The sequence below is a fragment of the Pinus tabuliformis genome, chromosome 5_2, assembly GCF_031772625.1.
Source record: "Pinus tabuliformis cultivar Carrire ecotype Pingquan chromosome 5_2, CPIR1, whole genome shotgun sequence".
In the NCBI taxonomy this organism is placed as follows: domain Eukaryota; kingdom Viridiplantae; phylum Streptophyta; class Pinopsida; order Pinales; family Pinaceae; genus Pinus; species Pinus tabuliformis.
This window is the reverse complement of record NC_142306.1, coordinates 460677223-460821401: the sequence shown is the minus strand read 5'-3', so window position 1 is coordinate 460821401 and position 144179 is coordinate 460677223.

Sequence of the window (144179 nt, the reverse complement as noted above, 5' to 3'; positions counted from 1 at the left end):
GATAAATCCACCTCCTCATATTCTTGATTGATTATATAGAACCATAGGAAGGTTCTCTAGAAAACCCTAACTTAAGGGTATGTTAATGTTAATATGTGAAACCCTTGCTAGCTTAGGAGTATTGGGAAATTGCTATTATGTTTGATATATTGATAATGTCATGTTTGGGGCTTTTGGTATGATCATGAAAACCCTAACTTGTTAGGATTGAAATGGTGTTTTTTGAAAATCTCGGACCTTTGAAGTTTTGGTATTATAGGGTTTACTTTGTCATGTTATGAAACCAGAACTCTTTAGGGTTTGGTAGGGCCTATACGAAAAACCCTTGTTATGTCTTTAGAATAAGATCTTAGGAATGAAACCCTAGGAGTATATGTGTCTATTTGTTCGGAACCCTAATAATTTTATCTAACATATGATATGCTTATGAATGATAATGAATTCCTAGATATGTGTTAATCTAATAATTAATGGTCATAAGTGCTAGGGTTTAATATAAGCCCTTGTTTGAGTTTAATATTCTAGGATAATGTTGTTTGGGAAATCTAGGGTTTTACAAGTAAACCCTAGTAATAGTTAAATTCTATAATATGTGTGATATGCCAATATGGAATTCTATGAATCTATATAGTGATTATTGAGATTGTGTAAATGAGAAATCTAGGGTGTACATCAAACCCTAGCAGAAGCTAGTTATGTTATTGATTGAGATATGATCAATTATCATTGTTGAATCTATTGTATGAAATATAGGATATGTATGAAATCCTCATGAGAAGTCTAACATCTGAATTCTGATAGTTGTTATACACATTACTTGTTTCAATTGTTTCTAGGGCTTACTACAAGAAAGAACTTATCATATCATTGAAAGAATAATGAAACCCTAGATGAGTTTAATATTTTTTGTTGTTGACATGATTTAAGGAAAGAAGTTGAAATATAGTCTCTTGCTAATTATGTTTGCAAAGTCTAATGCTCCCACTATTATAAGATTTTGATATGGCTAACTTCATGCTTCTGTAGTTTTGGTTGTACTTGTTATCTAAGTTGTGTAGGTACATCATCTTCAATATGGTGAAGATGATCGCAAGTTGATGTTATAAGCATGATATATGAATGACTCTGATAACAAAGATGGAAGCCATGAAAGATTATCCAATAAGAAGAAGTTGATATCCCTTAGTTAAATGGGAGCCTCGATAGAGGAAATATCCCTAGTTGATAAGGCAGGAATACAATAGTTTTGATTGGAGAATATATTTTTAAAGGATATGTTGTTGCATGTGGAGTAGTAAAGGAAAGTGTATGATTGAGGAATCTTCCATCAAAGATTCGGTTAAGAGTCCTACTGCATTGAGAAGCAACATCAGTTGTCTCAAACACCCCTAAGGTTTTTGTTTGTTTAATGAACATGTGAAAGTATATTATTGATTGGGTTTGTGATTGTATAGGTAAGTCTCTCGAAGATTTTGATAGCATGTTGGTTACCGATCAGTTTGATCAGGAGAGATTTGTTTTCCTTGATCTATTAGATCAGGGAGTCTTGAGGATTTGTGAATGAAGCATTTCCTAGGACTACATATAGTCAGAACTTTGTGTTGATGTCTAGGTCCCAAAGTTGAGAGGGTGGTGTTGATCATAGAGCTCTGACCTCGGATACACCCCTAGATTCCTAGCTTAATGGTTAGTAAGTAATCTTAATAATACCTAGAGAGGCTGGAATCTTATGTCCATCTTAGTCCCACTTGGATACTTTTCCCTGGTCAGGAATCTAGTCCATGTCACTACAGTGAAAAAAAATTCTTCATGGTTCATATAGTTGAAATATTCCTTGTACTTGTATATGATGAATACCTCACTAGTTAAGAGGGAGTGTTGCAAAATGTAACTAGATTCAGTGTTCATTAAAATGTTTGATTCATCATATAATGTACTTGTCAATAAAATAAGAAAATAATTTATTATTATTATTATTATTATTATGAATTATTAAAGCATGTGTTTCATGCTTGGGTCATCATATTTTAGGTCAAAGTCCTCATTGATGACTTATAGGATTTATTCTGAGTTAATAGAGTCATTGTACTTTTAAAGGGACCATTCTTGGGCTTTTGAATCATGCAAAAAGGTTTATTATTGAGTCAAAAATAAAATTTGCCCCCACACCAAGTCGGCCTTAAGATGATGAAGTCGGCCTCAAGGAGGGCTATTCAACCTCACCTATAGGCTATAAAAGAAGTAGTTTGAATTCATTTGGAGGAGAACATCTCAAGAAACTTCGATATCTCTCTAGAAGCTAGAAGAAGTGAGAAGTGAAGCGGTCTAAAGAAGTGTGAGTTTGGTCAAGGTGAAAGGAGAGAAGAGAATGAAAATTTTGGTGTATCTCTCTCTCCCTTGTTCCCTAGATTGGAAGATCAAAGTTCTCTTGTTGACGTCACTTCCAATTGCTACATGTTGTTGCTGCTAGAATAAGTATAGGTTGAAGTTGTTTTTGTTGTGTGTTTCTTCCTCAAGAAGTTGTATTGAGAAAATATTGAAGTTCCTAAGTCAAGATCAAAGTCTCCAAAGTAAGGTCAAAGTGATTGGTTCCAAGGAAGTGCTGCATAGTGTTGCTACCACTCATGCTTCTGTCAGGTCAAATAGGATCATCTGCAAAGGAAGAAGAAAGATGACTTGGTGTGGAGGAAATTTTTTGTCAAGGTCTAGAGTCTTGGATTATCTCAGGAAAACTATTGAAGGAAAAATTACTAACTGGGTTTTCCCTTACTGACTGGGTTTTTTCCTAGAGAGGGGTTTTTCCCTAGCTGTGTGCCTATATCTAGTGTCCATTGATTGATGTGTTATTGATTTGATAATTGCTCGACGAACTAAAAGGAAAGAAGATATAAATAAAATCTAATAAGAAATCAAGAACATCACATTTAATTATCAAGTATAAGAAAATATTTCTGCCTTTCTAATTTTCTAACACATATATCCATGCACTCAATATTTTTTCATATTCTCTATATATTAATATTAAAATGATTTTAATGTTAACATATTACATAAATCATGCCTAACTAAACAAAATATAGAACTTGAACTTCAATTTATAATATGTATTTTGAAATTGCTTATAATTTACTTGATAATTTGCACTATGATGATGTTGAAGTTAATGTATTGAATTAATTTTCTTAACAAACTTTTCCATGTAATAATTCGACAAAATATAGAACTTGAATTTCAATTTATAATATGTATTTTAAAATTTCTTATAATTTACTTGATAATTTGCACTATCATAATATTGATGTCAATGTATATAAATAATTTTCTTAACAAATTTCTCCATTTAATAATTTGAATCTTTTCATTATATTATTATGGAAATCAATGTAATATATAATTCTTCAAATCAATATAATTCTTAAAATCAATACAACTATTTATTTTACTAAATCATTTTTCATTGTATTTTCACCAAAATTAATTAATCTTAATTTTTAAAACTATGACATTATTAAAATCAATACCTTTAATTAATATAAATAATTTTTTTAGTATGATATGTTAATAATGAAATGATTGAATGTCCCTTAATAATCTAAACCATTATCTTAAGATCATCATTAAAATTAATAGATCATACTGTTTTTCCTTATATTTTTATTGAAAGCCATATAAATACTCAATCATCAATATTGTATTATTTTTTAAGTTTCTATACTTGAATAAATCACTTCTATGTGGTTTATTATAAAAACATAGAATTTTAAAGGTTTTCAGATATTTATATGATAATAAAATGATTTATACAAATTAAATTAAATAATTTTTTTTGGTCATTTTTTATAATTATTATTAATTTTAAACATATATATATATCAAAAAATTAACATATTAAAACATAATAATATATATTATATTATTCTTTATCAGTGAATGTCATTGGATATATAAAAGTATGGTAATCATATTGGTTGATTCTCCATATATATATATATATATATTTCCTAAGGGACTATAATATGTGTTTGGCATTCAAAGTGCATTGACTCATATTATTTTGCATTTTTTTTGGATTTTAATCAAATTTTCATATATTTATATTTTTAGTAAATTTAAAAATAACTTTTTACTTTTATAGAAATTTTATTTCTAATTTTTTATGGTTCAACTAACTTTAATGGGACATAATTCACGAGGTGGAGCTAGTTAAAAAAAATAAATTATGAGTGGCCATTCCTTAGATGAATGCTCTGACAATCACAATGGCATTGTTATGTAATTGAATGATCACACTGGCATTGTTATGTTATTGTTATGCCCAATTGTTATGTTATTGAATAATCAAAGTGGCATTGTTATGTTATTGTTTTGCTCAATAATATAAGATTTGACTTAGTTGCATGTACTTTGCATAAGAAAGAAAAATTAATATTATTATGTTTCTGTAGGTTGTTGCTAAGTCTTTTACATAATTGAGAATAAACTCCTTGGGTAGAAAAACTATCTAGAAAACATAAAACATAATTTTTTAATAAAAATCATAAATAAATGGATTCAAATTAGTTAATTATACTTTCCATTAAAATTTGGAATCAAAATTTGACTTCAAATCAACAACACGAATGTATTCGGCAAATACTTCTGTTATAATTAATTCAATTATTCTTTATAGCCAACAATATTACATAATTATTCTTTATAACCAACACTATTACATAATTTTACTATAGTGTTAAAAGAAGTTAAATCTCAAATTTGTTAGAGTTATGGATTTAAGCTTTTTAATATAAAATTTCAATATATTATTAAATTTTGTTAGGCTTTATTGAGATTAAAATGCAAGTGGCTAATTATAATTAGTTATTTTAATTGTGATTTTTTTTTTCAATTTAACATAAGACAAACATATAGTTTATTCCATCTTTAATATTAACTTAATATTTAAGATAAAAAACATATTTTATTTTTAACCATAATTGAGCTATTTCAATTTCAAAATATATATGACAAGCTTATTTAGAGATAAGTAACTTATACACTTGTTAATGGGTTAATTGATGTGATTGGGAATAATATACGTATAATTCCTATACTGCATTTTAGATTTAGATACGTATTAATGCATTTGATGGGTTATTTGATGTGTTTGACAAAGAATATGCCTATAAAAATAGGAAACGTATTTTCTTAAATCTCAGGTTCAAAAACGAGTTCTCTCCCGATTAAAGAGTCAAAGATCCACAAATGTACTACATTGAATCTATTTGTGAACCATAACTTATGAGCCGTATAAAATAAAATATTCATAAAGTTAAAGAAATCTTTCAATAAAACTCTTTTTCTAAGCTCAAAGTTCTTTCAACTTTTTGTATAGTCTTGTCAAATCATTTGAATCAGCTCCGATTCTATATTTTGTGTTATTATATGAGATTGTGAAAAACTTTGAATTCACTGAAAAGAGTTTTTTCTAATATTATATAGTATATAATAATAAGACTGTATATCTAGTGTTTATGCACTTAGCTTGATTTAGTTATTAATTTATTTTGTATTGTTATGATGTAATTAGTTTTGGTTAAATATTATTAGTTAAAAATACTTATTTTTAATGTGTCATGTACAGAGCTAGTTCAAGAACTTTCATGCTTCTCATGGGTGTATTGCTAAATTGTATCTACAATGTGAGTTTTTTAATCACAACTTTATGATAATTTTTTCTCTTTCATGCTTCTCATGGGTGCATTGAGAAATTGTATCTACAATGTGAGTTTCTTTTTTTTATATCACAACTTTATGAGAGTTTTTTCTCTCTTTACAGTTGTTGTATGGTGGTGTTCATGTATTTTTGTCAATGCTTCCCTTAGAAAAATGCATTTTTTGAATACATGAAAAGAAAAACACTCCTACACATAAACTAGAGAGGACACACTATTCAAAGAAAGGAAGAGATAAAGCAATTTGTGACCAAATATCTCTACTTAGATGAGATCATTATCAACTACCATAAAAGTTACTTTTATAGGAAAGAAAGAAACCAATGCAACTTTCCAAAAATAAAAGAAAACTAAAAAATATTATAATGGATATTACCCTAGAAATGATTCTAATAGAGACTAGCCTAGAAAAGAAACCCGACACACGCCACTATATTAGACACTTTGGTATTGAGTAAAAAAATTAAAAAATTAAATAATTCAAGAAGTTGAAATGATCTTGTAACTCCTCTTTGAATAGTCGTTAATTCTCACCATTATCCCATAATAATAGTAAATTAATATTCACTTTAGCTACTCCATTACATGGTGAATATTTTTTGTGAGATGATGTAAATATTAGAACAAATGTGATATTCCTTGTACTTTATTATTAATTATGGAATTGATCCATTATTGAGTTTACCATTAACCCTATTTTTCCATTTTGAAAAATCCATTTTTTATTTCTTGTTTTTGAAAAAATTAAAAATTAATGTGTAAAAATAATCAATATATAAAAATGAAACTCTATGATGGCTTTACAAATACTTTAGTTCAAGTAATAAAGTTGCAAAATGCTTAATATTTTGTGTTCAATTTAAACAATATTAAATCCTTCCTTGGACCAGATTTCCATAACATCATTAATAATAACACCATAGCATCATTAATAATGTTAAGTTTTTGGCATTTATGAATTGACGCTCTTTTCATGTAATGCTAGGAATACAGAAAGGGTGAGTTCTATGAACAAATTTGTGGGGTTGTGATGGGTTCTCGTCTTTCCCCTATAATTGCCAACTTGTTCATGGAAGACTTTGAGAGCAAAGCTTTAGCCTCTGCTCCACTCTGCCCCAAGCGATGGAAGAGGTTTGTTGACAATACCAATATTGTGTGGCCCCATGGTCATGAAAAATTAAATCTGTTTCTCAACCATCTTAATTCTTAATATAACTCCATAAAATTCACAAATCGAGGTAGATGGATGTCTCCCTTTTCTTGATATTCCCCTCTCTAGAATGGATGATGGTATTGTCTCTCACCAAGTTTTTGTAAGAAAATCCATACTGAACAGTATCTTCATGCGAGTTCTCATCATATTTCAGCACAAAAAATCGGGTTCTCAACACCCTTGTGACCCGTGCTCTAAGAATTTCTGATGAGAATCACCTAGAAGAGGAAAAATCTCATCTTCTAAAAGTTTTTGAAAATAATGGCTATAGCATGCAGCAAGGCCTCAAAGTTTTTCTAAGGGCTAGTAAAGAATCAAGGATTAAACCTTCTCGTGATGATACAATCTTCAGTGTTCAACTTCCTTTTATTCAAGGGACCACCGATAAGATTTCCCATTTCCTCAAAATGAACAAAGTTTCTACTACCTTCAAACCCCTTAATACCATTAGAAATTCTCTTAGATCCGTCAAAGACGTTGTAAACCCTAAAGACATGAAAGGGGTCTACTCCATCCCATGTTCCTGTGGGATTCCCTACATTTGGGAAAATTGCCACTTCATTAACTAGAGAATCCAAGAACATGTTGCAGATATTAAGCACAACTGCTCTTGTTTCTCAGCTTTAGTTAAACATGTAGTGAAATCCAATCACCATGTGTGCATTGAGGATTCCTGGGTCATCGCCAAGATTGATCACTTCCATCTTAGGAAGATTCGAGAAGCCATTGAAATTGAAAAACATGCTACTAATTTTAACATGGATGATGGTTGGAAGTTAAGTAGAAGTCGGATCCCCGCCCTCTTTTCATAATTTTCTTTTTCAATAAATATAATAATTAATAATTGATTATTTTATTTTTATATTGCAATTTATATCCACTTTGACCTCTCTATTAAAAAATTACCCAATATTTTAATACAATAATATTAAATATTATTCATTTTTAATAATAACCATATTAAGCTTATTTTTAATTATATATTTACAAATATTCAATTCTTATTATATTATTAAATTAATCTAACTAATTTTGAATTCAATATTATTTTAATTAAAAATATTAATAAATTAAAATAAAACATAACAAAATAATAATAAATTTATTCAACTAATTTTTTAATGGCTATTTCATAATAGTGATTTCCTAATGGCTGCATCCTTGCTATTTAAACATTTTGACTGACTTATTTTTTCACCTTTGTCCTGATGATGAACCACATTAGATGGTTTGAAATGTCGACCAAAAACTCATGATGTGATTAATCCAAAAGAATTCATCAAAAAAGAAAACATACATAATACACCATTGTTTCTTACTAAACCCTTTAATATATAAAAAAGAAACTCTAAAATGACTTTACAAATACTTTAATTCAGGTAAAATTCAGGTAATAAAGTTGCAAAATGCTGTTCAATTTAAACCATATTAAATCCCGCCTTGGACCAGATTTCCATAGCATCATTGATAATAACACCATAACATCATTAATAATGTTAAGTTTTTGGCATTTATGAAGTAATGCTCCTTTCATGTAACGCAAGGAATAGAGAAAGAAAGCATACATCGGAATACGCCATTACTTTTTACTGAGCCCTCCAATGACATCTGATAGACGCTCGGGTTTCAAATCATCAACCTTACCACTATTCACGCACCATGGTTGACTAGCTTTATGTTGGTCTTTGACCTCACTATCCGGATTGAGTCTACCAACTCGCGACTGGCTGTTCTAAAGCGGACCCCTGCTCTAGATGAAACAACCAACCCCGATTCTTGAACATGGAATTTTTGCAGGGTATTAACTATCTTGCCGGTCACACAAGTACCCCACCATCAGTCGTCCGATTCTCTGCACTGTGAATAAACTCAGTACGTCTTGCACTTCCCCGGTTTCTTCTTCATAGAGGAGTAGAGGCCTTGGCCATCCCCATTGGTGACCTATACAACCGGCGACTCCTTTCATGTCATTTACATTGTCAACTGGTACAATTTATCACAGTACAATGATTAAATAATAAGAGGAAAAACTCTGCATCCAATGAAATACTAGATAAATACGGAGTTGTCTATAATGCGACTTTTTGAGATTCCGGTGACGGAATCCGGCGGAAGAAATTGAGATGAAATCATGATTTGTTGCAGTTAAAATGGTTTTTTAACTGCATATTCGGATTCAGCACCCTGAAAAACCCCTGGGACGGTTTCATTGTGCAGAAATTAGCTATCAAACTTGGATTCCAATAAATTACTGCCGGATTTTCACCGGAAAAAATCGCCGGAAAAGCTTTCAAAAAGTCGCGTTAAAGACTACTCCGATAAATACAATAAAATATTTAAAAATAATAATTTGTTTTTCTTTTATAATGTTTACTTTAAATACGAAAATTTAATTTTTAAACCACACTGCAACTAATTAAAAGTCAAAGGCGAATCGAATGCATTATTAAGCTAGTAAGATAATAAAAGTTAAAATATTCCAATGTTAAGACCTTTTAAAGAATGATTTTACAAGTTTGAGTAAAAATATAATTATACTTGGAGGAGGAATTTTAATGGTTAAGAATATATGTTTTTGCATTTAAATAATATATGTTTTCCATTTTAAATTTAAGGATAAGATGGTGTTTTTTATTTTGGAATTTCATTAAATACAATGAGGTTTCTTTGTTGGGAATATATCACTAGATAAATAGGGGTCTCATACACTTGTGGAACAGAGAAATATATTCTAATTCTCTCTGGATTTGAACTTATGACATTTTACAAAAAACATGTGTATTTAATTAATAATCCCATTTTAAAAATGTTGGTATTATTTTTCAATAAATTGTTTTCCAATGCATGTAACTAATTACATCAATTGTGAACTCATTTACATATCATCCTTATCTACCCAATTGTCATAGTTATTGTTAGTTATAAGAAGTGTTAGTGTCCTTTTGCAATGCAACCAATTAAATTAATTTTAATTGTAAGCTCGAATGTACATCCTTATCTGGAATGGAAGACATGTATCTAGGGTTTCTGAAGAGTTGCAGAGGTAGTTCCTAATGGAGGGACGCAGAGGAGGGAGCTCCACTCCCTCCTACAAGGACGTCGTAGCCAACAGAGGTAAGACACCGTTGGAAAATGTCAGCGATACCACGGAGGAAGAGAAAAGGAATAATGAAAAGGAGACAGATGGGACCAAGACCAAGGAAAACAGTAGCACAAAGAACAAGGAGGACGATGACAAAAGTTAGGGAACAAGAGACAAAAAACAAAAGAGACCTTGCAGACCCGAAGTAGAGATCACTCCTAGAGTCCTGTTAAATGATCCTGCTTTACAGGTGCACAGGGAACACATGGGGACTTATGATATCATCCGTAAATTCATGGGATTATGGCCCACTGAAAAAGCTTTACAGATGTGGATTAAGTATCACTGGAAACCCAAAGGAAGTATTGACTTACATCTGGGATCAAAGGTATTCTTCACCGTGGTGTTCACAAACATCGAAGATAAAGATAGAGTATTTGAAGGAGGACCCTACTTTTATGCAGCAGACGGTCTCTATATGCGGCCTTGGATGATGAACTTTGTTCTAGAGCGAAAAACTTTCACTTTGGTACCAGTCTGGATAAGGCTCTATTCTCTACCTCTTGATTACTAGCAAGCTGAATCGCTAGCTACCATAGGGAGTAAACTAGGTCATTTTGTTAAAGCTTTTGAAGCCACTAGAAAGGGGAAATACACTTCCTTTGCAAGAATATGTCTGGAAATGGATCTATCAGGAGCTCTTCCGAGTGAAGTCGTCTTGGAAGTTTTTGATGAGGAATGGGTGTAGACGGTGGACTATGAGCATATCCCGTTCAGATGCTGTAGATGCCATGAACACAGACACTTTTTCAGAGACTATCCTCTTAGTAAATCAGATGACGAGAGCAAACCTAATACAATGAAGGACACTTAAAGCTTTCAGAAAGTGGTAAGTAGAGGAAAAAGAGGTAAAAAGGGACCAAAGCAACAACATAATGAGAGGCAAAGGGTCAGTCAGAACAAGTTTCAAGTACTGGAAAAGAATGAAGAAAATACAATAGAAGACCAAGCTATGGACGAAGGTCTAATGGAAAGGAAAAAGAAGAAGATAAAAATCAAACTCTAGACATTGGTAATCAGAAAGAGACTATGATGAGTGAAACAAAACATGAGATGGATCAAGAAATGACACAGAGTGAAATAGATCTGGAGGATCATGAACTATAGGAAATTCTTGAGAAGGAACACCTAGATTTGGAAGGGTTCTTGATGCAGGGAACCACGAGAGGGATAGAATCATTGCCTCAATAAGAACACAATAGAATTCAACGGCTATTTTTATGGAAAACTCAGGAAAGGGGGTTGGATAAAGGAAAATCCATTGACAAGTAGGAATATCGAGGTGTGAAAACAATGAAATCTACTCCGGGATTAGCTACTAGAAATCTAAGAAAAAAGAGGGGCAGGGAAAAGCAGAATGAGCTCTTGATGGAGTGTGGAAAGCTAATGATAAATTTGAGTAAGATGAAAGACCTATCTAGCTACTCCTTTACAAATCTTTGATAACGAAGTTCACATCTTGGAATATCAGAGGTTTAGGCAGTAAAAGGAAGCAAAGATTGCTTAGTAATAGAATGAAACAAGCAATGCTGAATATAATATTCATCTAGTAAACAAAATGCTCCATTCAAAAATCAAAACGAATCCATAACAAACGGCTCAATAGGTTTGAGTTTCTAGAAGTAAAAGCAGAGAACACAGTGGGGGGCATTCTCACTCTTTGGAACCCCCAAAAAGTAAGTATAATAGATGCGGAGGCATCAAGAAATTATTTATCAGTAGTGATTCAACCAGTGGGTGTTCCAAATACCTTTCTAGTCACAAATGTTTATGGTCCTCAAAGAATAGATGATAAACTCAGATTTCTAGACTCCCTTGTGGATCTCAGGAACAGACATGCAGGAATACCTTGGGTCATGGGAGGAGATTTTAATATGATTAAATCTCTTACGGAAAAAAGAGGAGGTACTAGAATGCTAAGCAAAGACTCCTTAGCATTCTAAACCTTCACAGACAACATGAAACTGGTTGACATAGAAATGAATAATGGCCTTTTTATTTAGAACAACAAAAGAGGAGGTGAGGCACAGGTAGCCTCCAAGTTAGACAGATTTATGATCTCAGAGGATCTTATGCTTATAGATAAAGAAATAACAACAAGAGTTCTCCCCTTTGGAGGCTCAGATCACTGGCTGATTCAATTAGAGATCAAAGGAATAGATTCTCCCAGGAATAGACCCTTCAAATTTGAGAATATCTAGCTCTCCCACCCAGATTTCACCACCAACATTGAAAAATAGTGGTCAGAAGATTTGTAGATCCAGGGATCAAAAATGTTCCTCTTCCATAAAATACTAAAGCACATTAAGCTTAGGCTCAAAGAATGGAACAAGAATGATTTTGGCAACACCTTTGTGGACAAAAAATCAGTGGAAATAAAAATTCAAGAACTCAATAAGGCACTGATCAGAGACGGCTTTGACAAAGTCAAAAGTGATCAAGCTAATAAACATCACCAAGAATGGGAGAATTTATGCAAACAAGAGGAAATATTTTGGAGACAAAAGTCTAGAGTTCAATGGCTCAAAGAAGGAGAGCGTAATACAAGGTTTTTCCATATATCCACTATGGCTAATAGAGCACAAAACAGAATCTATTTGATAAAGAATGAGGATGGGGAGCTTTAGATCTCTCATAAGGACATAGAAGTTGTTTTTGTCCAGCATTTCTTAAGCATCACCAGGGAAAACAATTCAGACAGGGAATAATGTATCAGGGAAATTACAAGACATATCCCTAAGCTGGTGTCTAGAGAGGACAATTTCAACCTAAATAGACCAGTAACTGAAGAGGAGGTCAGTGAGGTTCTGAAAGATATGCAGAATGGAAAAGCACCAGGCCCGGATAGTTTCAATGTTGATTTTTTTTAAACATGTTGGAATATTGTCAAGTAGGATATTATGGATGTAGTGGAGGATTCCAGGAGAAACAGAACTTTCTGAAGGCCCTCAACACCTCCTTCATTTCCCTAATCCCCAAACAAGACTCAGCTCAAACGGCAGATAAGTACAGACCCATAGCTTTATGTAATGTGGTATACAAGATAATATCCAAGGTAGTGGCCAATAGACTCAAGCCTCTACTTCCTTCTTTAGTTTCAGGGGAACAATCTGGTTATGTGGAAGGAAAACAAATTCTAAACAACATTATTCAAGCCCATGAGGTGGTTCACACGCTAACCAACAAGAGACAGGCTGGAATGATCATGCAATTCGATATTGCCAAAGCATATAACAAGGTGAATTGGACTTACATCAAGAAGGTTCTTATAGCTTTTGGTTTCAATCACAACTGGGTCAGATGGGTTATGGCTCTACTGACTTCTTCCAGCTTTTCAATTTTGGTGAATGGCTCTCCCTTAGAGATCTTTATACCTTCTAGAGGCCACAGATAGGGAGATTCGCTCTCCCCCTTTCTCTTCATCCTCATGATGGAAGGACTTGGTCAGTCCATTAAGCATGCAAAGGTCATGGGCAAGATTAAGGGCCTTCAATTATATGAGAATGGTCAGGCATTGACTCACCAACAATTTGTTGATGATACCATGCTGTAGGGAATCCCCACAGTCAAAGAAGCATTAACCTACAAACAAATCCTGAATGACTTTGCCGTGGCTACAGGTATGGAAGTCAATCTCTCTAAATCAAAAATCTTCTTCTTAAAACTAACATTGCTATTCAGAGAAATATCTCCAGAATTCTTGGCTTTCAAAGAGATTCCCTCCCCTCAAAGTATTTGGGAGTGCCCCCCATGGCCAGACCAATGCACAAGAGTGTCTGGGAACCAATGCTCATTAAGATGCAGGAAAAAGTCAAAAAATGGACCATAGAATCTTTGAACCTGGCTAGCAGGTTGGTTCTGACAAAGGTTTTTCTTCAAGCAATACCTCTTTTTGTTGGAAATAATACTGAGAGGGGGGGGGGTGAATCAGTATTATCAAGTTCTTTTAACAAATCTTCCTTATTTATACTTTGAATTATTTTTGCATATCAGTACCATAAAATAATGAGCATGAACAAGAAAAACAGATAGTCACACCAAAGAACACCAGATATAAGGTGGAAACCCAATGTGGGTGAAAACCACATGCTGCAATATGTCTCTATCTTCTTTCAAATTAGAAACTCCTTTTACAATGATTTTGTACTGGTGCAGTCCTTTACCAGTACACAGGCTGCAACCTGCAGAGAGCTACAACTCTCTCTCGTTTTCCAGTCTTTCCTGGAAGGGAGCTACAACCCCCTACTTCTTTTCTTACAAGGACCACTTTTCATAAATTTTCAAACTGGATCCATGAGCATCAAATGATCATCAAGTACATGTAAATTACACAGTCAACTGCAGTAACCAGATCAACAATAAAAGAACTAACCCAGAACACCTTATCAACAGAAAAATTCAGTCAACAGAAGATCTTAAGACAGATACACAAATTTTCTTTCTCTGGCCTGCGTCGCTACGCAGTTCACCTTCTGCTTCCCTGCGTATACCCGCAGAGAGCCTTCTGTTGCACCGCGTACCCAGGCACTGCTTCTTCAATCGCGCTGCGTACTGTTACTGTAGGTACGCACCCACAGACACTATAGCGCCGCGTACTGTTACTGAAGCCACGCACTCAAAGATACTATCGCGCCGCGTACTTTTACTGTGCGTACGCACCTGAACCTTTGTTGCGCTACGTACCCACGCAGTTCTCCTTCTTCTGCTCTGTGTCCCCACGTAGTACCCCTTCTTCTGCTCTGCGTACTCACGCAGCTCTCCTGTTTCTGCTCTGCGTACCCACGCACCTGTACCGTTGATCACTTGCGTACTTCTGATTAGGGCTGAATTGGCAGTCCACCAGTGTGCCACAGTTAGTCAGATGCCCATATCTGATCATGCGCTCGAGAGATCACCCTCCACAGATTCGATTTCAACTTTACTTTCATATAGATCAAGCTTTTAAAACAATAACCCAATATTTCAGATCTCAAGATATTCAATTTGCAAAGATACTTAGCCAAGTGATCTTCTTTGCTTTATATAGGCAAGCTCCTCCTAAAATCATGGATCAATACCATAGATGACCAATACAAGGGGCCCAAAAACATGGGGCTCAATAATAATAATAATGTAAAACAATACTATGGGCCAAAACCATAGAATCAAGAGCGGCGGGCTAAATACCACGGGCCAAACATAGGAAACCCCACGTGAATGCACTTCTCTGCCTTGAAGTAAGTGAAACTGGGGGTACGCACCTCCTGAACGGGAGACCTGCGTGTCTGGCCGTGGTCCCTTCACGGTGTACCTGTGAGTACGCATCTTTTGAACTGTTCGCCTACGTACTTCTTAATTTTCAACATTTTGAGAGCTTGATCAGAGCATTGCCACTTTGAGGGTGTTGCCATCAAGTACAACATCAGTGACATAGAGCCATACCAGAATGATAATGCCAACAATCTCCCCCTTTGGACTTGATGGCAACCTCAAAATCTTCAGCTTCATTCTCCCCCTTTGACATCAAGGGCAAAGGGTTATGCTCCCCCTAAGAACATGCTCCCCCTGAAAATGAACCAGATCTGCAAAGAAGAACCATAATCCACCAAGCACCATAAATGACCATGAAAGAGATAGATACATATTGCAGCTATAGTTAGACCAGCATCCATGATCTCCTCCTGTACATCCTCCATAATGCCAATAATGCATTATATGCTCCCCCTGAACCTGTGCCATTTTATCTTCAATCAAACCGCAACCCAGCACATGTACGCATATACCCCAGATGAACCTTGCGCAAAACCATCAATCAGAAGAGTTTCAATAAGATGATGCATCAACAACCCCCAGCTTTTGCCTGAGGTATTCAAAAGTCTCCCTGGGCAATGGTTTGGTGAGTATATCAGCAACTTGTTCCTTAGAAGGAACATACTCCAACTTGACCTTCTGTTCAAGCACTTGTTCCCGGAGAAAATGATACTTGATTGGTATGTGCTTGGTTTTTGAATGCATGACAAGATTTTTTGAGATGCTGATTGCACTTGTGTTATCACATAAGATGGGGATAGGTGATGTACAAGTGATTTGAAAATCATGCAAAGTCTGCATCATCCAAAGGAGTTGAGTGTAGCAAGATGCAGCAGCAACATATTCTGCTTCGGCTGTAGACAGGGCAATCGAACTCTGTTTCTTGCTGAACCAAGATACTAGTCTGGAACCCATAAAGAACGCACCACCACTTGTGCTTTTCCTGTCATCCACGCTTCTGGCCCAATCTGCATCTGTATAAGCATGAAGTGTGAGATCTGTATCTCTAGGATACCATAAGCCATAATTTTGTGTCCATTGAAGATATTTGAAAATTCTCTTCACTGCCTGAAGATGAGTCTCCTTTGGATTTGGCTGAAATCTTTCGACTATTCCTACTACATGCATGATTTCCGGTCGGGTACTTGTCAAATAAAGTAGACTTCCAATCATAGATCTGTAGGTTGGTTGATGTACTGCTGTAGATTCATCATTTGCACTGAGGCTACATCTTGTGACCATGGGTGTACATACTGGTTTTGCATCTTCCATGCCATATTTCTTCAAAATCTGTTTGAGATACTTGGTTTGAGACAAAAAGATTCCTCCTTCTTTTTGTTGGATTTGCAAACCAAGGAAATATGTCAGTTCTCCCAGCAAGGAAATTTCAAATTCTTTCTGCATGACCAAGGCAAAGCTTTGACTCATAGCTTCTTCATTACTGCCAAAGATAATTTCATCTACATACACAACAAGTATTAGCAATTTGTCATTATCAACTTTTATATAAAGATTACTATCTGCTGATCACTTTGAAAAACCTTGTTGATGAAGATATTTGTCCAAACGATAGTACCAAGCCCCTAGAGCTTGTTTGAGACCATAGAGAGCCTTTTTCAATCTGCATACAAGATTTGGATCATTTCCAAGAATGAACCCATCTGGCTGCTCAATGTATACTTCTTCTTCCAAGTCTCCATTCAGAAAGGTTGATTTCACATCCATTTGAAATACTTTGAAGTTTTGAAAGCTTGAGAGAGCAAGGAACATTCGAATGGCCTCAAGTCTTGCAACTGGAGCAAAGGTTTCTTCAAAATCTATTCCTTCTCGCTGCGCATACCCTTTACAAACAAGTCTGGCCTTGTTTCTAATTACTTCTCCATTTTCATTCAATTTATTTTTGAAGACCCATTTTGTCCCTATAACATTTTTATCTTTTGGTCTAGGAACCAACTCCCAAGTGTTATTCTTTTCGATCTGCTCAAGTTCTTCATCCATTGCTTTGACCCAACATTCATCTTTGCATGCCTCTTTCACATTTTGTGGTTCAGTGGAAGAGAGTAATGCCAAATAGCTTGAGGCTTCTGCAATTGTTCTTCTTGTTTGTACACCTGTTTCTTTCTGCCCCACAATCTGAGATTCTGGATGATTCTTCTGAACATATCTGGATGGAGTCTTGTCTTCTATTCTTGTCTTCTCCTCTGGTTCTTCTTGAGGTTCTTCTTCTTCATCATTCTGTCTTTGAGGGTAGCCTTCATCTTCTTCGATGTCTTCATGATGTACTTGCTTAGGAATTTATCCCTTCTCATCAACCACTACATCAATGCTGTCAACAATTCTGCCAAGTCTTTTATTGTAGCACTTGTATGCTTTGCTATGAGGAGAATAACTAAGAAGAATGCCTTCATCTACTCTAGGTTCAAGCTTTCCAACTTGCTCATCAGTATTCTTAATATAACATTTGCTCCCAAAGATTTTGAAGTGCTTTACCGAAGGAGTCTCACCACACCAAAGCTCATGAGGGGTTTGAGTGCTGTTCACTCGAACATTTGTTTTGTTGAGAATAACAACCGCAGCATGTGCAGCTTCTCCCTAGAAAGTTGCGGGAGTTCCCGACTCATCAAGCATAGCATGAGCCATTTGTTGGACTGTTCTGTTCATTCTTTCCACAACTCCATTTTGCTGAGGAGTTCTAGCTGTAGAGAATTCTCTTCTTATCCATTGTTCTTCACAGAAATCGAAAAATTCATTTGAGGTAAACTCCCCACCTCTGTCGGATCTGAGGCACTTAATTTTATGTCCTGATTCATTTTCAACCAAGGCTTTGAAGGATTTTAATTTTTCGAATGCTTCATCTTTGTGCTTCATAAGTCCTAACCAGACAAACCTGGAGAAGTTGTCAATGAATAATATCAAGTATTCTTCTCCTCGAGGTGTCCTTTTCCTGAATGGACCACATGTATCTGTATGTACTAGCTCAAGAGGCATGCTAGCTGATCCTTCCTTCTCTGGAAAGTTAGTTCTGGTTTTCTTTCCAAACTGACATGATTTGCATATGGTGTTGTCCGGAATTTTGATATCTAGAAGATCGCGAACTGCCTGATATTTGCATGCTTTCCTTATTTGTGAAAAGCTTAGATGCCCCAACCTCCGATGCCATAACCAGTGTTCATCATCCTTGCTCAGATAGCATTGTTGTTGTCCTTCTTCAAATATGTATAGATTATTTGGAGTTCTTTTACCTTTGATAATTGTTTTACCTGTATCAAGATCACGAACAAGACATCCATTTGATCTGAATATCACCTCGGTTCTTTGATCACACATCTGGCTGACACTTAGAAGATTATGTTTCAATCCATCAACATACAAAACATTTCCAGCTTTGACCTTTTCTTTTAACTGAGCAGTGCCTTTTCCTTTTATAGTTGCAGGAGTATCATTTCCAAAAGAAACTTTCTTTCCCTTTTCTAGAGCAGAATATGATTCAAGTTTTTCTTTATCACCTGTCATATGTTTCGAACATCCACTGTCAATGTACCATAGATTTTCCTGTCCCTCTGCATAGAATGCTATCCCACATCTTTCTGTTTGTGGTTCCTTTATTCTCCATGTTTTGGTGCTTAAGGCTTGTTCCTTTGTCTGCTGAAACCTGCTCCTGCATTCAGAATCTTCATGACCAAAGTTATTGGAAATAGAACATTCAACTTCATTTTCAAGAACCGAAAAGTTGTTATAGGTCCTTTTTGTAATCCCGGTCATACTTCTTTGTTTTTGAGCTTCTCTAGTCATGATCGTTTTATATGCAACACATTGAGCTGCTTTGTGACCAAATTTATGGCAAGAAAAGCATTGTCCGTTGAAGAAACTTCTGCGGTTATCAAATCTACCGGCCAAATGATTGTAATTTCTATTGTCATCCATTCTTGAACCAGATTGAGAAGATTTTATCTGTGGCTGGTTGCAGCTTTTGTTCACCCTTAAGACGGATTTCCCCTGATAGTCTCTGTTTGTAATTCATCCCTGCTTTACCTGATGGTCTCCATTGTGCTTTTGCTCATTCCTTCTTGCTGCATCAAGATAACTTTTTGAGGTGGATGCTTGAGAAGTTTCTCCATTATAGCCCAGACCTGTCTTGTTTAGTGGAGAACGTTGTACATTGATAATCTCATCCAAAGTTTCAGATCCTTTGACAAACTTAAGATTAATAGCTTTTGTTTTCTCAATCTCTTTTCTAAGACCAACAATTTCACCTTCCAATTTTTCAAGATGTTTTCCCTTTTCATCAATTTGAAATTGTAGAGTATCAATGATCATATTCTTTTCTTCTATACATCTCTTAAGTCTAGTAATTTCTTCATAAAGGCTATCCACATCTATAGCATCCATATAATCATCATCTTCAAATGCCATTAACAATTTATAGTCATTACCTCATTCATCTTCATCACTATTTGATAGACCATCACTATCTTCATGAGTGTAGTAGCTTTTCTTATTTTCACTCTGTCTCTTGTTCCATCTAGCAGGTTCCTTTCCTTTATCCTTATAGGGACATTTTGCAGCATAATGACCTACTCTTCCACAAGCAAAGCATTTAAAAGGTAACTTACCTCTGAACCTTCCAGAACCCCTTTGAAGATTTCTGACAAAATTTGATTCTTCTTCTTCTTCTTTTGGCATGTGACTTGCTTCATAATAGTCTCCTTTGCTTGAAGCCTTGAAAGTAGCTTCTCTTCTGTCTGATGGACCTCCCTTTCTCATTTCATAAGAAGTTAGAATTCCGTGTAGCTGAGACATAGTAAGAATTCGTAGATTTTCCTTTTCTTCTATTGCAAACACTTTAGATTAAAACTTGGGGGACAATGATCTTAGAACTTTTTCAACCACAATAGCCTCTTTTATTTCTTCACCCAAGTTTTTAATGCAATTAACAATCTCATCTACCCGAAGGAAATAGTTAGCCACACTTTCATCATTATACATTCTGAGATTCTCATACTGAATCTTGAGGGTTTGAAGTTTAGCACGCCTTACCTGTTCATCTCCTTCGTAGCTCAAGACAATCTTCTCCCATATTTCTTTGCGGATTTATATTGCATAACCTTCACGGATTCTGTTTGAGATAAGCATCCCAGCAGAGTATTGACTGCTTTAGCATTTGTTTCATATTTCTTCTTTTCGGCCGTATCTGTAGGAGTAGCTGAAGGAAAAGTGTAGCCTGTATCTATGATATCCCAAACTTCTGTGCCAAGAGATTGAAGATAGGCAGTAACTCTTACCTTCCAATAATTGAAGTTTGTCCCATCAAAAATTGGTGGCCTGATTGATGCTTCCCTCTCGTAGTTGCTCATGATGAATGATCTTCCTTCAAGCGATCAAGCTTCTCCGAAGGACCTGCTCTGATACCAATTGTTGGAAATAATACTGAGAGGGGGGGGTGAATCAGTATTATCAAGTTCTTTTAACAAATCTTCCTTATTTATACTTTGAATTATTTTTGCATATCCGTACCATAAAATAATGAGCATGAACAAGAAAAACAGATAGTCACACCAAAGAACACCAGATATAAGGTGGAAACCCAATGTGGGTGAAAACCACCTGCTGCAATATGTATCTATCTTCTTTCAAATTAGAAACTCCTTTTACAATGATTTTGTACTGGTGCAGTCCTTTACCAGTACACAGGCTGCAACCTGCAGAGAGCTACAACTCTCTCTCATTTTCCAGTCTTTCCTGGAAGGGAGCTACAACCCCCTACTTCTTTTCTTACAAGGAACACTTTTCATAAATTTTCAAACTGGATCCATAAGCATCAAATGATCATCAAGTACATGTAAATTACACAGTCAACTGTAGTAACCAGATCAAAAATAACAGAACTAACCCAGAACACCTTATCAACAGAAAAATTCAGTCAACAGAAGATCTTAAGACAGATACGCAGTTTTTCTTTCTCTGGCCTGCGTCGCTACGCACTTCACCTTCTGCTTCCCTGCGTATACCCGCAGAGAGCCTTCTGCTGCACCGCGTACCCACGCAATGCTTCTTCAATCGCGCTGCGTACTGCTACTATAGGTACGCACCCAGAGACACTATCGCGTCGCGTACTGTTACTGAAGCCATGCACTCAAAGATACTATCGTGCCGCGTACTTTTACTGTGCGTACGCACCTGAACCTTTGTTACACTGCGTACCCACGCAGTTCTCCTTCTTCTGCTCTGCATATCCACGCAGTACCCCTTCTTCTGCTCTGCGTACTCACGCAGCTCTCCTGTTTCTGCTCTGCGTACCCACGCACTTGTACTGTTGATCACCTGCGTACTTCTGATTAGGGCCGAATTGGCAGTCCACCAGTGTGCCACAGTTAGTCAGATGCCCAGATCTGATCATGCGCTCGAGAGATCACCCTTCCTAGATTCGCTTTCAACTTTACTTTCATATAGATCAAGCTTTTAAAACAATAACCCAATATTTCAGATCTCAAGATATTCAATTTGCAAAGATACTTAGCCAAGTGATCTTCTTTGCTTTATATAGGCAAGCTCCTCCTAAAATCATGGATCAATACCATAGATAACCAATACAAGGGGCCCAAAAACATGGGGCTCAATAATAATAATAATCAATACAAGGGGCCCAAAAACATGGGGCTCAATAATAATAATAATATAAAACAATACTACGGGCCAAAACCATAGAATCAAGAGCGGCGGGCTAAATACCACGGGCCAAACACAGGAAAACCCACGTGAACGTGCTTTTCTGCCTTGAAGTAAGTGAAACTGGGGGTACGCACCTCCTGAACGGGAGACCTGCGTGTCTGGCCGTGGTCCCTTCACGGTGCACCTGCGTGTACGCATCTTCTGAACTGTTCGCCTGCGTACTTCTTAATTTTCAACATTTTGAGAGCCTGATCAGAGCATTGCCACTTTGAGGGTGTTGCCATCAAGTACAACATCAGTAACATAGAGCCATACCAGAATCATAATGCCAACACTTTTCATGTTATCAGCCCTCCCAGCTCCCAAAGGTGTCTTACAACAATTCAGGAATATCCAAAGGGACTTCCTTTAGGGGAAGGAGGAAACAAGGAAGAAATGGGCCCTTGTTTCTTGGGATAAAATCTGTAAACCCAAGAGCCACGGTGGTCTAGGCTTAAATGATCAGGAGATTATTAGTAAATTTTTAGGAGCCAAGATTTGGTCATGATGGGTTCAAGAGCTAGAAACTCAGTGTGCAAGAATCTAGAAAGAAAAATATGCCAGCTCCTGGCACACTAAGGATCTCATAAGAATGTCTGGAAACATAAAGGGCTCACACATCTAGAATAAAGCCTGAGAAAACAGAAGCCTAGTACAAAAAAATAGTTTATGGGAAATTAGAGCAGGAGATCTAGCACTCTTCTGGGAGGAAAAATGGCAACAAGAACCAACGCTGTTAAAAGAGGGCTTTTTGAGCCTCAAGGAGGAAATAGATTCCCAAGGATTAATCAAAGTAAAGGATTTCTATGATCTTTTTTCATAACATGGGAAAGTGGAGAAGTTGGAGAAACATTGATTGCAGAGACAATAACCCCCTAAAAATTAAAATAGAGGCACTTATGAGCATGATAAAAAAGGATGATCTTTGCAACAGAGGGGCAGGATCAGTTAAGATGGGGTAACAATAAAGAAGGCACCTTTAATCTTCAGGAAGCCAAAGGTATTCTCCTTGAGCTATATTCCAGTGTTCCAAATAAGACCTGGCAGCACCTTTGGAGGCACCAAGGGTGGATGAAGATCAAGCTATTCATGTGGTTGGTACATCACAAGAAAATCTTGACTTGGGACAATATTAGTAAGAGGGGTGTTATGGGGCCTTCCAGATGCCATCTTTGTGAAGCTCAAGAGGAGACAATGGATCATATACTCAACAGCTACACTTACACCACCTGGTTGTGGGATTCTTTTGCCACCATTTTTCAACAAATAGATAGGGACAGAGGAAGTAACATTAATACCCTGAACAAGTGGAGAAGAAACTTTACGGAGTATGAGTCCCTTAATTTGGCTTGGGTCTTTATGCCAAGCTTCATCATCTAGAATGTTTGGAAAGAAAGAAACAAAAGAATATTCAAGGATGAAAAGACTACCCCTCATCGCCTGTTTGAACTAATCTTGAAACAGCTTGAGATAGTTAGCACCATTGTATGCAATCACCCCAAGAATCCCCCCTCAGAGGCTGAGATGAGAACTCTTAAGCAACTGGGAATGAAATGGATTATTCCCCAAGGCCTAAATAGGAAGGAAATCATAATGGATACTGAGAAGGATTTCTGGCACCCTCCAGCAAAAGGCTATTTGAAATACAACATTGATGGTGCTTCAAAAGGAAACCCGGGAACAACTGGTTCTGGAGTAGTGTTAAGAGATGAAAAAAGAGATATTATCTTTTTCTTCCACTGCCATTTAGGTAGAGCCACTAATAACATGGCTGAATTAATGGCTTTGAAGCAATGTCTAGAATTTCTGATGCAGGACCATGGCTCAAATGTCATTATAGAGGCAGACTAAGAAATAAACATAAACTCTGTAAAGAGAATCAGTTATGGAATTGGGCCAGAGAAGGTCTCAAAGCATTGGAGACTAATTCAGGTTTACCAAGGAATTCAAAGACATCTCCAGGGACTTCGGATTGTTTGTTTCAACCATGTTCAATGAAAAGCCAATAAACTAGTAGACATCCTGGCCAACCAAGGTGTGAACAATTCAGATTTCAGGATTGCGATGAAGTGGTATGAGATGCCTCAGAGCAGATTAAAAGCTCTCTACGATGAGCAAGTGGTAGAGGATAGAGAAGTATTTTGACATCGTGCCAACATGATTGGCTCAGAATGATTTGTTCTCAGCATGGTCTATCGCAGTGTTTCAGTAAGTATTGTGGTGGATGGTAAGCATGGTTCAGCCTCTTTTGACCCCGGTATTATGAGTCTAGCTTCCTCAGTCTTTTGGACGGTAACTTTGAGGGTAGTTTCACAATTGGCTATTGTCTCTGGTTCAGGCTTTGATGAAAGAATGGGCAGGAAGGGAAGATTGTTTTCACCGGCAGCGGAAATTTCCCCGTATTCCACCTTCGGGCTGGAAAACCATGCCAAAGATGGTTTTAAGGTGATTGCTTGGCTCATGAGTGGAAAATGGTTTTGGAGTTTTGGAAGCGATTCCACTAGGCTTCCAACATGTGGTAGGGGAGTGGATTGGAATACCACCCCCCATCGCTCAATAATGTTTAGTTATCTTATGTGGTGTGATATCACTCCTGGCCGTTGGATCCCTCCACCCAGATCTACAGTCAGGAAGGATTGTGCTGCTTTGTGGAAACAAGGAAGTTTGTTTTTACCGGCAGTGGAAATTTCCCAGCATTCCACTTGTGGGGTGGAAAACCGCACCCAAGATGGTTTTCAGTTGATCGCATGGCTCATGAGCGGTAAACGGTTTTGGAGTTTTGGTAGCGATTCCACTTGGCTCCCAGCACGTGGTAGGGGGTGGACTGGAATACCACCCCCCTTTGCTCACTAATTTTCGGTCAACTTATGTGGTGCGATATCACTCCTGGCCATTGGATCCCTCTGCCCGAATCTACGATCAGGAAGGAACATGCTATTTTGTGGGGCGAGGGTCTTGTCAGGGGTGTTTTTTCACTCAATTGTGGTTTTGTGCGGAATGCAAGGACGACAACGCCTGTGGGTGTTTTCTCAAGTTCAAAGTGTTCGAAAGTTTCCAGAGTTTTCCAAGTGTTGGGGGATCTTTCAGCCCTATAGATTGATTATTTTGAGGATTTGGTGATGACTGGTGTAGGGTTAAGTCTTCGGTGTGTTGGCATTATGAGACAAGTGTTATCCTTCACGGCAAATCACACAGATGACAAATCATAGTGCAGCAGGTCAGCATCAAGGATTTGATGATCAGACTACAAGAATGAAGAGAAAATATATATACGCAGGTTCATCGTGACCGAGCCGCGTATACACGTGGGTTAGTCGTTGAAAATACGCGTATGCGTATACACCTTGGTATTTGAACCTATGGTTTTGGACCATGGTATTGAGAAAGGCCTAAGACTATAAAAGGACAAGAAGATCATTAGGCAAGGAAGAGGAAGAAAGTCTTGAATATCTAATGAAGTATGAGATCCAGTATGCAGGATATGGGTTTATGATGCATTGCTTGATCTGAGCTAAGGAGGGATCTCATCGGTTGATGGAGAACAAGATCTAAGCATAGATCGGGATCAAATTGTTTGAAATGAACTATCTCTATATGGTTGATTATGATTATTCTAGATCTGTATTCTAACACATGTAATGTTCTGAACTGGGTATAATTTAAGTTTGAAATAGCTGCAAGTCATGATTGAATATTTATAGATCTGTACGCAGGTTGGCTTTGGTGAAAGCGCGTATGTACGTGGGTTTAATTCATCTTAGTCGCATATACATCATGAAGTATGATGTTTGAAGTTGCAGTTGGGTCTGATTGTTATTGCAGAGATCTGTTATCTGCTTTGTGTTCTGGTGACTGTGTTGTTGACAGGGTTTCAGTGTTTCAGTGATTCAGAAATTGATGATGCTAGTATTGATTGTTTTGTGCTTCAATGATATTGATGGGTCCAGTATGAAAATTGGATGAAACATGGCCTTCAGATGATTGTGTTCTGCTTCAAGAGTATCTAGTCTGAAAATGTATGAAATGTGGTACCTAGAGGAAGAAAGAGAAGGTGGTAGCCTTCTGTAGGTTGGCACCTACGTACTAGTACATCAGCTAGTACAAGAGCAAAGGGGGTGGTAGATCCCTTCCAGTACCAGTTGGAGAACGAGTGAAGGTTGGAGCATTTTAGTAGGTTGGCACCTACGTACTAGTAAATGGATCGGCTAGTACAAGAGCTAAGGGGGTTGTAGCTCCCTTCCAAGAGAGTCTGGAGAACGAGAGAAGGTTGTAGCCTTCTGCAAGTAGAAGCCTATGTACTAGTATAAGGCTGCACCAGTACAAAAATATTGTAAAATGAAGTTTCTTATTAAAATAAGATAGAGACGACTTGTAGCAAGTGGTTTTCAACCACATTGGGTTTCCACCTTATATCATGGTGTTCATGTGTGCTTCTTGTGTGTGATGATCTATTCTGTTTTACTGCACCTGCTTACTGTTCATATGGTTAATTAAGTTCTGATGCACTAACTAAAGATCAACATTTAATGGATTAACTAAATCATAAGTATTCTGGATATACGCTAGTTGCATTAGACACAATTACGTATACACGCGGGTTCTATGAACTAAAGTAGCGTATATGTATCTAAGTATGGAAATGAAAAAGTTTCATTGACTTGATAATACCGATTCACCCCCCCCCCCCCCCCCCCCCCCCCCCAAAGTATTATTTCCAACAATTGGTATCATAGCAGGTCCTTTGGTAGAAGCTTGATCGCTTGAAGGAGATCTGTGGAACAATGGGAAAGAAGCTTAAGAGGAAAGCACCTAAGAAGAAGAAAAGATCTCAGAAAGTCTATGACAGTGGGAGCATCGATTTGGGATTATGTGGAAGAAGCACTTTAGGTTCAAAATCACTTCAGAATGAAGATGAACAAGATCTATCAGGTACGAATTTGTTATCCTCTGGTTTCCATCCATGTGAAGATGATGAAAGTGATAGCGAAGCAACTGAATTTTCTCTTATGGGTGAGCAAGAAAGATATCAAATAGAGGCAGTATTTAGAAGGCTTACAGACAAAATTAGAGAACAACATGATCTATTGAACAAAAGGGAATGTGCTTTCAAAGAAGAAGTTACCAAAATAAAAGCTCATCTAGAGGAAGGAAACAAGGTAAGGAAGTTACTCAAGGACAACGAAAATCAATGTCAAAAGTTGCAGGATGAAGTGACATCATTAAGAAATGAGGTAAATGAAAGAAGCACAACTATCAAGAAACTCAGAGATAGATCTACTTACTCTGAAAGGCTTGAAGCTACGATCCTCTCGCTAAAGGAAGATCTTGAAGAATCAAAGAAGCAGAATAAAGAACTACTCCAATATCTTGAAAAACAAGAAAACGCAGTTCTTGAACTAAGACATCAGTTGGAAGAAGAAAGAAAAGTTGAAGAAAACATGAAGAAGCAGCATCTTGAAAGGGAAGAGCAACTTCAGGTTGAGGTAAATATTCTAAATGATAAATTAGAAGAAAAGGATAAGCTCTTACAATTTCAAGATAGTACTAGGATCTTGGATGATATTCTTAGTAGTCAAAGGTCTCCTGCTATCAAAACTGGTCTTGGTTTTCATGAATCTATTGAAGGTGAATCTAGTTTAGGAAATAAGACAAGGAACTCTAATGCAAAATCTGAAATGCTCAACAAGGAGATGAAAGGTCAACCCCATCAACAACTAAGGAAAGAAATTCTTCAAAGAAAATCTTTTACTCCTCCAATGAATAATTTTGAATGTTATGTATGCCATAATCTTGGACATGTTGCAGCCAGATGCAGAAGAAGAATGGTTCAAGACCATCACACAGAAAGATCATCACGGTCCAGGTACTTTAAGGGATATTGTTTCTCTTGCAATATGTTTGGTCACAAAGCTGTTGATTGCTACAGAAGGAATATGAAACAAGTAGGATGTTATGCCTGTAACAAGATTGGACATATAGCAAAGGAATGTAGGAACAAAATACGGGCACCATACCAAAAGGAGAAAACATCATCACGCTTGAAGATATGGAAAAAGAAGGAAGTTCCGTCAGAAATATGTGGTACCACACAAACACAACACAACACAACACAAACATCACAGACTCAGGGGGAGCTAAAAGTGTAAAACTTCAGTGTCCTAAATCTCATATGCAAGTTTCATAAAGGGAAGTCGTGTATATATGCGAGTTAGACACTGCAAAGTCGCGTATATGTCACTCTGAGGAAAGGCAGTGGGGACAGGCTCAGAAAAAGGGTCTGATATGATTTAGTCCATTATTTGCTCTATTGGTTAATAGTTACAGTCTACTGAGGATGTGTAGAAATGTCTTGATACTTGTAAGATGTTTAGAAGTGTTTTGATCCTAACTTGATGCTTATTGCTGATATATGCATGATCAGATCTAACAGTAAACAAATGGCACAGGTTGAGGGGGAGCATATGCCTTTAAGAAATTGTTGGCATTATGGTTAATAGTCCTTGGTGATGATGCTTATATGGCTAAATGATATATCTTGCTATGATGTGGTTATGAGTTGTCCATGATAAAATCTCATATGATTCTTGGGGTTACATAGTTGCTGTTCAGATCATATTTGTGGATTGATTCTTAGATGGTGCATATATGATGCTTACATGGTGATCTTCATAAGGATAAGGAGAAGTACAAAGCTTGAATACACAACTTCATTACTTGATGATGAGTCACTCATATGCTACTGTTGTCATATGCATAAATATCATATAATAGAGTTATGATGCAGGATTCCTATAGTTCTTGGTGCTCATGTGGATGAGGATTGTTGAAGTTGATGATATAAAGAAGCCTTGACAAAAGATCTTGAGCTCAAGATACATAGTGCTGGATACATGAATGATTACTCAAAGTTTCATTGTTGGAGACATGATGATGATGAGTTCTTACCTATATGTTGATAGGTTGATACTTATATATGTTGATTGAGGCAGATATTCCAAAGTGATGATACATGGATGGTCTGGTTGATAAGATGGCTATGGTGTTTTACACATATGATATAATGTGAATGATTTTATGATGATGAGTTGACATACCCTGTCAGAAGACGTTTACAGGTTGCTGATCTGGGAATGGTTGTACACGAGTTTCATAAGGAGTATCCGTGTATATACACTTGTTTATGTGGATACAGTCGTGTATATGTTAATTTGAAGGAAATCAGTGGGCCAAACTCAGAATGAGAAGAGTCTGATATGGGCCTGACAGAAACCATCTGGCACAGATGGAACATGTACAGAGGGAGAACATGATTGCTGGTCTAGATGTTGTTGAAAGATGCTTATGGAGCAGATCATACATTATGTATGATAGTTGCTAATGACTATCATGGTCTTATTTAGATGTTTGGTCTCATGTAAAGGTCATATCAAGTCTCATGATGTAATAGTGTGTCTCTATCTATTGTAGTCATTTGATGAAATCTCTTCTGGTCATATAATGTAATCTGTACCCCTTCTATGCATAAGGAAGGATGTTGAAATATTTCAGTCATGTATTTATTTTATTATTAAGGTCATGTAACGGCCTATGTTGGTTTCCCCACTATGCCTGGGATGGATGATGTAATGTTCTTGTTTTATCATGTGTAAACTTTTGATGTATTCCCACTTGGTTGGGTGGATGAATCAATATTGGTATATCCCCACTAGGATGGGAGATGGATGTACATATGAGTCTTTGGTGATAGGAAGGTCATTTATGATAGAGTCATGTTCTTTCCTGTAGAACATATTTTTGCAGACCTTGCTTACAGTCAGGGGGAGCATGAATAACACACTTCAGCAGAGCACAGACTTCAGCATGTACTCAAAGGGAGCATGGATAGAATAGTACAACTTGGCATATACAAAAGGGGAGCTCATTCAAAAATTTCAGCAGGTACTCAGGGGGAGTATGGTCAGCGGGATGTTTATCAAGGAAAGTGAATATCTTGGTCCGCCCTTTGCCCTTGATGTCAAAGGGGGAGAGTGATTTGGTGTTGTTGCCATCAAGTCCAAAGGGAGAAATTGTTGGCATTATGATGCATGTGTTGTACTTGATGGCAACCCACTCATAGAAGAACATCTCACTTATTTATAACTAGATGAATCTTCAGAAGAGATATCAGATGTGGCTGAATGCATGGGATGCAGGACAGCTCAAAGGAATCAGATGATAGTTCTAAGTGTGACAAGTTAGCTTTGCCATCAAGTACAAAGGGGGAGACTGTTGGCATTATGAGACAAGTGTTGTCCTTGATGGCAAATCACACAGATGACAGATCATAGTGCAGTAGGTCAGCAGCAAGGATTTGATGATCAAACTACAAGAATGAAGATAAAATATATATACGCAGGTTTATCGTGACCGAGCTGCGTATACACGCGGGTTAGTCGTTGAAAAGACATGTATGCATATACACACACTTTCATGCAAGGAAAAGTGCGTACATGTCGGAGAACTTATGTTTGGTCCATGGTATTTAGTCCTTGGTATTTGAACCTATGGTTTTAGACCATGGTATCTCGTCAGAAGTGTTGATCCCAAGTATTGGGTCCATGGTATTGTTTTGTTATGGTTTTGGACAATGGTATTGAGAAAGGCCTAAGACTATAAAAGGAGAAGAAGATCATTAGGCAAGGAAGAGGAAGAAAGTCTTGAATATCTAATGAAGTATGAGATCCAGTATGCAGGATATGGGTTTATGATGCATTGCTTGATCTGAGCTAAGGAGGGATCTCATCGGTTGATGGAGAACAAGATCTAAGCATAGATCGGGATCAAATGGTTTGAAATGAACTATCTCTATATGGTTGATTATGCTTATTCTAGATCTGTATTCTAACACATGTAATGTTCTGAACTGGGTATAATTTAAGTTTGAAATAGCTGCAAGTCATGATTGAATATTTATAGATCTGTATGCGGGTTGGCTTTGGTGAAAGCGCGTATGTACACGGGTTTGATTCATCGTAGTAGCATATACATAATGAAGTATGATGTTTGAAGTTGCAGTTGGGTCTGATTGTTATTGCAGAGTTCTGTTGTCTGCTCTGTGTTCTGGTGACTGTGTTGTTGACAGGGTTTCAGTGTTTCAGTGATTCAGAAATTGATGATGCTAGTATTGATTGTTTTGTGCTTCAATGATGTTGATGGGTCCTATATGAAAATTGGATAAAACGTGGCCTTCAGATTATTGTGTTGTGCTTCAAGAGTATCCAGTCTGAAAATGTATGAAACGTGGTACCTGGAGGAAGAAAGAGAAGGTGGTAGCCTTCTGTAGGTTGGCACCTATGTACTAGTACATCAACTAGTACAAGAGCGAAGGGGGTGGTAGCTCCCTTCTAGTACCAGCTGGAGAACAAGTGAAGGTTGGAGCATTTCAGTAGGCTGACACCTACATACTAGTAAATGGATCGGCTAGTACAATAGCTAAGGGGGTTGTAGCTCCCTTCCAGGAGAGTCTGGAGAATGAGAGAAGGTTGTAGCCTTCTGCAGGTAGAAGCCTGTGTACTGGTATAAGGTTGCACCAGTCCAAAAATATTGTAAAATGAAGTTTCTTATTAAAAGAAGATAGAGACGACTTGCAACAGGTGGTTTTCACTCACATTGGGTTTCCACCTTATATCATGGTGTTCATGTGTGCTTCTTGTGTGTGATGATCTATTCTATTTTACTACACCTACTTACTGTTGATATGGTTAATTAAGTTCTGATGCACTAACTAAAGATCAACATTTAATGGATTAACTAAGTCATAAGTATTCTGGATATATGCTAGTTGCATTAGACATAGTTGCGTATACATGCGAGTTCTATGAACTGAAGTAGCGTATATGTATCTAAGTATGGAAATGAAAAAGTTTCATTGACTTGATAATACTGATTCATCCCCCCCCCCTCCCAGTATTATTTCCAACATGATGGGAAACCATTTTTTCCTCAGTCCATGCAGATGGATGGTTTTTTTATTTTATGTAACTTTACTTTTGGATTAATGAAATGGAAGGAAAGTCTTTTGCTTCAGCAAAAAAAAAAGAATGTACATCCTTATCTACCCGCTTATCATAAACATTGTTAATATATTCTTGTATTATAAAATAAACAATTGAAATAGATTTATTTTATGATTTGCTTTATGGAGTCTTTGATTCACTCATATTATGATATACCAGATTTTTCACATAAAATTTTACAAAATATTATTTTTAATTGAAGGATAACACTTCAACATTTTGAACTATTATAAAGCACTAATGGTTAATGATGAAAAATAAAATCATAAGAAAGTAATACAACACTTATAACAAATAGATTACTTGTTGACCAATTTCAATATGTATTCTTCATATTTTCTTTTATCCACACATCCTATTTCTATCATCTTTTATATAATAAGAAAGGAAACTAATTTGGAATATCATTTAAATCTTTACCTCCAAGTAAATGTCATACTTTTTTTTGGTTAATTTTTAATATTGATCATTTCTTTTTCCAACTTTGTGTGTTCTTTATAATTCCATTTACATTTTGATATACGATTTTAATCTTAACGCGTATATATATATATATATATATATATATATATATATATTAAAATTATTTTAATGTGTAAATATTAATAGATGATCGAGGCTAAGTAAATAAAATTTCAAATTTTATATTACAATATATATTTTGAAATTGGTTAAAGTTAGTTTATTTGATATTTTGCACAATTATGATGTTGAAATCAATGTACTGAATTAATTTCTTTGGTATTATTCCTTTTTATTATATTATTCTTGAAATGAATATACATTATTGTTTTTAAATGTATTAATGTAATTGTTCTACATTTTGAAGCTTTTTTTGGGTAAAAATTGATTTGTTATACAAACTTGAAGGTGATGGGAAAATTTGCAGGTAAAATTTTATGTCTTTTAGGGAATGGATCACTTTGTAAAAGCACATAAAATAAAATTTTTGAAAATAAGTTAACAACATAAAAATAGAGACAAATATACCATATTCAGAAATATAAGAGAACAAAATGATGAAAGAGTTCACCCGTCCCCTAGGTTACATTTCTTGGTCGAGCTTCCAATGTTGGACCTCTTTCATTAAGTGCAAAATTTTTGTTTTCATGGACTTATAGTGCTCAAAATGTAAAAATAATGTCTCTAATGGTTCCAACATAAGATAAAACCCTAATTTGGGCTGTTGTTGGGCTCAATTTCGTAAAAAACTTAAGAATTTATTCTCTAGAGAAGTTTTTCTGCTGACTCCCCTACAAATTGCACTCCTGTGCTAATTTTTCTACGAATTGTGCCTTTTCTGGAACTGCTAAGCAACATTCTCACCTGGTGCTGATGATATTTGTGTCATTTAGGGTGCAATTTGTCGAACAATTTAAATGTCCTCTAACCCCTTAACTCCAAAAATCATGGCCATATGAGCCACATAGGGCCGAGGGCTGGGCCTTAATGCCCTCCCCTACCAATTAAACCCCTAAATGCAGGGTCATGGTCATGTGCATGCCACGGGTCTAAGGGCTAGGTTTAACTTCCCGTCAGACCCCATTAACTTTGGCACATGGTCATATATGGTGGCATGTGGCCCCAGGGTTGGCCCCCTCATCATAACACCTTCCGCCTGACGCCTTCGACCTAGAGCTATGGTCCTATGGGCACACATAGAACCAAGGATTAGGGCTTATCCCTAGCCCCCCTTTCCAAGTGCTTAAAGCTTACTAATGTGGTCTCATGCTATGCCATGTTCCCTTGACCCGAGCTACTCCTCGAGCCCCCAAAATCTTCACACCCATCTCCAAGCACTCCACTTTGATATTGTGATAATATGGTCCATCCTGTGACCTAAGGCTAGGACTAACCACGAGCCCCCGATCATCTTCATGTGGTCTTCTGGGTAGTAAGGTGACCTGGGGCTAGGGCTTAGCCCCAGCCCCGTCCATCTCCCAAAAATTAAACCATCGAAACATTAAATATGTTTTCACCACTATGGCTATTAAGTACCACCATGCACCTTATTGGTAAGGCACTTGACTTGTGTGCATGAGGTCTCCTGTTTGAATCCTGTGGAGGCTAGTTTTGCCCTTACCAAAATTTTGTGATATCCCAGGGTGCCACGTGGTAGCATGTGATTGGGCCATATGGTACCCAACCATTGGGCCATTAAAACATTAGCCAACCAACCGTATCCTTTCAATTCAGACCAATCAAGTGCCACTGTTGAGTTGTAAAAAGGGTCTTTTTCACCTCTAATTACCTCATATTGACTTGTTAATCCAAGAACAATTTGTTATCTCAAAGAGTGTACTCAGTTTTAGGCTATCATTTGTCAGAGTAATGCTAGTAGTATGGCTCAAGAAAATACAAGAGTAAACAGATGCTTGAAACAAGATCTACTTATAACAAAATACTTTAAAAACTAAATCATGCACTTGGAAAACTAAGCAATTTCTCAGTCAAGGGTCCAGTAACAATAACTCATCCCTTTGGAACCTGATGTAACTAATGGTAATCGAGGAACAGATCATCAATCTGGGGACTAGACAACAAATGTCAATGCCCACTACACTTTCAGATCGCTCTGCACACCAAAGCAACAATAATGCAGATAACAGGAAATGGAACATCAACTAAGAAATGGAACAACAACTAGAAAATGTAGCAGCAACTAAGTCTGATGAACAACAACACCTTAATCTACAGGAACAAGTGCAGCAATCGCATCCTACAGAAATCGGATGGCAATATGTACTTAAAGGATAAATCAGACAACAAATAGAAATGGAACGAAAACCAACTACCAATGAAATATAAAACAATGCTTAGAGCCAATTGTGAATACACAGTACCAAAATAAATAACACACAGAGATATTAAGAGAAATAGTAATCTGCGTCTGATACCACAAATATTGATCTCAGTTAGAAAGGATAACGATCAGAATTCATAATGGAATAGCAATCTCAATTGAACAATAATCGTAATGAAGTATAAACCATAGATGAATACAATAATACCAACTTAAGAATATTATAGCTCAGTTACTCTGTAATTGAATAGCAATAGCATTCTGTAAAGAACAATAATGTTAAATTAATGAGTTATATGAACAAAAATATGGTATAAGTTCAGAATGAACAATACAACTTTCCTGTTGCAGAGAACGATATTGTAAATATAATAGAGCTGTGATATAAAATAACAAAACACACCAGATTACCGATCAAAGCTGATAACAAAAACCACACACGAACTAAAGATAATGATACAGGAGCAAGTGTTCCACCAGGGCCAGGCCCTTAGCCTCCAGGGACACACCGCTTGAAATTATTCCAGGATCAAAGATGGAACAGCAACCAGATTTATATTAAAGCATTAAAACAGAGTTACAGTGGATCACTTCTCAACGAGAGTCAATGATCAAAGTTTCAAATACAGAGCAAAGTCACATAAAAATTAACAGTCTCTCCTCTCTCCCGGGGCTAGTAGTGCTGCCCCTACTTATAACAGCTGAAGCGGAGATATCAAGGATGTGAAAATAGTTAAAGCAGCGATCCCTTAGGATCAAAGGATCCTGAGGGATTCGCCAAGCTGTTAATCCTCAGTTATCTAGTCATTTTCTTGCACCGAGTCGATATCTCCTTTTCCTTTCCTTGGCTGAGATGTTTTAATTTAGATCATCTTGTTTGCATATGGTTCCCTACCTAAGGGACAACGGTTAGCTTGGCCCCATCTTTCTCTTTGAAGCGGCAATCTTTAGTTTTTCCCTTTTCCTACATAAGAAATGGCAATTATTAGCATTTTCATGTTGCATATAAATCTTATAAATTTTTCATGATTTCCCATTATCTACCTAGCTCATGATGCAAAGATGTTATGAGTTCTAAAGAAAAGATGACAAAACAGTCAATAAAAGCATACCTTCTTCAGTACTCGACACACCCCCTGCTTACCCTTTTTCATGCCCTCTTGAAAACATTGTAGTTGACATGTAAGGCAGTGAGAGAGTAGGCTGGAGATGGGATCTCATGTGGTGGTCTACAACCATGATGCCTAACTAGGTGTTCAAAAAGATGGCCCGTCTGACCCTCAGGCATTTCATACAGGGCTTGGTATCTAGGTGCAGGGTGCCAAATAATCAGACTCCGAAACCTATATCCTAACCAAGATGGCCCTGCCCTCAAGATAATTTTGCCATAGAGGTTCAAACGATCAGCGGCTAACATAAAGTTCTCATAATTAAATGGTTCCCTGAGTTGGATGTTCGGATTAGAGGTCTGATATCAAAATTTAGTAGTTGCAATGGCAAGGTCCTTAATGGTAAAGAAGTATTCTATCCCTTGTCAATTGATTGATGTATGAATGGGTCCTAACGCATCAATGACACCCAAAGTCCTCATGACGCTCCTGTGTTTGTTCCATAACTGTAATGGATCTCTAGGTTTAGCTCTTACCCATAAGTCTAATCCGTTTTCTTGTCTTTGGAAGGAATTATAGGCTTTAAGCCATTTGATTTGATTAACTCCAAATGAAATAAATGCTTGTAGTTGGATATCCCCAATGAAAAGGCTGGGATTCTGCTCTGTCTCTTGATCTAACACAAGGTTATGTAGATAGAATTCACACAGTAGTATTTGAACCTTTACTCCATAGTGCTTACAATAATTTATAAAATCATCAATAGTATTAATTTGTATAGGGGCTCCTGGTTTGACGACCTTAATTTTCAATTGCAAATATCGTTCCATTAAAAACAAGGCATAATTCTTGGCAGGGGCTCTACATGCTAGGACGTCAGCATAAGGTATCCATCTATCTGATAACTACATCTAATCTATGAGTTACCTTTGTGACTTTTTCTTGTTTTTTTGGCCATCCTTCAAAGGCCTAGCTTTCGGATAAATTGACATTCCTTAGCTGTTGTTGTAATTCTTCATACTTTTCTTGAGAAACCATTTGTTCTGTGAGTTTTTCTACTGCTTGCTGAGCTTTCACCAAACCCTCTCATAGGTTTACTGTCCTCGGATCGCTATCGCACATAGTAGTGGCCAGTGGAAGATTTACTTGAATCTTCTTATTTCGTCGCCTTGTGTTTATAGTTTGTATCCCTTCAGAGGATTTTTCCTCTGTCTGAACTTCCTTGTCATAGGTCGTATATCGTTTATTTTCACTTCAACATGCAACAGTGAAATGTTGTTCCTTTTGATTTTGAACGGCAGTCTGCACTTTAACAAGAGTTTGAATAGTAAACTGTTCTTCGACAGGGTTTTGAACAGCAAGCTGAACAGGGGTCTTTAGAGCCTTTTTCTTGGGGTTCTCAACGAAGTGGCTGCATGTCTTCCCCTGAAGTTCTTTTTCCTCTCTTTCTCATTCTCAAAACCCTGATTTGCTGTCAAAGTTTAGCTATCACATTTAGTAATCTTTGATGTTCTTTTCGTAATCATTTAATTTCTTCTATTTCCTTAGAAGGAACAACTATCTGTTTACTCAGGCCTTGACTGTCATCTTGGCCAATTCCCTGGTTTTCTTCTTGGGGTGCTCCTTCGCTATTTTGTTCAGGTTGCTCAGGAGTAGAAAACCTAGCTGGCTCTATTATTTCTTGGGTAACTTCTTTGTCCACTCCTTCTTCTTCATGCAATTCTTCTGGTGTAGTCTAGATGGGAGTAGATTGTTCCCTTTCTATATCTTCATCATTTTCCTCTCCCATCATGCTTTCATCATGAACATAATGATTCTCTTCATTTTCTTCCTCATCGTGCAATTCTTCGGGTGAGTTTTTGTCCTGAGAAGAATGCTCTTTTGGTTCTTCCTCAATCTAGAGGCCTAGCGGGCTGAGACGCTAGCCATATTCGCCCATATTGGCTAGAATTTTTGCCAATTCATCCTCTTGCAATGGATTTTGCAATGGACTCTCTTTGCGTTGCTCTGTCTCCGCCTCCACCTGCTCAGGTTGCTCAGTCTCTTCCTTTATTTCTCCTTCCTCATTTCCTCCAACTTCTTTCTCATTCTCTTCTCCTTCCAATTGCAGGGGTTTCTTGTTCCCTGAGTCATCTATCTCCACAGGTTGGTTGGTACTCCCTTGGGGATTTTCCAACCTCCCTCTAATCCATGCCAATCTAACTGATTTTCTTCATTTGATGGCCTATTTGATGTACTGGTAGTATGTTTGTGTTTTGGGGCTGGCAGAGTCGGTGCCCCATCTATCATAACAATTAGCTCTTCCCAGTTGCTCTGTTGCTGAGCAAGACTATGGCTAACTATCAGCCATATCATTCCATGGTGACTTACTACCGATTCTACATGTTGTGACTTTTTCATGCTTTAGGTAACATCATGAAGTAATGAATTTAAAAATGCTGGTAGGTTCACAAAGGATTTCTCTTTTAATACAGCTAAGAGTTTAAGGTGTCATGGTCTTAGCACGTCTTTCCTGCCTTCACAGGTGATGTAGCTCTGGATGATCCTCACGAATTCTGCCCATGGCTCTCCTAATGCTGCTGATAGGACTCCCTTTCCTCTAACTGTCAGGTTCTGACCTTCATCCTGGAAGATCTTCATGATCTTTTGTAGTCTCTCCTTCTTTAGAGTCCACACAGGTCCATTGACTAGCAGTCCCGAGACCCCTGCAATTATGTCATCGGTAACTGCTATGTGTTTTCCCCTTACTGTGGAGTGGTATTCTTGTAAGTTCTGCAAGAATTCTATTGCCACAGTCTCATTGGATTCCTGTAAATTATTAAGATAGACTAACCATCCTGCCCTTGCTAGGATTTCTCGTGCAACTTTAGAAATTTTCAATACCTGTGGTTCTCTTCGAATTGACCTTCCTCCCATGCTTTAAATCACTGTAAAAATGTAGAGACGACAATGGAATAGCAGGATGTTCAAACTATTGGAAACACAGAGAAAATAGAAAAATCTCAAGGCTCGTTCAAATCTTACTAATTGTTTCAAACTATGATATGGAAATATCTTAGGAACAGCAAGGCATGCAAATTGAAAACAAGATACCGTTAAGCCTTGCTATTCCCGAGTAAGAGTTTGTTGAATAATAGCCTGACACATATGTCAGAAAATTATGAAGTCAGCCCCCCCACCCCCCCCACAACGTGATAGGCCATCCTCGGCTGTCAAATGAAGGAGTGGTTGGCCGATCTATTCTCGTACAAGGTCATAAAGGAAAAACGTATGCCAAGATTCCATGTTTACAAACAGAGAAGGTTACTGAAATTGAGGTGTATAATATGATCGCTTAATAAATAAGAAAATGATGTTACATGATGCGAGGCTGGGAGGATAGGACAGCTGACATGCACAACAAGTGTAATGTGATCATTGTCTACCTTTTCTGTTATGATTGGTTATGATGGATTTTCATGTGTTTAATGGTTCGGGGAAATGATATGCATAATCTTATTTGACATATTACAAAGGTATAAGACAGAGAAGGGTATTAATGATTACTATTGGTGTATAAGAAATGTGACTTCAATACCATTAACAGAACTTTGCTGTCGACAGGTGTTCATAACCTTAGAAGAGTTGTTTGTTTCACCCATGGAACCATGATCCTTTGAGTATGCCTAGGAAGTATAGTTCAGTGTCAAAATGGAGGTCATTATGCTAGCTTGGTAACCAATTAAATCATAATGACATTCACCAGGAAGGAGTGAAAGGTGGGCAGGCCGGCTCGTGATGAGACCTCCTGTTCCAAGGACTCTTTATTTTTTCTGATGTGCCTCTTGGACCATATCCCTGGTGTGGTGGCCATAGTGGGAATGCCACTTCACTTTCTTCCTTATGATCATGGTAGGATGGCTCTTGATGAGACCCCCTATCCTGCATTTGACAATTCAAAACATTCTTCTTTTTTTCTTTTTTTATAAAATTCTTTCCTATTTATACACAAAGGGTGGTTTGGCCCTGCTTAAGAGTAGGAATGGGGGAAGAAGTCTTAACATCTCAATAGAAAAATATAAACCCTTTGTTCTTATTACTTAGTAATGATAAAAAAATATTATGGGAATTTAAAAAGAACCAGCATGATAAATATGACCAATCATGTCAATATTAGTAGGGTAATGACAACAAAAGTGATGAATAATTGTGTCCTTCTTTGTTCCTCTTTATCAATTCACAACAATTTCTTGTAAAAGTAGCGATTTTATATAATTTGCTGATTTCAATATGCTCTAGCTTTGTATCCATTGCATGAGTGTATAGCTGTGCTCCAAAAGACCTGAAATAAGAGGAAAAATAGGTATCTTTAAGTAAAAGGAATACGAGAATGTTTTCGTTTGAAAAAGGAAGGGCAAAGGAATACAAGTGCTATTCCTTTGAAAAAGGAACAACAAAACAATAGTGTTGTTTCTTCTGAAAAGGAGCAGCAAAAAAAAAAAAATCCAAATATAAAAATATATACAGAACAAAGAAATTATGTACAAAGTATAAAAATAGGTGAATCATTAAATGAATCACAGGTGAGGAAGATTGCTCTTCCTCCTGTAGAATTTGCATATCGAAGTCCTTTCATAGTTGTTGGCAGAAGGATTCCCGAGTAAGTGGTTTGCGGTATAATCGAACTCGGTGGCCATTTACTTTAAAGGTATGTCCAGATCTATCAATAGTGACTAGAGTTAGGGTGCCATTATCATGTACCTTCTGGATTTCATATGGCCCCAGCCAGTGAGTCTGAAGTTTCTTGGGAAAATCCTGAAATCTGGAATCGTATAAGAGCACCTAGTCTCCTTCACGAAAGACTTTGTTTTTAATGAGAGCGTCATGCCATTTAGCTCGCTGCTGTTGGATTAATGTAGTATGTTGAAGGGCAGAGAGCCTGATTTCATCTAGCTCATTGATCTGCTGTAATCTATTAATCTATGCCTCATTTAGATCTAGGTCTACTTCTTGTGTTGTTCGCAGTGTTTGGATTTCGAATTCTATGGGGAAAATAGGTTGCTTTCCAAACACCAATTGGTATGGTGAATAGCCGGTAGTGCTTCTCCATGTTGTTCTGTAGGCCCACAAGGCTTCTGGTAGTCTTGCAGCCCAATCGCGTCTATGTGACGCAATGGTTTTTGTCAAGATTGCTTCTATTATTTTGTTGCTGCTTTCTACTTGACCGTTTGCTTGTGGGTGGTATGGAGTAGTAATTTTATGCTGGATATGATAGTTCTTAAGTGTTGCAGCAATCTTGTTACCAGCAAACTGTGGTCCACCATCTGTAATTATGTCTCTTGGAAGCCCATATTGCACAAATATATGAAACAGGAACTGTATGACAGAATCCTCTGTAGCTCTCGGTAAGGCTTCTGCTTAAACCCATTTGGTGACATATTCTGTTACCACCAGAATATATGTTTTCTGGTTCGAGGATGGGTTAATTGGACCAACAAAATCAGGTTCCCATCGCTCGAATGGTTCAATAACTAGTTTTGGGTTCAGGGGCATTTCATCAAACTGGCCAAGGCGTCCTACCCTTTGACAACTGTCACAAGTTTGAACAAACTTATTTGCATCTTTGAAGATTGTATGCCAATAATACCCTGTCTGCAACACCTTATGTCTAGTTCTCTTATCAGCAAAGTGTCCGCCAGATGGTCCGTCGTGACAAGCTTTCAAAATATCAAAAATTTCATCCTCCCGGACACATCTCCTGATGTGCATATCTACTCCTGTATGGAATAGGTAGCCCCCAATCCAGGAAAATCGAGCACTTCGCTGGAAAATCTGCTTTCGTTCATTAGGGTCAGATGTTTTGGTAATTTACCTACTGCTAAGTAATTCGCAGCATCAGCATACCAGGGTGTTTTAACAGTGACAGCAAACAAATGCTCATATGGAAATTAATCTTCAACTGTTACAACATCCACTGGTTTTGGCATTCGCGAGAGAAAGTCAGCTACAAGATTTTCTTTTCCAGGTCTGTCCTTGATTGTAATATCAAATTCCTGCAATAATATCAACCATCTAGTTATTCTACCATTTGTGATTGGTTTGTTTTCTAAATATTTTATGGTAGAGTGATCTGTATACAAGATAACAGGATATCCAGTAATGTAATGCTTGAACTTATTGACAACATGTATTACAGCTAGAAATTCCTTTTCAGTAACATTATAATTCAATTCAGCAGGAGATAATTTCTTGCTAATATAATAAATTACATATCGTTTTTTATCTTCTTCCTGCCCAAGGACTGCTCCAATAGCTGTATCTGAGGCATCTGATGAAATTTGGAATGGCAGGTCCCAATTTGGTCCTCGAAGGACTGGAGCTATGGACACAAGCTTCTTCAGATCCTGAAAAGCACTATCACATTTTTTTGTCCAAAGAAAGTCAACATTACTTGTCAGTGCATATAGAGGTGCAACAATATGTGAAAAGAGTTCTATAAACCTTCTATAATAACCAGAGAATCCGAGAAAACTGCGTACCTCTGTTTGAGTGTTAGGAGTGGGAATTAGCAAAATTATTTGAATTTTGGCTGGGTCTACTTATATGCTAGCTGTTGAGATATAATGGCCTAGAATAAGTCCTTCAGTCATCATCATATAGCATTTTTCATGGCTTAAGAAAACCCTGGTGGCAATGCAGCGCTGCAGGAATTTTTCCAGTGTGTCCAATGCTGGGTCAAAATAATCTCTGTATGGTGTAAAATCATCCATGTAGACTTTGAGCCCCTCATTTATTAGGTCTGAAAAAATGTTGAGGATAGCTCTTTGAAATGTGGTAGGAGCATTGCATAAGCCAAAAGGTAGAAATCTGTAGGCAAATGTTCCCCAGGGACAAGTAAAAGTGGTTTTGTCTTGGTCTTCAGGGGCAATCTGAATCTGATTGTATCCACTGAAGCCATATAAGAAAGAAAAGAATTTCTTTCCTGCTAGAGTGTCTAATACTTGATCAATGAATGGAAGGGGAAAGTGGTATTTTTGTGTTGCTTTGTTTAGTTCTCTATAGTCTACACAAATCCTCCACTTTCCCTTCTTTTTTGGTACCACAACAAGTGGAGAGACCCATTTACTATCGGAGATAGGGTAGATGAAGTTAACATCTAAATTTTTTTGAAGTTCAGCTTTTACAACATCTTTTAGATGAGGATTAAGTCTCCTTTGTGGTTGGTGAACAAGTCTCACATCCTTTTCTATGTAAATGTGGTGTGTACATAACTGGGGGTCAATTCCTTTCATATCAGGGTAGTCCCATGCAAATGCTTCTTTATGTTTCCTTAATAATTGGATGAGCTTCTTTTCTTGTTTGGAAGTCAGGTTGGCATTAATTTTTAAAGTCTTTCCTAGCTCAATTTCCACAATTTTTCTATTCGAAACAGAGGTAGTAGGTATTGTTTGATCATGTGTATCTTTAAGAAGATCCTCTTCTAATTCATTATCAAATGTTGCTTCTATCATGTGACATTGTACATGGGATCTGGGTTCTGCTTAGCTAATGAGATTATTGATAGCGTCATCTTCTGTTTAGTCTTTGAAATCGAGGGCCTCTTGTATGGTTAATGGAGATCTAATATTTTCAGTGAGGTATGATACATGATGCTTATTAGTTTTTATTATTGTGACACTTGGCTGCACTGGGGGGTATAAAGCTGGATTCTTAATATTTGTCCCCCTAGTAATGGTCATACTACCTTGTCGGTAGCCAATATAAACATCAGCAGTTGCGAGCCAAGGTCTGCCTAAGATCAATGGATGTCCATCAAGTCATTTTTTGGGGTTTATTATCAGAAAATTGGCTGGATACTCCCAGGAGTCAACAGATACCATAATATCATGTAGTGTGCCCTCTGGCCTAACTACAGATGGATCAACTAGTTCTACTAAAGTGGAGGTTGGTTCTACTGATGTAATGCCCAGTTTTTGGCAAGTAGTGGTTGTTAAGATGTTAATTATAGCTCCTAGATCAACTAAGGCATTTGAGAAGGTTTGACCATAGATTTGTACGATTACTATTAGATTTCCTGGATCTTCGTATTTAACGGGTGTTTATTTTCTTAATAATAAGTCAGATAAAGTGCCAACTACTTGGACTTTTGGGTTATTTTTTATTATCCTCCTTGGTTTCTTTATATATAGTTGTTTGATAGTCTTTGCATATATCGGGATGTCTTGAATGGCTTAGAGGAGCAGGATTTTTATGTGCAGGTTTCGTAATTCTCCCAGAATGTCAAAATCAAGATATTGTATAGGTTGAGGTATAATTAAGCATTCTGGGAATGGAGGAGAGGATGTGGTTGCTAGAACATGACTTTCTTGTCTGGTCACCTCCTCTTCTTGTAATGGTTGTTCTACAAGAAACTGATTTTCAACTTGAATTGTTTTATCTCCCTCTATTTCAATGATACGCCTAGATCTTAATTGAAGGTCATTACACTCCCTTAGATCGGTTCCTATCTCTGGTGTTTCGATTATTTGAATAGACTAGACCGGTCTGTTATTTGGATTGGGGTTGGTTTGGGCTGGGAGTTGCGGCCTTAAGTTAGACTGTGGGTTCTGTTGTAGGGCTGGCAGTGTAGGTTGAGGGAGCAGGATGGTTCCTACTAGCTGATTCATCGGTCTTTGCCAATTTGTCTGCCAGGTTTGACTCTATGAAGTAGGAGGAGTCCATTGTGGTGGAAAAACATTGTTTTGCCAATATGGTGGGGTATAAGGAAAATTTGGCCAATTGGGTTGGCTTGCTTGATTCAACCATGGAGATGATGAAGGGAATGATTTCTATGACCAATTCGGGAAGGGAGGTTGATTTTACCACATTAAATTATATTGTTGAGCATGATATTTCGGAGGCTGGAAAGAAGAAGATGGGTCTGAAAACATACCTATTTGTTGCGGCTACCTTTGGCGGTGCTGATTAAGTAGATACACCAATTCTGGCTCTTCTTTTGCCTCCTTGTATACTACTTTCAATCCAGGAAGTGAGGGGTATCTTTCTGTGGAGTGGTCTTTTGTACAAATGGTGCAAACTTGAACTGCATCTAATGGACACTCCTTGTGGTTGTGTTTCTTTCTGCATCTAGGACAGAAGATTGCCAAATTTTGTTCTACTTCTGCTTGCTTTTGTTTGGCCTGCATAATAAAAAGTTGTGTTGTCAGCGTCCCCAATATGTCAGTTTTAAAATTTTCTAATAAATTTCCAATTTCTGCACGAGTTACTCTTTCTACCTAAATTCTATTATCTCTTACAAATTGATCATGTTCTACTGGTCTTAGCCTTGTGCTGCCTCTCGAGCTCCTGATACATAAATCAATAATGTCAGCAAAATTTTCTTGATAAATATCTCCTTTCCCCATAATGTTTAATGTCTCAATCCATTGTTCCTTCATTCCCCTAATTAATGTTGTTTTTAATACATTATCGGGTAAAGGTAATGATGCATAAGGAGATCTTTGAAGATTATACTAGAACCATTCAACATACTCTTCTAATGTTTCATTTGGTTTAGCTACCATCTGAAATATTTAATCTTTTAACTCTCGAGACCTGCAATAGTCCTGATACTTTTTTAGAAAAGACTCTTTTGTTTGATCTCAATTATTTATAACACCACCACCTAATCCCATAAACCATCTTAAAGCAACTCCTTTTAATGTAGAGGGAAATAATTTCAGTTTCTGGGGATTGGTGGTATAGTCATATCCTCTACATAGTACATCGAATTCAAATAGGAGTGCATTCGGATCTTCTGATGTAAGGCCATGGAATGTAGGGATATGCTGGAGGGGAATTGCTTTCATAGGTGCATTAGTTGCAGTATCCACAATGGGGTATTGTAGTGTAGAGGTTTGGGTGTTAGGATGATTCTGGGCCATTTGGTCAAATATGTGCCAATAGCCTTCTCGGATATCTAAGAGGGTATTCCTAGGTTGTCGAGGGGGAATGGCTCTAATGGGGATGGCCTTGACAGCACTTCCTTTATCTAGGATGATGAGAGTGCCTAATGTTTGGGGGGATTCAGGTTCTTGAATTTCGTTATAAATGATTTTTGCAGCACTATCCTTATTTGGGCTGCTTAATGGTTGAATTACCCTAAGAGGAGATTTTGGTTCTTTAGCTTCTCCTGTTTGTCCTCTTCCTTCACAGAGATTGCTAAGTTTCCCTTCCTGAAATGATTTTAGGCCAGAATTTTCAATTTCTTGAAAACATTGCTCTTCGGTTTGACTATGCACCTCAGCAAAGGCTACAAATGGTGATCGTGTGGCCTGAAGGGAACTAGTAGGCTATCTAGAAGTAACTTTTCTAGGTCCTATTGAAGGCTGAGATTGTGCTTTCTTAAGGATTTCTTCTATAAATGTAGATCAACCAAGGGTCACCAGCCCCTTAGCTTTATCAGACTTGGGTAGAGGTTTGAGATTATTTTCTGGCTTTTTCTGCTTAGTCATGCACACAAATCAACTGCTAGGTTCTACCCAAACAAAACAACAACAAATCTGTAGGAAAGCGGGCAAGGGAGCAGGGCTATTACATACTCCACACGTAGGTTCTTACCTTTCATTTTTAAAACCCAGCTCTTTCCTCACAGGTTCTTACACTACTCTGGAAAAGAAACAAATGGCTACACTCTTCCCCGACAACGGCACCAAAATGTCGAGCCATAAAAAGGGTCTTTTACACCTCTAATTACCTCACATTAACTTGTCAATCCAGGAATGATTTGTTATATCAAAGAGTGTACTCAGTTTGAGGCAGTCATTTGTCAGAGTAATGCTAGTAGTATAGCTCAAAAAAATACAAGAGTAAACGAATGCTTGAAACAAGATCTACTTACATCAAAATACTTTAAAAACTAAATCATGCACTTGGAAAACTAAGCAATTTATCAGTCAAGGGTCCAGTAACAATAACTCATCCCTTTGGAACCTAATGTAACTAACGGTAATCAAAGAGCATATCATCAATCTGGGGACTAGACAACAAATGCCAACACCCACTACAATTTCAGATCGTTTTGCACACCAAAGAAACAATAATGTAGATAACAGGAAATGGAATAGCAACTAGAAAATGTAACAGCAACTAAGTCTGATGAACAGCAACACCTTAATCTACAGGAACAAGTGCAGCAATCGTATCCTACAGAAATCGGATGGCAATATTTAATTAAAGGATAAATCAGACAACAAATAGAAATGGAACGGCAACCAATTACCAACAAAATATAGAAAAATGCTTAGAGCCATTTGTGAATACACAGTACTGAAATAAATAACACACACAACACATAGAGACATTAAGAGAAATAGTAATCTGCATCTGATACCACAAATATTGATCTCAGTTAGAAAGGATAACGATCACAATTCATAATGGAACAACAATGTCAATTGTACAACAATCGTAATGAAGTATAAACCATAGATGAATACAGTAATACCAACTTAAGAATATTATAGCTCGGTTACTCTGCAATTTAATAGCAATACCATTCTGTAAAGAACATTAATGTTACATTAATGACTTAAGGGAACAGCAATACGCTATAAGGTTAGAATGAACAATACGACTTTCCTGTTACAGAGAATGATATTGTAAATATAACAGAGTTGTGATATAAAATAACAAAACACACCAGATTACCAATCAAAGTTGATAATGAAAACCACACACAAACTAAAGATAATGATACAGGAGCAAGTGTTCCACCAGGGCCGGGCCCTTAGCCTCCAGGGACACACCGCTTGAAATTACTCTAGGATCAAAGATGGAACAACAACCAGATTTATATTAAAGCATTAAAACAGAGTTACAGTGGATCACTTCTCAATGAGAGTCGATGATCAAAGTTTCAAATACAGAGAAAAGTCACATAAAAATTAACAGTCTCTCCTCTCTCCCAGTGCTAGCAGTGCTGCCCCTGCTTATAACAGCTGAAGCGGAGATATGAAGGATGTGAAAATAGTTAAAGTAGCGATCCCTCAGGATCAAAGGATCCTGAGGGATTTGCCAAGTTGTTAATCCTCAGTTATCTGGTCATTTTCTTTGGCCGAGTCAATATCTCCTTTTCCTTTCCTTGGCTGAGATGTTTTAATTTAGATCATCTTGTTTGCATATGGTTCCCCGCCAAAGGGACATCGGTTAGCTTGACCCTGTCTTTTTCTTTGAAGTGGCAATCTTTAGTTTTTCCCTTTTCCTGCATAAGAAATGGCAATTATTAGCGTTTTCATGTTGCATATAAATCTTATAGATTTGTCATGATCTCCCATTATCTACCTAGTTCATGATGTAAAGATGGTACGAGTTCTAAAGAAAAGATGACAAAATAGTCAATAAAAACATACCTTCTTTAGTACTCCACAACACTTGGCAGCCTACCATTGGCCTGCGAGGTATACTCAACTTGCACAATCAGCCCATGGATTGATCATACAGACTGTCCAGTCAGCAGTCATGCACCCAACTTGTGAAAATTTTACCTATTTGGGAAAAGAATCAAAATGAGATATCGGGAGCATATGATATCGATTTTGAGTGATTCAAGTTGTGTTGGATTCAAGTTAGTTAGTTCTATGCTTTGGAACTAGTTTTGAAAACTTTTGAACACTTTGAATTTTGAACACTTTATTGATCCCATAGATCAAAAAATTAGCTGAAATCACACATTTGATCTATGAAATATGTATAATATGAGTGACCCAAGGAGCCATGAAACAATTTATCCATTCAAAAACATAATTTAAACAACAACAAAAGACAATGTAACCATCAATTATTTAACCATATTTTCACTAAATTCTTCCTAACATATAATAGTTAGCCAAAATGATTTTTAAAATTAATACAACTACTTATTATACCAAATAATTCTCCATTTTATTATACCTAAAATCAATGCATCCTAATATTTTAAATTATGTCATGATTTAAATGAATGCATCTTAATATTTTAAATTATGTCATTATTTAAATCAATGCATCTATGTAAATGGTTTTTCATTGTAAAACAAATACAAAGCATTGTTCTATGGTATTAATGAAATTATTGCAACTAGTTTATTACTCTAAATCATTATTTTAATATTATCATTAAAATAAATACAATAGTATTGTGTCATTTTCTATATCAATATAAATATTAAATAATCACTGTATTACTTTTTATTTCCATAACTAAAATATAAATATGAAATAATCATTGTACTATTCTTTGTTTAAATAATTAAAATATATCAGTAATGGAAAAAAAAATTGAAACCTTAATGGTTTCTAATCCAATGGAGGATCGAACAGAAGCGTCGATTGTAGCTGGATATCATTACAGGATGATCCAAGGTGGGGCGGGTTAAAAACTATATTAAGTCAGGATCATGATGACGCGACTGCACAGGGAAGGAATAATTAGGAGCCTCCGGATTATGGCAAGGAGGGGGAAGGACAGAGTATTCAATGCTCGATCAAAGGGCCTGCAGGATCAAGATAATGGGATTAAAGTCATGAAGGATGGCAGTACTCAACCCACGGGAAGATTGAGCATCCCAAGAAGGAAATTGGGTAAGGTACCGAGGAGAAACGGTGGTAACGCCAGCGAGTCAGTACTTCTTTCCCATCATGGAAGAGTATATGAAATGGGTATTTATGATAATGACAGTCTGCAGCGAAGTTTCAAGACGGTAAGGTGGCAGCATAGCGATAACATAGGGACTGCATGTAATCGGCCAAAGCCAAATGCGAACTCAACAGAGCAGCATAGAAGAGTGAGGAAGTGTACAAAGAAATTACAACAGAAGAAGGACTGTAAGATGGCGAAGCATCAGGACAGGGGAGAAGGAAGGTGGACGAGGAGTAAGGGAGCAACTCTTGTGGAAAAAGGAAAGAGCACGGTCGAAGAAGTTCTGCAGAGGATATATCTTACTATCCAGGATGACTCGGACGAAGAGTTTGACATTCACAAATATATTGTAGATGAGGAGCCTCAACGAACAGTGCAAGGAAAAGTGGGTATGGGGAAGGTACAAGATATGGAAGCGGGGGACCGAGATGAGGAGAACGAGGATCAGGTAAACGATGATGAAGTGGAGGTGGAGAGACGTGGACGGGGTAGAGGAGCGCCAGGAAGAGCTAACCAAAGAGGGCAAGGGAGGACGAGGCAGCCGAGGGACTAGGAATGTAAGTTCGGAATTTGAGGAGGGAGGAGATACTGAGGTAAGAAGAAGAAAGAGGGGTAAGAAAGACATGATGAGGAGATTACAGGAAGCAGAAGAAGCATATGCCCATGATACTAATCCCAATATCAGAAGGATTATAGAGCATTTGGAGGAAGAAGCTATGTAGGAGATTTCTGATCCTGAGATGGAGGATTGGGAGCAATTCTTCCCTGATCCCGGACATACGAGAGGACGAATGTCCTTGTATAAAAAATCTTTACATGTATATTGGGGAATTTAGCGATTATTGGCTAAAGCTATGGAACAGGTGGCTCTAGAGATGGCTGAACTGGTTCAGGGAATTCCAACTATGAAAAGGGAATTGAAAAATATTCAAGTGACTCTACTCATGCAAGACCGAAAGATGGATGATATCCTGCAGATGCTTCAAGCGGGTTGAATGGGCGTGAAGGTCGAGAAAGAACCAAAGACAGATGCACCAAATCAGTAGAAGATGCAGCTGCTGCTAGGAGGTTTTTATATATACTGTTTTTTGTTTTTTTTGGAAATATAGATGATACTGAATCAGAAGGAAAACAATTTATCTATAGTAAGAATCGATGCATATTTGGCGTGGATAGATAGGTTGATGATATACTTTTTTTGGATGGCTTTGAAAAACTTTAGGTGGTTAAGCAACCCGGTTTCCCTTAAGGGCGGGTTGAGACCTGTCCAACTTTGTAATATCTTTTATTTTCAGTAATGAAAAACAGAGTATCGCCTTAGCTTACAAAAAAAAAAAAAATTGAAACCTTAAAATATTAAGATTTAGTTTTAGAATTCATATTTAAATAAAAAAGCAATATATTAAAAATAGAAAATCAAAATAATTAAAATTAAATGGGTATATTTTAAAAATCCATTTATTTTTGTCCTACTAAATTTATTAAATAGTGAATTAATATCATAATGTTATTAAAAAGGATCCTCTTAAATGAATAAATCCAATGTGATTAATTTTTTTGTAAGTTGAATTTTTATTACTTTTAGAAATCAAATAACAATACCAACTTCACTATGCCTCAAGGGAAACCAGATTTGTTGGTTAGCATATGAAAATATTGATTTTTGGCAAAAGATAAGGAAAAATTGAACATGGAAAAGAGATATGACAACAAAACAATCTACTACAAGAGAAAAACAACATATCATCTAAGTCAATAATTTCAAGATGTCACTAGAGGAGAGTCCTTAGCTAGTACCAGTTGGCACTGAGGGCCTAAACATGCATTGAATGTGTCTCTCTATGTGATCCAACCAAGCCTCCATACTATGTAGACATGACTATTGTTTCCACTAGTTCCTTTGAATTTCACTCAGAAATGATATTATGACATTCCTTTCCACATGTTTCTCTTTTAAAACTATTCCTACCAGGGCCTTTAGTTGTCTATGCAGTTTGATAGAGTGCATATGTTGATTCCTTCTTCCCGTGGATTGACCTAGGATAAGAAGTCAATGAGAACCCATTATCAGTAGGCTAGAAGGTCTTGAGTAACATAATTCTCAAACCATTCTATCTTCTACTAAGTACTTGAAGAGATAGTAGAGTGATAACTAGTAGTTTCCTCCTTGGCTTGCTACTAGATATGTGACTAGCCTTGCTCGCCGCAACGACTAGCCTGTTGGTGGCTTCACATTCACTGACGCTACATTATGACCATATAAACTAATAATACTTCATAGTGCTAATATTTAAGAACACACCAACTCCAATGCTCCCTACTAGGAAATGTCCCCCAAGAATTAAGTAATATAGTGAGAAATTTAAGAGTGTATGAACTAAGAATTCCCAAAAAAATGAGAGTTGGTCAATACCAACCCAACAACCTAGCCACCTGGACACTTTAGCCAAAAAACACTTTTCATGGGGGCAATAAGGCCAGAAGGATAAAGCAACACTAAAAGAAGTAGGATCCCCAATCTTCAAATATTCAGAACACCATATTTCACTAGAATACATCCAAGAGATGCATCCACAAAGAACTTGCAGAAGACATAAGTTGAGAAAAATAATGCACCAAGGCAAGAAAAACACAATTCCTCATTAAAGTAGCACAGGAGTTCCTAGGCCAACAAGAGTTAAGGACTAGAGCCAAAAATCTTTATGTAGTACTACTAGTTATCGAGAGTCCTCACCCAATTATTAGATTCTTCTTTCATTGCTGGAGCCATGTCCTACCCCCTAACTGATAACCACCACCATGCACGGTCGAGTGTGATAGGAAAGTGATTCCATTGTGGCATGTCGTTATAATTCTGGAAATACCCAATTCTCACCCCATTTCACTAGCTGACCATACACCATAGAAGGAAAAGAAATCATACTAGCGGCAAGGGTGTAAAACACTCAAGGCTTAAAATCTCACCTCTTTGCAAAGGAGTAATGGAGCAATGACCCTCACCAAGGATTGTTATGTCCTTCACACTCTTTGTGCATTAGGGGTGAGGGACATGTAGGCCACACTACTTCCCTCTTCAAGTACCTTCGCAGTCGGTGGAATGGAAGATGCCCCCAACCACCTTTACCAAGTGGCCCTGCAACCTTATCAAGAAGTGATTTTATTATTTTTCTAATTATTGATTATTTTTTAACATTTTGAAATGTATTAATATAATATTTCAAATTAAAAAGAAATTATTGACATTTATTTATATTGATTTGATTATATGCCTTTTATTTTATTTTTCCTCCACTTTGTAATTTAAGAATAAAAAATGAAGTAAAGGTTATAAAATTAACCCTTTACCATGCGTTGATTTATACTTCATCAGTCAACATTAATGGAATTTCCCCACATAATAATCGTGGTAATTTTATTCACTTATGGTTTGTATTTAACTACTTTTTATCAATCTTTTGTTCTGGAGACAACTATTTAAGATGGGTTTGTTATTTAAAAATAAAATAATATTAATAATATTTTGTTAAATATTTTAAGTTTAAATTAAATTTAATAATATTAGATTAAATATTTATAAATTTGATGATAATTTATCTATAATAGGTGTTCGAAAGTAAGATCTATGTTTTTGAGTTAATATGCATATACCAAATTTAAATGTAGTTTGTCATATTCTCTCACTGGTAGCTCACATGAAAAATAGGGAATGTGGATGAAAAATATGGAGGTGAAGTTGTTTGAGTTGTGGTTCATCATGGAGATTAGTGTGTGGGATTCCTTGGAAATAAAAATTGATATGTTAGCTTTTTACAACTCAATTTCTAGTTTTAGTATAGACTATTTGATGGAGAGGCTTATGAATCATTACATGAAATAGAGGGGGATTTCAAATTCTTTGGTTTTATATTTACATTGACTAAGCATCAAAATGGATTAGCTACATAGAAGGTTAGTAGTGAGAATATTAGTCTTCTTCCATATATTTATGACATATCTTCACCTAGTTTAATTGAGCTTTTGTTGGAGTGTTCATTCTATTAAACTCTAGAGGCTCACCAATTCTTGGTGGCCTGCTTGATGTGTTTCTATTGAAAGACATATCTCTAATTGATGGTTTCATTATGGATTTCAATCTAAAGGTTGATTTTTACGGATACATTTTTTTTAGCTCTAGTCATGGGCATCAAGCACCTTTGCGCTTTGGCTTGGGGATAATATCTATATCTTTTGGTTCATACTTCCCTAGTCTTTTACTTTTGCATTCCTAATTCAAGGTTTAATTCTTTTTTCGTTGGTTCTATTGTCATTTCTTTGGTATTTTTCAAATATTTGGAATCATATCCCTTTAACACTTTTACTACTCCCGTTATTACTATTTTTCATTTTCACCCCTATTCTTCATTATCTTTATATGAAGGTATCTATAAAGGTTTTTCAAGTATTTGAAGCATGCACCTTTCCACTTTATTGTCCTAAGTATTTCATTTCCATATATTAAGTTTTCCTCTAACACCTTTTCTTGTTTACCCTTTCTCTATGATTAACCTAGCTCACCTAGATTTTGGAACATCTAGTTTTTGTTCTCCCCTTCATATTGCATGAGAGTTATATCGTTGAGAGGAAGATAAGAAAGAGTGAAAAAAGATACTCCCTTTCCAAGTGTATATATTCATCATCCATCTTACTCTCAACCTCGTATCCAAATTATTGCTCACCTCTCTAGGAATTGTTTTATGGATGTGATTCCTCATATGGTTTGATGGACCATCTCAAAAATGGAGGAGTAAGTTCAATATGAATGTACATTCATTCCTTATCAACAACCTGGTAGGTAAACTAGGATTAGTATCCCTAATATTGGTACTTCTACTCGATCTCGAGAGACCTAATACATGCAAGAAATTAATATTTATTGGTATATAAAAATGATAATGTGAATATTTCCAATTAAGAGGCCTAATACTCAGAAAGAGAAACTAGTATGTACTATAGAGATTTTGGATAAGTTGGAGAAATTAGATAATAAAGTTTTTTTTTGGATAAGATAATGGGATGCGTCGTCTTTACTCCATCTAATGAAAACGATGAATCACAACCACTAATCTAAGTGAACTCCCCCTCAATCCTACCTTTTTGTTACAGTTTTATACGAGCACTAGTTTAATTTAGGGTGCCAATATCTATTAAGTTATTTTTGTTAGTTATCCTATTACTTTAAATGATAAGGTTATAACATTTTCTGTTTTAACATAAATTAGAATTTATATTAATTTACAAATCTGTACATGGATTGTTGTGGGTACATTAGGTATACATAATTATTATCCCTAAACCTTCTTCAACCCCCATATCAAGCATATAAAAAATATTTTGTATTGGTACTTTAGAAAAAATTACAAATGCGAATTGTTATAGGTATACACCTTGCAATACTGACCCAATAAAACCCAAAATTTACATTTCACTTTTAACTGGAGAACAGTAAGATCATTTTTGGGACTGAACCTACTCTAACTAAGCAGGCTCATTTATAACTCAGTCATTTTTTACTAAGACTGCACTAGTACTAGTAGAATCATCCCAATTATTTGCCAAGTTGAAGACCTATACATTCATACCTTCAATTTGTCTTCTAATAGTGTATTCTTCATCATCTTATTACTTTGTTTTCATCTCTACTTTATGTACTTTGTCCATCACATAGGATACAATCTCCTTGTTGTCCTTGAGTTCAAGGTTAAGAGTGATCAGATCCATCTGAATGGGTTCTAATATATATGTTAACTAATTCAACAATTCTTTATGTTGGAACCCCCTATCTATTTGATCAACACTATATTAATTCCCATAGTTGTAACTCACAAGTTGACATTGTCTCAGCTACGAATACACATCCACTTTCACACAATTCTAACCTCTATATGCCAATTCCTTTCTCCACCATTGATTACACCAACTTAATGTATAACGTTTCCCTCCAAGTCCCTCACACCAATTAACACATCAACTTTGCAGAATAAATTATGACAATGACACAACTCCCAACTCATGCCACCAAAGACCTTTGTCACCCCATTTAAATGCTTCACATTATCATGTAGAAATTTAAAGAGGATGTTCTTCACAAGAGACTTATCAGACTAAAGAGCACCATTTATACCCTATTCCAAATCAACTGGTAAGAAGCTTTTAATTTCCTCCCTATCCCATTTTTCCACACATGGAACAACCAAAAAATGCACCCCTATAGGGGAAGGAAAGGCCTCTTTCCTCTTTAGGAAAAGGATAATCAAGTTTGTGTGAGAATATGGTAGTGGTTCCAAAACCATGCTATCCATCCCACACTCACCACTCCATTACTCTACATTATGTTTCTTAATGATCCCACCGCAACAATTTGTGTAAGCCACTATAATAGTGGTTTACAAGGTACCATATCAGATGTAATGGGATTTCTCCTTGTGTGATTTAACCTCCACCGAGTTATTGAATTGAATTTGAAGGTAATTTGTATCTTGTGCATGTAGATATCGACTTAGGGCAGTCACATTGATCTCTAAACCCCGTTTTTTAATCCTTAGTTTTACATTGGTTTCCACCTATTTCCCTATGGGATTAATTTCCTTACCTTTTGACATTGCACTTATGTAATTGTGTTGGTATATTAAAACCACTTACTCTTAACAACCCCATTCTTAATTAACAATCTTCGTTGGCATAATAGTATTCAATTTTATTGAGATCCCTTAGGACATGATAATACTCTATGGATGTTATGCCTTCCCCTATCATCTTGATTCTCTTTAGTAGGATATATAGTATTTTATATTGTGAATAAATGCCTTGAAATAGATGTTGGATACTGAACAACAGACTCCCATCACAATGAGAGAGGTAACCTATTTTTCCTTGGACAACTAAATTTCTTTAAGGAGGGCATGTGCCTCATCTTGGTTATTACTAATGCTTCCTATGCTGCATGAGTACTTTAGAACTCTTGTTTGTTCGGGTTCATAAGGCACCCCTCCCCCTCCTACCACTCCTAGGATAGGTTTATAGCTTTAAAAAAATGCAATGTAAAAATTTCGAGACTTTGATACTAGACTAGTTTTCCATGTCGCAAGTCAGTCACTTTTGGACATTAACTATGTATCTCTTTTTTTGAAAGTTCATACGCAATTTCTGTGTGATGATCAATTATATGTTTTAAAGATGAATTCTCAATTATAATTAGTATTTTTATTTTATTTGATTGTGAAAGAGAAATATCTATTCTATGTAATACAATTATTCATTATAGTCAATAATATTACATAATTTTATTTTCATGTTAAAAGAAATGTAATCAAAATGCAGCATAAGGGCTTTTAATATAAAGTTTCAGTATATTAATAAAAAAATTTAAGCTTTAGTGAAATTAAATATGCAAGTTTGTAATTATAATAGGTTGATTTAATTTCATGAAGAGATATTTTTTTATTTCAATATGAAGGAGATATATAATTTGTTACATGTAAATTATAGGATTAAAGTTTAATATTTAAAAATTATTATCTCATTTTTAATCAACATTTCAATATCCGCTTCTAATAATATATTTTAAAATAAATTATATTTATATATATATATATATATATATATATATATATATATATATACACACACACACACACACACACACACACATATATATATATATAATAGTTAAAAATTACTATTTTATTAAAAGACACTTTCTATAATCTAGTATGATGGATATTAAACTTTAAATTAAAACATGGTGTTTAAAAACTATTAATTATTTGAATTTCATTCAAAATAAATATTTTAATGTTCATTTTTAATAAAATATTTTAAAATTATTTTTATTTGCATACATAAAATATTGAAAGTAAAAAGGAATCTTATTCTAAAAATAACTATTTTTTATATCTATATGAGGGAAATATGTAATTATTTTAGTACTTAATATGTAACTTATGACATCTAAAAAGATATTAATTAAAAAAAAATCATTGTCTTAGCTTAAATAAAACATTGTCTTATATTTCTTATTACGTTGAAAAGAACTATTTATAAGACCGTATGAGGGAGATATCTAATTTCTATTATGTTAAAAATAAAATTGAAATATTCGAAAATAGATAATCACAAAATATTTTAGTGTCCTCTAAAAATAAAATATTTCAATATGCACATGATCCAAGTAGATATAGATGGGAATCTACCTATTCCGCTTATTTTATTCAAATATGCTTTCTATAATTTAGTATGATGGATATTAAACTTGAAATTAAAACATGGTGTTTAAAAACTATTAATTATTCAAATTTAATTCAAAATAAATATTCTAATGTTCACTTTTAATAAAAGATGGTAAAACTATTTTTATTTCCATACATAAAATATTGAAAGTAAAAAAAAACATTATTCTAAAAATAACTACTTTTTATATCTATATGAGGGAAATATGTATTCTTTTAGTACTTAATATGTAACTTAGGACATCTAAGAAAATATTAATTAAAAAAAGAATTATTGTCTTAGCTATGATAAAACATTGTGTTGTATTTCTTATTACATTGAAAAGAACTATTTATAAGACAGTATGAGGGAGATATCTAGTATGAGGGAGATATCTAATTTCTATTATGTTAAAAATAAAATTGAAATATTTGAAAATAGATAATGACAAAATATTTTGGTGTCATCTAAAAATAAAATATTTCAATATGCACATGATCCAAGTGGATATTGGTGGGAATCCAACTATTCCACTTATTTTATTCAAATACGCTTTCTATAATCTAGTATGATGGATATTAAACTTGAAATTAAAACATGGTGTTTAAAAACTATTAATTATTCAAATTTCATTCAAAATAAATATTCTAATGTTCATTTTTAATAAAATATTTTAAAACTATTTTTATTTGCAGACATAAAATATTTTTTTTTCTCAATCTATCTACTCCTATTATTTATACAAAAATGTTACAGCAAGGCCATGGCCTTGAAAGTCTTGCCATGAAGTTGGCATTTTACAAAAATGATCACGATCTCAGTACACAGTGAACCTTCAGCAATATTTTGACTACACATAAGACTCGAAACAGTGCTGAACATAAACCAAGACGAAACTTTCACAGCTAGACAACGGTAGACATAAACGACACATTGACAGACAAAGACCTAAAACATACATTAACTTCGAGATTCAAAACTGATTTGAGCTCCTACTTCAGAAACTGCAAAGAGCGTAAACCCTAGCGGGATCAATCATCCTCACTGCTCAGAGGTGTATGGCTCCTCGATGACCCTACACCCGAATTGTAGTGAGTCCTCCGAGTCAGAATGATGAACCGCCGAGCCTGTAGGTTCACCTCGAGCTTGCACACTTGGACCTGCAGGAACATCTGGATTCACCAGATAGGTACCTCCCATGACCTGGCGCTGATTGTCCGTCGGATTCGCCATCCTCTGTTCTACAAGAGCTCCTAGATGGGCCACTCCCGAACCCTGGACATCTTCACATTTTTCAATAGTTACTGAGACTATAAAGGTGGAGTTGGCGAGAGAACACGAGAAGCGGTAGCGAATAGTGGGGTGGGCAGCATGCTCACAATCAACCATCTTGACTCGCCCACGACCCCTGCCTCTGCCACTTCTGGTGACAGGGGGACTAGTCCGCCCAGGTTCTAGCGCGTCCGAGGAAGAGTAAGAAATGGGGATAGACCGCTGAGAGGTGGCACGACCATGGGAGCCACCATGTCTGCTCCCCATCCTAGGCCGTTCGCAGGGCATGGCAATGTACAGAGAATTGTCAAGAGAGCGAATACATGGAGAGGATTACCCTGAGTGAGGCGGAAACAAAACACCAATTGAACAGTATGAACCTGGAACCAGAGCCCAGTGATTGTGGAACGCTCTTGAGCCTAGAAAGGGAATGACAGGCCTAAGCTCGCTTGCAGAAAAGCTCAAAGAGACACACAACACTGCAATCCATAAAGCCGCAGAGGTATGCAACGAAGCCGCGAGAACGATGAGCTTATGGAGTGCCATAGCACAGTAAACCATGAAGCGAATGGAGGGAGTAAATGCCTGCATTAATAGGCTTGTGCGAGACCAACTCACCCGTCCTGCGCCATAACCCGTGGTGTGCTTGGGCTAACACCTGCCCACATGATACGCCATCCTCATACCCTCTGATCTGTTAAGCACCCACATCTGGGAGCATACATAAAATATTGAAAGTAAAAAAGAATCTTTTTTCCCATGGAAAAAGTCATAATTTTAATTAAAGGAGAAAATTACATTTTGTATATGTAGATCATTACTTAAGTAAGGGATTTCCTAGCGAAGAAAAGAGTTAAAAACTATAGTGCATTCCTCCACGCAGGGAGCGAGCTAGTTAGAGAACAACAAAAATGGAGAGCTTCTTGCCTCTTCGCAAAGAGGATATGGTGCCAATAACATAAGTTTTGTATAAATATTTACAATATAAGCCAAAAAAGTAATATAAAAAAACATCACTCCCTTGTAATGATGCTTCATATAGATTCTGGGTCTATGAAAGGTCTGTGATAGTACTGGTAAGCAGCACCATCCTTTTCCTCGCATATCTACCAGATATCGTCATCCCTGAGCACTTCTTCCTTGTATAAGTGATCGGTAGCTCAGTTCCGTTCCCTGTAAATATGATGACAAGTGAAAGAGTCAAAAGACAGAATAAGTCTATGGGTCTCATCCAGAATATGCTTCAATGAATATGCATTGTAGATGTGTTTTTTGTTGATCCAGTTGACAACCAATTTTGAGTCACCATATAGTTAAAGGTTTGTGCATTATTTATATAAAGCATATTATATGAGGTATTTTGCAGTTATAAGCTCAGCGTAGTTGTTTGTTCCTCTGCCCAATCCCATTTGTATTTCGAAAGTATGAGAACTTGATAAGTGTAATATAGCTCCCCCCTTGCAACTTGTTTCCTAAGCTGATCCATCAAAATAATCCCATGGTATGGAGATGTTTATGACTTCTAGCTCAATAATCCTGTGTTGTTGCTGTGAGGTGTTGTCAGGAATAGAATGATAATTAGCTAAGGGTCTATTCGGAATGGAGGACCATAAGGGGGGCTTTTGCTGAAATATAATTTGGTTCCTAGCTATCCATAATGCCCAGCAAATGAGCAGAGGAATATTCATTTTCTTGCTTGTAGTATCTTTCCACCAGTTATTCCATGCATCCTTTGTGTCATTTCCATGCTACCGACTGTGAATGGAGAGCATTGAGATAAAACTATTCCAAAACTCTTGTGAAATAGGGAAATTAAGAAAGAGGTGGTTTGTATCTTCATTTCTGTTCTTGCACAGGTAGCACTAAAAAGGCCCTGAGAAGGATCATTTCATTAGGTTTGCTCCCGTCGGGACTTTATTGTTCAGTATAGACCACAAAAGCAACCTCGTTCTTGGGGCTACTTTTAACTTCCATATGAGGTTCCACCAAGGCTTAGAGGCTAGCAGTTTATAAGGTTCCACCAGGACTAGATATCCTATCTTGGGGGCATAATAGCCATGTTTGGCTAGTGCCCATATGAGCTCATCATCCCCTTCTGTGATCCTGATATGGGCCTCTGTTAATGCGGTAATGTAGTCTCTCCAGTCTTGTTGCCAGGGTGGTGGGATGTTTAGTACATATCCTATTTTCCAAGCCTGTTATGTCTGAGAGGATTAGCCATTATCGGCTATGTGACAGATGTGTGTTATACCTTGATCAACAAGGTTTGTTTTCAACTCCTCGAGAAGTCTATGTGCATTGCCACAGCCAACCCAAGGGTCTTCCCCTATGCGCACCTGGAAGCCTAATCGGATTCTCCAAGTCAATCCATTTCTTATCAGATCCATGGCTTTCGTTATTGCCTTCTAGGTGATAGATATATTCCCACTTGGTTGGTGTGCTTGTCTAATCCAATCAAGTGGATTCGAAAGGGAGATATGTTTAGATACAACAAAATTCATCCATAGACTTCGGTTATTGAGTAGCTACCAGCCCAGCTTTGCTGCAAGTGCTTTGGAGAAAGTGTCAAATCTTTTAATCCCTCATCCTCCCCATCGTTTAGGTAGTGCCAGAGATTCCCATATTGTCCAAGAAAAAAATTTCCCTGTCTATTTCCCCCTCCATAGAAAGTGACAACAAATGTTTTGCAACCTATTTATTATACCCCTGGGAATCCAGGCCAGAGTCATCCAATATATAGGCATTTCTTCTAATACTGCTTTGATCAATATTAGCCTGCCTGCCCTTGATAGATATTTGTGGTACCATAAGTTCAAATGCTTTTCTATCTTAGTGATTAGCCAGAGCCAACTAGCTATTTTGTAACCAAATGGCTTCAGGCGGTAGCTAAGGTATCTCGTACCTTCCTCTATAGGTTGGGTAGAAAAGGGGAATCTCCTGAGGATGAATTTTAGTTTGTTTTGGGAGCATCCTAAAGCTGTTATAGTGGATTTAGATTCATTCAACACCATACCCGTGGCTATTTGAAAGGTGTCCATAGCTTGATGTAGAGAAGTGAGGTCACCCATGCCCCCGTTGAGGAATATGAGAACATCATCAACGAGGAGAAAGTGAGTCAATATACATGAGTCAGTGATTTTAATATCCCTAATTCACCCCTGTCTGTGGTCTTCTACTATAATTCTGCTTAGTCCCTCCATGATGAGTAGGAACCGAAGGGGGGATACAGAACATCCCTGCCTGATTCCCCTATTAGCATGAAAAAAATGGGGAAGACGATCCATTAATTAGAACACTATAAAAGACATTGGTGATACAGCTCATGATCCACTTAATGAAGGTAAAAGGAAATCCCAGTTGAGTTAACAGGATCTGGAGGTATAGCCAATTGACTCTGTCAAAAGCTTTAGATAGGTCTATCTTCAGTATCATTCCTTTAAGTTTCCTGAGTTGAACAGATTGTAGGAGTTCTTGTGTGGTGCCAATTGCCTCATGTATCTGCCTATTATGTAGAAAGGCAAATTGTTCATGGGAGATGTGAAGAGTCAGGATAGGCTTTATTCGATTGGCAATTATCTTGGCTATAATTTTATATATGTCGATGCATACGGATATGGGCCTGAAGTTGTCGAAGGAGGAGGGCTTGTCAGCTTTGGGTATAAGTGCAATGAAAGTGGATTTGAGGCTGCCCGTTATCCTTCCACTCCTTCTGCTCTTCTCTATGATCTGGAAAAGGTCTGTCCCTACAACTTCGAAGAAGGCAATATAAAATTCCATTGTCCATCCATCCAGTCTCGGGCTTTTGTACTTCTTGAGCCATTTCAAAGTATCTTCTAGCTCTTCAAGTGAGACTTCTCGTGAGAGTTCCTGTTTTGCCTCCTAGTCAACAAATCCGGGAAAGAGATGTGCGATTAGCATCACTTTAGTGAAAGTAGCAATGGGAGGTGCCTTGTAGATATCTTTGAAGTGTTTGCTCGCCAGTGCTACCAACTCTCAAAAAGATTGAACAGTTTGTCCATGAGTATCTTTAATCTCCTAAATTGTGTTAATTTCCTTCCTCACGTTGGCATGTTTATGATAAAATTTAGTGTTGTCATCCCCCTCCTTCAGCCAGATGGCCCAGCTCTGCAGTCTCTAGCTCTCTTCTCTATCTTTTAGGATTTGTCTTCTCTTCTATAGTGATGTGATGTATTTATCCTTCTGCTCCTGTGAGTCTATGATTCCTCCCATGACCTCCTCATATGAATATATTTCTTCTTCTGTTGTTCTAAGAAGATGCTCTTCCTCTTCCATTTTCCTCTTAGCCCAGATCTTGGAGAGGGACTTCAATTCATTCATATTATGCATGAAATCATTCATGAGGTTCCCTGCTGAGCCGGGAGGGTTAGCCTTCCAAAATTCAGTCACCATTTTTATGTAGTCCACATCCCGTAGCCATGTGGAATTAAATTTGAATGGGGCCTTTGGTTTGTCACTTTCATCCTGTAACTCTAGGTATATGGGTCTATGATCTGATAGGCCTCCAGATCCAACCCATTGTATGATACTGGATCTCCTGTTGACCAAAAATTCTTTCATGAGAAATATATCAAGCCGTCTGGCTAGGCTTGCTTCCCCTGATCTATTGTTCCTCTAAGTGGGCTACAAGTTAGCTGAGGGGATATCAATTAGGTTATGGTCCTCTAGGAGATTTTCAAAGAAACCTGACAACCCATCCACCTGTGCTTGACTGCCCCATGATTCCACATACCCCAAGGAGAAATTCAAGTTCCCCCCCATGATCATATTATCTTGTTGGAGGGGTGATGAATTAAGTAGTTTTCTCCAAAAATTGCCTCTTCCCTAATAGCGACCATATACATTAATGATCCTGAAGTCTTCTTCAAGAGTAGGTGAGTAAATTTTTTCTCCCAAAAACCCATGTCCTCCACAAATTCTCAGAGTCTCGATGGTTCGACCACAGATGCCTAAGGTTATCCCTCCAGATCTTCCCGTAGCATCTAATGAGTGAAAGACCAACTTGGTAGCCATGAATCGAGAAGGGGAGTGATGGTGCTCACAGGGCCAAGGGTTTCTTATAGGAAGATAATGTCTACAGCGTTTGTAGCAAATAGACACATTAGGGCTAGTTTTTATCTGGGCTAGCAATCTCGCAACAATTGAGAGGGAGAAAATTCATGGAGGGGGCATGTTATGGGTTTGCTCCACTCTAAGGGCCCAGTCAATGGTTTTCTATTTGCCAAATGCTATTTCCTCCACTACCTGATGCTTGGATTTGGATAGATGGGAGGGATGACCCCGGGATTTAGGAAGAGATGAAGTAGAGTCTATCCCAAACCCTATGATGTCAAGGCCTTGCAAGTGCATTCTAGAGCGAAGGGGGTAACGAGATTCTAAAGGGAAGGGGTGGGCAAGGGAAGTGGTAGAGGGAGTCTCGGAGAGGGAAGGCTAGGGGAAGGAGTAAGCGGGAAAGTGGCGCGCTACTGGGCAATGCTGAATGACAGGGGAGTGATGTAAGAACCAAGGAGGATGAGACATCGAATGAGTGACATTGAGGGGAGCAGTCGAACTGTTTGTGAACTAGTCTTGTAGAGGAAAAGTAGGAATAGGAGAAACAAAAGCAAAATAAGCAAAAGAGAGTGGAGAATTAGTTGTACCCATGGAATAAGTGTCCCCTATATCCACCTGAGCTCTTGTCAGAGGTGGTGAGGGAGGCCAGAGTGGAGCTTTCCCATCCTTCTTCCTTGCTTCTTTCTCATGTGCCTTGTCTGCATCTACCGTACTTTGATGTGGTTGCCCTTCCACTTCCATCACAAGTTGAGATTTTCCTTGAATTGTATGAGCATCCTAGTTTTTTTATGCTAATTGATGGCCCCTTTTTTTAATCAGGGGGAAATCCTTGTATATGTGTCCAACCTTGTGACATCTGCGACACTTGTAGGGTATACCTTCATAATCCAGTGGCTGATTCCGAGTGTATGTTCTCCATTGTATGGTGATGAATTCTTGTATGCCTCCCATGGTGTCCATATGCATGAGAATCCTAGTGAAAGCCATCTTGCCAGTGGATAAAAAGGATTTATCATATTCCACGAATGTGCCCAGTGAGTTCCCGATGTGGTGGAATATGTCTTTGGACTGGAAGTGTAATGGGAGACGAGGTAATCTGATCTAGATCGGGCCAATGCATATCTTCTCTATGTCCTGATCAAAGAGCAGTGACCATCGCTTCAGGAGGACAGGGGCATGCTTGAAGTGCCAGTATGATGATAGGACCTAGTTCATGTGATCTAGCCTGGAGAAATGTAAGGCAAACCACCCCTTCACAAAGGTCTATACAATGGGTAAGCTGGCTAAATGATGTCCCCAAACCTCTGAAACACAAGTTTTTAAGCGAGCCGCTATGTAGTTTCGTCCCCAAATTCTTCCAACTAAAATCCTATCTGCAAAATCCATAGTATCGCCTAACTAGATGTCCTCTTCGATTCTAAGAAAAGTATCAATAGCTTTAGTCCTGAAGCATCTTGTTTTCTTGCGAGGCCTCGCTTCAGTGTCAAAGTCTTCTTGGCGATTGAAATCATTCTTTGGTTCAGGGGGGTTCTCGGGGGGAGGGGATGGGTCGACGGTTAGGGCTTCCGATAAAAGGGGAATGTTAGTGAAACTATTAGATGGGGAAACAAATGAGCATGGTGTAATTAGGGGGACCGTTGAGGATGATGGAATAGGAGGAGCAAGGGAATAATCAGACTGGGGGTGATGGGAGGTTTTACCAGGGCTTGGAATCAGAGGGTTAGTGTTAAAACAACCCGTTGCAAACCCTAGAGATGACGGAGATGACAGACGAGTGGAGAGGGATGGCTAGGTAGGGGGGGTGTTCGGTAATATCATCGGGTGATCAGGGGGGCTTGAAATCGAGGGGAGACTGGAAATGGTCTCGTTCAGCTCGCTGCTATACAAATGCGAATCTAGGCTAACAGTATGTGGGTTTGACCAGACATAACCCTCCACTAGTGGTTCTTTCGAGTAATCCACAATATCTAGGTTCATCGCTATCAGCTAATGTGAAACTCCAGTTGCCTATGGTAACCATCAAGGGAGAGTGTAGCTAGGAGAGTGGGCAATGGTAGCCAGAGGTCTATGCGTCGACTGCGGAGTAGGTGAAAAATGGGCACAGTAAAACAGTAAAACCCTGGTTATGGTGACAGTAATGGAGATATATGGTGTAGCCTTACCTTGTTCAGAGGACATGTACTTGTAACGTACAACTAACTGTGTCATTGTGCTACAGACATGTAGCCGCTAGCCGTATTTGACTTTCTACTCCATATCCCGTCAATAGGAATTCCTATTACTTATTCTTATCTAGTAATAATAGGGATTCCTTAAGTCATTAATTTTGAGAAATCATTGTTATCAAACTTACTTTCTATTGAAATATTTGTATAAAAGAATCTTATTCTAAAAATAACTATTTTTTATATCTATATGAGGGAAATATGTAATTTTCCACTCTGAGAGAGGGCTTCGACAAGGCTGCCCTCTATCACCTCTCCTTTTCCTTCTGGTTATGGAAGCTTTAAGCCGCCTGATTATATCCGCCAAAAGGGAAGGCACTATCAGGGGCCTTAAAATATCAGAGGCATGCTTTCTTACTCATCTGTTGTTCGTTGATGATGTCCTCATCCTCCTCGATGGCAGCATACAAGATACCTCGACTTTCAATAGGATCCTAAAGCTTTTTGCTCAAGCCACAGGGATGGAGATCAACCGGGCAAAGTCTACTATTACATTGGTGGGCACCTCTGTCAATGAATCCTACTCTGCTAGCCTAGCTTTCCCCTTCTCCACTCATCCCCTGGACAGAGGGTTAAAATACCTTGGTTTCTGGTTAAAACCCACCTCCCAGAAGATTGCGGACTGGGTCTGGCTGATCACCAAAGTGGAAAAAAGGATAACATGCTGGTGCTACAGATATCTATCCAGAGCAGGTAGACTAACACTGATCAAATCTGTGTTGGAAGCCACGCCAGTCTTTTGGATGGCTCTTGCATGGATACCTCAGAACATCCTTTCAAAACTCCAGCAACTCTGCTCCAGATACTTATGGGCAAGCAACAAAGATAAGTGCACATTTGCTTGGATCGGATGGAACAAGATTGCCCTGCCCAAGAAATGGGGTGGCTGGGGACTAAAGGATCTGGCCTACTTTGCCAGGGCTCTGGCAGCCAAGATGGGCTGGGCTCTACTAACCTCTCATAGCTTATGGACAAACATAACCTATCATAAGTACATTTGGCCCCTTAACATCATGGATTGGGCTAGGCTTCCAGAGTGGAACAAAACTGGCATATCTTCTATATGGAAAGCCCTTCTACACTCTCTACCGCTGATCAGGAACAACTTAGTTTGGAGAATTAGAAATGGAAGCAGAGCCCGCATTGGATTAGACCCCTGGAGCGGTAGTGGGGGGAGACACATACTTCCACAAGCTCTGGTGGAATTTCTTTCAGCCCATGGCATCAGGGTTATTGCACAGATAGCAAATCAAGAGCAATCTGACATCTTCCATCAGGCTTGGAAGACTTCCATACACCTCAACCTCCCGCAGAGATGGCACACCGCTTGGCGTGAATATTGTGCAGCCCTGATGGAATCTCATATTCGAATTATAGAGGGATCAGACGAGCTTATTTGGCACCAGGCGGACAGCGGGATATATACACCTAAGGAGGGATACATCCAAATAATCAAGCAGAGGAAACCTGAAGTATTAGATAGATGGTGGCAGAACATTTGGAAGCTATCTGCCTCCCCTCGATCGAAACTCTTCACATGGTGTGTACTCAGGAACAGAGTACCCACAGGAGATCACCTCATGCGAAGAGCCCAATTCGGACCGACGAGATGTGTTCTATGCAAAGCTGAATGTGAATCCACTGAGCACCTATTCCTGCGTTGTAATACAGTACAACTCGTTTGGAACAATATAAAACCGCTTATTCATTACACAGGGGAATGGAGCGGTACTGATCTTATCAACGCATGGGTAGAATGGGACAAAAACCACAAAGGCACGAAGGTCGCAAACCTGCCCATCATTGTAAATTGGTCCATATGGAAAGCAAGGAACCAAATCATATTTGAAGAGAAGGCCATTCACTGGCCTCTTATTGAAGCAGGCGTTATCTATGCTTTCAACGAGCTGCCGGAACCGCCTCCTCCAAAAACCCGCAGGCCAAATCCCCCTCCCATCATTGATCAGGGTACTCCTTGGGCATTCTTCGACGGAGCAGCAAATGTTCAAAGCAGTGGGGGTGGTTTCATTCTGCATCTATCTGAAAATCACTCCTACCACATTAAAGCCGGATTGGGTGCTGGAATGAATAACTATGCTGAGCTCATAACTCTGCGACACCTGCTTCACTTTGCCTTAAGCCATCGCTGCACTAGCATAAATATATTTCGGGATTCTCAGATCATCATAAATTGGTTCAATAATATCTCTACATGTCACATGCACACACTCAATGTCATACTTGATGAAGTTCTACAGCTTAAAGAGGCATTTAACCACATCACTGTTTCACATATCTACAGGGAACATAACCAGGATGCTGACAAACTTTCCAAGGCGGCCGCGCTGATGGAAAGAGGACACTGGGAGATATCTGAGATTTTGGATCAACAGGAACAAAAGTTTTATCATCGCCCATATATAGACCCGCAATATCCTACTGTGGGTCTACACGCGACTTAACTTATAACAGCAGTATGACAGCAGCAGTATATAGGACTGTTTTTTGTATAAATCATTTTGTAACTGAAGGATGCCATAAGGCATCAACTCTATTGACTACACAACAAAACTACAGCGGTAGAAACAGCAGCATATTCATGCAATTTTTGTAAAATGTACAGAGATATCTGTGAACAATGGCATATGCGAAATGCATCTACATATGTAATCTTTCATATTAATGAAATGTTACGGATTTTTCCAGTGGAAAAAAAAGAGGGAAATATGTAATTATTTTAGTACTTAATATGTAACTTACAACATCTAAGAAAATATAAATTAAAATAAATAAAATCATTTTCTTATATTTCTTATTACATTGAAAAGAACTATTTATAAGATAGTATGAGGGAGATATCTAATTTCTATTATGTTAAAAATAAAATTGAAATATTTGGAAATAGATAATGACAAAATATTTTAGCGTTGTATAAAAATAAAATATTTCAATATGCACATGATCCAAGTCAATATTTGTAAGCATCCACCTATTCCACTTCGCTCATAGCATAGTTTCCTGTTAATTTCCTATTTCGGAAGTTTTCTAGTTTTGGTAGCTTTTAAGTCTTCAAATTCCAAAGTCGTTTTGAGACCCTAAATGGTATTTTTTGGGGAAACATGAAAATTTGAGACAATGAATCACATTTGAAATAGAAAGTTTTTTTCCGCAGATAGAACTTTATAATGGTTTATTGTGCACACCAAATCTAGAAAATATGCCAAAGTTACGACCCTAATAAGTGGACGTTCCAACTTTTCCCACCAAAACCCATAAACATTTGGTTCTTCATCTCCTAGGGTTAAGGTTTTAAATGTTTATGGTTTCTCATTATTTATTCATGATAAAAGGGCCTTGGAGCCTTATTATAACAAAATTAAAAAGGTGTGTAGCTATCACATCTCTTCTCAGAGATAAGCTACCATGGCTCAAGCTAGTTTGCATTCATTCTGCATATAAATAATTTTCAACATTTGTTATTTATTAATTGAATTTTAGTTTTGTTGTCTCTCTATATCTTTGTTTAAAATTTTATTTCATTTAATTCCTTCATAAATATAGATCAATGGTATCAAAGTGGTATTCCATTTCATTGTTTGTCTCTGCATATCCCCAATGAGGTTGGGATATGAGTTGGGACTTCAACTGCTAGAGTCCTTGTAAGTCTTTCCTCGTAGACCTTGATGGCCTCCCATAGAAAAAGAAAAGAAAGATGAGGTATTAGGAGATCCTATCAAATTGTTTCTTGAAGATTCCCTTGAGCGACACTGGAATGAAATGATGGATAACATCTCCCACTGGAACGACACTGGAATGAAATGATGGATAACGTCCACTTTGGAGCTAGTACCCCTTCTAAGTTACAAGTTTTCAATATAGTCGTTACTTAATAATATTTGTTTTTAATATATTAATAAATTAATATCATTATTTAGATATTATTGTTCAAATATAGTCGTTACTTGAAATTATTGTCTCTACATTTTTCTTTATTTAATCCTTTTCCATGGTCTACCTCTTCATCTCGTCCCGATGATGAACCACACTTGTTGGTTCGACATGCATCAGCCATAAATTTCTCTTATGTGATTTCTACAAAAAGGATTTTCTTAATTCATTATGGATCATAGAAGCCTAAATTTAGAGATTATGATATTCTTATATTCGAAGGCGAGATGGATGCAGATTCTCTAGATAAATTGTTAAACTTGTTGAAAGGATATTTTTTAGTCAATCATTTTTTTGATAAAGAAAATATTAGCTTTGCATTACTTAAATTGGGCAACACAATGGCAGGAAAGGGACCAAGATGTGCTAGAGTTCAAAAACATATTTCATAATTTGAACAAAAATTTGGGTATCAAGGACTCTGAGTGACATCTGGTGCTTAATTATCATGATTTTCTATGCAAATACATCTAGATAGAAATGGAGTTCCTAGACATATCCTTTCCTGGTGCAAAATACCAAGATGTTCCCAGAATCAAGAAAAACTTTAAACATAACACCTGATACTTTGGTTCTACTAATCTGAAGCAGGGTAAGGGTACCCCCAAACTACAGAACAAAGGAAATAGCCAAGGTAGAGCTTCCCAGAACAACCCATAAAATCCACAAGTAAATAATAGAAATGGGAAGACAAAGAATGACATGGGAAAGTGGATTGACTTTCACAAGAGCCCCACTTATAACACAAATGAGTGTCACAAAAAGTAGTCACTAGTGGTCAAGATGAGGACTTTAGAGTTATATGTAGGTTTGAACTTTGAGCCAAACCTTGAAAAGTGGAAACAAATCATCGATGCAGAACCCAATGCCATCATTACTACCACCAAGGTCCAGCGTAGTGAGCCTAAATATTCAAAGGAAGGTGAGGGTCTCTTTCACTCACAAATGTGAATAAAGGTGGCTTTGTTGCATTTCATTTTCAATAGAGGGATTCAAAAGAACCTCATATCAATGAAGATCATGGAGTAGTTGGGTCTATCTGTACCACCACACCAGCATTCATACACCATTGGGTGGCTCCACCAAGGGAAGTATCTTTGCATCAGCCAAAAATGTTTCCTTCCCTATAGCATTAGGTATTTCATGGGTGAGGTATTGTGTGATATTGTTCCCCTTTGATTTTGTGATATTTTGTTGGGCCAACCATATTTGTGGAAGCACTATGTTGTGTATGTTTCCAAACCTATATTGTTATTATTACCTTGGGAAAAAAATTGTATAGGATGCTAGAGATATCACCGCCCATTTCTATTTCCATAATCTCTGCTAAGCAATGCATTAATATCATCTCCATTACTAGGAAGTTTTTCTTCCTCCTAATTCACTCTAAGTAAGGGAAATATCATGGCCACATGCAAGGCCTCCACATAGGGCTCCTCTACATGGAAAAGGAAAGTGGATAAGGCCGCGAAGGAGTACAAAGGCATCTTCTCCTCATCCATAGTAATACCTTTGCATTGCAAGGTCAAGAATTCCATCGATTTGGCCCTTGGGGCACCTGGACGGCCTCCCATTCCATTAAAAATTATTATTTTATTCAAAGATGCTTTCTATAATCTAGTAGGATGGATATTAAACTTGGAATTAAAATATGGTGTTTAAAAAATGTTAATTATTAAAATTTCATTCAAAAAAAATATTCTAATGTTCATTTTTAATAACTTATTTTAAAATTATTTTTATTTGCATACATAAAATATTGAAAGTAAAAATGAATCGTATTCTAAAAATAACTATTTTTATATCTATATGAGGGAAATATGTAATTCTTTTAGTACTTAATATGTAGCTTATGACATCTAAGAAAATATTAATTAAAAAAAAAAATCATTGTCTTAGCTACAGTAAAACATTGTCTTATATTTTCTATTACAATGAAAAGAACTATTTATAAGACAATATGAGGGAGATATCTAATTCTATTATGTTAAAATTAAACTTGAAATATTTGAAAATAGATAATGACAAAATATTTTAGTGTCATCTAAAAATAAAATATCTCAATATGCACATCATCCAAGTGGATATTGGTGGGAATCCACCTATTCCGCTTGACTCGTAGCATAGTTTCCTATCAATTTCCTATTTCAGAAGTTTTTTAGTTTTGGCAGCTTTTAAGTCCTAAAATTTCGGAGTCGTTTTGAGACCCTAAATGGTATTTTTTGGGGAAACATGAAAATCTGAGACAATGACTGGCATTTGAAATCAATTTTTTTTTTTCCTTAGATAGAACTTTGTAATGGGTTATTGTGCACACCAAATGGAGACCATATGCCAAAGTTACGACCTTGATAAGTTGATGTTCCAAATTTTCCCACTGGGGCCCGTAAACATTTGGCGCTTCATCTCCTAGGGTTAGCGTTTTTAATGTTTATGGTTTCTTATTGTTTACTCATGATAAAAGGGCCTTGTAGCCTCATTAAAACACAATTCAAGAGGTGTGTAGCTATCACATCTCTTGTTAGAGATAAGATGCCATGGCTAAAGCTAGTTTTCATTCATTTTGCATGTAAATAGTTTTCAACATTTGCTATTTATTAATTTAACTTTAGTTTTGTTGTCTCTCTATATTTTTGTTTAAAATTGTGTTTGCTTTCATTCCTTCGTAAATATATATCAGTGGTATCAAAGTGGTATGCCATTTCTCTATTTTTCTATGCATGTCCCCAACGAGGTTGGGATATGAGTTGGGACTTGAACTGCTAGAGCCCTTGTAAGGTTTTCCTCACAAACCTTGATGACCTCCCATAGCAAGAGAAAAGAAAAACGAGGTAGTAGATGATCTTATCAAATTATTTCTTGAAGATTCCATCGAGCGATAGTGAAATGAAATCATGGATAACTTTTCCCAGATGCTTCAGGAAATACCAATAGGCGAAATGTCTTCATTCAACATCCACTTTGGAGTCAACACCCCTTTTAAGGTAAAAGTTTTTAATATAGTCATTACTTAATAATATTTGTTTTTAATATATTAATAAATTAATATCATAATTTAAATATTATTGTTCAAATATAGTCGTTACTTGAAATCATTGTCTCTACATTACTATCTATTTAATCCTTTTCCATGGTCTTCCTCTTTATTTGGTCCCGATGATGAACCACACTTGTTGGTTTGAAATGTGTCGGCCAAAAATTTCTCTTATGTGATTTCTACCGAAAGGATTTTCTTAATTAATTATGGATCACAGAAGCTTGAATTCATAGAATATGATATTCTTATATTTGAAGGTGAGATGGATGCAAATTCTATAGATAAATGGATAAACTTGTTGAAAGGATAATTTTTCGTCAGTTATTTTTTTGATAAAGAAAATATTAGTTTTGTAGTGCTTAAATTTGGGCCCCAGTAAACTTACTATGAGAAAAGGGCCATGGAGGAGTCTACTATATTTTCAGTCACACCTTCTTGGATCACTTTTAGGGATTTTTTTAAGAAACAATATTACCCTACTGGAAGCTATGAAGAAAGATATATAATTTGGGCAACGCAATGGTAGAAAGGGACCAAGATGTGCAAGAGTTCAAAAGCATCTTTCATAGTTTGCACAAACATTTTGGTATCAAGGACTCTGAGTGACATCTGGAGCTCAATTATCATGATTTTCTATGAAAATACATCTAGATAGAGATGGAGTTCCTAGACATATCCTTGCTTGGTGCAACATACCAAGATGCTGCTCGAATCAAGCAAAACTTTAAATAGAACAAATGATACTTTGGTTCTACTAGTATGAAGTATGGTAAGGGCACCCCCAAACTATAGAACAATGGAAATAGCCAAGGTAGAGTAGCCTAGAACAACCCATAAAAGCCATAAGTGAAGAATAGAAATGGGAAGACAAAGAAGGACATGGGAAAGTGGTGTGACTTCCACAAAAACCCCACTCATAACACAAATGAGTGTCACACAAATTAGTCACTAGCGGTCAAGATGAATACTTTAGAGTAAGATATAGGTTTCAACTTTGAAACATACCTTGAAAAATGGAAACAAATCATTGATGCAAAATAGAATGCCATTGTTATTGCCACCAAGGTCCAGCATAGTGAGCCTGGATATCCAAAGGAAGGTGAGGGTCTCTTCCAATCACAAATTTGAATAAAGGTGGCTTTGTTTCATTTCATTGTCAATAGCGGGATTCAAAATAACCTCATCTCAATGAACGTCATGGAGTAGTTGGGTCTATTGGTACCACCACACCAACATCCATACACCATCCGGTGGCTCCACCAAGGGAACTATATTTGTGTCAGCCAAGAATGTTTCCTTCCCTATATCATTAGCCCTTTCATGGATGAGTTATTGTATGGTGTTGTCCCCTTGAGTTTTGTGATATTTTGTTGGGCCAACCATATTTGTGGAAACACTACTTTGTGTATGTGTTCAAACCTCGTATTGTTATTATTACCTTGGTAAAAAAATTGTATAGGATGCTAGAGCTATCACCACCCATTACTATATCCATAATATCTACTAAGCAATGCATTAAGATCATATCCATTATTGGGAAATTTTCCTTCCCCCTAATTCACTCTAAGTAAGGGGAACATCATGGCCACATGCATGGCCTCCACATAGGGCTCCTCTACATGGAAAAGGAAAGTGGATAAGGTCATGGAGGAGTACAAAGACATCTTCTCCTCACCCATAGTAATACCTTTGCATTGTAAGGTCAAGAATTCCATCAAAATGACCCTTGGGGAATCTCTACCCAATGGACCAATATGCTTCCACTCTCCTATGGAAAGTAAGGAAATTAGGTAGAAGATCTAAGAGCTACTGCAAAAAGGGAACATTCGACCAATTTCCTCACCTTGTGGGAATGTAGTTCTACTCGTTGAGAAGAAGGATGGGACTTGGAGGGTCTGCATTGATTATCGAGCCCTAAACAAAATCACAGTAAAGAATAGGTACTTGATTCAATAGATTTAATATCTTCCTAACCAGATCAAAGGGGCCAAATACTTCGGTAATATTGATTTGAAGACCAACTATGATTAAGTTCCAATAGAACCCACTAATGTGTGGAAGACTACTTTCAAGTTCAGAGAGGTTATTTTTGCATGGTTGGTCATGACTTTTAGATTGATGAATGCCCCCATAAGTTTCATGAGGCTAATATATGACATGTTGCAGCCTTTCATTAACTTGTTCATGGTTATATATCTAAATTATATCCTCATATTCAAGAAGATTTAGGAAGAGCACTAGAAACATATCCAACAAGTCTTGGATACTTTATAGTAACACAACATATTTGTGAACTTAGAAAAATTCTCCGTTGGCATGAACAAGGTCCAATATCTAGGTTACATTATTAATGAGCGAGGTGTGCATTGGATCCAACTAAGATCCAAGTCATTTGGGACTAGTCGGCCCCGATGAGTTTCACCATGCTTCATAGCTCCTTGGGCCTTGCTAAATTTTACCACAAATTCATTTTTGAATTCTCTTATATCACTTGGGCCTTAAGTAAAGTTACCAGGTGTGGAGTGAAGCAATATTTTTTTTGTTTGATCATAATAGAAGGTATTCATTGAGCTGGAAAAATTCCTTTTCTCTGCACTAATCCTCACATTGTGAGACCAACAATAACCATTTGAAATTGAGATAAATGCCTCCAATTATGCTATTGGTGCAATCCTCACTTAGCAATAGAATCTTGTGGCCTGTTAAAGTGAAACACTCTCTAATATTATTTAGAACTACCCACCTATGATAAGGATATGTATTACATCATGCAAGCTTTCCCACAATCAAAACATTACATTATGGGGAAGGAGATGATGGTCCACATAGATCACCAACCTCTTCAATTTATGTAGACATAGGCCCATAGAATGATCACCATCATAAATGGTCCACATATCTGCAATAATTCCATTTGAACATTAAATACAAGAAAGGTAGCACTAAGAACATTGCATATTTCCTTATTCAGTCCCCAATTGTGGCACTAACAACTGTTCTAAAATCTTGTGGGAACTATACTTATAGATGGTTCAAACTATACAAAAATATTCCAGGATCTACCACCACATACCAAATGTTGATGGAAGGCAAGCAAGTTCCATACTTCTAGTGGTCTATTCAAGACACATTTTTGTTCCTTCAAGTCAGCATGCCAAGTTCATTTGGGAGGCACATTACTCAAGTCGCAGGACATTTTGGCATGAAGAACGTAGTTGCGGTACTACATAAGTATTTTTATTGGCCGAAACTCTAGCAGGATGTTTGTAAATATATCAAATCATGCATTACATGTGTCATCACCAAGCCAACCATTAAGAAGTAAGGCCTATAAACTCCTCTTCCTACTCCTACCTAGCCATGGGAATCGATTTCCATGATCTATATTTATTTCCTTCCTTATACCAAGCTTGGGAATGACTATGTTTGTGGTTGTTAATATATTTTATAAGATGGCCATGTTAGTTGTCTTCCATAAGAGTATCATAGTAGAAGCCACTATCAACATCTTCTTGAAACAAGTGTGGGTACATTTTGGGATCCGATATATCTTCACATAAAATTGGGATAGAAGGTTCCTAAGCACATTCTAGTTGATCCTCTAGTCATTTCTAGACACCAAGTTCACCAAGTCAACTGCCTTCCACCCCCAGACTAATGGCTAGAGAGAGGTTTGTCACACGGAATCAGTCAATAGTGCGGACACAACCGACCTTCCTAGAAGTCTAAGACATTCTAATGACAAACAAAACAAAGTAGAGCTATCCTTCTCTAAACATGCATTACGATATGAGATATCAAGTGTTTTGTTCTTACCTTTGTCCAAACGCTGTTGTAGAAGTCCAAGCTTTGTTGATCTGGATGAGCTCCTCCTTTTCTCCAAAACCTGCAATCACCAACAGTCAAACAATTAAATAGCACCTGATTATAACATAAAACAAAGCATATTCAACATGTAGACCAAGGAGTACATGAAACAACTCATAAACAACAAGTCATTGAGAAGAATGGACTAATTTGCATTAAAAGTAACAAAAGGAACCATTACAACCTGAGCCTTGGTGTTGTGCAAGCTCCTTCTAGGGTCCACAAGAGTCTTCCTTTACTTTGACAAAGCTCACCCCCCTCCCAATGGAAACAAGTAAAGATGACAATCTCTCCTCACAAGCTTCTAAATGAGAGTCCTAATTCCTACAGCATTTACCCTTAGCAATGTATAGCTTCCAACCTCCTCTCCTTCTGGCTCAATGCCTTTATTTATAGTGCTGTAAAGAGGTTATTCAGGTCCACCATCAATGGGATAATCCCCCTCTTTGGGTGGGATAGCTCCCTTATTGATGGGATAAGTTCCTCCTTAATAGGGATACATGAACCAACTGGAGGCGCATCCATTTCATCAAACCGACCTCTAGAAAGTTCTAGAAGTAACCACACGTAACTTTTTTAAGATGAAACTTGCACATTTTGCCTTTTACAGAAGGATGCACCTGTCCCTTAACATACAGAGCGTCCAAGGACACAGTCTTTGTGAACATTGTGAGCGTCCCCGTAGGTAAGGCTTGAGAGAACCTGCGTCCCCAGAGATAAACACATTTTTTACAAGACTTTCTCTCTTCTTTGAGTTTGAGATGGATAGCAGAGGCATAAGACTTGCCTAAGAGGGTAGCATGACTGTTGATTGAGCCATACTAACTGTAAATAGTCATGGTGACATTTTTTAGTGTAACAGATTGCCCCCTAAAGTGCGAAGCCTGGAATAGATTAGGGTTTTGTAATTCTAGGAAGGGTGAAGCGCTTTATCATTTCAAGGATTGTCTTGTGGATGACCTGGTTGGAACCTACAATTTTCAACACAAAATACATGTATAAGATTATATCATCATTGAGGTAGGCATTCCCATACTCAGATTCAAAACTTTAACTAATGGACTAACTACTCTGATACAGGAATGATCTTGCAGTACATCATTTTTATAGACTTTTGTAGACACAGTATGGACGCAGCCATCTGTTTATGATTAGTCTACATAGATAATGAATACAAAACTCCTCGCAGCCTGGATGGTAGAAACTAGATCCAGGGTCTTCACTTCTACTTCCCGAATTGGTACGATTCTAGCCATGTGATTAAATGATTTGATGTCGAACATGGTAGAAACCACTTGATTACCAGTCGATGATGTAAACTGTTAACAAGCATGAGAGAGACCACCAGTAATGTCAATGGTTCTCAAAGTACCAAGCATAACCCGTGAAATGTGAATAGATGTTTTGATGTCGAACACTTCACGGAATCCTTTGATCGAAATTCAATGATGTAAACTGACGTCAAAGGCGAGAAACCTGCCATTGATGCATGCAGACTTCAAGGTACTGTCGATTCCTAAGTCATCTTTCTAGATAATGTGTCGATGTCGATAGAAAGCGACCCGTTGCAGGCAAGCCCACAACACGAAATCATTGCTCAAGTTGAAGAAATGTTTGCTGTAAGGACCGACTTCAGGGATGGTCAAATGGATGACAAGTATTTTGCAGATGAAAGTTTTGCTCGCAGACCTCTTGAACACATAACGACACGACAGATGGCTTGGTAACAAATAACTCAAAGTTAGTCCCGAAACCCGGCTAAAGACTTTCAAAGTGGTTTGGTCAACTGTGAGGTAAAAGATTTCCCAACCCAGGTGAATGAAAAGTGTCATGTTCAAGAGTGGTAATAAAGTTTCTTCTGAGACAAAAGGTGACAAATAGGTTCATTCTTCTCTCTTTTCCCCCACCATTTCTGGCAAGTACCTCTTTATTTTTAACAAGCTTGAGGAGGATAACATATGCTTGATTATAAGCTCATCCTTCGGACGAGTCCAACCTAGTTTAAATTCGAACCCTAGGAAGGAGTGGTTCGTTCCTGTTTGTAATTGAACAGGTCCTCTACTGTAAAAGTTTAACGAGCCCAGTATAGGCGAAACTCGGCGTTTTTCAAATTTAGAGAGTCTGAAAAAACTAAAGGAGACTCCACGTTGAACTTTTTCGTACATTTGTGTCCCTCAAGCCCGAAAAAGTATAAAATAATACCTGGGGGAACCGCTTGATCTTGCGACCAAGGAGTACTTTCATAATAGTGTCGTTGACCTGAAAAGTAAAAAGCGATCAAGGACACGTCGTTTTATTTCCTTATCGAGTTTGAAACGACAAAAACCCGGCAATCTTTTCCTGATTTTGCGGTCAGAAAAGAGCTAAAAGGGGACCGTCTTTTAATTCCGTTTTAACGAGTGTAAAAGAAACGCTCGGTGATCTTTTCATGTTTTAGGAGTCAGAAAAGGGCTTAAAAGATGACTCTGAGGTTTCACTTTTTCGTAAATTTTAATGAGTTCGAAAAAATGATAAAAATGTACTCATATGGCCGACTTTCAATTTAATTTACGAGCAAGAAAAGACGAAAAGAACTCGGCATTTTCATTTGTTTTACGAGAATGAAAAATAGCAAAATAATCTCGGGATTTTCATGAGTTTAACGAGTCTTGAAAATAACTGAAATTGACTCGAGATAGGTTTCATTTTTACAAAAGCTTGAAACAGAGAAAAACTATGCTTGATGCCCCCTAAGCGTAACTGCTAGAGCGCATGCCCCCCTAGCTTCATTGCATTCAACTAAGTACAAGCTGGATGGAATGAATATTCATGAACGAGATCGTTTGAAAGACTCGACCTAAAACTGAAATAACTAACCTAAATATACAACTTAACATCTATGAGATCTAGTCAAACTCTCGACTCAAGTAGAGGAGGATTTGTTTCATTTTTTAACGAGCTTGACACAGAAAAAGAACTATGCTCGGATTCGGTTTCATGTTTACACAAGCTTGAAACGAAAAACTATGCTTGTTATAAGTTCACATGCCCCCAGCATAATGACGCAAAACTAGGTACATGCCCCCCAAGCTTCATTGCATTCAATGAGGTGGATGGAATGAAGCTTTACTTTCAAGATCGTGGAAAGACTTGTGGGGGCTGTTTCATTTTTTAGTGAGGTTGACACAGGAAAAGAACTATCCTCAAACCCTTGTTTCATTTTTTAAACGAGCTTGACACAAGATAAGGAACTATGCTCATAACTACTCTATAATCTACCTAACAAAAACTTTACTCTAAAAACCTTGATTCATTTTTTAACGAGCTTGACACAAGACAAGGAACTATGCTCTAAAATCCTTGATTCATTTTTTAATGAGCTTGACACAAGACAAGGAACTATGCTCATGACTACTATCTAGAATCTATCTACTTAACCTACCCTTGTTTCATTTTTTAACGAGCTTGACACAAGACAAGGAACTATGCTCAAAAAGTTCGCATGCCCCCAGTATAATGTTGCAAAGCGAGGTACATGCCCCCCAGGCTTCATTGCATTCAACCGGCTAGATGAAATGAAGGTTTACTTTCAATATGTAACTTGAAAAGGGAGTTGTTTCATTTTTAAGGAGGTTGACACAAGAAAAGAACTATCCTCATACCTGATTCATTTTTTAACGAGGTTGACTCAGTAACAGGAACTATCCTCGTACCTGATTCATTTTTTAACGAGGTTGACTCAGTAATAGGAACTGTCCTCAAAATCCTACTTTCTACAATCTACCTACATATCCTAAAATCTAGCTGATTCATTTTTTAATGAGGTTGACTCAGTAAAAGAACTAACCTCATACTAACCTGTTTCATTTTTTAACGAGGTTGATACAGGAAAAAACTATCCTCGTACAGACTGATTCATTGTTTAACGAGGTTGACACAGTAAAAGGAACTTTCCTCACTACATCCAGTTTCATTTTTTAACGAGGTTGGCACAGGAAAAGGAACTGTCCTCGCTCTAGCCTGTTTCATTTTTTAACAAGGTTGATACAGGAAAAAACTATCCTCGCGCACACTGATTCATTTTTTAACGAGGTTGACTCAGTAAAAGGAACTTTCCTCACACACACTGATTCATTTTTTAATGAGGTTGACACAGTAAAAGGAACTTTCCTCACAACTCCTTGTTTCATTTTTTAATGAGCTTGACACAAGACAAGGAACTATGCTCATGACTTCCAGTTTCATTTTTTAAAGAGGTTGAGACTAGAAGAAACTATCCTCACACACACTGATCATGGCTTCCAACTGGAAGAAAGACATGTCAATGGACACACCTTCATCATGGCTTCCAAAAGGTCTTCATCAGAAGGAAGAATAGTCCTCTGGAAGGAACACATGTCAAGGGACTCAAAAGGGATAAGAACATCGTGTTCAAGTAATCCCATGGAGTTTTCCATGTCAATTACCGGATCTAAATCAACAGTGAGAGGCTCACTTACATTGGTAACTGAAAACATGGGATCAGTTGCCACATAATTAACCCGTGGCAGGGTAGATACCACTTTAGAATCAGGAACAGTTAGGGGTGTCATACTATTGGTAGTTGACACAAGACTAGGGAACGAAAGCTGGTCTACAGTCACAATATTGCCATTGTGAGGGAAATACATCACGCGAAAGAGTGTCGATACGACAGCTTTCATTGCATAAACATAGTCTCGCCCAAGGAGTAAATTAAAATCCAAGGGACCTCGAACTACCATAAGATCAATACAGACAGTTTTACCTTCCAAGGTAATAGAAAACTTAGGAAGGATCCCTAAAGGTTCACTAATGGTTCTGTTAAAAGCTTTCAGATTCTGCGTAATAGGCGCAAGCTGAGGGGAACCCAAAGCTTTCCAAACAGTTGAGGATAAAATACTAACAGAAGCACCTTCATCTACCTGAGTACGATGTATGTCCCTACCACCAGCCTTGACAATGATTTGGAAAGGGATGGAGGAAGGAAGACGAGGTTCTGTCAGTCTATTCCAATCAAAGGAAAAGACCTCAGTGCTTGGAGGGGGTTCTGTAGAAACAGGTGAAATGCCCCCCAGCATAGGAGAATCTGATGTTACAAGAAGAACCTGAGCGGTATGAAGTTCACTCTCTAAATGGAAAGTGGGATCGACCAAATGTGAAATTGAATCGACCACTTGATCAACTAATGGATCATCAACTTGAGTGACATGAGTTTCACTCTCCAATGGAAGAGTGTGATCGACTGTACTTGAATTTAGGTCATTCACTCCGTCAGTTGACGGTAGGTTGGGAGAAAGTTTACGGTAACCAGGTGGAAATTCTTGCTGTGGAACAGTAAGGTTTTCCAACAATGTTGAGGCTTCATCCATGTGAGGGAAAACGTGAGTTTGATGACTCCCGTTGCATAACTTACAAGGAAACCTAACTTTACCCTTTTTCCCAGGAACCTGACTATCACTGGTTGATGGATCAACGAAAAGTTGATGAGATTTTTCTGACCATACTTCCAGGACCTTTGGAATACTAGGACAATTTACAAGGAAGTGGTCACCCTTACAAAGCCTGCAAGGGTATTTGGGTTTACGGTGCATGTCGGAATTTTCCTCAACACAACTAATAGTTACAGCCATGGTTGGTTGGTTGACTTCTTTCTTATCTTGCTTCTTCTTCTTCTTCTTCTTCTTCCCTTTATTCTTCTTCTTAACCTCCTGGTTACTAGCATCAAGGCTTTTACCAGGCGAAGAGGAAGAAATGGAGGATGAAAAATTAGGCGAAGAAGGTAAAGGGTCAACAGAAGGTTGGTGATGTTGAGATGGTGAACTCTGTTGAGGTGAAGCATCCGGTTGAGATGGAACAATTGGAGTACTTTGGACCAACGAAGTTGAAAATAACCATATTGGTAATCCTATTGTAAATCCAGGTAATGACAAAGTAGCCATATAAGGAGGACCAACATTTCCAAAGTAAGGAAAAGTACTAGGATTCTCGTTAGGAGGGGTTCCTAGGTTGATAAATTCCGGAACATTTGCCATTATATTCAACTTCAGTGAATTTTATTAACAATTTAAAACTAAAATTAACAATTCACAATTCACACCTAACAATTAAAATTCACAATTCACACCTATGGTCTCTAAAAGTAAAAACAAACAAATTAACACGCGCTATCAAATCTAGGAGTCAAACCATACACAAACAGTAGCCTTCCGGACCGAAAACACTAGTTGGTGATGAAGCCCAACATCGCCGAATTCAGTACAGAAGTGGTGGGTGGAACAGTTAGCCCGGCAACCTGCTTAATGAATAGACCGGCACAAGTTCCTCCACTTTAACCGTCTCGAAGTGAAGCGAACCCCCCAGAAAATCCAAGTGAGTATAACCGACGTCTGCTCTAGGTACAGTGGGATCTTCCCTCCACCGTCACCTTGGGTAGAATCCTAGAGATTACGGTCACTAAGGTTACCAATGGCCACAAGTACACCTGGGGGAACAGTCTAAACTCCGACAGCACGCAAGGGCAGAGTAACAAGCTCAATCCCCTTATCGGCTCCTTGACAATAATCCAAGGTTTACCGATAAGTGACCCCTGGCTCCTCGACAATGGTTAATCCGAGGTTTACCGTTTGTAATACGTACTGTCTGGCGTCGTTCCCAACGAGGGAGGATTGATCCCCTCACTGGTTCGGACACGAGCTCGTGCTTCTCCTTTAAGAGGAGCTTTCCCAGAGTGTAAATGTAACAATTGGATTTGATTCTAACTCAAGATCAGCTACTTGTTTGGTTTTACTGTCTTGGAGAGTTAAGTACTCACCTACTCCAAGACACTAGCCTAAGCTATATTGGTGTATCAGAGCCCTAGAAATGTAAAAATTACTAGATGAATTTTAATTAAGCGCTGTGTTATTAAGGCTGTTATTACTCAAAGGGGTAAATGGAGATGAAACCAATGGTGTTATGACCCGACTCAACTGAATGCAATCGAATATGATAATGTAATCTTTTCAATTCGATGAATCCTAACTAAAGTAAGGAGAGAGTTTCCATTCACTTCCGACAATGCAAAAAATTGATGCACTAATTTTATCAAGAAAAACTAATGCAAATCAATTCCAAACCATTTTTTTATTTTTATTTTTTGTGTAAATTCAAATCAAAGAAAGCTGATCTAAATCTACAATAGATTTTTCAGAATGTAAACTATGCAATTGTAATCTAAGCACAATTCACTCGAAAAGTATGCAAATGTAATCTATGCACATTTTTCAATAATATTCTGAAAATGAGAATTCTAATTGTGCAAATGTGATCTATGCAAAAGAATTCTCAAACACAAGATGATTCTAATGTGATCTAAGAACCAATCAAGTGCAAATTGAGAAAATTGGGTGAGAGTTCCAAAGATCAAAACATAAAAACACTCAAAGGCGATTAACACTCATACACAATTTAGCCCCCCCAAGGAAATTTTTTTGCAAAAACAAAAGCAAAAAGATGCAAAATTGTGAAAAGATTGAGACAAACCTCCAAGTAATGATCAAAGGAAATAAAATCAAGAATTTCTCAAGAAAGAGACTCAAAACACCCAATTGATGAAAGCTAAGAGCAGGAACAAGCTTAGGTGAAGATCTTTGACAAGAGACTAATGGATCTGGGCAGTAAAAACTAAGAAAAAACAAAATCTAAGAGTAAAAAAGCAAAAAATGGAGTTTTCTCAAATTTTAGCAGGGGGACGCAGGCGACCCGTTAGAACAGGTGCGTGCCCGCTCTGTGCGCACAGCAAAAGTGCGTCCAGGGACGCACTGTGCAATACTAAGAGGGTGCGTCCGACTGTAAAACTCAAGAAAAACTAAATCTATTTTACTGCTAAGCTAATCCACCCAAACACAAATTCACACAGTCAAAAACCAGAAAAAGAAATCAATTTTCTCAGAGCAAAGTTCATTCAAAGGAAAAATCTTTTTCATTCATAAAATTCCCCAGTGGAGTCGCCAATTTGTCACACGGAATCAGTCAATAGTGCGGACACAACCGACCTTCCTAGAAGTCTAAGACATTCTAATGACAAACAAAACAAAGTAGAGCTATCCTTCTCTAAACATGCATTACGATATGAGATATCAAGTGTTTTGTTCTTACCTTTGTCCAAACGCTGTTGTAGAAGTCCAAGCTTTGTTGATCTGGATGAGCTCCTCCTTTTCTCCAAAACCTGCAATCACCAACAGTCAAACAATTAAATAGCACCTGATTATAACATAAAACAAAGCATATTCAACATGTAGACCAAGGAGTACATGAAACAACTCATAAACAACAAGTCATTGAGAAGAATGGACTAATTTGCATTAAAAGTAACAAAAGGAACCATTACAACCTGAGCCTTGGTGTTGTGCAAGCTCCTTCCAGGGTCCACAAGAGTCTTCCTTTACTTTGACAAAGCTCACCCCCCTCCCAATGGAAACAAGTAAAGATGACAATCTCTCCTCACAAGCTTCTAAATGAGAGTCCTAATTCCTGCAGCATTTACCCTTAGCAATGTATAGCTTCCAACCTCTCCTCCTTCTGGCCCAATGCCTATATTTATAGTGCTCAAGAGGAGGTTAATCAGGTCCACCATCAATGGGATAATCCCCTCTTTGGGTGGGATAGCTCCCTTATTGATGGGATAAGTTCCTCTTTGATAGGAGTGCATGAACCATCTGGAGGCGCCCAATACACGTCAAATAACCTTCTAGAATGCTCTAGAAATGACCACAAGTAACTTTTTAAAGATGAAACTTGCGCATTCTAACCTTTACAGGGGGACACACCTGTCCCTTTACATACAGAGCGTCTTTGGACGCAGCTTTTGTGAACATTGGGAGCGTCCCCGCAGGTAAGGTTGAGAGAACCTGCGTCCCCAGAGATAAATACATTTATACAAGAATTTCTCTCTTTTTTGGAGTTTGACGTGGAGAGTAGAGGCATAAGACTTGCCTAAGAGGGTAGCATGACTGTTGATTGAGCCATACTAACTGTAAATAGTCATGGTGACATTTTTTAGTGTAACAAGGTTGTCAATAGGATGATAGTTCAGATACTATGCATGTACGACTCTAAGAATCCACTAACATGTGATGAGAGTCTCCCCTATGTTCAAGAAAACTACAACAAATCTCTCCATAGCTCAACTGACCATAACCATTTCAAGTGGGCTTTGTATTTCAACAATTGTGTCCCATTGACATTGCAATAACCCTTGTAACTACAGAGGGAAGAATTTTCACACGTTCAATACAAAGTTAATAAAGCCACAAATTTTATTGAACACATTTAGCACATATGCCATCAAGTTCATGATATCTTGCATAAATCCAATACTATGTAAAAACAATGTCATGATCAACATCTGGTGTGCAAAATTATCATGTGGGAGATAATATTTTCTTACATTTGTAGAAGGAGTGACTTGCAATGGCCCATCAGAAGTTTTGACCACTCCTATATGGATGTTACACAATCACAAACATTGTAGATGATAATTATTTTGAGCTTAATATCCCCCCATTCCTTGGCCTACACTTAGTGTTCAATGTGGACCACCTTTGGCCATACATTCCACCATTTCTTGACAAATTAGAAATTGTAGATCAATTGACACCAATATATTTCAACCCATATTGCATAAAAAAATCCAGAATAGATTGGATTTTTGACAACCAAATAATAGCACTCACCAACAAATGATCCAACTGTATCAATTTGTCAATGCAGGCTAACTCCTACACCAAGGAAAGTGGGTCACTAGGGACCAAGTTCAGTAGAATTTTCCCCATTTCATGCAAGCACTCAATGTAATGGGGGCCACTGATTTCCAAGGGGGGAGGACTGATAAATTTGGATATTAGTGGAAATCCACATGCTGTCACACAAAGTGTCTAGTTACCGTGGCAATGCTTAGAGTAAGGGTTGTCACTCTTAAATCCTTACTCACTCCATTTAGACTCTCTCCTAGACAAGTCAAGGGGGGTAGTCCTTATCTAAATGGGTGAAATAACCTGTGAAAAACAGACTCCGGGATATTTCAATGATGGATAACTTGATGAATGTAAACGTATCTCGATTAACTTGGATGAATAGATCAAGTGCTAATGTAACCAAGACACAACCGCAATATAGAAACAATTATAGATCGGTGCCTCTAATTTGAATTAACCATCAACTAAATAAAACAAGTTATCGAGAACAATCTTCAATATGTGACGAATAATGACAATCATAAACAATCAATATAAATGCCCAACATTGTAACATGCAAAAGATTCCAGATCTAAAATGATTTTCATTAACTACCTAGATCTAGATTCAATTAACTTTCTTCAATAGCCAAATATGATTTAAAATGTTTATTGCACCTTGACCATAGAAAATATACATTTAATAACACTAAGGAACTTCAAATTCAAATCTTAATTATTCCTTAGGCGACAACTAGAGAAGTAAAACAAATCAATGGGTTAAAAAAAATTGAAAATTTTTAATGGGCCATAGGCCACATTAAAATTTTTAATGTTTAAGCGAAAACCCCTTTATTTCATTTTAAATCCTTAGTCACAAATTCAAAAATTTTAGAACTTTTTAATGTTTTTTAATTTTTAGGATTTTAAAATGAAATAAAGGGGTTTTTGCTTAAACATTAAAAATTTGAATGTGGCCTATGGCCCATTGATTTTTTTTTATTCTTTTAACACATTGATTTGTTTTACTTCTTTAGTTATCGCCTAAGGAATAATTAAGATTTGAATTTGAAGTTCCTTAGTGTTATTAAATGTATATTTTTCTATGGTCAAGGTCCAATAAATGTTTGAAATCATATTTCACTATTGCAAAAAGTTAATTGAATCTAGATCTGGGCAGTTAATGAAAATATTTTTAGATCTGGAATCTTTTGCATGTTACAGTGTTGGGCATTTATATTGATTATTAATGATTGTCATTATTCGTCACATATTGAAGATTGTTCTGGATAACTTGTTTTATTTAGTTGATGGTTAATTCAAATTAAAGGCACTTATCTATAATTTTCTCTATCTTGTGGTTGTGTCTTGGTTACATTAGCGCTTGATCTATTCATCTAAGTTAATCAAGATTCATTTACATTCATCAAGTTGTCCATCACTAAAATCTCCTAGAGTCTATTTTTCACAGGTTATTTCATCCATTTACCTAGGGACTACCCCCCTTGACTTGTCTAGGAGAGATTCTAAACAGAGTGAGTAAGGATTTAAGAGTGACAATCCTTACTCTGAGCATTGTCACGGTGCCTAAACACTTTGTGTGACAAAATTTTCTAGTGCCATTGTCGGGGACATTTTATTCTCAGCATTTCAATGACATTTCCTCATCATACTTCTCATTTCTCATCTATTTCATTAGCCAGTCAAGTAATGCAACATTTCTTAGCGTCATTTGATCTTTTCATCGCCTTATCTTTCGTCATCTCATTAATCACCTGGACATTCCGGTTTGTTTCTTGTTTGGGTGGCAACCCCAATTCTTCCATTTATTATTTCTCAGACAAGGAGCCCTCCCTTATATCCGATTGTTTGTTTCCTTTTGGATCCTAGTGTTAGATTCATGTTAAAGTGGTGACTCCACTTCTTTCATTTCTTACAAGAATTTCTACTAGAAGTTCTCTTCTTGTAGATCTCTTGATTTTCTTGAGCAGGGGTCTCTCTCTATCATCCCTTTGATCCCTCATTATTCCTTCAGGAAATTCATCATGGATGATTCGTTTACACGTGTCATTTTACTTATTTTCTCCATGATATTTTAGAAGTGGCCATTCATAAATTGTCTTTGTTCTCAGGTGGTGATTAAGTCGCTGTTAGAAGGCATCTATGCAAGTTTACTCATACAATACTCAGATATTGTAGTTCTCCCCAGTATGATCATGAAGATGTCAAAACGTGTCTATTTTCCTTTTCTTCAGAGGATGATTCTTTGAATTGGTTTAATAATTGTCTTGAACATTCTTTCGCTTCTTTACAATACATTGTCAATGCTTTTACAACTATATATGGTTATCAAGGTAGCTCACCTTGTGCCCCTAAAATTATGCAACAAAATGAAAGTGATATTGTGAAGGATCCAGCTGTTAATCAAAGATTTCAATACGATTCTCCATATCAGAATGTGCCATCCACTTGTACTATTGCAAGTCAAATCCATGACAGTGGAAAAACAGGGACAAGTTATCAAATTAGTGTCGACAATGAAAGGGAAAATGATAAGAAAATTATAGAAGAACTAAAGGAATTGGTTAAAGGCATGCAGTTCAGTCAAACATAGTTGGTAATAAATATGGTGCTTGATCAAGAAAAATTTGTAACTAATTTCATCAAGGATATGAGAACTTTATACACTCAACTGGAAAAAAGTAACGAGGAGATGTAAATCATGAAAACTAAACACTACGATCAAGTAACCACCGTAGTAGAAAAGTGAGCTCAGAATATGGAGGATAAGAGGACCGACATGCAGAAGGAAATGGAAACCATGAAAGATAATCATGGCAGAAAAATTAATTCTATGCAAAGAAAGTTATTAACTGTGGATGAAGAAATGACCATCATGAGATTCGATTATAACAATTAGTTAGCTACCATGCAAGCAAATCATACGAAACAGATAAACTATATAAAAATAAAATCATGGGCATGAAAGAAAAGAATTAAAAATTAATAAAAGATGTGGAAGTTTGTCAGATATGTCTTCGAAATAAGTTATTGACCATGGAGGAAAACCATGCCAAGGAAGTCAGTGCTATGAAGGTTGAACACTCTAGACAGATGGATGCCATAAAAATCTAGGTACAAAAATTTCAGTATTGGTTAGAAGATGAAAGAAACAAGGAAATGTCAACAGATTAGAAGCCTCTTTATCTGCTACAACAAGCTCCATCTTATTATGAGGAGGTAATTTGTTACATTTAAAAGTGGTTAATTGAAGGTGGCCCGAATAAAATTGAAATTGATAAAATTCGGGTTGACTCTCACATGGTTAATCCACCAGCCATAGAAGATCAAGTTATAACTCATGACACTTGCGAGACTGATCCATCATTCTTGATAGAAAAGACACAGAATGAAGAGAGACATGTCATGCATATCCTACATACTTCATCTAAGAGTTGTGAAGCAAAATGTTCCACATCATCACTGATACAAGCTGCCATAAAGAAAAGACGCAAGAGAAAGAGAATGAGAAAGTGATTTGATGCATTAGATGGCCACGAGCATCTTGATTTTGGGATAGGAAAAAGTCCTACCGTATGAAGAATTAGACATGGCACATCCAACAAACAACTGACGGATTTGCCTGAAAGTAGGTAAATGCTCAATATGCACTATATTGAATGCATCTGATGCCATGGGGCATATTTTTATTGAATTTCTAACCTTATGACCTATTATTTCAATATTTCATTTTATAGTTAGTTTTGGTTTTCCATGTTGTTAGACTGGTTAATAAATGAAGAGCTTATATCTTTCATGTGCTTAATGTTATATGATGATTTTTGGAACGACGATACTTATGTTTTGTTGTGTGTTGCATGGATGTAAATTTTGGATTCTCAAATTCCTCTAATATAACAATTTGTCCCCAAGTAAAGCCAGATGTTGACCACTATGTGTCAACGACCCATAGCAGTACACCCCCTTTTTTCACAAAAGGGAAAGTGCCTGATCAATGTGTTCCCGCCATCTAGCTATCATCATCAACCTGAGGATCATCTTATAATGTAAACCCATTCTGCATGTGTATAATGTAAATAATCTTAGCAGATCTATTTCATGTATGTAATCACCTAGGTAAACCTACTTTTCTGGTGACGATCTACATTCTAGGAGGTTTTTTGTCTCATGGCAGAGTTTTCCTTCAGCCTTACCCCAATCCTGGAATGGATTTTTTCACTGGGATCTTAGCGGAGTCCCAGTGTTCTAGATCGAGTCTATGTAAAATATATTTGGGAATAATCCTAACTACTTCGTTAGGTTATTTTATTACAAGTTTCTTGATCTACTAGATTATATTTTGTGTCGCAGAACTAGGTACTCTGTGAGGGTATTTTGAAAATGGGTTTCCCCCTTGAGATGAAAAGAAATGTAAAAATCATAATGTAAATTGTCTTGAGGGTTGGAAAAGTAATTTATCCCTTCATAGTTTAATTAATTAAATTGCTTGTCCAAGATTAATTAAAATCCTAAGCCATAAATTTGATTAATTGTAGGTCCTATGTAAATTTAAATTCTCCAAAGGCAAAATTCGTTGGTCCTTAAAAAATTAAAGTTTAAGAGGTCCAAGGACTAAGGTAAACTAATTATTTTGCTAAATTTTGAGCCTTTGGTCCCTAAGGTTAATTCAAAGTCAAAATTTTGAGGAAATTAATTCAAAATTTTAATTTTTTGAATTATTTAAAATGCATTTAATTCAAAATTTCAAATTTCCTCAATAATTTAAAATTTCGACAAATGAGATTAAAAGAAATTTTAATCCTCATCAATGGTCGAGATTTATTTCATGAGGATCACTCGAACTAGTCGTTGGACGATTTATCTTTAAATAGAAGGTCATTTGTCAGCCAGTTGATCCGCTATTTTGATCGTGTACTAAGCAAAAAGCTCTCTTGTAATCTTTTTTATGAGAAATAAAGAAATACTTTGGGGTTAATTTCTACTAGTGTTACTCTTCATGGAAATACTGTAATATGTGTCATTTTCATCCATAGATTTATTTTTATCCATTGATGATAGCTTTCTAAAGAGTGATTTGAGTACAGGTATCTTGCTCAGTAGTTAGGGTTTGAAGGAAAATTTAAGTTTTGAATATAATAGCACGTATCTCTATTAAATCTGAATTTTAGTATCATTTTCTCACTCTATGTTGATGGTTGAATTGAGTTTTGCAGGAAAGTCTTGAGTTTTAGATCATTGGGCATTCGGGAAAGTTCTCGATTGAACCAACCAACTCCTGATCCATGTTTTCTGAAGATCCCAACTTAAATATTATCCCAGGCTTATCATAAGATAATTTTTATGGTGATGCATGAAGGGTTTTAAGCTCAGTACCTCTTCTAAAATTCAAAAGAAATAATTTTTTTTTGTGTTAAATTGATAGATCTTGCTGTTGAGAGCTTCAAATTATTAGATATGGGAGTGGAATTGGACTCACACTCCTAGATCTAATAGATCTGCCATTCATGTACATAGATATGTAATTATTTTCAGTTTTCTAACTTGGGTTTTCTGGGTTTTAGTTTTTTGGGTCATTGTATAAATTATTTGAGTTTTTCTTGTTGTCGTGTAGCTGTACATCTAAAGCTAAAAGCTATGCAGAGTCCAGATCTATGCCATGGAAGGTAAGGTCTGGATCTCTGGGGGTCATTACAATCGTTTTCCAGAGATATTGTTTAGACATTTTGCAGTCTAGGGTTCAAATCTAAATTCAGATCTAAAAACTTTTAAGTGTTTTACCGGTAAATCTTAAGCAGATGTATAGAATCTTAATTTGGTAAATTTATCTTTAGTTCTTGGGCTACAGTTTCTCTATTTCCTGGGATTTCTTAAGCAGAAAATTTTGAATTTGTTTTCACTATAATTTTCTAGAAATTTTCAAAATTATTTTTGTTGTTTGGAAAATTTTTAAGGGGTTTTTGGGCCATCTGTCTGCTGCCTAGGTTTTCAATTTCTTTCCTGACTGAGGTCAATTTTTCTAGAATAAATTCTTGAGGTTGTTCATGTTGTCTATATCCTCGGGTCTTCTAAAAATTTTAGATATCTCAAACCCTCCTCTTTGCTACTCAATTTTGTAGCCCTCTACCACATTTTCGACTTGCATCCACTGCCGGAACATCACTCCATCTCATCACTCGATACTTATCCATCAGCTTCCCTACCACTAGCTCTTCCTCTGGCCATTGACCATATGTTGCCTGCAAAAGACTGCCTTTCCATCTGCGTTCAACTCCTCAACGCTGCTTCTTCGTCAAGAAAATCCTCACCTATGTGCTCCCACAAGCCATCACCTCTATCTATCATCCTCTCATCCCTTATTTTCTTTCTCTCTGTCGCTATCGATGCCTTTCCTTCCACACAGTCTAGCCCTTCTCCCTCGCTGCTCCAAAATCCCTTTTGCTGCCCTATTACCGCTTACTAAGGCTGCAAGTTCCAAAACCCTGCAGCCTTCCTCATCTTTACCTTCTTAATTCCCCGCTCGCTCCTCCTTCCTCACCCGCAGCCTCAATCTCCATTTGTTGTTCCATCATGTAGCTCCATCCCTTCAAATCACCAATCTCACCCACATTCCTTTGTGTTGTCTGCTCTCCACGCGTCCTGCAAAAAAAATCCCTCACGCCTCACGTTGCCTCCTTAACCCTCACTGTTGCGTACCCTCTATCGTTGCTCTTCCAACACTTGAGCTCTATATTTTTGCCATTGAGCTCCTTCCTACGCCTTTTCTCACCTGCACAACACAACGACAATAAAAAAAGAAAAAACTTTGATATTTTTTTTATGCTTTAGGTTGTTTCTTTTCTTTTATTTCATTTGTTAGTAGTTATGATTAGCGTATGTATGTATTTATTTTAGTTTCATTTGTTATGTAGGTTAGTTAAGTCATTTTCGATTTATTATTTTGGCATAGTTTGATTCCCTTTTTGTCTTTTTTCCATTCATTCGATCTTTCTTGTTAGGATTAGCTTATGTGCTTTCCTTTTATGTTTCATTTGATCTTATTTTATTCATTTGGTTTTATTTCGATTTGAAATTTTGACTTTTATTTTTTTTATTTATTTTATTTGATTTTGAGTTTCTTATTGTTATTTTTATCTTTATTTTGTATTTTTTTTTTTTAATTTATTTATGATTTTATTACGATTTTCAATATTTAAAATCCTAAAAATTAAAAAACATAAAAAATTTCCAAAAATTTTGAATTTGTGACTAAGGATTTAAAATGAAATAAAGGGGTTTTCGCTTAAACATCAAAATTTTTAATGTGACCTATGGCTAATTATTATTATTATATTTTTTTAACCCATTGATTTGTTTTACTTCTTTAGTTATTGCCTACGGAAGAATTAAGATATGAATTTGAAGTTCCTTAGTGTTATTAAATGTATATAATTTTATGGTCAAGGTGCAATAAACGTTTTAAATCATATTTGGCTATTGAAGAAAGTTAATTGAATCTATATCTGGGTAGTTAATGAAAATAATTTTAGATCTAGAATCTTTTGCATGTTACAGTGTTGGGAATTTATGTTGATTATTTATGATTATCATTATTCGTCACATTTTGAAGATTGTTCTGGATAACTTGTTTTAGTTAGTTGATGGTTAATTCAAATTAAAGACACTGATCTATAACTGTTTCTATCTTGTGGTTGTGTCTTGGTTACATTAGTGCTTGATTTGTTCATTTAAGCTAATCAAGATTCATTTACGTTTATCAAGTTTTCCATCATTAAAATCTCCTAGATTCCATTTTCATAGGTTATTTCATCCATTTACCAAGGGACTACCCCCCTTGACTTGTCTAGGAGAGAGTCTAAATAGAGTGAGTAAGGATTTAAGAGTGACAGCCCTTACTCTGAGCATTGTTGTGGTGCCTAGACACTTTGTGAGACAACACCACCTATTCCTCTTGTCTCACATCATAGTTTCCTATTAGTTTCCTATTTTTTAACAAATTTCTCTATTTCGATAGTTTTCTATTTTTGGTAGTTTTCATGTATTGAACTTTTGGATCCATTTTGAGTCCCTAAATAGTTTTCTTTGGGTAAACTTTCAAACATTAGAAAATTACTATGTTTTTAGCTGAAAGTTTTTCTCCTCAGATAAACCTTCCTAATTGGTTATCATTAGCACCAAACAAAGAGTGTATGCAAAAGTTACGACCCCAAGAAGTTGATGTTCCAACTTGTCATATTAGGGCCCATAAGGCTTTGGAGCTTCATCTCCTAGTGTTATGGTTTTGAATTTTTATGGTTCTTAATTATTTCTTCATGATAAAAAGGCCTCAGAGCCTCATTGTAACATAATTCAGAAGGCTTGTACTTATCACATCTCTTCTCTATCTAGTTTCATTAAATCTTTGCTTATTTGTTCAAATATGTATTTCATTTTGCTAATTCATAAATCTAAAATAGTGGCATCAAAATGGTATGCTTTTTCTCTATGTTTTAGTACATGTCCCCATTGAGGTAGGGATATAAGGAGTTGGGACATGAACTACTTGAGCCCTTCTCGTACTATCCTCACCAACCTATAAGGCATCCCAAGGCAGAAGAAAAGAATAATGAGGGAGTAGGTCTTATAAAAAATTCCTTAAAGAATCCATTGATCAAGAGAGGAATGAAATGATGGATAAATTTTCTCAGGTCCTTCAGCGGATACCAATAGGTGATGCAACTTCATCTAGAACCCATTTCAGAGGTGTCGCCCCCTTTAAGGTACAAGTTAATTTTGATATTCCTATATTTGAAGGATAGATAGATGTAGATTCTCTAGATAAATGGTTAAATCTACTGGAAGGATATTTTTTGGTCCATGATTTTTTTGATAGAGAAAAGATTACTTTCTCACTTCTTAAAGACACCTGACATGTCAAGGATTGGTTGGAAACTTATTGTATGAAAGGACCATGGAGGAGTCTGAACTATTTTTAGTCACACACTCTTGGAACCATTATAAGCATGTTTTTAAGGAACAATATTACCCTCTTTGAAGCTACAAAACAAAATAAAAATTGGACCATGCTATAACAAAAAAGGGACCAAGACATGCCAGAGTTCATGGATATATTTCATTATTCGTACTTTGCAGATGAATTTGGGTATCAGTGAATATGAGTGACATCTAGTGTTCAAGTATCATGGTTGTTAGCACAAGTACATCCAAAACAAGATGGATTTCCTATACATGTCCATTCTTGGCTCAACGTACCGATTTGCTACCTGAATCGACCAAAATATCAAATAAAAGATGAAAGACTTTGGTTGTGTGAATCTAAAGTAGGGAAAGAGAACCCGAAACTATAGAAAAAAGGAGAGGGCCAAGGTGAAACAACCTAGGACAACCCATCGAAGCTGCAAGAAAATAATAGCAATGGGAAGATGAAGAAAAACATGGGAAAGTGGTATGATTTGCATAAGAATCCCACTCATATCACAAATGGGTGCCATGCAAAGTAGTAATTGACGACCAAGATGAAGGCTTTAGAGTCAGCTGTAGGTTCAAAGTATAAACCAAACCCAAAGAATGAGAAATATATCATTGATGTAGAACCAAGTGCCACCTTTTTTGGCATTTTTTTCATTGATGACAAAGGAGAAACAACAATGTATTCTTAGGTCCAAGAGACTACTAGCAAAGGAGCAACAAGATATATATTTTGTATCATTGATGTGCACAATTGATGAGGCCTTATGATTCTTATTATTATGCTTATTGTGAAAACACATGGTCACCTGTTGTCACTGCTACAACTCCCTCCAAAAGTTTGGCCTACATCCAAATTTTAGAGCCTACTTTGACTGTGCAAGTTGTCATTTCTAGTAGTAATATTCATACAATGTAAATCCTCTAAGTTTCCTGGTCCCTTTTGAAAAAAAACCTAAGTGTTGTCATTTGGCATGGGAAGTGTTGCACATTGTGAAAGTAGTGTTCTGGTCTATTTCAAGAGGCAAATATGATGTCGATGGGTCCTATTTTCTATATAGACATGTATTAGACTCATTCCCAAATTTTGATGCACTGTTGTACAATTGTGGTCACTGTCATCGCAAAGTGTACCCTAACTATCGCACTTGGTGGAGTATGTTGTTTTGTCATCACATTAATGGGGCCATATTGTTTTTAATTTTTGAGAGTTTAATGTCGCATCATCGATATTTCTAAGTATGTGATCATGTTTAATTCCTACCCTAGTTTCATATCTACTTCACTGATCATACACTTAGCCAAATTTTGGAAGATTTTTTTCCTAACCAACTTAAGCTCACTCTACTCTACTAAACTATCCATTGCATACTGGAAAGCCTAAAGAAAATATGCTTGCCTTCTGGAAATATGAAATGTGCAGTTTGTTTCTCCAAGGACTGCACATTGTGTAGTTACGCTGCTCAATCTGTGTCTCCTGACCACTAGAATTGTGCAATTAAGCCTCCCTATCAGTCTCCTTCTACACATTGTGCAATCCTAGTCTGCATTCTACCTCCCTAGCCCATTGAACTGTGCAACTTAGTAATCTACTAATATCCCTTTCTCCTGAACTATGCATTATGTAGTCATAATTGGCAAGCCTACCTCACTGTGACCATCAACTATGCAGTCTTCCTGCCCAGACCTCCAGTGTTATGCAATCCACAGTCATGAGCGTTAACACCTCACTCCTAGCCTCTGGAACTTCACACTACACAATCTTTGAGCCTTCCTCTCAGTCCAGTTCCCAATTCTAGGTTAATCAATTATTTTCCATTGTAGGTACTACATCTTCGCATGAAAAGATGATGATCAACGAAAAGGAAAAGCAGACTATATTATAAGACATTTAGGGAGCTACAAGAACAAGCTGATTCAAAAAATAAGAAGATCAATGGACACTAGATTATGACATAGGCTGGAATATCAAGATCATAGTGAAGACTCCCTATTCTCAATCCTTTATAGGAGGAAAAGGAAGATCATGCAACATCTCTCATGAAGACACAAAGATAACAACAAGAGAATATTGGCTTCGCACTTTCCACATCACAAGCAAGGTCAAGTCATGTCTGGTCAAAGTGTCACTTCAAGGAGTCTAATGAATCATCATGTGCCACATAATTTATGGATGAAATTATGTAATTTTCAATAATATGAGAAACATAAAGTAAAGTGGAAGTCTAAGGGTCACCTATAGAATGTAAAAATTCATGTAGAAGTCAAAAGGTCATATAGAAGTTCAAGAGTCATGAGGGGAGTTGAAGCGTCACAAGGGAGGTGGATAGTCACCTCCTTTGTTATATATGCACACTCATATCTCAATTAAAGTTCTTTTCACCTTGGCTTCTCCAAATAAGCATTATAGAGGAAGACAATTCTTTTGGAGAGCAAGTGGTAGCTCTAACGCTCCACTATTGGAGCTAGTGGTGTTCATTGTATCAATGTATCTTGGAACGTTCACTTAATACTTGAAGCTCATCGATCCAACATACTTTCATTTAGATGTCATAAATGTTGTAAGACTATTCTTTGAATGTTTTCGACATATGTTGTTTTTATTTGTACTAAAGAAATTGAACTATTTCAGTGGCTTTGGTGCTCATCTTATTGAATGTGTGTTGTACTTGCTTTAACAATCATTACTTCTACGTGAACTATTTCTCTAGTCAATTAATAATCCTTTCATATATATGTGCTTGTGTGTCTTTATTACATTATTATTGTTAGATTTGAGACTTATGTGAGCCATATTGTAGATAAATGTCTTTCAGATTAATCACATCATTAGGATTTGGTCGACGTTTCGAACCAACTAATGTGGTTCATCCTCAGGACAAGGTGAGAAAATCATAAAATCTTACAAAATAAATAGCAAGGATGCATCATAGCCCAAGGTCACTGACCCTCGGCTATGATGCATCCCTACTATTTATTTTGTAAGATTGTATGATTTTCTCACCTTGTCCTGAAAATGAATCACATTAGTTGGTTTGAAACGTCGACCAAACCCTAATGATGTGATTAATCCAAAAGAGATATATCTACATTATTATTACTACTCTTCTCTTAGAAGCTCACCTTCATTTCCCTCCAATGAAATAACCTTGATACATTCTACACCTGAACATTCTACAAGGCCTACTCACTTGTTCATTCAGAAGTACATGTACATTACTCTCTTGTGCTAACTACTGTAGCCAAAGAAAATCTCCAAGAAAATGGAAATAGGGCCATATATCCAGAAGGGCTCCTACACAAAATGGTGTGTGGTCTAATTGGGACTTCATATCGAGGAGACCCTCATGCATGTTGGCGGGTTTGAGCACCGTCAACATTCTAGCACTAGAAGGAGGGCAACCACCTTTGTATGGTTGGTAATTCACAACATCTTAAGAAGAAAAATTCCATTCAAGGTAGTGATGTTCCCATTTCGACTCCAAATTATAATCCTAAGAAAGAAGAAAATTCCCATCCTATTTCAGGACAAGATTTCAAATCTATCTACATTCAGCTCCAGAAGATCTGACCTATTACTGGTTATTTTGAGAGAGATCTTGGTTTACTCCATATCACTACCATTCTACCTCATAAGCCTATAAAGAAAGAAACAAATCCCAATGGTGTATTAGATTTTTTGGTTGAATACTTAGTTATCGCAACCAATGAAGAGTTGGTTAATCCTATGGAAAGAACAAATCACCAAGGGGAACTTCCACCTATTGAGGAGAATTTGGATAACGAAGGGGAGGATTTTTAGTTTTCTAATGAGAAATGTATTGATAATAATGAATATTTTAATGGTGAGCAAGAAGCTTCTTCAGACTCAAAATAAGAGGAGGAAGAGGGAGGCAAAGACATGGTTGATGCAGACTTGGATTTTTTTGTGGTTAATTTTTGGTAGGCAAGAATAATGGAGGTATTTCATGTAGGTTTTAACCTCGTATAGTAATTAACTGCATATGAATTCTAAAACACAGAAAATAAAAAATGCGAGAGCATAACACATAAAACACATATACACAGAGATTTCCCCTGGATCCCAAAACCAAGACTACCAGCTTGATTTTTCATTATGTTCCTTTCAATGTTATAATACATATATATACATGCCAAAGCATCCAATACCATGGATTGAAAACCATCGCATCCAAAACCATGGACCAAAAATCATCGCATCGAAAACCATGTGCGAAAATCATGCACAAAACCAGAGGTGGGTCCACCCAACCTAACATAGGGTCGAAAACCAAAATTTTCCAGGGCACTACCCCGGACCCCATAGAGTGGGGTTACTGCACCCCTCAAACCCCCTGTGACCCACCCGCTATGTAATCGGTGCAACGAAAGGGGGTGCTCCGCCCCCCCTCTAACCCCGTGGTTAACTACATGGGCTAGTCATGGAAGAAAATAACACAACCCAACATTCTCCCACTTGTTGTTTTCTTTCCACAGGGGGCCACAAGAGAGCTTAGTCATTTATCTAGCCCTGCAATGCCCATTGTTTCTCTACACCAAGAGAACTTCTCAGAGCTCACAAATTTTGTCAATTGTAGTATTATTCAAAGTGTCCACCTTTACCAGCAACACCTTTTTGTCCTCTATCATATCCCTCACAAAGTGATACTAAACATCAATGTGCTTTGTCTTTGAATGATATGCAAGATCCTTTGCCAAGAAAATTGCACTTTGGCTGTCACAGTCTATCCTTATAGCTCCCTGTACTAACCTCATACTTGAACACAATCTCTGCAACCAAACTGCTTCCTTGCTTGCATGAGTGGTTGCAATGTATTCTACCTTTGTAGTTCATAGTGTCACTATAGATTGTTTCTTACTCACCCAACTGACTGACCTCCAAATAGGTTAAACACATACCCACTTGTAGATCTTCTCTGATCTAGATCTCCAACCTAGTCTACATCCACAAAGCCATGAATATCCAACACTCTATCTAATCCTGGTCTTCCTTGGTAGCACAAACCATAATTAGTGGTGCCATTCAAATACCTAAAAACCTGCTTCACTATTGTCTAATCCTCCTTTCCTGGTTTTGACATAAACCTGCTCAATACTCCCACTGTATGTGCAATGTCTGGTCTATTATAGACCATTGCATACATCAAGCTACCGACTGCACTTGCATATGGAACATAGGACATGTCCTCTTCCTCTTCTTGTGTCTTGGGACATTGTTCAGTAGATAACTTTACACCTACAGGAATAGGAACATTCACTGGTTTACTATCCTACATATTAAACCTCTACAGTATTGTCTTGACATACTTCCTCTGGTTTAACCAGAGCTTCCTCTTTTCCTGGGCTCTTTTAATTTCGACGCCCAAAATATATTTTGTAGCACCAAGATCTTTCACGTTGAATTTGGAAGGAAATTACGTCTTCAAATCTTGGATAATTTCTTTGTCATTTCCAACCAGCAACATATCATCCACATACAAGACCAAATAAATAACACGATCACCAATTAATTTAAAATACACACAGTGAGCTGCTTTGTTTCTAGTGAACCAAGTCCCCTATAAATGTATCAAATTTATGATACCACATCCTTGGTGACTATTTTAACCCATACAGAGACTTCTTTAACTTGCATACTAGTTCCTTCTTACCCTTCACCGCAAAGCCTTCAGGTTGCTTCATGTAGATCTCCTCTTCCAGATCCCCATGAAGAAATGTTGTCTTCACATCAGTCTGTTCTACCTCAAAATCAAAAGCGGCAGCAACAGATAAAAGTAATCTAATATAAGTTACCTTGGAAAAAGGAGAAAAAATATCACCAAAATCAATTCCCTGCACCTGGGAATAACCTTTTACTGCCAACCGAGCTTTATATTTCTCCACCTTTCCTTCTGCATTTGTCTTCTTCTTGAACACCCATTTGTTGCCAATGGGTTTCCTTCCAATTGGAAACTCCACCAGATCCCAAGCCTCATTTTTGTTCAAAGGTTCCATTTCATCAACCATGGCCTCCTTCCAGAGTTTTCCATCCTCTGAATCTACTGCTTCCTTCACAGTTCCGGGATCATCATCAGTAATAGATAAAACAAAATTTGAACAGAAAGCAAATGGATTATACCTTTCTAGTTGCCTTCATTCTCGAACTAATCTTCTTACACCCGGAGTTTGTGGCTCTTCATCTTCTGATTCCTCCTTCGCTGTAGAGTTTGATTGTTCCTCCTTTATCTCAAACTTTATCTTCTCAGGTTCCTTTGGTTGGACTTCATGTTTAATAACATCTTTCACCTCTCTGAACACCACATATCGGCTGTACAAGATGCAGGAGCAGAAGACGTAGAGGCAAAAATCTTCCAACTTATTCCAAAAATACAAAAAACTCTACAAGCAAAGGAGTGGGATCCTTTAGCCATCAATTTCCATGTTTTTCTAGTTAGCATAGAGATAGAATCTAGGGATGAATCATGTTGTAATAAATGCTAAATAGATAAGCCAAACTGGACGTGCTCGAGGAGCTTTCCTTGTTGAATAGTTAGGATTAGTTAAAGCATCATATAGGTTCTCGAGGAGGATGTTCCCCTAAACTGATAATTGTATTAAATAAATCCCTGTTTTAAGGATTTGGTTGTTAATACGAACTAATGTAAGTGTAATTTGGAGGCTATTGTAATAGGATTTGGACTGTAGGATTTTGATTGCATATTTTCAAAGAAAAGGTATTTTTCTTTGTGTATTGGTCAATATTGGAGGCATGGTAACCTCTGAAAACCATTTTTGTGCATCTAACCTATGTCGCCTATAAGTCTGTAATTATGTGCACATCAGTTTCGTTGCTTTCTTCTGAGTTTGAATATCAATGACTTAGCATTATTTTCCAATTAATACTTTGGCTGAAACCTTTAGACTGTGTTTCCTTCACATCGGGGAGCCCTGGCTTCTTTATTTTCTTTACAGAATTTCGCAGGCAAAATTATGTTTTATACAGAGAAATTGTGAAATACTTAGCCGGAGCAGAGTTCCAAACCTGAAATCTTATCACATCTGGCTTATACCCATGTCAGGTCAGAACCCTTTATCGCATTGCTGAGTGGAGTGGAAAGACTTTTGGAGTCATCGAAGTCTGAAGCTTCGATAGCTCGGACCCGAAATAATAATAGGGAGGCTTTGATAGCATATCAGGTCTGCGTGTGTTATCACATCGCGAGTCTTAGTGGGGAGTGCATAGTGGGATGTATTGAAAATGCCGATAGTGTTTCTAAAAGTCTGTCGATAGTTTTATTCTGTTCCTTTGGAACAAAAGTCTGTCGATTGTGTATTTGCGTTTAAAACACATTTTCCTTAGTTTACAACACTGATAGTGTATTTTGTGCTATTTGCGTTATTTGCCATTCAAAAGCCCTCTAATAGAGTATTTTATAATTCCTATGGAATTATAGTCCTGATAGAAGGGAAAACGCTTATGGTATAATTTGTACTCGATAACAAGGGTTGGGGTGATTAAAAAGGGAAAGAGCAGTGATTTTGAAGGAAAAGGGAATTTATGAATAGACTGTCTAGAAATAGATGATTGATTCACCAGTGTGGGAAGCAGAAGGAACTCCACCAGAATTAGAAGATATTATATCAAGATTTGGGTGTTTGTCTATATCGCCTGCACCCAAGCCACCATTAGTGGTATCAGAGCAACCTTTTGACACTAAATTGAATCTCAGAAGTGGAAGAAGAAAAGCTAATATGGCTTTCAAATTTTGAAGAGGACGTGGTAGAAGAGGACAACAAGTTACAAATGCTAAAGTGATGGAAGTTGTGCAACAAATGCAAGCAAGATTAGAGGCATTAATAGCAGAGAGGAATATAGATTATGGGGATGTTAGTGAGCTTGAGGTTGAAGCTAAATGAGAGGAGGAATCTGTAGAAGTTACTCCTGAGATGAGATCCTTCCAGTTAGTGTTGAGATCCACAGCTAGGCCAAAGACTGAGGTTTCAATATATGAAGGAGGACTGAATCCAGAAGAATTGATCGATTGGATTAATGGCATGGAGAAATTCTTTGACTATGAAGAAAAAGAAGATGAGAAGAAAGTAAAGTTTGTTGTTACAAAGCTAAAAGGCCATGTAGCGCTTTCGTGGGATGGTGTGTAGGTAGAAAGAAAGATACTTGGTAAGCAACCTATCAAGAATTGGAGTAGTATGGTAGCAAAGCTAAGAGGTAAGTTTTTACCAAGTAATTATCAGCAAACCTTGTTCAGACAGATGCAGAATCTTAGACAGAGGTCTATGACAGTGAAACAGTACACAGAATAATTCTATAAGGTGTGTAAGAGTTGGACAAACTCAGGATATAGATGAGAAGGTGGCTATAAATGTGAATGGTCTTAGGATGGACATTTAAGATGAGATAAGTATAATGTCTCCTAAAACAATAGAGGAAGCTTATCGGATGGTACTGAAAGCTGAAGAAAAGCTCTTGAGAAAGTAGTCTACCAGAGGGAGAGGTACTTTCCGAGGAAGGGGAATTCAAGGTGGTAGAGGAAGATCTACAACACCTAAAGATGGAGCTAGCAGTATCTCAACCCAACATGGTGATGCAAGTGGAAGAGGGAGTTTTTCTAGAGGAAGAGGAGGCAGAGGAAGAGGAAAAGAAGTAATATGTTACATATGTAACAAACTGGGACAACATAAAGGTTTTGTGTACCCAGAGAATGCAGGAAAAAGCCAGAGGAACGCAATTGTTGCTCCAGTTGTGGGAGAAGCACCAGCAACAACAGTGGTAGAAGAAGAAAATATACCAGAGAGAGGAGAATCTTTGGTAATCAATAAAGTCTTTCTCAAGCCAGCAAAGGAGATAGCTGAACCATCACAAAGAAAGACTTTGTTCAGAATAGTGTGTAAGCTTCAAGGGAAATGCTGTCAGATGATCATTGATAGTGGCAACACTGATAATATAGTCTCTACATAAGTGGTGGAGAAATTGAAGCTGAAGACAATGAAACATCCAACACCTTAGAAGGTGTCATGGTTACAAAAGGGACATCAGTTGTTAGTAAATGAACAGTGTGAAGTGGATTTACAGTTGGGTAAGTATAAGGAAAAAATTGTATGTGATTTGATGCCAATAGATGTGTGTCACATATTGCTTGGAAGACCTTAGAAATATGACAAAGGAGCTATGCATGATGGAAAAAGAAACACCTACAAGTTTGGAAAGGATGGTATCAACCATACGTTGTTGTCTATGAAAGAAGTAGATGCATCAGGAAAAAAAACTGATCCAAAAACTCTGTTACTGGGAGGAAAGGAATACTTGCAGTAGATTGAAGAGAATGAGGTAAATTTTTCTGTAATTTGTAAGTCGAAGGTAATAATGACTTCCACTAAAGTTTCTGATTTACCCATTGAAATTCAAGAAATGTTGGACAACTATTGTGATATCATTGTTGATGATTTACCTAATGAGTTGCCACCCATTAGAAGAATCAGCCATCATATAGATTTGATTCCTAGAGAAAGTCTACCTAACAAAGTAGCTTACAGAATGACTCCTACAGAAAATGAAGAGGTTAGGAAGCAAGTTCAAGAATTACTTGACAAAGGGTTGATCAGGGAAAGCTTGAGCCCTTGTGCAGTACCAACAATGTTGAGTCCAAAGAAAGATGGAGGCTCGAGAATGTGTACAGATTCAAGAGCCATCAATAAAATCACAATCAGGTATAGATTTCCTTTACCCATAATTGAGGATTTAATGGATTTCTTAAGTGGGGAAAAGTTTTTTTCAAAACTAGATCTTAAAAGTGGGTATCATCAGATAAGGATAAGAGAAGAGGATGAGTGGAAAACTGCCTTTAAGACAAATGAGGGATTGTATGAGTGGAGAGTAATGCATTTTGGGTTATCAAATGCACCAAGTACATTTATGAGACTCATGAATGAAGTACTTAAAGAATTCATTGGTAAATTTGTAATAGTGTATCTGGATGATATATTAGTGTATAGAGGTCTAAGGAGGAGCACATAAGACATCTGAATTATGTATTACAAAGGCTACAACAAGAGAAATTATTGTTGAATTTGAAGAAGTGTTCATTCATGAAAGAAGAACTAGTGTACTTGGGTTTTGTTATTTCTGCTAAAGGGCTGAAGATGGATCCAAAGAAGGTCAAGGCAATCATAGAGTGGCCTTCACCCAAAAGTGTCTTTGAGGTAAGAAATTTTCATGGTCTTGCTAGCTTTTATAGAAAATTCATCAAGAATTTTAGTAAGATCAATGCACCTATCATTGAGACCATACAGAAGGACAAACAACCATTTAGATGGACTGCTGAAACAGAAAGGAATTTTCAGCTGTTAAAGAAGAAAATCACTGAAAAACCTATTTTGGTTCTACCTAGTTTTAGTAAGCCTTTCCATGTGAAGTGTGATGCTAGTGGAGAAGCAATTGGAGGTGTTTTAAGTTAGGAAGATAGAACTATAGCCTATTTTAGTGAAAAGCTAAATGATTCCAAAAAGAAGTATTCTTCTTATGATAAGGAGTTCTACGTAGTTGTGTAGTCATTAAAGAGATGGAGGCATTATCTAATGTCAAAGGAATTCATCCGTTATTCACATAACCATGCACTACAATATATTATGCAGCAGCCAAACTTGCTCAGAAACATGCTAAATGGGTAGAGTGTCTTCAAGGTTTCCATTTCATTTTGAAACATATAAATGGTCAATCAAATAAAGTTGCAGATGCCTTAAGTAGAAGAAATATATTTTTTGACTCAGTTACCGGAGAATCCACAATACGAACCATTTTATGTCAACGTTTCAAATCCCAATCGGGATCCATCATCAGGACATTATGAATGAGAGAAATATATTACTGAAAGAGAGTAAAATTCAAGTGTTAGGATTTGATTTTCTTAATGAATTATATGAGATAGATTCAGATTTTAAAGAGGCATTTGAAACTTGTAAGAATCCTATTTTGATGGATAAAAGTAAATGGTTGGATTATTTCTTACAAAATGGACTGTTGTCTAAGAGAAATCAGCTGTGCATACCAAATTGTTCAATGAGGGAGAATTTAATCAAAGAAAAACATAGTGGAGGACTTGCAGGACATTTTAGCATAAAGAATACTTTTGAACTGTTGAACAGATTTTATTTTTGGCCAAAAATGAGATCTGATGAGGAAAAGTATGTGAGAACTTGTAAAATCTTTCAATATGCAAAGGGAAGAAGCCAAATCATAGGTTTGTATGTTCCATTAGCAATTCTAGATAGCCCTTGGGATATGGTAAGTATGGATTTCGTTTTAGGCTTACCAAAGACTCATAGGGGGTAATGATTCAATTTTTGTTGTAGTGGACAGGTTTTGAAAAATGGAACATTTTATTCCGTGCTATAAAACTGGTGATGCTACTCACATTGCTAATTTGTTTTTCAAGGAGATAGTAAGATTGCATGGGTTTCCTAAGAGTATTGTCTCAGATAGAGATTCCAAATTTGTTGGATATTTCTGGAGGACATTATGGATGAAATTGGGAACTAAATTAAGTTTCAGTTCTACCTATCATCAACAAATTAATGGACAGACTGAAGTTGTGAACAAGAGTTTGGGCAATCTTCTAAGAAATCTTACTACAGAACATCCAAAACAGTGGGATCAAGTGTTGGCACAAGATGAATATGCATACAATGACTCACCTAATAGCAGTACAATATAGAGTACATTCCATATTTTTATGGAATGCATCCAAGAGGAGTCTCGGAGTTGAGAAACTTGGGGAAAGAAGAGATACGAAGTGCAGAGGGAGAAGATTTTGCTTTAGAAATGCAAGCAATACATGAACAAGTTAAACAGTAGCTGTAGGATAGCAACATCAAGTACAAGACCTGAGCAGACATGAGAAGAGGAGAAGTGAACTTTGAAGTGCGAGATTTGGTATCAGCACACCTCAGAAAATAAATATTTCCAAAGAGGGAGTATAACAAATTGAAGTTCAAGAAAATTGGACCATGCAGAGTATTAAGAAAGTTTTCTACAAATGCATATGAGATTGAATTACCCCTTGATGTTGGAATATCTCCAATTTTTAATGTTACAGACCTGTACAAGTATGAAGGTCAAACTGCAGATGATACAACACAAGATCAACAGACAAAAGAGATTTGCTGGGTAAAGCAGCTACCTACAGTAAAAGAGTTACAACCAGAGAGGATTTTGGACAAGAAGGTGTTCAAGAAGACCAGAGAGCAGGAGTACTTTCAGTATTTGGTAAAATGGAAGGATCAGCCAACTGTTGAAGCTACTTGGGTAACAGAAAGAATGCTACAGAAGCTAGGTGGTTCTGTAGGGGAGCTCATGGACAGGAGCCCATTAAGAATTTTGTCCTTAGGAGTCTGATGCATGAGCATAAGACTTAGAGGGAAAAATCTTCCAACTTACTCCAAAAATACAAAAAATATACAAGCAAAGGAGTGGGATCCTTTAGCCATCAATTTCCATGTTTTTCTAGTTAGCATAGAGATAGAATTTAGGGATGAATCATGTTGTAATAAATGCTAAATAGATAAGCCAAAGTGGAGGTTCTCGAGGAGATGTCCTCATTGAATAGTTAGGATTAGTTAAAGCATCATAGAGGTTCTTGAGGAGGATGTTCCCCTGAACTGATAGTTGTATTAAATAAAGCCTTGTCTTAAGGATCTTGTTGTTACTACGAACCAGTATAAGTGTAATTTGGAGGCTACTGTAATAGGATTTGGACCGTAGGCTTTTGATTGCATATTTTCAAAGAAAATTTACTTTTCTCTGTGTATTGGTCCATCTCGGAGGCGTGGTAACCTCTAAAAAACCTTTATGTGCATCTGACCTATGTTGCCTATAAGTCCGTAGTTATGCGTGCATTGGTTTCATTGCTTTCTTTTGAGTTTGAAGATTAATGATTTAGCCTTATTTTCCAATTAATACTTCAACTGAAACCTTTAGACTGTGTTTCCTTCACATTGACAACCCCTGGCTTCTTTATTTGTTTTACAGAGTTCCACAGGAAAAATTCTATTCTACACAGAGAAATCGTGAAATACTTTGCTGGAGCAGAGTTCCGGACCGAAAACCTTATCACATCTGGCTTATATCCATGTCAGGTCCAAACCCTTTATCGCATCATTGAGTGGAGCAGAAATATTTTTGGAATCGCCGAAGTCCAAAGCTCCGATAGCTAGGACCTGAAATAATAATAGGGAGGCTTTGATAGCATATCGAGTCTGCGTGTGTTATCACATCGCGAGCCTTACAGGGGAGTGCATAGCGAGATGTATTTAAAATGCTGATAGTGTTTCTAAAAGTCCACCGATAGTGTTCTTCTATTCCTTTGTAACAAAAGTCCACCGATTGTGTATTTGCATTTAAAATTCATTTTCCTTAGTTTATAATGCCGATAGTGTATTTTGCACTATTTGTGTTATTTCCCATTCAAAAGCCCTTTGATAGATTATTTTATAAATCCTATGGAATTATAGTCCCGATAGAAGGGAAAGGGCCAATGGTATAATTTGTACCTGATAACAAGGGTTGGGGTGATTAAAAAGGGAAAGAGTAGTGATTTTGAAGGAAAAGGGAATTTATGAACAATGTGTCTATAAATAGATGATTGATTTATCGGTGTGGGAAGCAGAAGAAACTCCACTGGAATTAGAAGAAATTATATCGGGATTTGAATGTTTGTCTATATTGCCTTCACCCAAGCTACAAGTACACAACCTTCCTTGTTGGTGGGTTCCAAAGCTTATAACCCTTTAAACCATCCTTATACCCAATAAAGATGCACTTTTCAGATTTACTATCCAACTTGGTTCATTTCTTCTGTGGAACATGTACATATGCATCACATCTGAATACCCTCAGATGTGAAAGAGAGGGTTTCTTAGCAATCCATACCTCTTGCGGAGTCTTATCCTCCAACGATTATGAAGATGATCTGTTGGCCAGGTAACATGTTGTCTCCACCGCCTCTACCCAAAATTCTTGTCCTAACCTTCATTTGGTATCAGAGTTGTTTTGACTTCAAGGGGATTCCTTTGTTGCTGAGGAGTTTCACTCAGGCCTATGGTAGACCCTATTCAGTGGGGGATCTACGAGATAAATTCTGGTGGTGAAAGAAGATGATGAGAAGTGGAAAGACAGAGATCGAGAAATTTAATGGTCAGAGCTTTGAGTTGTGGAAACTCAAGATGGAGAATCTCTTGGTGGATAAAGATCAGTGGATCGTGGTAGATCCAGGTACTAAACCAACAGGAGTGTCTGATGAAGAATGGAAGAAGTTGGATCGGAAGGCAATTTTGTGTCTCAGATTCAGTATTTTTGAATGTATCAGGTGAAGCTATGGTGAAGGCTTTGTGGGAGAAGTTAGGGACATTGTACCAATCTAAGTCTCTGGTAAATAAATTGTCCCTGTGGAAAAAGCTGTATAACCTGAGGATGAAAGATGGAGACTCAGTGACAGAGAATCTAAACGCATTTAATAATGTGGTAAGTCAGTTAGCATCTATTGATATTAAAATTTCAGATGAAGATAAGTGCATTAGTTTGTTGTGTTCTCTACTGGATCCGTGGGATAATCTGGTTATTGCAATAGGTAGCAATTAAACTGCCTTGCAGTTTGATGAAATAGTCTTATCCTTGCTAACAGAGGAGATGAGATGGAAAAATATGGAAAGCCAGAATGGTGATGCCCTGTCTGTACGAGGACGGTCCCAAAATAGAAAAAAAAATAAGTCATCGAGTGGGAGATCTAAATCTCCAGGAAAAACTATAAAGGTGGTGTGTTGGAAATGTGGAAAGTAAGGGCACTACAAAAGGGACTGTAAATCTAAAGCTCCTGACAAAGGAAAGGGATATGATGATGCTTCTTTTGCAAAGGCAAAAACCACCTCAGATGAAGGTGGGGATGTGTACTTGGCTTCTTCAAGTACACATGTAGACCATGAGGCATGGTTGATTGACTCAGGTGCATCCTTTCACTTCACTCCCCATAGGGAGTGGTTCTGCGAGTATGATAAATACGATGGTAATGATGTCTTCTTAGGGTATGATTGGAAGGCTAGAATCATTGGTCGCTGAAAATTAAAGTTGAAGTTGAAAGGTGGAAGGGTTAGAACACTTCTGGGTGTTCTGCATATTCCTGCATTAACCAGAACTCTTATTTCTGTAAGCAAGCTGGATGATGCAGGAGTAAAGACAGTGTTCGAGAAGGAAAACCAAGGTCATGCCTAGCTTGACAAAAATGAGATTTCTATTTTCAAAGGGAAAACATATATATTAAATGGGGCACTTAAACAAGCATATGGTCAAAATATGGAAGTTGATTCCTAATGAAAATAGAAGGGGAGATGAATGAACATTGCTTTTGTTATTCTATCAGTTTTAAAGCCTGCAATGCTCAGAGGTGTTGGAAATTGAAACTTTGAGCTGTGGAAGCCTAAAAAATGGTCATTTTTCATATTCCATATTTATCATTAACTAGCTCATCTTTAACTAAGACCTCCATGAGTGCCTCTGGATGAAGTTCCTAGGAGATGAGCCTCCCATCACTATAATATTGCATGAAATTTTATCCGCAAGGATCTAAGAGTGAGATTTTATTACTAATTTTCCACTTCAATTCATGTCTATTGGTTTTTCAACAGCATGTCACTCTCAAATAGGCTTCCATAGCAGATGATCCTGCTACAGATAAGAAGCCTATAGTTTCAAAAATTGTCGAATCGATTCGATGAATGAAGACTAAAATTTTTGAACTCAACAAACAAGTTAGAGCAAGGCCAAGTATAGAAAAAATTTATAACTGGAGATATAGGTAGTTTTGTGACCTACCATATATTCAAAAAGAGTGTGTGTTTCATCTTGAAAATATAGGTTTCTACTATGAATATCAACTTGTAAATGTCTCTGATCACTGTGGCATAGGTGAATCTGCATCAGTTCCTTTGTTTTATAAAAACCTTGATGAAGCATAATATATTGTGAGCATTTATACACACATGTGATTGCTAAGGTTACCACGCTAGAAAATATCTATCTTTACTATCTATAATGGTCAAATTCACTTAACTAGCGATGATATCAAACAAAGATGAGTTTCACATCCTCTTATTGGATCTCCAAGAAAGGTTACAATTCTTAACGAGTTTTTTATGTCAATAAAGTGACTATGTTTCCCCCCTCTCATTTGAACCAGATTTGTAGGCTACCTGTGAGATGTATGTAGAATGGTCATTGCAATGTCTCATGCTCAACTAGGCTTATATGTATTCTTTTGTCACTCTTTGTTCAAACAATGTTAGGAATTACAACCCACTTTTCAACTTCTATTCCAATGACATGATATGCTTTCCTTGAATTTAGATGAAACCATTTTCCCCATAGAATGTTCTGTTGGAGATACTGAAAAATTTTGTCTTGTGAGTGGATGTGAGGAGATGGAGCACATTGCCTTGATGAAATTTTATCAATTTTATCAGGGAAAAATGATAGCACAACAAGTCGCTATCCAATATTCTAATTAAAGAATACATGGATACGATTCAAGAGAAACTATGCCAATAAATATGAATTTTCTAGCTGAACAAAGATGAATGGTTGACACTGGAATCGTTCCTTACAGGTATCATGAAACGGAGAAAAATGTTGAACATCATGTGGATGATAAAGTAGTAAAAAATGACAATATGCAATACTTATGCCTACTTTCAACCATCCATTTTTTACTTGATGTTAAGAGGAGAGGCTGGACATAGCAACATCATGTTGCTCAAATTCTTACACATTTAAACTTTTGGAAGGAATGTACTCTTGCCACTTGTGATTTTACAAATTATCGCTTTGTAAAATGATTAAATGCATTAAAGGTGATAGAAATGTTATGAATGCACTATGAATAAGCACCTATGTTAAATCCTGAAACTCAAATGGAGTATTGTCATTGTCAAGGAGAATGTTTATTTGGATGTCGTCCTTCCACGATACATAATTGATGATTAAAATAAATAATGGAGGAAGGCATAACTAAATTTTAAAAGCTAAAAAGGGTTATAAATCTTCAGTGTTGCCAGATAATGATTTCAAAATTTAATGACCTATCCTTAAGAGTGAGAATCTCTCTCTTAGGATTCTATTTGCATCAATTATGAGGACAATGAAAATGTTAATGGTGGGAGTGAATTTAGCCTCCATAGTGTTGTCACTCAGGTTTTCCCAGAATTTGTAAGAATGGGAAAGGAGGCCGAGGTAATCACAAACCAATCTTTTAGATACAGAATCTAGACAATCTATATCCAAAGAGGGCTCTCTCTTTATGATTTAGCTTTGTTTTGAAAGGTATTAGGCTAGTTATGAAGTTTAGGAGTTTTGTTTGAGTTTGGGTGGTGAGATTCAATAGAGCAGAGAGGTAAGACTAAGTAGTTCAGGCCATTGGGCTAATGGATTCAAGGAAGATGGGCTTTTGGATTTGGTTTCTTAACAGAGGATGGCTTCACAGAGCAAGGTAGTCAAACATGGAACTAATAAAGACTTGAAACAGCTGGAATGGGCTCAAATGGGGTGAAGGGTACTTAAGAATCCTTCAACCTACTTAAAGAGGGAAATTGGATGATTACTGATAAGGAGAAGTTAAGTATTCTTTAGCAAATAATCAACATGAAAGAATTAGGAAACAGGAGCAATTAAGATTTCATTGCTTATCCTAATTCTAAAGAAAACACAGAGAACAATAATGACTGAAAACAGAGTGAAATCAAGCATATTCTGAAATTAAATCTTTTCTTTATCATTCAGATTGTGAAACACAGATGATATAATAAACAAGAAAACTTTAAGACACAAGATATAGAGGACTTATTGATCCAGTGGTTGATTCAAGAAGTCTGTGACAAGTCCTTTGCTTCAATTCTTCATCCAGTAAGCCATGCAACAGTTGATTCCAACAACTCTTTATTCCAAAAAATCAATATTATAGCAAAGTCTAGGAATCCACCTTCAATACTCCAATTGAGGGGGTATTTATGCAAAAATTATACAACAAAATATCTCATAACAGAGTGAGATAATATCTAGGATGACTAAAAATAGTTTTACAAGTAAATAGAAATAGCTAGTCTTGAAAATAGGAAAAAGATAAACTGATGTTGTGCTGGTCCTATTTTTGTTGAATGTGCTAGAGGTAGGCCCTATGATTTGGCTGTGCAGCTACTTTCTTCAGATACTCAGTGTTGGCTGCCCTGTTTTTACTGATACTCTTTAACCCTGATCTGATACTCTTTGACCTGTTTACCTTTGTTCATCTTGCCCTGGTAAATTGCCCAAATTTTACATTTCACCAAGGGTAAATTTACAAAATTTCCATCATCTCTTCTGATCATCTTTCCTCTGGAAATTTGTGTCTCTGAAGGTCCACTGATTAAGGTAGTAATCTCCCTGTATCTCTTTTTATTTCTCTCTTCTGCAAGCATGGAAGTCCCTCAGTGTTGGTTTAAACTATGTTAAAGAGGAAGACTGCACAATGTAGGTGGAATGGCAGGCTGTGGAGCTCGCGCTATCATCTTTCTGGTCAGGAGGCGATCGAGAAACTGGAGCAGATTGTTTTTTGCATGAGATTGCGGTATGTAGCAAACTATAGCAAAAATTACGTTTTATCAGTTTTATTTGACAAAATGAAGGTTTGGCATGATTTTTTGGATTTCATTGGGTAGATGACGTAAGTAGAATTAGATTGATGTCAGCGGAGGGCAGTAAGCGGTTTGCTCACACTGCTTTTGGGGATGGCTGGTTTTGGACGGAGGGCGAGCGAGCATACAGGATGGGCAACGCGTGGCAGAGGTATGGGTTGAAAACCACCAGTGATCGCGAGTTAAAGCGTGGTGGTAAGGGGGGTCGCGATAACGACATCGACTATTCGATGAATAGGCGGAGATCGGACGACGGACGGGTGTTGAAGATGGCGGGGGTTTTAATTGTTGCGGGCCCAATGTAATAAAATAATGTTTAATCGTATCGGGTGTATTTTCATTGGTCAGGGTAATGGTTATTAATTAACCCGCGGTTAGTTAATCTCGTATGGCGCGGTGAGGAAAGGTTTTCAATAAACTTCGAATAAGCTTATTAATCCTTTTAAACATCGTTTTATGGTCGTATTCGATCGGGGCGAGATAAGTATAATATCCAGGCTTTACACATAATTAAATATTAGGGGACAGGTTTTTATATGGGATTTAATACTAAAAGTTAAGGTCAATGTGATTTACAAAATGGAAAGCTCCAAGTTATAAAAATGGTTGATTGTTGTAGTTAAACTTAGCCTTAGGATGAAAAAAGGGGTTTTGAGGTGATATCATGCATTCTTTCTAAGTAAAACAGGATTTTTCTTAGGAAAAACTTTATGAAATGAAATGAATATTTGATGGATATTAAGCACTGATCTTGATACTTTAGGGGGAATTAATGAATGATTAGGGAAAAGAATGAAGGGGAGTTAGTTATTTAACCTTGTCTTGCTTGAGCTACATCAAGTATAATGTTTGCCTGGCACTTGCAATAGAGATGAAGATTAACATATTTAGAGACATATTTTATCATAAGTATCATTCTGCAACACTATCTACCTACCCTGCCTACTAAATGCTATCATTTTTTCTTCTTTATTTAGGTGCACTTAGACTGGAAAACCCTCATCAACTTTTCTTTTCTTAGCATAGTAAGCCTACCTAAGTTTGCACTTATTGCATCCAAGGGCTCAGATTAAATTGTTGAGCTCCTTTTTATTTACTCTACCTATCGACTTATCTGCCAAGATTAAACAGTTTGGTCAGATTTTATTCTTTATCTCTAAAACATGAAATTCAAATATGAATGAGCCAAGTTTAAGCTGTTTGACTCTTCATCAATTGTGGCATGAGTTAACGAGCAGCACACAATTGCTTATTGCAGAAAATGAAATAGTAGTGGAATTTAGACTTGCACACTTTCCTGGTCTTTTTTTTTTGGGGTTCATTGCTTCTCGTTTTTTGACCATTTTATTCTTTTTACCCTTTGATTTTTCTTTTAGGGTATACCCTGTTCACATTTTTTACTTTTTGATAATATGGAAAACCTTTGCAACAAGGAAAGGAATGAACATATTACAGAGCTCATCAAGTCAATCATGAAATATGACACCTATTGGTATAGGAGCATAATAGTGGCTCCACTTGGTGATGGATTTCCTTGGTGGAAAGTCAAGAACAGTAGGTCATATGGCCTTCTGCATAACTTTGACTGTGCCCTAAAGTCTCCTTCTGTTGGTTGCTTTATTGTATATATGACAGTAACACTTGTGAAGCTTAGGGCATTCACTTCGGGCTTCAACTCCAACAAGTTACTATCTAATCAACACCAAACCTTTATTCTTCCTACTTGAATCCCACTTGAGCACTTTGTAACTTGGGTAGGAATCTTTAGTCTTGGCCTTTTTATCAAAAATCTTTTTAACCTTTTCCAGCACAACTTGAGATCTAACCTGAAACTAAAAGGTGCTACAACCTTCAAACCAAATTAGTAAATCATCATGATCTTAGGGCCTTTTGATTGGATTCAAATATTTAGGGATTTATTTCGTAATCTACTAAAAACTAAATTAAATCAAACTAAAATCCTACCTACTTACTCTAATCATCTTTTTGACTACTGGTTAGGTAAAATGAAACAACCAATGCAACCACTCGAGCATTTAAAATTGAGATCTTGCAATCAAATATAGGTTTGTTAACCTTTGAAAAGATAAGGAAATTCTTGATCTCCTTTGTTGAATCTAGAAACTATACAAAAGGATCTTGTAAAATATATACACTATTCTTGAGCTGATTCAAACAACTATATAAATGTTCTGGAAGCCTACCTGCCATGAAATTAAAAATATCACTTTTATATTTATCACCCTGCATGTTTTCAACTGCTCTTTGTGATGATATTTCTACTGATTGTAATGTCTATCTGGTAAAACCATTATCATCTTTATTTTGACTCTCATAGTCTGTTAATGGAGAAAACATATGATTGCTTTCATCATCCAACCTGTCAGCTATTGGATCATAAAGAACTTGGAAGGATTTTTGCAACTTATTACATATAGGTTCAAATGGAACTTCATAGATTTCTACAAGCTGCTCCTCCTTTTCTTTAAAAATTTTACACGACATTTCCTTTAAAAATTGAAATGATTCAAAACAAAGAAGTAAATAAGTTTCACTTATTTCCAAATTTTCTGCATTTTCTTCATCACTTTCATAGCTGAAATGAACAAGCTGATCACTATTCTCAAGTTGGTGAAACAAGATTGTTATAGACAATTTTGTGCCTTGCAGCAACAAGCATGAATTGTCAATAATCCAAGGGATCCAAAGTTCCCTAAACATGATGTTCCTACCCCTAGAGGAACAAGGTCAGCAAACCAACAGCTCTCAGATCAGTTCTCCACCTGAAAACACTCAAAAACAAGCAATCCTGAAATCAAAGCAAGTGCTCCACTGCGTTTCTGCGCTGAAACACAACTGCTCCATGGTGTACCTGCGTTGCAAAGCAGGCAGAACAAAGCCCACCTGCGTTGGGCGAGTTTGGACATGTGGTAGAGTGAGTCATAGCTTTGGAATCTTCCAAAATTGACACTTGGATCAGGTATTTCGCCTTGTGATGAGTCAGAGGCTTTGTTTCTCCAAGTGGAAGCAAGGTTCACCAAGTGGACTCAAGAACTGAAGATCAACTAAAGATTAACTGAAGAGAGAGAGGACACAAGGCAGCTACACATCAGTTGCAAGCTGACTCATCCTTTCTCAATTCATCTATATATTTAGCTCTCTCCTATGAGCTCAGGAGGCTGGAATTTTGTGCAAAGTAATGATATGCTGTTGGTTTCATTCTTGAGTTATTGGGTGATTGTTTGAGAGAGGTGAAGAAGAGCAATTCTTTCTGCTGGGAGGTGTTGCTGGGTTGGAGCCTGCAATGGTTGTAATCCTCTCATAACCTTTATTTCTTCATTAATAAAAGCTATTGAGGTTCTTCTATGTGCTTTTGTTCAATTATATATTGTGATGATTGCATGTTTGGTTTACACTAATCCATGAACCAGTTATGATTGCATGCCTCTTGTAGTTCCCTTCTTTGTCATTGTGCAGGATCTCATTGTAGCTGGGCGAGCAGAAAGACAAAGAGCTAGGAGCAAGCGGCCAAAGAGGAGTGTTTGGATTCGACATTAAGCGCAAGGAAACGGTTAGTGCTTCCTCCATTCTCTTTTGCTTTCATAAAGAAGTAAACTTTCATTAGTTTGTTTTATAGTTGTTGCTAAGGAACTGTCACCCTTAGAGTGGGTTAGGGTCATCCGAGTCGGATACTTTTCCCTACAACAAACTGGCGACTCCGCTGGGGATCGTATCTGTTTGATTGTGTTTTTAGTATCTTTGCTATTCATTTCCTGAACAAAAGAGTACCAAATCGAAAAGCTTTTAACTATATCAAAAGCGAAGTAGAGGGGCAGCTACTCTTGCTCATTTTCTGAGCAGATTCATGATTCGAAGAGCTGATCTACAAAGATCCTTGTAAGCTCTTAGTGATAGCTTTGCACCTTCTAAATCATCCCTTTGAGTATGCTTGACTGAATGCTTCTGATTTGAGCAAAAACCGTGCATTTTTGAGAGAATTATGACCCGGAGACTGTGAAAACGCAACTCTCGTTTTCCAAAGCAGGTAGTACACAGGCTACCTGCTTTGCAACGCAGGTCCCGAACTAGCTACCTGCGCTGAGAGCCAGTTTGACTGTGCAGAGCCTGCATTGACCCAAATTTCCTTAGTGCATTTGGGGTTTCCTCTTTTCTCTTGCCTATTTTCACTTAGTTTTGCTGCTAGGTGTCAGTCTTGTGCCTGTTTTGAAACCAATATTACTTGCCATCATTCTGCCTCTGTTATATAACGAAATTGTACTTGTTCTTTGTATTTCTTGCTCATTTACAATTTCCCATAACGAAAAGTAAACTAGTCATGCTTTTGGCCTCTTAGATCTGAACCTGTGTTAGGCGTTTTGCTGGTCTAAAGAGTTAGCTTGTTTGCTGTCCATAGCTGGTTAGTCATTTTACTTTCGTTCATATGGTTTGATTTCATGTATTTCCAGTGATTGAGCAAGTAAATCTTAAGGTGTCTTTTGATTTTGGACAAGCTTGTTTACTTTCGCTTTAAATCGAAATCAAAGTTATATAACCACTTTCTTTTTGTATCCATCCACATTAAGAAAGGGAAAAGAAATTACATGCATTGTGCATTTTGCATTTGAAAAAGTTTGCATGATGATTTAGGAGAAAGTGCATTAGTTTGTGTTGTATGAACTGTGTGAAAAGAATTTGCTTTTCTTCTCCCCCAGTAGTTAAGATTTTCATCAGTCAAAAAGATTTGAAAAAGCTTGCTTCTCATCTTAGGCTGCATTTAGGAATTTGTCATATACATCTCGTGGTGAACCTTGAAAGGCAAACTTTAAAAAGATCAACTTAAAATATACTGAATGAACCTAACAACGCATTTGAAACATAACGCAAACATCTAGAGGTCTAGGTAGAGACGTGTTCCGGCGTCGTTAAACATAGTGACTGTCGATCTCTACGAAGGTGGGTGATTCCTCCTGAGAGTCGGTGGCACTAATACGGACTTGTGCTCCCACGTACCGTCGCGTATATATTGGGAGACCCCTATAGGAAATTATCCTTTATCCATAGGAAGCCGTGTCGGCCGCCCTACTGATCGCGATGCAGTGAACACAGCATTCACGAAGATCGACCACCCGTACTGTAAAACGTATTCTGTGGTTTCGCGAAAGGTTTGGCACACCCTCTGCCTAGATCTCCAGAGCAGTTTCTTTTGGCCCTTTTCAAACTCTATAACTGAAAAGGTCCAGCCGAGCATTTGTCAATTCGGGCTCGTTAATACATCGAAGGCGACTAGAGTCATCTTTAGCTTTTTCTCGACTCTTAAAACATGAAAAAGCAAAGTTATGTTTAAAAGCGTCTAATAAAATTCATTCAAATCGGAAACGCAAATTTTCCCTTTTATATTTTAGTTGATCGAGTAATCCGCAATCGTGGAAGAAAGTCAATTGAATATCCGTCGTTCTCGGAGGCTTGCGAGTCAACCGTCTTTGTCTCCGGAATCGAAAACAATCCGGACAAAGCGAGCTCGTCGAACCAGTTCAAAATCTCCTTTAAAAGTTAGGACAAGCGTTCCAACAACATCTGAGATCCTGGTCACTCCAAACATTTCCGGAAACCCTACCTCTATAGAAGAAGTTCAATCGCCACAGAGGGACAGTAATACTGATCCTAGTCTGGGGGCAAATACTTGTATGACTGAACCAGTTCCATCTGTAACCGGTCCAGAGAGTTTTGTTCCTCAAACATCCGTCGCGGTCGATACAACCCCTTCTTCGACACCGGAAATCTTTTACGGACCTGACGGTCTTCCTCTTCCACCTAGCCTGATTGCGATAGAGGAAATTATAGAAGAACCGCAAGTATCCACTCCAAGGCAGTTTGGAGTAGGGGTCGCTCTATTTCCTGCTACAACAGAAGTTTGTCCATCACCAGTGGAAGTTCCTGTAGAATCACTAGGTGATCAATTGGATAGACTAAAAATGACTGAACAACCGTCGACATCTAGGACTGTGTCGAATGACACAGCGATGGCAGAATTACCTGCTGCAAATCCAACAATGTTCGCCGGCATACCATCTGTCCCAACTAGCTCGCAGTCGCTAGAAGGAGTCCAGCAAGAGACTATCTCGACAGTATGGTCTGTTCCTGTTTGTTCCGGAGTAATGTCTGGTAACTCTCATGGTGAGGCTCATCAAATTGACCCTTTTGGGAATCTAATTAGGCCATCCAGTCCTCCAAGGCAGGCAGTTGCCTTGAGTTCTGGGTTGCTACCGTATGGGGGGCAGTACCCATACGGGAGCTCTCAACCTTATTCAAGTTATGGCGGAATTGCAACGAGTAGTTGGGTACCTGTGCTATCCCAGCCACCGAGAGTTGTATATTCTATGCAACAGTGTGTACCTGTGACAAACATCCCAACTACACCGGCTATTGTGACCGTGTCGCAAGTTCAAACAATGCCTGTTGTGTGTCAACCTCAGATTGCTCAGGTTCTCATGCAACAGCCACTTGACCCTGCGACCCAACCACAATCACCTACTGGTGGGACAACACAAGTACAGTTGGGTACAGCTACCCCACATCTTGGTCCAATGGTTAGTGTAGCGCAACAACCCATGGTGTCGCAACCGTGGATAATGCAATACCAACAGCCGCAATTCCAACAAGTGTACCAAGGTTCTGAACAGCAAATATTTACGAATACCGGACAACCATATATTCAAAATGGTCAAAATCAACCACTTTATAGTGGTCAAGTCCATCAACCGTATTCATCATACCAACATCAACTCCATTATGCTGGTATGCGAAGACCGACTGTTCAGGCGATTCCATCGTATCCTGGTTACGCTTCACCTAACTTGAATCAGCAATTACCATTCGTGGCGACTTTAGAGTTGCCTGATTTACATCGGTTAACAAACGATCCAATTGCTTACGCCCCTTGGTGGCCAGTGATTCCGCACAAACTTCCATCCGACATTCCTAAATTCAATGGAAATCCAGGTGAAGACCCGTCGAATCATGTGATGACATTTCATCTATGGTGTTCGTCGAACACTTTGAATGACGATTTGATAAGGCTTCGCCTCTTTCAGAGGACATTGACAGGTCCAGCGGAAAAATGGTATATAGAATTGCCTAGAGCTTCGTTCGACAATTTTGGCTCCCTTGCCACGACATTCTTGACCCACTTTCAATTACCAATAAGGTACGAAACAGGAACAGAGATATTGACTAACTTCAAACAGACAACCGCGACTCATATATCAGATCATATACATGACTGGGGACGTCGACGAAGAATGGTTAAAACGTACGTTCCTGATCAGCTTTTAGCTGAGTGGTTTATAAAGTCATTACTTCCGGCGATAACGGAAGATGTAGCAAAGGGAGGAGTCGTAACAGAAGAGCAGGTTATCGCTCGTGCGCAATACTTGGATTTAGTATATACTCAGTCCGGCACGCTCTATGACAAAATACCAGATGCCCCTAGACCAGAGTTTTCAATCCCTCCTCCTCCTAAATCAAACAGTGACTCTCATGCCGGCGATGGCGTGATTGGCACGGCAAACGTGAATCCGAAAAGGACCAATCAAAAGAAGGCCGGTAAGGATTCGAATCAAAATGCGCATGAAGAAGTTCTTGCTTCGGAAGTAAATGCCGTATCGACAAATAGAGGCAAAGAAACCAATCAACCAGGAAGCAAGAAGAATCAAAACAAAGGGAGGAAGAATAAACAAGGTGGGTCATCCCCTAAGAAAAATTCTTCAAACTCTCCTAGGAATAGGAAACAGCCTCCGTGTCACATATGTGACGACGATCATCGGACGACAGATTGTCCGTACAAAGCTGAGTTTAAGAGATTCGTAAAGAATCCACACACTCCAGCCGTATTAACCGATCCGTTTCCCGACCCAAGTCAGAATCTGGCTGACAGTGGAAATGCTTCCCCATCACAAGTCATGATGTTGTCAAGTTTTAAGCGCCAAGATGATGCTTTAATTTCAACATTAAACAAAAGCCGTGGGAATCCACAGCCGTTGAATGGCGAAAGGAAAGGTCGACCAGGAAGTTCGACAACAACTTCGACAGAAGTTGAGCCGCCATCCAACACAAGAAGCATTCCATCGATCCATGGAAGCAATCATTCTATCCAATATATTGGAGTAATTTTCCCGAAAGGCCCTCCTTCAATGGGCACTTTTCCCCCACCACCGCCAAGTAATCTCGCAGAGTTGGATGCAACGGGATATGAAGCCTTCTATTTTTAATGGATCTAAAAGTCTCGAGGATAGTTCTGTGCGATGCCAACCTCTTTAAAAAATGAAATGTCCCCTTATGTTTTAAGAGGCATGCGCCTCATCTGCATTATTATTATGCTGGGGGCATCTACGAGCAGTTTTAGCAATGTTCATGCTCGTTAAAAAATAAACGCAATCATCGAGCAGTTTTTGTGCAAAAGTTCATGCTCGTTAAAAAATAAACGTAAATTGTGAGCAATCTTTCCCTAGCAGTTCAAGCTCACGCATAAAAAATGAACCGGTAAACAACCTCGAGAAATGTAACCTTTGAAAGCCATATTAAAAGCCCTTGGTCGTGTTTATATGCCATCACCTCCATCTGTTCATTTGGCCAATCGTTCACCTCCATATGTTTGTTTACCCATTTTGAGGAACAGCTGCGAAGAGTGATTTCACTTAGCCATCCTTGTGACACTGTCGTGATTGGAGAATTCCAACCTGTACCTGGAATCTGCTGCTATCCCTGTTCATCACTCGTTCCTCAAAAGACGAGTCTTCTTTGAGCTCTTTTCACTGACTCGTAAAATATGAAAAGTTTGCCGAGTTTTGGCCTTCCAGCTCATTAAAACGACCGGAAAGCTATCCCTCCTCTAGATTTTAATCTTTTTGGACCTGAGGGATTATTGCACAAAAAGATCAAGCGCTTGTTTTGTTCGGCTCGTTAAAGCAACCGAAAATTCATCCCTTCTGTATTGTTTTATACTTTTTCGGACTTAAGGGATTAGATGACGAAAAAGGAATTTTGGAGTTAACTTTTCGTGCCTTTTCAGACTCTCTAAAAATGAAAAGGACCGAGTTTTCCTTGTCGTTAGACTCGTTAAAATGATTAAATAGCGACAAACTTGTCTTTAGACGAGAACGAGTTTCCCTATCGCTAGGCTCGTTAAAACATAGCGATGGGCTTGCCCGAAGGGCGGGTTATAGAACAAGCATATGTTATCCTCCTCAAGCTTGACAAAAATAAAGAGGTACTGGTCAGCAATGACTGGGGAAAAATTGGGAGAACCTCACAGTATTAATGGTAGCAAGTCACTCTTGAACATAACACTTTGTCCTCCGTCCACTTCGGGTTGGGTTGTTTCATTCACCGATCGCAGAATCATGGTCCTCGCCACACCATCCACAATTGGGGTAATGCTACCAATCCATCACATCAGTGTCGTTATATGTTCAAGAGATGTGGTTCTGTAAAGAGTCAACCCTGTTCCACCCACTGCCATACATTATCCTTCATCCACTTCATGACCGCCACCCTGAATCATACATCACAGTTTGTTTTCACCTCATCATTATCACTAGCTCCGTTCCGTGTCACTGATGTGGGATTCACTAAGGCCCTCCTTTGACGGATCGCTCCTTGTCGACATCAGCTCATTATCCAAGGAGTTGATCTAGGAACACCCCCCTCAGTACTTTGAAGCTTGCATGCCTCAATGGCAAGTTTCTCACTTCCGGCGACAGGTATACATCAATGACCTTCGACCAGAAGATTTTGCATGGTGGTCGACGCCAAGTCCTTTATTCCCACCATGTAGATTGTACTGCCATACCTTGAGGGTCATCATCCTTATCGGTGATTCCTCTCGCGCTTGTTAACGGTTTACATTATTGACCGGTAATCAAGCGATGTCTTTCCATGTTCGACTTCAAGAAATTCTCACATGGATCGACTTGTACATCGAGTGAAGATCGGAAAAGATTGAAGACCCCGGATCTAGTTTCATCCATCCGGGCTGCGATATATATTCAGGACATAAAGACATTTGATATGTACATCATTGCAACAGATGATTATCCTTCTCAAAAGATGATAAATTCGGCAGAGAATTATTAGTGAAGGATGATAAATTCGGCAGAGAATTATCAGTCTAGCATCAGACGATCGTCTGTTCTATGTACCAAAATGTATTTATAAAGCTGAGCATGGGAATGCCCGCCTCAGCTAGATCATGAAAAATGTATGAAAAATAATGTATTGTATTGTATCTTATTACAGGACACTTCTCAGCAGATTGAATGAACTTCGGATCCTCTCAATAAAGCATTTCACCCGATAAACGACCTCATACTTTAGGGGGCATCTGTTATAGACAATTTTGTGCCTTGCAGCAACAAGCATGAATAGTCAATAATCCAAGGGATCCAAAGTTCCCTAAACATGATGTTCCTACCCCTAGAGGAACAAGGTCAGCAAACCAACAGCTCTCAGATCAGTTCTCCACCTGAAAACACTCAAAAACAAGCAATCCTGAAATCAAAGCAGGTGCTCCACTGGGTTTCTGCGCTGAAACACAACTGCTCCATGGTGTACCTGCGTTGCAAAGCAGGCAGAACAAAGCCCACCTGCGTTGGGCGAGTTTGGACATGTGGCAGAGTGAGTCATAGCTTTGGAATCTTCCAAAATTGACACTTGGATCAGGTATTTCGCCTTGTGATGAGTCAGAGGCTTTGTTTCTCCAAGTGGAAGCAAGGTTCACCAAGTGGACTCAAGAACTTAAGATCAACTAAAGATTAACTGAAGAGAGAGAGGACACAAGGCAGCTACACATCAGTTGCAAGCTGACTCATCCTTTCTCAATTCATCTATATATTGAGCTCTCTCCTATGAGCTCAGGAGGCTGGAATTTTGTGCAAAGTAATGATATGTTGTTGGTTTCATTCTTGAGTTATTGGGTGATTGTTTGAGAGAGGTGAAGAAGAGCAATTCTTTCTGCTGGGAGGTGTTGCTGGGTTGGAGCCTGCAATGGTTGTAATCCTCTCAGAACCTTTATTTCTTCATTAATAAAAGCTATTGAGGTTCTTCTATGTGCTTTTGTTCAATTATATATTGTGATGATTGCATGTTTGGTTTACACTAATCCATGAACCAGTTATGATTGCATGCCTCTTGTAGTTCCCTTCTTTGTCATTGTGCAAGATCTCATTGTAGCTGGGTGAGCAGAAAGACAAAGAGCTAGGAGCAAGCAGCCAAAGAGGAGAGTTTGGATTCGACATTAAGCGCAAGGCAACGGTTAGTGCTTCCTCCATTCTCTTTTGCTTTCATAAAGAAGTAAACTTTCATTAGTTTGTTTTACAGTTGTTGCTAAGGAACTGTCACCCTTAGAGTGGGTTAGGGTCATCCGAGTCGGATACTTTTCCCTACAACAAAGATGTCCTTATTCCCCAAACTAGCCTCTGATTGCTCTGTAAAGTTAGTTTGGATTTGAAGAACATAATTATCATCACACTGATCATATTTGGGCAAATCATCAAAAGAAGTAATGTCATCAAACACACACATTAGATCAGGATCTTTCTCCTCCACATATTGCTTTATAAATCCTTCTTCTGATCTATGGTAGTTGGAATTAGCAGATATTTGTTCATGATTATTAATATCTTCTTGCACTGATGACTGCAATATATTGACCAAAATATAATGGTAATCATGCCATATAAGATCTTCTGGATGATTGGAATCAGGAAAACAAACCTCATTCCAAACTGTTGCTTGATTTAAGTGATTGGTCAATCGTTTCTCCTCTTTATTCTCCACTGTATCCAAGTTCTCTGAATACTCTTGATCTTCATCAAATATAACAACCTTATCACATACAACAGGAAAATCCTCATCATTGTCTTTGTCATATAGAAGCTTGCAAGGGAGTTGCAAACTCTCATTAATTTTAGATGAAAGATCATGATCTATCAAAGTATGTTGTCTCATTTCATTTGCATGAAAGGAAAGAAAATTTGTGACATGGTTTTCATCAAATAATTTTGACTGGTCTTTAATCTCTGAAGAAACCACTACTTCTTGAAGATGGTCTTGTGATTCAATATTTTTAAGCTCTATTGCCTCTACCTCTAGATCTCTAGACTATTGTTGGTTTTCATTGCTATTTTCTATTTGAGCAATTTTAGGAAACTGCATTTCTTCTTTATTCTGATCAGTTTGTAGTGTTGAAAGAATATTTTCCTGTGGGGAAACTTCATGGGTTTCTAAACAACATACATCATCTTTTTCTTTCTGAGGGGAAGATAATTCAAGCAAGGCTTCCACTTTTTGAAAAGGATTTTCTTTTAAAACCTCTAATATTTCATGATCCATGAACTAATCATCATCATCATCATAGTAATTTTCAAGATATTGAATAAAACTTTCAAAATTGTCACAGCAGTCTTGAATTAGCAATAGAGATGAAAACCTTTCCTTGTATTTGTCATGAAATGTAGCATGAAACTACTTCAAAGAACATATGCTAGAGGCTGGTAAATTTACATACCAAGATCTAGCTTTTTCTTCTAAAGTTACCATAAATATTTTCATAATACAATCCTCATGGAATTTGACTTTAAACTTTCGAATGTGCATATGAAATTTTAATAAATGTAAAGTAGCATCATCTCATATTTCATCTTTAAACAATGGAAGATTTTTTTACCAATCAAATTTTGGCAAAGGGTTTGGAAAACTTGGAATCTTTGACCTATCCAAAGGAGCATACCTGTGTTGATTTGTTAAATTCATCTTGAAGACACTTCATGCTAAACTTGGGTCACCATAGGTTCTCAACAACTCTGGATTCTTTTAGTAGTGGAGTCCTGAGTATTTGAGGCTTCTTGATTGGAAAGTGATCATCATAAGATTCAACAGGATGATATATATTTACAATTTTAAAAAGAAAATACTCAAAAATTAATCTAAGATTTTTTCTAAAATATAATATACATTGGAAAACTCTATCAATTTAGGAAGAACATAAGGTCTTGGATAACAATCCAAGTTTAAAAGCCTGATCTTTTTGTATTGTTCTTGCAGGTTCGTCCCTCTAGTGGAGTCTTAGTTGTGAAATTGATGTGGAGTCGCCAGGTGGATGATTTTAACCTTTGTGTGTTTGATCCCTGTCCACTGTCATAGATCAGATCTAAACCTGTAAAACAATTCTGAAGAAAAAGTTAGTTCTCCAGGAAGCTAAATTTTGAGTATTTTATGATTATTTTACTTTTTTATGAATTTCCAAAACAACTTCTATGATTTCTTTAAGGGGCTTTAGATATGAGATTTAAAATTTCTTAAAGACTTATTTGACAAGAGGAATTGATCAAGTATTTGAAACCATATGTTCAGTCCATAAGCTAGACCGGAGATAGACTGAAGCAGCATTCATTCACTTCTGCAATTGCAAAGCAAAAGAATTTCAAAGGCTACCTGGATAACTTCAGGCTTCGTCTGTTGCTTATGAAATAAACAATAGTTACAAACAATTATTCAATTCCCTAGTGGAGTCACCATTGATGTTATCACTCAGGTTTTCCTAGAAGTTGTGAAAAGGGGAAAGGAGGCCGAGCTAACCACCAACCAATCTTTTAGATATAGAATCTAGCCAATCTGTATCCAGAGAGGGCTCTCTCTCTATGTTTTAGCTTTGTTTTGGAAGCTATTAGGCTAGTTATGAAGTTTAGGAGTTTTGTTTGAGTTTGGGTGGTGGGATTTAATAGAGTAGAGAGGTAAGACTGAGTAGTTCAAGCCATTAGGCTAATGGAGTCAAGGAAGATGACTTTCTAGATTTGGTTTCTTAAGAGAGGATGGCTTCACAGAGTAAGGTAGTCAAACATGGAACTAATAAAGACTTGAAACAGATGGAATGGGCTCAAATGGGGTGAAGGGCAGTTAAGAATCCTTCAACCTATTTAAAGAGGGAAATTGGATGATTACTGATAAGGAGCAGTTAAGTATTCTTTAGAAAATAATCAACATGAAAGAATTAGGAAACAGGAGCAATTAAGATTTCACTGCTTATCCTAATTCTAAAGAAAACACAGAGAACAATAATGACTGAAAACAGAGTGCAATCAAGCATATTCTGAAATTAAATCTTTTCTTTATCATTCAGATTGTGAAACACAGATGATATAATAAACAAGAAAACTTTAAGACACAAGATATATAGGACTTATTGATCTGGTGGTTGATTCAAGAATTCTATGACAAGTCCTCTGCTTCAATTCTTCATCCAGTAAGCCATGCAACAATTGATTCCAATAGCTCTTTATTCCAAAAAATCAATATTACAGCAAAGTCGAGGAATCCACCTTCAACACTCCAATTGAGGGGGTATTTATGCAAAAATTGTACAACAAAATATCTCATAACAGAGTGAGATAATATCTAATATGACTAAAACTAGTCTTACAAGTAAATAAAAACAGCTAGTCTTGAAAATAGGAAAAATATAAATTGATGTTGTGCTGGTCCTGTTTTTGTTGAATGCACTGGAGGCAGGCCCTATGATTTGGCTGTGCAGCTACTTTCCTCAGTTACTCAGTGTTGGCTGCCCTATTTTTACTGATACTCTTTAAATCTGATATAATACTCATTGACCTATTTACCTATGTTCATCTCGCCCTGGTAAATTGCGCAAATTTTACATTTCACCAAGGGTAAATTTACAAAATTTCCATCTCTTCTAATCATCTTTCCTCTGGAAATTTGTGTCTCTGAAGGTCCACTGGTTAGGGTAGTAATCTCCCTCTATCTCCTTTTATTTCTCTCTTCTGCAAGCTTGCAAGTCCCTCGGTGTTGGTTTAAACTGTGTTAAAGAGGAAGACCGCACAATGCAGGTTGAATGGCAGGCTGTGAAGCTCATGCTATCGTCTTTCTAGTCAGGAGGTGGTCAAGAAATTGGAGTAGATCGTTTTTTGCATGAGAGCGCGGTGTGCAACAAACTATAGAAAAAATAACATTTTATCGATTTTATTTGACAAAACGAAGGTTTGACAGGATTTTTTGGATTTCATTGGGCGGATGATGTAAGCAGAATTAGACTGATGTCAGCGAACAACGGTAAGCGGTTTGCTCAAACCACTTTTGGGGCTGGCTGGTTTTTGACAGAGGGTGAGCGAGCATACAGGATGGGTGACGCGTGGTAGATGTATGAGTGGAAAACCGCCGGCGATCGTGAGTTAAAGCGCGGTGGTAAGGGGGGTCGCAATAATGACGTCGACCATTAGATGAATAGACAGAGATTGGATGACGGATGGGTGTTGAAGATGGCAGGGGGTTTAATTGTTGTGGGCCCAACATAATAAAATAATGTTTAATCATATCAGGCATATTTTCATTGGTCGGGGTAGTGGTTATTAATTAACCGGGGGTTATTTAATCCCGTATGGCGCGGCGAGGAAAGGTTTTCAATAAACTTTGAATAAGCTTATTAATCCTTTTAAACAACGTTTTATGGTCGTATTCGACCAGGGCGGGATAAGTATAATATCGGGGCTTTACACATAATTAAATATTATGGGACGGGTTTTTATATGCATTTTAATACTAAAAGTTAAGGTCAATATGATTTGTGAAATGGAAAGAACCAAGTTATAAAAACAGTTGACTGTTGTAGTTAAACTTAGGCTTAGGATGAAAAAATGGGTTTTGAGGTGATATCATGCATTATTTCTAAGTAAAATAGGATTTTTCTTAGGAAAAAATTTATGAAATGAAATGAATATTTGATGGATATTAAACACTGATCTTAATACTTTAGGGGGAATTAGTGAATGATTAGGGAAAAGCATGAAGGAGAGTTAGTTATTTAACCTCGTCTTGCTTGAGATGCATCAAGTATAATGTTTTCCTGGCACTTGCGATAGAGATAAAGATTAACACATTTAGAGACATAATCTATCACAAGTATCATTCTGCAACACCATCTACCTACCCTGCCTACTTTGGCCTAGCATTTTTTCTTCTTTATTTGGGTGCACTTAGACTGGCAAACCCTCGTCAACTTTTCTTTTCTTAGCATAGTAAGCCTACCTAAGTCTGCACTTATTGCATCCAAGGGCTCAGATTAAACTGTTGAGCTCCTTTTTATTTACTCTACCTATCTACTTATCTGCCAAGATTAAACAATTTGGTCATATTTTATTCTCTATTTCTAAAACATGAAATTCAAATATGAATGAGCCAAGTTTAAGCTATTTGAATCTTCATCAATTGTGACATGAATTAACGAGCAACACACAATTGCTTATTGTAGAAAATGAAATAGTAGTGGCATTTAGACCTGCACACTTTCTTGGTCTATTTTTGTTTAGGGTTCATTTCTTCTCATTTTTTGACCATTTTATTCTTTTTACCCTTTGATTTTTCTTTTAGGGTGTACCCTCCTCACATTTTTTACATTTTTTTTTTTTTGATAATATGGAAAACCTTTGCAACAAGGAAAGGAATGAACATATTACAAATCTCATGAAGTCAATCATGAAATATGACACCTATTGGTATAGGAACATAACACATAGGAGTAAAATGGAGGATTTGACTTCAGATAACAAGGGGAACCATAATGATGATTTAACATTAGAAACTGATTGTAGCTCAAATGAACATTCAAAATCAATTTTTTCCTAATCCATAGGAAAGAGGCTCAATCACAACACACATCCAATTTCTAGTTATACCCCCATAAATTATTTCAATAAAAATACAGCTGTCAAATATTTAAGTTAGGAATTATGGAAGTTGACACAAAATCATCGCAAGTGTCATGGAAACCAATGGTCTACATTGGTCATGCTACAAATCAACAATTTCTCGACACCCAAAACCAATCGAAGGATAATATTAGGAGAGGTAGCGAAAGAAAATTCCCCAAACTTCCCATCAAAGTGATCGATGACTATAATTCATCTCGACAACACCTCTTCAAATTTTCAAAAAACCACTAGGGGTGGTCTCGAGAGTAGTTTATGGATTTCAACATCCATATGTGGTTTTGTCAATTCATGCATGAAGACGAACCTCTGGGGCCCACATGCATCTCCTTTTAATTTCCAGCGCCCACATATGTATATACTTTATTTTTGGGTCAAAAAGTCAACTTATATTATTCACGCTTATAAATGGGCAGAGGTTTTTATTTTGTTAAAGGAGGGAAAATAAACATTATATCAAATATATATATAATTTTTAAATGTTTTTACTTTATTTGTAAATATTTCAAAAGAAACAGTTTTATAATTCTTAAAGAATTAGTTTTGTAATCAATTCTGGGATAGTTAGACTAAGGGGGGAATAAAAGTCTGGAAAACGCATTTTTTGGGGTTTCAAAATATAAAAAACTAGGAGTTAGTGTAATAATGACATCTCTCTAAAATTGAAGAATAAAGGCCAATTTGATTCCAGTTCTTGGGGCTTTGAAGAAATATCTTTCTTTGTTGTGTGTTCGTAATCTCACTAATGTTTTTATTTTTCTATCATGTGTGTAAGGATGTTACAGATCTTTTTAATTTTAAATGTGACTTTATCTTGAACGGTAATCATATTTCATATTTAAGTAGTCTTAATGTGCATTCCACCATGTTGTAAATCCTCCCACAATTTTTTTATTTCATCTTTCATTCTACATAACTTAAGCCCAGATACTTAACCGCCTAAACCATAAATTTGTGTCCTCTTTACTTTCTTCCACCTCACTTTCTAATATAAAACCCTACAAACCTTAGTTACCTTGGCCAATCTTGTTTTAAGTCTAGGTTTTAGATCTAGATCATTAGTTGTAGGATCTCATGTTCTACCCCTCTGGCCACATATTTTAATAGTTTCATCAATATTTAGATGTCTTAAGCACTGGTTCCCTCACAGCTAGGAATTGTCTCTAGGGAAACAACATCAAATTAGTGTCATTGCCAAGGAATGGATTAGAAAAAAAATTCCAGGGTTTTATGAAATTTTATATCTAATTTTTAGGGTGAAAATATCAGTGTTAGGTTGTATATCTTCACCTATCTGATTTACTTTTGGTGTTCTTTTTCTGGGTTTGAAAATTATAGCCCCTGCATTCAAGTTAGCCCCAGAAAAAGAAGAACTAAATAATCTATAGACAAACCCTTGAAAGTCTTATTTTATATATTTTTCTAGTGCTCCAATTTATGATTCTTATCATTCAGATGAGGTTTTCGGTTGTTCAAATGATTCTCTAATTTATGAGACATATAGTCTAGAGAAGGAAGAATTTGTTGCATATTTCAAGAAGATTCACTCGCAAACAAGGAGGAAGAAGATGACCAACAACAACCTCTTCAGGAAGAGCCCAAAGTTTAAGAGACAAGAAGTGACTGTGGTCACTCTGTGAAAAAAGACATGTGTTAAGAGGTTATTCAAGAAATTAAGGAAGCTACAACTTTCTCCCATTCATTTTATGATCCAATAGTTGACTATATGGAAGCCTTCTTTGGTTAACAAGAGATATTAGCTATGGGGTATGTACCAAATTTTTTGTTTTAAGTTTTCATATGGTACATGCATGTTTAATTTCTAAGTTTTAGGAGCACAAAGTCATTAGGTCCCACACTCAAATTTTGTCTTGGTACCTGTTAGTTCCAGTCTTCGCAGCCTGTCACCAGGGATCAACATGAGCTCTTACTATGTCTGGTTTTGTTAGATGTTTTGCACCTGATGTTCAGCACAAAACATTTCACAAGTGTATCCATCAGAAGAAGCTTGGAAAAATATTTCCAACAGTATATCACACTCCCATAACCGGCCCCCGGATTAGAAGATATGATCAAAATGAATGAGTGATTCTTGCTTATGCATGTTTTGGGGTCAGTTGTTCCACACAATGATAAGTTTAGTAAAAAATCATTTTTTGAAATAATGGTAAGAAATTTTTCAAAAGTGAAAGAGATTTTTGTTCACCACATACCAAATAACAAAAACCTCCTTCATTTTATGCACAGGTGCTACTATGTGGGAGATATATAGTGATATTTGGAGCCTACATTTAAACAAAACAAAATTTTCATATTTTTTACTGTTTTAGTCATTTTAGTGCGGGGCCATTTTAGAGCAGATGGAAAGTAATTTTGAGAAACCCAAAGAAATTTTTGCTAATCACGAGACATATAACAAAAACCTCTTTCAGTTTATTCACAGGTGTCATGAATTGGGATATATGACTAAATCTTTACAGCGCATTTTCACAGATTTAAATTTTTAATGATTTTATGTTTTAGAGATGATTTTGTGGAACATATTGCGAGAAACTGGAAATGAATTTCCCAAATTTGAAAGATTTTTTTCTCCAATATGACCTTATCTACAAAAACCTCTTTCAGGTTTGTAACATGTGCTATTGTTTAGGAGATACGAGTTCATCTTCAACACCTATTTTTAGAAATTCGGCCCAAGTTTAATGTAACTGATTCTATTTTGAAGAAAATGGTTGAGCTCAATCCCTTAGTACAAGGATGATAAAATGTATATATTTTATGAATTTTATAGTGCAGGGGTTGGATTTTGGTAGAAGGTTGGAATTTTGAGAAATCCTTGAGCTTCATTGTACACTCATATCAACATTTTGGCTAAGGAATTGAGACCAAGATTTATAGCACTCTTTGGGATTCCTATGGCATTTTGTCTTCGTACAGTGCTTTATTTCATAATTGTGAATTTGCTTATGTGTTATTTATGCCATTCTCTATCTTGTTTTTTCTTAACTAAACAAACAAGAGTGTAAGTAGAATCCATTGAAATTCAATGTTCTACTTGAAGTTTGCTTTCGTTTCGTGATGTTTTTAGCTATTTGGGGAGGATCCATGATTTCTCTTGCCCTATTCAACACCTCACCTGTCTATTCCTTCCATATCATTCAATTTTAAGTGCCAAAAATAATTTCCTACCTTGCCCCATTGAGATCTCTGCAGGATTGAGCCTCAATCCCCGCACCCAAAATCTACCTTTCCATCTGAGCCAACAAAACATCATTTTATTAAATCAAATTCTCTTGCACCTATACCTAGCCTAAGATCAGCATTCCTATGACTCATCTCAAGCCCCATCAATCATTATTTGCTAAGATTGACCCAGAGAGAGCCCTCTCCTGACCTGGTAGGGCTAGCTCCCAGGCTAAGCGTGGTTTGATGTTGGCCCTGGATCCTACCTTTTCAGCCTGAGGTAAATCTAGGATCTAACATAGTGGCGACCATACTGGGGAAGATATTGTTTGTTTGTTAGTTTTATTAATTTTATAAACTACAAACGGAGCTTGAAGATTAGATAGGTAGCCTCTTAAATTCTTTTGCTTTGCATTAGCGCAAGTAGATAAACGCTACTTCAGTCAATCTTCGGTCTAGTTTATAAACTGAACATCTGACTTGAAATTGCCCCAGTATAATTTTGTAATCAAGTTCAGATCTGATTACTAATGGTGGAGAGCAGTCATACACATATGAAGGCTGAAATCATCTACCTGGCGACTCCACTATTGAAAGTCCCGAGTTTCAAAGTATTGATGGTGGATCCACTGGCTAAATGAAGGACTTAGATGTTGCTTCTATTTGTTCAAGGTATTCATGTATCGATTTTTCTAATCTTCCTAGTTTTACTAATCAATTACCAAAGGATGCATACATTTTGAGTAATGGCCCTAAATTCGATGGGGAAGATCTGACTTTGACTCTAGAACATATAGAAAATTTTAAAACATTTGTGGACATTCTTAGAGTTAAAAAGGAAGATGTCTTCATCAGATTGTTCATTGATTCATTTCAAGGTAAATGTAGAAAATGGATTGAAGTTTTTCCTATCATATCTATTAAGTCCTTTGAGGATTTTTGGCATATCTTTCTTGAAACATGGATGGAGAAAGAGGAAGAATTCAAAATAGAGGTGCCCTCTATTCAACGTTTTAGAGAATGGGAAGATATGTGCACGGATGATGAGGTAGATGAGAACTTTGCTTCATCTCTTTCTTCTTATCTGAAATACTGTCGATGTATCCATGAAGTTAAGCTCAATTTTTTGCAAGAGTTTGCCATCAAAATTGAAGGAGATCTAACTGAATTGGAGGCCCAAATACAGTCCCAGGATCTGGATTGTCGAGTCCCATTCTTTGGGGACCTTTTTCAGCAAAAGGAACAGAAGGTCAGGCTGCCTGTGGATATTTGCATTAATAGTTTGCAGCTGGAATCATGTATCGAGGAGTTGGGGCAGCAAACAGGGTCTGTTTTTTTCGATCCTATTATAGTGTACATGGAAATTTTTTTCAGTTTGAATGATAGATCAAATTGTCTTTTACACAACCAGACTCATTATGTGCATGTATGGCTATCATCATTTCCATTTGTGTCCTGGTTGAAGCACTTTCAAGCAGCATCCTTGTCACATTTACTTGATTGGTTGATATGGCATTACAACATTACTTGATCTATAAATTTTGTAGCAAAGTGGGTTAGATTTGTACATGAATAAGCTGCCCGAGGCAGCATTTTAGTTTGTTGTATTGTTTTATGTACATGTTGCAGTATGTATATGTTTTTGGATTGGTATGAATTGTTTTGGGTTTGCAGTTGTTTGATCATCCATGCCCAATGGAAGAGGCACTATATTCTTTCAAAAGATATATAGTTCTTGGCACCTCCAAGGAGTTGCCATCCCTAATGGAGCCGATGTTAATTCCAGTATTCGCAGCCTGTCACCAGGGATCAACATGAGCTCTTACTATGTCTGGTTTTGTTAGATGTTTTACACATGATGTTCAGCACAAAACATGTCACAAGTGTGTCCATCAAAAGAAGCTCGGAAAAATATTTCCAACAGTATATCACACTCCCATAACTGGCTCCCAGATTAGAAGATATGATCAAAATGAATGAGTGATTCTTGGTTATGCATGTTTTGGGGTCAGTTGCTGCACATAATGACAAGTTTAGTACAAAATCAGTTTTTGAAATAATGGTAAGGAATTTTTCAAAAGTGAAATAGGTTTTTGTTTATCACATACCAAATAACAAAAAACTCCTTCATTTTATGCACAGGCGCTACTATGTTGGAGATATACAGTGATATTTTGAGCCTACATTTAAACAAAGCAAAATTTTCATATTTTTTTACTGTTTTAGTCATTTTAGTGCGGGGCCATTTTACAACAGATGGAAAGTAATTTTGAGAAACCCAAACAATTTTTTGTTAAGAATGAGCCATATAACAAAAAAGTCTTTCAACTTATTCACAGGTGTCACGAATTGGGATATGTGACTAGATCTTTACAGCTCATTTTCACAAATTTAAATTTTTAATGATTTTCTGTTTTAGAGATGATTTTGTGGAACAAATTGGGAGAAACTGGAAACAAATTTCCCAAATTTGAGAGAGGGTTTTCTCCAAAATGACCTCATCTACAAAAACCTCTTTCATTTTGTAACAAGTGCTATTGTTTCGGAGATATGAGTTCATCGTCAACACCTATTTTCAGAAATTTGACCCAAGTTTAATGTAACTGATTCTATTTTGAAGAAAATGGTTGAGCTCAATCCCTTAGTACAAGGATGAGAAAATGTATATATTTTATGAATTTTATAGTGTAGGGGCTGGATTTTGGTAGAAGGTTGGACTTTTGAGAAAGCCTTGAGTTTCATTGTACACTCATATCAGCATTTTGGCTAACGAATTGAGACCAAGATTTGTAGCTCTCTTTGGGATTCCTATGGCATTTTGTCTTTGTACAATGATTTCTTTTGTAATTGTGAATGCTATTATGTGTTATGTATTCCATTCTCTATCTTATTTCTTCTTAACTAAACAAACGAGAGTGTAAGTAGAATCCATTGAAATTACAGTGCTCTACTTGAAGTTTGCTTTAGTTTCTTGATGTTTTCAACTGTTTTGGGAGGATCCATGATTTCTCTTGCCCTCTTCAACACCTCACCTATCTATTCCTTCCATATTATTCAATTTTAAGTTCCAAAAACAATTTCCTACCTTGCCCCATTGAGATCTCTCCAGTACTGAGCCTCAATCCCCGCACCCAAAATCTACATTTCTGTTTGAGCCAACAAAACATCATTTTATTAAATCAAATTCTCTTGCACTTATACCTAGCCTAAGATCAGTATTTCTATCAGTCATCTCAAGCCCTCCTTGATCATAATTTGCTGATATTGACCTGGAGAGAGCCCTCTCTTGACCTGGTAGGGATAGCTACCAGGTTAAGTGTGGTTTGATGTTGGCCCTGGATCCTACCTTCCTTAGCCTAAGGTAAATCTAGGCTCTAACAGTACCATTCGAAGGTGGATTACACCAAATTGAGTTCAAACTTGTTTATAGATAGGATTTGTACATAAATAAGATCAAATGTTGAGAATTTAATTTTTCATTTTTAGAAGTTTTACTTCAATTGACGAAAGAAAAAATAAAACTTCAATAAAAAAAAATCAGGGAGACTTTTAGTTTTTATACTTATAGGGTATAAAAAATTTGACTCCATTCACAACAGAGGCTACTGGTCTACAATTCTCAGTACTCTATAAGCAAAGCGTTGTCCCTAGTTGGAGCCAATATGTTGGATCTAGTTATTTCCATGCGAGAATAATGGTCATCTAGGTCAAATTAATGCAATGCATAAAAAGGGACGCTAAAACATAACACTTACATTCTAACTTATGATATTCTATAACAAAAAAAATTATAATTTTGTTTTAAAAAAAAATGGCAAAGATTGTTAGATCACTTAGTCTGTGGGATAGTGTAGTTATTTTATTAAAAATTATGGCCCAAACCCCAATATCTAAGCTAATTCTTAAGTAAAACATATGGATTACAATTTGAAGAGGAGGCTATGTTTTATTAGGAGTATTTTTGGAGAAAAGAATTACCAAAAAGTGGGGGGGAGGGATTTCTTTATAAGCAATTTTATTTCTAAGGCTTTACTGTAGACAATTTATTTTTATTCAACATATTGTGCATGATGGCCCAATCTCCAAGTTCAACATTCAAACTCACAATGGAGCACCAAGGTTCACTAACATAACAACCACACTCCATTAAAGTCAACTCCTATACTAGTCATTGAACCAATGGAGGAGCCCACAAGGTCTTATACATTTCATGACATGTTGAAGTGTTGAGGGGATGGGAGCATATATAAATACCAAGGTCACACATAACCTGACAAATGTGGGATTTATGTTTACAAATAACAAATATAGATATATATATATATATATATATATATATATATATATATATATATTAGATGGGGCACTTAAACTAGAATATGATCACGATATGGAATTCAATTCTTAGTGAAAATAGAAAGGGAGATGGATGATGACAAAAAATGAAGGGAACAAAATGAAGTGGAGTAGAGGATTGCTCTTTTCAGTATTAAAAATCACTTAAATAAGATTACATTGGAAAATCAATAATAAATTACTCGAGTGAAACTCGACTTAAACTAGACTAAGTGAAACGGAACTAGGACACTTGGAGGGATGGTTTTGACACTTAACAGGTGGTTGGAATTAGATTCTCCAACACTCCCCCTTAAGTTCAACCTCAGAAAATTCAATTAAGATACCTGTTAGTCTTTGTCTTAGCTAGGCTTACAATTTAAAAAACTAACTTCAACTAGAATGATTTTTCTTCTCCTCTTCTTCTAGATCCTGTAGCCTCTAATTTTTTTTATCTTTTTCTTTTTGTCGTAGGTTTCAAATTTTAGTTTCTGCATTTTTTGGTGTAGGTCTTCAATCATTCCAAATTGTTTGAGAAAGTTCTAGACTTCTTCAAAAAACAACTTGTATATGGGTTGTTGCCAGATATATTCTTATGTAGTGTGCTTTCCATCATCAATCTGCTACAACATCAGACCATAATACAAATTCATTTCTTCGGGAACCCAATACCTAAAAATTTCATTAATTGTTTCACCATCCAAGCTATCCTCAAGGTTCATTTATTCAAATTCTATGTAGACTTCATCTAGACATAGTGTTGCAAGCCATGTTTCAAGGAAATTTAATTCTTCCTCATAATCGTTCTATTTACCTACACATTGAAAATCAACATTAGAATTAAAAATATTTGTAGAACCACATTGGTTTTGTTCCTTCTTATCTGTAATGAGAGTTTTCTCATGTTGCGCTTCTTTCTCTACCTATTTTTTTATATTTGTTTCCTCTTTGTGGGCTTCTTTGTTTGCCTCTGCCTTTATCATTTTCTCTACCTTTGTCTCTTCCACTTCTATATTAACATATGCTGCTACAGGAAGGTTGTCTTCCATTGACTCAAGTAGGATTTTATCACTGAATAACATCATGTTTATATGATGCTTTTATTTCATCACCTGCAACCATTCATCTTTAGCCAATAATTCTTCATCGAAATTTACATCAGCAATATTAATTGTTGGATTGACCATAGCATTAACTGCTCCAATGGCATCTTTATTGTCATCAGCAAGATTTGTTGCTGGATTCACCATATTATCATCAACAAGCTCTATTACTAGAATCACCATATTATCATCAGCAAGCTCTATTGCTGGAATCACCAAATTTTCATCCACTTGTGGATGTGAATAGTGGGCTCCACGAGCATCTACATGCTCCTTCTCTACTACTTCTGTAACTTCTTCACATACATCATCAACTGGTGGCTAAGCACAATGGGGTTCAACAAATTTTGGATTTGGTTGTAGATCTGTTGTTATAGATTCACCTTCATATTCAACTTCAATGCTCCCCCTTACACCAAAACTCCTCTCAAGGGTATCGTAGGCCTCCTTGGCTAAGTTGGCATCTCTTTTCACGTGAGTTGGTGCAACTTCTTTTTTTTAATATTATAGGTAACGCTATGTGGGATGAATAGAGGCTGTGTTGGACTGGAAATATTGTAAGTAATTGATGCTAACATGATTTTTTCAGTTTCTTCACTACGTTAGTAATTCTTAATGCATCTCTTGCACTGCTGTGGTGCATTAATAACCCAACTCTTGAACTATTTTAAAAATATCTCGTCCTTCTTCTTCAGAACTGGCTCTCTCTCTATTGCTTCTTCCTAGTAGGTTTCTTCAAACTTTTGTTTCTCTCACCAAGAGTCTTATGCAGGCTCGCCTATTCTCTCTTCTTCTCTCTCTTCACTCATGTTGTTTCTCTCTCAAGTAATCCTATGAAACCTAGCTTATCTTCTATTTTTCTACTCTCAAGGAGTCTCACACAGGCTAAGCTCTGATACCATGACAAAAATTAAAAAGAAAAAAATGTGGAGTAGAGATTTCTCTTCTCAATATTACAAATCACTTAAATAATATTACATTGGAAACATAGTAATAAATGACTGGAGTGAAGCTTGACTTAAGCTAGACTAAGTGAAACTAAACTAGGACACTTGGAGGGATGGTTTTGACACCTAAAAGGTAGTTGGAATTAGATTCTCCAACAAACGAACGCATTTTTTATTATTCTATTGGTTTTAAAGCCCACCCTAGTCATAGATGTTTGAAATCAAAACTTTGAGCTATGGAAACCTCGACAATGGTTGTTTTTTCATATTCCATATTTATCTTTAACCCTTTCATCTTCAATCGATAGCTCCATGAATTCCTCTAGATGAAACATCAAGGGGTTGAGCCTCCCATTGTTGAAATCTTACATGAAATGTTATCCGAAAGGATATGAGAGAGAGATTTTATTATTGATTCCCCACTTCAATTCATGTATGGTGGTTTTTCAAGAACATGTTGCTCTCAAATCGGATTCCATGGGAAGTGATCCCACTGCAGCTAAAAAGCTTGCAATTTCACACATTGTCCAGTCAATTCGATGAATGATGACTAAAATTGTGCAACTCAATGCTCAAGGCAGAGCAAGGCCAAGTGTAGAAAAACTTTATAGATCGAGATATAGGAAGTTAAGTGATCTATCATATATTCGAAAGAGTGTGTGTTTCATATTGAAAATATAGGTTTTTTCTATGAATATCAACTTGTCAATGTCTCTAATCACCATGGCATAGGTGAATTGGCATCAGTTCCTTGGTTTTATAAAAGCCTTGATGAACTAGAATATGTTGTGAGCATTTATATGCACATGTGATTGCTAAGGTTACCCTGCTATCAAACTACCTATCTTGACTATTTACAATTATCAAAAGTGCTTGGTTCATGATGAGATTATACAAAGATGAGTTTCACATCCTCTTATTGGAGCTCCAAGCAAGGTTACAACTATTAATAGGATTTTTAGGTCAATAAAATGATTATATTTTGCTCCTTCTCATCCGAACCAGATTTGTAGTCTACTTGTGAGATGTTTGTAGACTAGTTTACATCACATCTCATGATTTGTTGGGCTTATATGTATTATGTCGCTGCTCTTTGTTCGAACAATTCTATGAATCACAACCCAAATTTAAACTTCTATTCTAACAACATAATAGGCTTTTCTTGAATTCAAACGAGATCTTTTTCCCCATAGAGAGTTTTATTAGAGATATTAGAAGAATTTATCTTGTGAGTGGACTTGAGGAGATGGAGCACATTTCCTTGAGGAAATTTTATCAATTTTATTAGGGACAAATGATAGGACAATAGGTCGATTTCCATTATTATAATTAGTAAATACATTTATGCAATTTAGGAGAAACTATACGAATGAATATGAATTTTCTAGCTAAGTAGAGATCATTGGTTGAATCTAGCTTCATTCCTTACAGATCTTGTCAAATAAAGAAAAATGTTGGATATCTTGTGGATGATAAAGTCAACAAAAATGATGATATGCAATATTGATGACTAGTTTCAACCATACATGTTTTAATTGATGTTAAGAGGAGAGGTTGGACATAGTGACATCATGTTGTTCAAATGCATACACAGACAAACTTTATGGGAAGGCATCCACTCTTGCCACCTGTGATTTTCTAAAATATCGCTTTGTAAAACTATTAAATGCATTAAAGGAGATAGAGAAGTTATGAATTCACTATGAATAAGTGTCTTTTCTAAATCCTCAAACCCAAATGGAGTATTATCATCATCAAGGAGAATTTTTATTTGGATGTCATCGTTCTGGGATACATTATTCAGGATTAAAAGAATAATGGAGGAAGGCATAACTAAAATTTAAAATTCGGCAAAGGTTATATACCCTTAGTGCTACCAGATAAGATTTTTGAAATTTCAAGACCCATCCCTAAGAGTGAGCATCTCTCTCTTAGTATTTCATTTTTATCAATGATGACGATAATGAAAATGTTAATGCTGGGAGTGAATTTCGCCTCCATAGCAACAAAATGGAGGATTTTACTTCAAATAACAAGGGGAACCATGATGATGCTTTAACTGTAGAAACTGATTCTAGCTCAACTTAAAATCTAAAATACATTTTCTCCCAATCCATAAGACAACGACACAACCACAATGCACATTCAATTTCAAGTTTTTCCCCCACAAATTATTTCAATAAAAAGATGACTATCCAGTATTTAATTCAGGAATCATGGAAGTTGACACAGAATCCTTGCAAGTGTCATGGAAAATAATGATCTACATTGGCCATGCTAGAAATTGACGACTTATTGACAACCAAAATCAATTTAAGGATAATATTATGAAAGGTCTTGAAAGAAGATTCCCCAAATCTCCCATCAAAGTGATCGACAACTATAATTAATCTTGTTAGCACCCTTGCAAATTTTCAGAAATCACCATGGGTAGTCTTGAGGGTAGTTTTTGGTATTCAGTAGCCATATGTGGTTTTGAGAGTTCATTCATGAAGACAAATAATTGGGGCTCGCGCACAACTCCTTTTTATTTTCAGCACCCACATAAATTACATTATGCACACTTATAAGTGGGTGGGGGTTTTATTTTGTTAAAGGAGAGAAAATAAATATTATTTATATCACTATGTATAGGTAATATATAAACGTTTTTACTTTATTTGTAAATCCTCTAAAAGAAATAGTTTTATAATTGTTAAAGAATTAATTTTGTAACCAAGTTTGGGACAATTAGACTAAGGGTAGGAAATAAAAGTTTGAAAAACACATTTTGGGGGTTGAGAGTCTAAAAAACTAGGAGTCATTGTAATAAAGACATTTTTCTAAAAGTCAAGAATAATACAATTTGATTCCAGTTCATGGGGTTTTGCAAAAATATCTTTATTTGTTTTTTTTTTCTTATCTCATTAATGTTTTTCTTCCACCAGAATGTGTGTAATGAAGTTGTGAATATTTTTAATTTTTAATGTGAATTTATTTTGAACAATTCTCATATTTCAGATTTAAATAGTCTTAATGTGCGCTCCACAATGTTGTAAATTCACACATAATTCTTTTATTCCATAATTTATTCTACAGAACTT